The following is a 144179-nucleotide window of genomic DNA, read 5'->3' on the forward strand; positions in this document are numbered from 1 at the left end:
AGGGTCCAGAATGACAGGTAGGGTACAGAAGGAGAGGTAGGGTCCAGAATGACAGGTAGGGTCCAGAATGACAGGTGGAGTCCAGAATGAGAGGTAGGGTCCAGAATGACAGGTGGAGTCCAGAATGAGAGGTAGGGTCCAGAATGAGAGGTAGGGTCCAGAATGACAAGTAGGGTCCAGAATGACAGGTAGGGTCCAGAATGACAGGTAGGGTCCAGAATGACAGGTAGGGTCCAGAATGAGAGGTAGGGTCCAGAATGACTGGTAGGGTCCAGAATGAGAGGTAGGGTCCAGAATGAGAGGTAGGGTCCAGAATGACAGGTAGGATCCAGAATGACAGGTAGGGTCCAGAATGAGAGGTAGGGTCCAGAATGAGAGGTAGGGTCCAGAATGACAGGTGGGGTCCAGAATGACAGGTAGGGTCCAGAATGAGAGGTAGGGTCTAGAATGACTGGTAGGGTCCAGAATGACAGGTAGGGTCCAGAATGAGAGGTAGGGTCCAGAATGACAGGTAGGGTCCAGAATGACAGGTAGGGTCCAGAATGACAGGTAGGGTCCAGAATGACTGGTAGGGTCCAGAATGAGAGGTAGGGTCCAGAATGAGAGGTAGGGTCCAGAATGACAGGTAGGGTCCAGAATGACAGGTAGGGTCCAGAATGACTGGTAGGGTCCAGAATGAGAGGTAGGGTCCAGAAGGAGAGGTAGGGTCCAGAATGACAGGTAGGGTCCAGAATGACAGGGAGGGTCCAGAATGACTGGTAGGGTCTAGAATGAGAGGTAAGGTCCAGAATGAGAGGTAGGGTCCAGAATGACTGGTAGGGTCCAGAATGAGAGGTAGAGTCCAGAATGACAGGTAGGGTCCAGAATGACAGGTAGGGCCCAGAATGACAAGTAGGGTCCAGAATGAGAGGTAGGGTCCAGAATGACAGGTAGGGTCCAGAATGACAGGTAGGGTCTAGTACTGGCCTGCTGCAGGCTGGAGAAGAGGAAGCCAGGTTCTTTCTGGTCAATAAGGAGCAATTAGAATAAGCATCTCTCCTTGGATGTTTGCCAGGACTCTTGATATCTGCCGACTTACCTTTGAGGCAAAAAGATCTATTCTTGGGGTTCCCTATTTTCCAACTACCCTAGAAATGACCTCCGGATTCAACATCCGCTCTCTGTTCTTTACAACCTTCTCCTGTCAGGTGTATTGCTGATAAGTGACAAGGACAAGGCATTGTCTCCCGGACTGGTCACAGTCTGGATATTCTCCACAACTTTGTTGATTTTGTGCCACTCGGTTTGTTCAGGTCAGAGACCAAGGACACAATGTCTGATGGGATTTAGATGTTGTTTCCCTTCACCTGAGTCTCCAGGGTCAGAAGATCCTTCATCACCCCACTGACTCGCCTGTGAGGAGTCTCAGGTGCCCGGAACATAAGAAGAAATAGGTGGAAATAGTTGTAGAGCAGAACGTGAGGAGGAGAAGGTCTCCAAGACACCAACAAAGGGAATTTCTTATCTGGACCTTGTTGTCTATGGATGAGCGAGTCTTCTCCCAGACTGACAGAAGAAACAGCTGCAGAGGTCTTGGCTGGGCCGGAGTCCAAAGAACCTCTGGAATTGCAAATGTCAGTAGGCCTGGTACAGATGTGATGAATGGAAAGCAATCCTCCGGAAGGAAGATATTCTGGTCATCAGACTTGTTTTACGGGAGGCAGAGAGGAGGTTCGGTTTTTGGATTCTGGAAGGTCTCATAAAACTGTTTGACTCAGATGTGAGGTTTTCTTCGTTTTATAACCACCCGGGGGATGAGAATATTTGCAGAACCAAGCTCACGTTCTGAAGGAGAAGTTCTCAGGATGGAGCTGTCAGGAGGCAATCGTTCAGATAGCGGATAATTAGACCCCCATTGAGGTGCAGAAAGGCCGTAACGTCAGCCAGAACTTTAGCGAATATCCTGAGCGCTGCTCCGAGCTGAAGGCAAGACATGGAAATGCTGAATCTGTGAATGCAGCTGCACCGACACACTCAGGAAGTTTTGCAAGTCCAGGACATGGTATTATGTGTCTTGAAGATCCATTGTAATCATGTAGCAGATCCTCCGAAGTAGATTCACCGTAGACTCAGAGTTTCCATCTTGAACTTGTTCAACTTCTTGAGATTTAATATCTGGCAGAGCCATTCAGTGTCCAAACATGGGGAATAAACCCCAGGAACCCCTGGTCCTCTGGAACCTGAATAATCACTTCCTTCCTGAGGAGAAGAAGAAGTTTCCTGACTGATCCTGAGAAGAATAATTCCTTACTGACATATAGATTGTGGAGCGAAACTCTAAGCGATATCCATTCCTAATGACCTCTGCCTGGTGGAAAAACTTCAGTCTTCCTCGCGGTGAAGGATGGCGTCATTGGTAAAGATGAAGTTCCTTGATATTCCCTTAAAGGTTTGCTTCTTATTCTCTTCATAGTGTCCAAATGGGATTTCTTCTGCGCCCGTAAGGACTGTGTCTGATAATAGTATTTCGGCTCCGCAGGATACGTCGTCTCAGAAGCCTCCTCTAAGATGTCATCTAACCTGGAAACCAACAATCTGTCACCTTCACAAGACAAATCCACCAACGCTTGCACCCCGTGTCCCCAGACCAAGATCGACGTCAAGGAGCCCTTCTGATGACATTATTTAAGGCTGCAGAATTTGCAGATAATTTCTCTGTCTGCCGAGGCGTCCGCTAAATAGGAAGCAACGCAAGATTGTCTTGAAGTATCTGCGACTAAATGATTTTCCAGCTGATCAAGCCAAACCAACAGGGACCGAGCAGTGAAGGGGGCAACAGTGCTTGGACGGAAGATCGCTGCGGACGGAGGTTCCCTAAGATTCAAGGAAAGTTGAATAGTCTTAAGGAGGACTCTGTATCTTCTGTCTGACAGATAAGACGACCAGAAGATTCAGAAGATGAATCGGAATCGGAGGTGGATGGAATCTCCTTCATTAGAATCTGAAGATGTCGGGGCAGAAGTACCCCAAGTGGTTGGTTTAGGAGAGGAAGCTTCAAGGTGTTCATGAACAGCCCACTTGACTTCGTCTTTCACAACGTTCTTCAGACTATCCAGGAGAGAAGGTGTATTATCAGCCACAACCTTCTCAATACTTTCTTATATGAGCTGGCGAGAGATCTTTTACATCTTTTACACACGCCGCACGTTTTGGCAGGTTCAGGCTCCTTAAAGACACAAAATAAACAGGATTAATCCAGAGAGAACACCATAACATACAGCAAGAGCCAGACAGAGAGACCCTGGAGGAGGGACGTACTGGGCCGGGGGCTGCAGAGGGATCCACACACAAGTCAAGGGGAAGGGGGTTGACATTCTGGCCAGAATCTGGGCCGAAAGCAGCAGAACCAAAACAGAGGCCAAGCAGAGCGCAACAGCGGAGATGCACAGCGCACCAAACTGGCAGAGAAGCCATGCTGGAATCCAACATTTGCACCTTTAATGATGACTCTTTTCTCCATCTGGTGTCCAGCACGCTGACATCACTCCGGAACCGGAATAGGAAGGGAAACATGCCCCGGGCTTTACCTGTCTGCCCCCATGTCTGGCCGATCTTGCACCTGAAGCTCACAGTCTGAGGCTGCCCAGAGTTGGGGGGAAGAGACACCAACCCCCTGGGCCCCAAACTCTGCCACAGCCCTCCAAAACCCCCATCAGAGTATCAGGACCCAAGGTGACATTGGGCGACAAGAGTGAAGAGTCCTAGGATGAAGAACTGGTGCACAAATGGAGGAGCGTCTATATATGTTCACCAGATTCCATGCTGGCGACTCTTCCAGATACGTGACACATAAGACAAATCTGGTTGATGGATGAACCAAGTTTCCAGACCAGATTGCCCAATGTAAGACGTTACGTTCTGCAAACTACATAGACCTACAACACACAACTACAACGCCGAGAGCACGACATGTTAAATGAGACGTCTATCTGGGTATTCTCTGCAGGCTCTTGGCGGCTGCGCACATGGCCATACATGTCTGAATACACAAACACATGTATGTGTTCCATATCCGCAATGTGAACCGTTCCTGTGCTACCTAATGTTACAAGATTTCCATAGGGAAGAATTAGTTGCAGGGAAAGAAAGAGCCCCTTTCTCTTTGTGCCGTACAAGGCTCTGCTAATGGAGTGTGGCGGTCATTATTTATGGCAGCGACTATGGCATATGATGATTTGTGCAGGATGCGGAAGGGAAATATTAGGTTAGTGGTTTGCACATTCCTGCGCTATAGTTACCGATCGGCTTCTGTACAGAGTAAGAGCGACTCAAAGAGACCTGGAAGACGTAAGGTCATGTTAGGGGGAAACGGCGGCGAGAGAGCTCACTCCTGAGACCGCTTCAGGGGACATCACTCCTCTTACTATCCTATACATACAACGTTACTGGTCTTGGAAAGGGGGGTCCAAATTTGGTGGCCATGTTGGCTTGTGGCAGTGATGGTCGCATGAACGGCATCGCAAGTCATCGATGGAGATGGCCAAACCTAATGACATTCATTCTGCAAATATTTACAAGGTTTGCCCACCAGATTCTAGGTCCGAACCCGTGTGGGATCTTCAGACCCCAAAATGTAATATATGGAGGCCTAGAGGTGGTGCGGTAACATATTAAGCACTGGTACACACCTAAGCAGTGTCTGGTGCTCCATTGCATGTTTGGGTTGCCTAAGTGATGGCATGGCCCATGGGGATCAACTAATGTCCAATCACAGGCCTCAGCGGTCCCCCGAGATTCGTGACATCACCCAAGCAAATGGAAGAAGAACTCAATGGAGCATTGGATACTGCAAAGGAGCACTGGGGAGGTAAGGGATGGTAATATCATCAAGGCAGCCATGACAGCCACAGGGCTCCCATAACAACCCAAATACCTCTTATTCCAACTTCAATACATAGATGATCAAGCCACAATGCCCCCCAATCAGCCACAATGCCCCCAAATCAGCCCCTATCCCCCCATGACAGCCACAAGGTCATCAATGTGAACAGTCATCCTCAAAGATGGTACAACAACCACAATGTTGTCAGGTTGTCTATGTCCGTTACTCTAGACTCAAATTCACATGACCACAAGTCAACGTGACAGCCACATGTCCACTAGAAATGGGCGAACGTCTCAAGTTTTGTTGATTTCAGTTCAGGTCGCTCAGGCCCCAGTTTCAATTTGGGTCGAACAAGTTTGAAAGAACCAGAGGTGAAATTATTATTATACTCTGGTGGCTTTTCAGACCATGGAGTAAAATAGGTGAAGATCCAGCGCTCTCCAGCGCTCTCCTCCGTAATGTCATATGCCCGAGATTACCGGTGAGGTCTGTGGTGGTGCATCATGACATCATACACTTAGTATGCCCATGTGGCCACCGATGGCCCAATCACAAGCCTCAGTGGTGACTCTGGGGACATGATGGGACGCCATATCCATTAGACCATGGTGAAGGGAGAATGGGGTGCCGCCATCTTTAGAAGGGGCAGGTCCTCATGTGCATGTGTTGTTACTCTCCACTGAAATGACTGGTGGTTATGGAGGTTTCCCAGTGATGTTATTCAACACCACACGGGCCAATATCATTCTCCAGATCATGGGGGTCCCCACTGCCCATTGTGCCCTGACTATCTGACATGTTAATTATGGGACCCCACCAAAGCTGCTGAGATATGAGCCGCACATCCACCATACCGAAGCTCCCGACCGCTCACATCTTACATAAGTAGTCAGGGGTCCCGGGGTCCCGGCTGGTCTAAATAGCTGGGAATGCCAGAAAAAAGTGGGGATTATTCTGCATGAGCTGCCCATAAACAACGGCGTCTCCCTTAGATATGTCATTACTGCTCTCCATTCAGGCCCAAGGCTTTCAGCAAAACCCACTTTATTTCATCCCCCATTCACATAATGGAGACCCAGCCGTGCCGTACAAAAGACTTGTCATCCTGCTGCTCGGCAGTAAACCCAGCCAGCAGAACATCGGCCGTTTGGAGCTGTTGTCTTGTTTTACGGCCCTCACTTACTATGTAGACGTATCCATGTCCTGCAGGTTATAAAGAGTCCTACCAAATGTGAATAGGTCTAGATAGAGGAGGAGGGGAGCGAGGGAGGCCTACTGCGCGGGATGGACCTTGTGTGATGTGGCCTCCTGCAGATCTTCCTCTTTTTCACAGGACCTCCATTGTGTAGAGGCTGTCGGCAAAGAAAATAAAGCAACAAAAAGAGTAAGGTATCCCCCTCCGGAGGTCACTGGCGGAGCGCCCCTCCAAATACCTCAAAGGAGGAAGTCTACAGGCAGCAACAAGTTAATTGGCGTCAGGAGCCTTTTCTCATTGTGGTGAATGCCAACGAGATCCTGATGGAGACTTCACTATGTAAACATTATATACGTATAATCTTCTATTCACTGGTCTATCGTGCGGAGACTAGAAGAAGATGGCTCCTCCTCAGGCCCCGTACACACAGGGCAATGCAGACTGGTAGGACCTAGACAGGAGACTGGACCCACATGGAGGCCGGGACTACTATGTCTGCTGACCAGGTTTGGAGAGGTTGCGCCATGTACATGAGGCCATAGACTTAAGGTCTTATTAGACAGGGCAATTTTACAGGCAATTATTGGGAACAAATTATTATAGAAGCGTTCATACCCAACAATTGTCCTGTCCTACATGGCCGCCAATCACCTGATGAACCGGTACAATAATGGCTGAAATGGCGACAGGGCCGATGTTGTAGAGGTTACAATGGTAATAATGACTATCAGGCCCTGGATCCTCAAGGGGCCCTAAAGCCTCTCTACAAAGAAGAACACCAGGATTACAGATTGTATACAGTATATGTATATGGTAGGCGGAGGCCCCATTACAGATTTTGCATTGAGGTCTAGGAGTGTGACTTTACACCTCAGCCTACTGACAAACGATTAGGAATGAGAGAACCAATTCAGGAAGAACCAGATTCAACCCCAACGTTCCAAAAGCTTCAGGTTTGACCCAAGTGAAGGTCAACGATTAGACTGTGGAGTTTCCTCAGATCCTCCTTGGAAAAGCCACTCCAAGGAGGATTTCCTGAGGTACAAAGAAGCAGTTCTCTCATTTAAGAACGCACTTACCTCTGCAAAGCAGGTCTACTTCACCACACTCATATCTTCACTCTCTTGCAACCCCAAACAGCTCTTCTCCACCTTCAACTCCCTCCTCCGTCCTCCCGCCCCCCCTCCGACATCACTTATCTCAGCTGATGACTTTGCCGCTTACTTTAAAACTAAAATTGACACCATCAGAGACAGTCTCACCCTACTCCCCCGACAACCCCTCTACCCAACTACTTACTGTTCCTCATCCCTGACCTGTTTCTCCTCCATCACTGATGAAAAACTCTCCTCCCTAATCTACAAATCCCACCTCACCTCCTGCGTGCTCGACCCGATCCAGTCACATCTCACCCCCAAACTCGCTGAAGTCATTACTCCAGCCATAACCCATCTTTTCAATCTATCCCTAACCAATGGATCCTTCCCCTCAGCCTTCAAACACGCCACTATCACTCCTATACTTAAGAAACCGTCCCTAGACCCGTCCTCTCCTGCCAACTATCGTCCCATCTCTCTGCTCCCATACGCCTCAAAACTTCTTGAGCAGCATGTCCACTCCGAACTCTCCTTCTATCTCTCATCCAACCTGCTCTTTGACAGACTTCAGTCAGGCTTCAGACCCCGGCACTCCACTGACACTGCCATAACAAAAGTCACTAATGACCTGCTAACCGCCAAAGCCAAGCGCCATTATTCTGTCCTCCTCCTCCTCGACCTCTCCTCTGTTCTCCTCCTCCTTCTCCTCTCCTCTGTCCTCCTCCTCCTTCTCCTCTGTCCTCCTCCTCCTTGACCTCTCCTCTGTCCTCCTGCTCCTCGACCTCTCCTCTGCCTTTGACACAGTTGACCACTCCCTCCTGTTAGAAATTCTCTCATACCTTGGTATCTCAGACCTGGCCCATTCCTGGATCTCCTCATACCTCACCGACCGCACATTCAGCGTCTCCCACTCACACACCACCTCCTCACCTTGCCCTCTCTCTGTAGGTGTCCCCCAGGGCTCCGTCCTAGGACCCCTCCTGTTCTCCATCTACACCCTTGGCTTGGGCCAACTCATAGAATCTCATGGCTTTCAGTACCACGGCTATGTCGATGACACCCAAATCTACATCTCTGGACCAGACATTACCTCCCTGTTGGCCAGAGTTCCAGATTGTTTAGCGGCCGTAGCATCCTTCCTCTCCTCCCGCTTTCTCAAACTCAACATGGAGAAAACAGAGTTTATCATCTTCAGCCCATCCTGTATGGCCCCTCCACCTGACCCATCTATCAAAGTTAATGGAACCACAATTACCCCTGTCCCACAGGCCCGATGCCTTGGGGTGACCCTGGACTCTGAACTATCCTTCAAGCCAATTATTCAAGCCCTCAACACCTCCTGCCGCCTCCAACTCAAGAACATCCACCGAATTCGCCCCTTCCTCACCCCAGAAACTACCAAGATGCTCGTCCAGGCCCTCATAATCTCCCGCCTAGACTACTGCAACACCCTTCTCCATGGACTCCCAGCAAACACCCTCGCCCCCCTCCAGTCCACCCTAAACTGCGCTGCTCGCTTAATCCACCTCACCCCCCGATCTTCATCAGCTGCTCCCCTCTGCCAGTCCCTCCACTGGTTACCCATAGCCCAGCGAATTAAGTTCAAGCTACTAACGCTAACATACAAAGCCATCCACAACCTGTCCCCTCCATATATCTCTGACCTCACCTGTCCCCTCCATATATCTCTGACCTCATCCTCACCTGGCCCCTCCATACATCTCTGACCTCATCCTCACCTGTCCCCTCCATATATCTCTGACCTCATCCTCACCTGTCCCCTCCATATATCTCTGACCTCATCCTCACCTGTCCCCTCCATATATCTCTGACCTCATCCTCACCTGTCCCCTCCATATATCTCTGACCTCATCCTCACCTGTCCCCTCCATATATCTCTGACCTCATACACACCTGTCCCCTCCATATATCTCTGACCTCATCCTCACCTGTCCCCTCCATATATCTCTGACCTCATCCACAACCTGTCCCCTCCATATATCTCTGACCTCATCCTCACCTGTCCCTTCCATATATCTCTGACCTCATCCACAACCTGTCCCCTCCATATATCTCTGACCTCATCCTCACCTGTCCCCTCCATATATCTCTGACCTCATCCTCACCTGTCCCCTCCATATATCTCTGACCTCATACTCACCTGTCCCCTCCATATATCTCTGACCTCATCCTCACCTGTCCCCTCCATATATCTCTGACCTCATACTCACCTGTCCCCTCCATATATCTCTGATCTCACCTGTCCCCTCCATATATCTCTGACCTCATCCTCACCTCTCCCCTCCATATATCTCTGACCTCATCCTCACCTGTCCCCTCCATATATCTCTGACCTCACCTGTCCCCTCCATATATCTCTGACCTCATCCTCACCTGTCCTCTCCATATATCTCTAACCTCATCCTCACCTGTCCCCTCCATATATCTCTGACCTCATCCTCACCTGTCCCCTCCATATATCTCTGACCTCATCCACAACCTGTCCCCTCCATATATCTCTGACCTCATCCTCACCTGTTCCCTCCATATATCTCTGACCTCATCCTCACCTCTCCCCTCCATATATCTCTGACCTCATCCTCACCTGTCCCCTCCATATATCTCTGACCTCACCTGTCCCCTCCATATATCTCTAAGCTCATCCTCACCTGTCCCCTCCATATATCTCTGACCTCATCCTCACCTGTCCCCTCCATATATCTCTGACCTCATCCACAACCTGTCCCCTCCATATATCTCTGACCTCATCCTCACCTGTCCCCTCCATATATCTCTGACCTCATCCTCACCTGTCCCCTCCATATATCTCTGACCTCATCCACAACCTGTCCCCTCCATATATCTCTGACCTCATCCTCACCTGTCCCCTCCATATATCTCTGACCTCATCCAAACCTGTCCTCTCCATATATCTCTGACCTCACCTGTCCCTTCCATATATCTCTGACCTCATCCTCACCTGTCCTCTCCATATATCTCTGACCTCACCTGTCCCCTCCATATATCTCTGACCTCATCCTCACCTGTCCTCTCCATATATCTCTGACCTCACCTGTCCCTTCCATATATCTCTGACCTCATCCTCACCTGTCCCCTCCATATATCTCTGATCTCATCCTCACCTGTCCTCTCCATATATCTCTGACCTCACCTGTCCCCTCCATATATCTCTGACCTCATCCTCACCTGTCCTCTCCATATATCTCTGACCTCATCCTCACCTGTCCCCTCCATATATCTCTGACCTCATCCTCACCTGTCCCCTCCATATATCTCTGACCTCATCCACAACCTGTCCCCTCCATATATCTCTGACCTCATCCTCACCTGTTCCCTCCATATATCTCTGACCTCATCCTCACCTGTCCCCTCCATATATCTCTGACCTCATCCAAACCTGTCCCCTCCATATATCTCTGACCTCACCTGTCCCTTCCATATATCTCTGACCTCATCCTCACCTGTCCCCTCCATATATCTCTGATCTCATCCTCACCTGTCCCCTCCATATATCTCTGACCTCACCTGTCCCCTCCATATATCTCTGACCTCATCCACAACCTGTCCCCTCCATATATCTCTGACCTCATCCTCACCTGTCCTCTCCATATATCTCTGACCTCACCTGTCCCTTCCATATATCTCTGACCTCATCCTCACCTGTCCCCTCCATATATCTCTGATCTCATCCTCACCTGTCCTCTCCATATATCTCTGACCTCACCTGTCCTCTCCATATATCTCTGACCTTATCCTCATCTGTCCCCTCCATATATCTCTGACCTCATCCTCACCTGTCCCCTCCATATATCTCTGACCTCATCCTCACCTGTCCCCTCCATATATCTCTGACCTCATCCTCACCTGTCCCCTCCATATATCTCTGACCTCACCTGTCCCCTCCATATATCTCTGACCTCACCTGTCCCCTCCATATATCTCTGACCTCACCTGTCCCCTCCATATATCTCTGACCTCATCCTCACCTGTCCCCTCCATGAATCTCTGACCTCATCCACACCTGTCCTCTCCATATATCTCTGACCTCACCTGTCCCCTCCATATATCTCTGACATCATCCTCACCTGTCCCCTCCATATATCTCTGACCTCATCCTCACCTGTCCTCTCCATATATCTCTGACCTCACCTGTCCTCTCCATATATCTCTGACCTCACCTGTCCCCTCCATATATCTCTGACCTCACCTGTCCTCTCCATATATCTCTGACCTCATCCTCACCTGTCCCCTCCATATATCTCTGACCTCACCTGTCCCATCCATATATCTCTAACCTCATCCTCACCTGTCCCCTCCATATATCTCTGACCTCACCTGTCCTCTCCTTATATCTCTGACCTCAGCTGTCCCCTCCATATATCTCTGACCTCATCCTCACCTGTCCCCTCCATATATCTCTGACCTCATCCTCACTTGTCCCCTCCATATATCTCTGACCTCACCTGCCCCCTCCATATATCTCTGACCTCATCCTCACTTGTCCCCTCCATATATCTCTGACCTCATCCTCACCTGTCCCCTCCATATATCTCTGACCTCATCTCCCGCTACCTGCCCACACGTAACCTCAGATCCTCCAATGACCTCCTACTCCGCTCTGCTCTCATCCGCTCCTCACACAACGTCTCCAAGATTTCTCTCGTGCATCCCCCGTTCTCTGGAACTCCTTACCAAGAAACATAAGACTGATCCCCACAATCACAAGAAGGCTCTGAAGACTCCCCTATTCAGGAAGGCCTACACCCCCCAATAACACTATCACCGCACCCCCATCTGTACAGTCTCCCCCTCTCCTTCTGTCTCTACCCCCTTCCCCCATAGATTGTAAGCCCTCGCGGGCACGGCCCTCTACCCCACTGTGCCAGTCAGTCATTGTTAGTATCATATCTACCTGTATATTCTGTGTATTGTATGTAACCCCCAAATGTACAGCACCATGGGATTAATATAATAATGTACAGAGCACCATGGGATTAATATAATAATGTACAGAGCACCATGGGATTAATATAATAATGTACAGAGCACCATGGGATTAATATAATAATGTACAGAGCACCATGGGATTAATATAATAATGTACAGAGCACCATGGGATTAATATAATAATGTACAGAGCACCATGGGATTAATATAATAATGTATAGAGCACCATGGAATTAATATAATAATGTACAGAGCACCATGGGATTAATATAATAATGTACAGAGCACCATGGGATTAATATAATAATGTACAGATCGCCATGGGATTAATATAATAATGTACAGAGCACCATGGGATTAATATAATAATGTACAGAGCACCATGGGATTAATATAATAATGTACAGAGCACCATGGGATTAATATAATAATGTACAGAGCACCATGGGATTAATATAATAATGTACAGAGCACCATGGGATTAATATAATAATGTACAGAGCACGATGGGATTAATATAATAATGTACAGAGCACCATGGGAGTAATATAATAATGTACAGTGCACCATGGGATTAATATAATAATGTACAGAGCACCATGGGATTAATATAATAATGTACAGATCGCCATGGGATTAATATAATAATGTATAGAGCACCATGGGATTAATATAATAATGTACAGAGCACCATGGGATTAATATAATAATGTACAGAGCACCATGGGAGTAATATAATAATGTACAGAGCACCATGGGATTAATATAATAATGTACAGATCGCCATGGGATTAATATAATAATGTACAGAGCACCATGGGATTAATATAATAATGTACAGAGCACCATGGGATTAATATAATAATGTACAGATCGCCATGGGATTAATATAATAATGTATAGAGCACCATGGGATTAATATAATAATGTACAGCACCATGGGATTAATATAATAATGTACAGAGCACCATGGGAATAATATAATAATGTACAGCACCATGGGATTAATATAATAATGTACAGAGCACCATGGGAATAATATAATAATGTACAGAGCACCATGGGATTAATATAATAATGTACAGAGCACCATGGGATTAATATAATAATGTACAGAGCACCATGGGAATAATATAATAATGTACAGCACCATGGGATTAATATAATAATGTACAGAGCACCATGGGATTAATATAATAATGTACAGCACCATGGGATTAATATAATAATGTACAGAGCACCATGGGATTAATAGAATAATGTACAGAGCACCATGGGATTAATATAATAATGTACAGAACACCATGGGATTAATATAATAATGTACAGCACCATGGGATTAATATAATAATGTACAGAGCACCATGGGATTAATATAATAATGTACAGAGCACCATGGGATTAATATAATAATGTACAGAACACCATGGGATAAATATAATAATGTACAGAGCACCATGGGATTAATATAATAATGTACAGCATCATGGGATTAATATAATAATGTACAGCACCATGGGATTAATATAATAATGTACAGCACCATGGGATTAATATAATAATGTACAGCACCATGTAATTAATATAATAATGTACAGAGCACCATGGGATTAATATAATAATGTACAGAACACCATGGGACAAATACAATAATGTACAGAACACCATGGAATTAATATAATAATGTACAGAGCACCATGGGATTAATATAATAATGTACAGCACCATGGGATTAATATAATAATGTACAGCACCATGGGATTAATATAATAATGTACAGAGCACCATGGGATTAATATAATAATGTACAGAGCACCATGGGATTAATATAATAATGTACAGAACACCATGGGATTAATAGAATAATGTACAGAGCACCATGGGATTAATAGAATAATGTACAGCACCATGGGATTAATAGAATAATGTACAGAGCACCATGGGATTAATATAATAATGTACAGAACACCATGGGATAAATATAATAATGTACAGAGCACCATGGGATTAATATAATAATGTACAGAGCACCATGGGATTAATATAATAATGTACAGAACACCATGGGATTAATAGAATAATGTACAGAGCACCATGGGATTAATAGAATAATGTACAGCACCATGGGATTAATATAATAATGTACAGCACCATGGGATTAATATAATAATGTACAGCACCATGGGATTAATATAATAATGTACAGAGCACCATGGGATTAATATAATAATGTACAGAGCACCATGGGATTAATATAATAATGTACAGAACACCATGGGATTAATAGAATAATGTACAGAGCACCATGGGATTAATAGAATAATGTACAGCACCATGGGATTAATAGAATAATGTACAGGGCACCATGGGATTAATATAATAATGTACAGGGCACCATGGGATAAATATAATAATGTACAGAGCACCATGGGATTAATATAATAATGTACAGCATCATGGGATTAATATAATAATGTACAGCACCATGGGATTAATATAATAATGTACAGCACCATGGGATTAATATAATAATGTACAGCACCATGTAATTAATATAATAATGTACAGAGCACCATGGGATTAATATAATAATGTACAGAACACCATGGGATAAATATAATAATGTACAGAACACCATGGGATTAATATAATAATGTACAGAGCACCATGGGATTAATATAATAATGTACAGCACCATGTAATTAATATAATAATGTACAGAGCACCATGGGATTAATATAATAATGTACAGAGCACCATGGGATTAATATAATAATGTACAGAACACCATGGGATAAATATAATAATGTACAGAACACCATGGGATTAATATAATAATGTACAGCACCATGTAATTAATATAATAATGTACAGAGCACCATGGGATTAATATAATAATGTACAGCACCATGGGATTAATATAATAATGTACAGAGCACCATGGGATTAATATAATAATGTACAGAGCACCTTGGGATTAATGGTGCTATATAAATAATAATAATAATAATAATAATAATAATAATAATAATAATAATAATAATAATAATAATCCCTGAGTACAATACGTGGAGATCCAGGTGAGGTGAGTATACAGTTATATTTACCTTGAGTCCCCTCTCCTGGTCCGCTGGTCCCATGGCTTCCTCTACTGGTCTCTGGCTGATGTCACATGGCCTGGGGTCACCGCTGAGGCAAGTGTCATGTGATTAAGCCCAGCAGTGTGATGGCAGCAAGAGGCCAGAAGAGGCTGGAAGAGAGTGCTGGGGACCATGAGGAAGCTCAGGAGAGCTCAGCAAGACTGTGAGTTATTTTAACTAATCTCCTCTGGTCTCCAGCCTACTCCATATATATATATATATATATATCCATATATGCTGGGGGATAAATCACTCCTCCTGCACCTCTGTATGTACAATCAGGCTGGTGCCGAATGAGCGCACTCCTAGGACTACATATACAGTGTTGGCCAAAAGTATCGCCCCCCTGCAGTTCTGTCAGATAATCCTCGCTGTCCCCAGATAATGATTACACAGCACAGACTCTTATATAGTATATAAGTGACACAGGGTATATACAGTATAAGTATCGCCCCCTGCAGTCCTGTCAGATAATCCTCGCTGTCCCCCAGATAATGATTACACAGCACAGACTCTTATATAGTATATAAGTGACACAGGGTATATACAGTATAAGTATCGCCCCCTGCAGTCCTGTCAGATAATCCTCGCTGTCCCCAGATAATGATTACACAGCACAGACTCTTATATAGTATATAAGTGACACAGGGTATATACAGTATAAGTATCGCCCCCTGCAGTCCTGTCAGATAATCCTCGCTGTCCCCCAGATAATGATTACACAGCACAAACTCTAATATAGTATATAAGTGACACAGGATATATACAGTATAAGTATCGCCCCCTGCAGTCCTGTCAGATAATCCTCGCTGTCCCCCAGATAATGATTACACAGCACAAACTCTAATATAGTATATAAGTGACACAGGATATATACAGTATAAGTATCGCCCCCTGCAGTCCTGTCAGATAATCCTCGCTGTCCCCAGATAATGATTACACAGCACAGACTCTTATATAGTATATAAGTGACACAGGGTATATACAGTATAAGTATCGCCCCCTGCAGTCCTGTCAGATAATCCTCGCTGTCCCCAGATAATGATTACACAGCACAAACTCTAATATAGTATATAAGTGACACAGGGTATATACAGTATAAGTATCGCCCCCTGCAGTTCTGTCAGATAATCCTCGGTGTCCCCAGATAATGATTACACAGCACAAACTCTTATATAGTATATAAGTGACACAGGGTATATACAGTATAAGTATCGCCCCCTGCAGTCCTGTCAGATAATCCTCGCTGTCCCCAGATAATGATTACACAGCACAGACTCTTATATAGTATATAAGTGACACAGGGTATATACAGTATAAGTATCGCCCCCTGCAGTTCTGTCAGATAATCCTCGGTGTCCCCAGATAATGATTACACAGCACAAACTCTTATATAGTATATAAGTGACACAGGGTATATACAGTATAAGTATCGCCCCCTGCAGTCCTGTCAGATAATCCTCGCTGTCCCCCAGATAATGATTACACAGCACAGACTCTTATATAGTATATAAGTGACACAGGGTATATACAGTATAAGTATCGCCCCCTACAGTCCTGTCAGATAATCCTCGCTGTCCCCAGATAATGATTACACAGCACAGACTCTTATATAGTATATAAGTGACACAGGGTATATACAGTATAAGTATCGCCCCCTGCAGTCCTGTCAGATAATCCTCGCTGTCCCCAGATAATGATTACACAGCACAGACTCTTATATAGTATATAAGTGACACAGGGTATATACAGTATAAGTATCGCCCCCTGCAGTCCTGTCAGATAATCCTCGCTGTCCCCCAGATAATGATTACACAGCACAGACTCTTATATAGTATATAAGTGACACAGGGTATATACAGTATAAGTATCGCCCCCTGCAGTCCTGTCAGATAATCCTCGCTGTCCCCAGATAATGATTACACAGCACAGACTCTTATATAGTATATAAGTGACACAGGGTATATACAGTATAAGTATCGCCCCCTGCAGTCCTGTCAGATAATCCTCGCTGTCCCCCAGATAATGATTACACAGCACAAACTCTAATATAGTATATAAGTGACACAGGATATATACAGTATAAGTATCGCCCCCTGCAGTCCTGTCAGATAATCCTCGCTGTCCCCCAGATAATGATTACACAGCACAAACTCTAATATAGTATATAAGTGACACAGGATATATACAGTATAAGTATCGCCCCCTGCAGTCCTGTCAGATAATCCTCGCTGTCCCCAGATAATGATTACACAGCACAGACTCTTATATAGTATATAAGTGACACAGGGTATATACAGTATAAGTATCGCCCCCTGCAGTCCTGTCAGATAATCCTCGCTGTCCCCAGATAATGATTACACAGCACAGACTCTTATATAGTATATAAGTGACACAGGGTATATACAGTATAAGTATCGCCCCCTGCAGTCCTGTCAGATAATCCTCGCTGTCCCCCAGATAATGATTACACAGCACAGACTCTTATATAGTATATAAGTGACACAGGGTATATACAGTATAAGTATCGCCCCCTACAGTCCTGTCAGATAATCCTCGCTGTCCCCAGATAATGATTACACAGCACAGACTCTTATATAGTATATAAGTGACACAGGGTATATACAGTATAAGTATCGCCCCCTGCAGTCCTGTCAGATAATCCTCGCTGTCCCCAGATAATGATTACACAGCACAGACTCTTATATAGTATATAAGTGACACAGGGTATATACAGTATAAGTATCGCCCCCTGCAGTCCTGTCAGATAATCCTCAGTGTCCCCCAGATATTGATTACACAGCACAGACTCTTATATAGTATATAAGTGACACAGGGTATATACAGTATAAGTATCGCCCCCTGCAGTCCTGTCAGATAGTCCTCGCTGTCCCCAGATAATGGTTACACAGCACAGACTCTTATATAGTATAAAAGTGACACAGGGTATCTACAGTATAAGTATCGCCCCCTGCAGTCCTGTCAGATAATCCTCGCTGTCCCCAGATAATGATTACACAGCACAGACTCTTATATAGTATATAAGTGACACAGGGTATATACAGTATAAGTATCGCCCCCTGCAGTCCTGTCAGATAATCCTCGCTGTCCCCAGATAATGATTACAAAGCACAGACTCTTATATAGTATATAAGTGACACAGGGTATATACAGTATAAGTATCGCCCCCTGCAGTCCTGTCAGATAATCCTCGCTGTCCCCAGATAATGATTACAAAGCACAGACTCTTATATAGTATATAAGTGACACAGGGTATATACAGTATAAGTATCGCCCCCTGCAGTTCTGTCAGATAATCCTCGCTGTCTCCAGATAATGATTACACAGCACAGACTCTTATATAGTATATAAGTGACACAGGGTATATACAGTATAAGTATCGCCCCCTGCAGTCCTGTCAGATAATCCTCGCTGTCCCCCAGATAATGATTACACAGCACAGACTCTTATATAGTATATAAGTGACACAGGGTATATACAGTATAAGTATCGCCCCCTGTTGTCCTGTCAGATAATCCTCGGTGTCCCCCAGATAATGATTACACAGCACAGACTCTTATATAGTATATGAGTGACACAGGGTATATACAGTATAAGTATCGCCCCCTGCAGTCCTGTCAGATAATCCTCGCTGTCCCCCAGATAATGATTACACAGCACAGACTCTTATATAGTATATAAGTGACACAGGGTATATACAGTATAAGTATCGCCCCCTGCAGTCCTGTCAGATAATCCTCGCTGTCCCCCAGATAATGATTACACAGCACAGACTCTTATATAGTATATAAGTGACACAGGGTATATACAGTATAAGTATCGCCCCCTGCAGTCCTGTCAGATAATCCTCGCTGTCCCCCAGATAATGATTACACAGCACAGACTCTTATATAGTATATAAGTGACACAGGGTATATACAGTATAAGTATCGCCCCCTGCAGTCCTGTCAGATAATCCTCGCTGTCCCCCAGATAATGATTACACAGCACAAACTCTTATATAGTATATAAGTGACACAGGGTATATACAGTATAAGTATCGCCCCCTGCAGTCCTGTCAGATAATCCTCGCTGTCCCCAGATAATGATTACACAGCACAGACTCTTATATAGTATATAAGTGACACAGGGTATATACAGTATAAGTATCGCCCCTTGCAGCTTTCTCACACTGGGCCCTACATGATGCTGCACAATGTGTTGGTCGTCTTCAGACTTCATAATGCCATGCACACGGTCAAGCAGTCCAGTGCCAGAGGCAGCAAAGCAACCCCAAACCATCAGGGACCTCCGCCATGTCTGACTGTAGGGGGCGTCTTCTTCTCTTTGAAGGCCTCTTTTTCCCTGTAATCTCTATGTTGAGGCCTTTTCCTACTTTTGTCTCCTCTGACCAGAGAAAATTCTTCCAGAACGGTTTTTTGGTCTTTTGTGTCCACATCTCGGGAGGTTAGCCACAGGGCCATGGGCTTTACACTTCTTACTGACACTGCGCACGGTAGACACAGGAACATTCAGGTCTTTGGAGATGGACTTGTAGCCTTGAGATTGCTCAGGCTTCCTCACAATTTTGCTTCTCAAGTCCTCAGACAGTTCTTTGGTCTTCTTTCTTTTCTCCATGCTCAATGTGGTCACACAAGGACACAGGACACAGGTGGAGTCAACTTTAATCCATTTCAACTGGCTGCAAGTGTGATTTAGTTATTGCCACCACCTGTTAGGTGCCTCAGGTAAGTAACAGGTGCTGTTAATTACACAAATTACAGAAGCATCACATGATTTTTCATACAGTGCCAATACTTTTGTCCACCCCCTTTTTATGTTTGCTGTGGAATTATATCCAATTTGGCTTTTTGACAATTCTTTTTGTGGTTTTCCATTGAAGACAAATTAAATGAAGAAAGTACCAAAGAATTTGTGATTGCAATCATTATCTGGAGGAACATGAGGATTATCTGACAGAATTGCAGGGGGGCCAATACTTTTGGCCAACACTGTACCTATAATACATAGTGTATGACACTGTCAGGACTCCTAGGACTACATATATCTATAATACATAGTGTATGACACTGTCAGGGCTCCTAGGACTATATATATCTATAATACATAGTGTATGACACTGTCAGGGCCCCTAGGACTATATATATCTATAATACATAGTGTATGACACTGTCAGGGCTCCTAGGACTATATATATCTATAATACATAGTGTATGACACTGTCAGGACTCCTAGGACTATATATATCTATAATACATAGTGTATGACACTGTCAGGACTCCTAGGACTATATATATCTATAATACATAGTGTATGACACTGTCAGGACTCCTAGGACTATATATATCTATAATACATAGAGTATGACACTGTCAGGGCTCCTAGGACTATATATATATCTATAATACATAGTGTATGACACTGTCAGGACTCCTAGGACTATATATATCTATAATACATAGTGTATGACACTGTCAGGGCCCCTAGGACTATATATATCTATAATACATAGTGTATGACACTGTCAGGGCTCCTAGGACTATATATATCTATAATACATAGTGTATGACACTGTCAGGGCTCCTAGGACTATATATATCTATAATACATAGTGTATGACACTGTCAGGGCTCCTAGGACTATATATATATCTATAATACATAGTGTATGACACTGTCAGGGCTCCTAGGACTATATATATCTATAATACATAGTGTATGACACTGTCAGGGCTCCTAGGACTATATATATCTATAATACATAGTGTATGACACTGTCAGGGCTCCTAGGACTATATATATCTATAATACATAGTGTATGACACTGTCAGGGCTCCTAGGACTATATATATCTATAATACATAGTGCATGACACGGTAAGGGCTCCTAGGACTATATATATCTATTATACATAGTGTATGACACTGTCAGGGCTCCTAGGACTATATATATCTATAATACACAGTGTATGACACTGTCAGGGCTCCTAGGACTATATATATCTATAATACATAGTGTATGACACTGTCAGGACTCCTAGGACTATATATATCTATAATACATAGTGTATGACACTGTCAGGACTCCTAGGACTATATATATCTATAATACATAGTGTATGACACTGTCAGGACTCCTAGGACTATATATATCTATAATACATAGTGTATGACACTTTCAGGACTCCTAGGACTATATATATCTATAATACATAGTGTATGACACTGTCAGGACTCCTAGGACTATATATATCTATAATACATAGTGTATGACACTGTCAGGACTCCTAGGACTATATATATCTATAATACATAGTGTATGACACTGTCAGGGCTCCTAGGACTATATATATATATATATCTATAATACATAGTGTATGACACTGTCAGGACTCCTAGGACTATATATATATATATATATATATATATATATATATATATATATATATCTATAATACATAGTGTATGACACTGTCAGGGCTCCTAGGACTATATATATCTATAATACATAGTGTATGACACTGTCAGGACTCCTAGGACTATATATATATATCTATAATACATAGTGTATGACACTGTCAGGGCTCCTAGGACTATATATATCTATAATACATAGTGTATGACACGGTCAGGGCTCCTAGGACTATATATATATCTATAATACATAGTGTATGACACTGTCAGGACTCCTAGGACTATATATATCTATAATACATAGTGTATGACACTGTCAGGGCTCCTAGGACTATATATATCTATAATACATAGTGTATGACACTGTCAGGGCTCCTAGGACTATATATATATCTATAATACATAGTGTATGACACTGTCAGGGCTCCTAGGACTATATATATCTATAATACATAGTGTTTGACACTGTCAGGGCTCCTAGGACTATATATATCTATAATACATAGTGTATGACACTGTCAGGGCTCCTAGGACTATATATATCTATAATACATAGTGTATGACACTGTCAGGGCTCCTAGGACTATATATATCTATAATACATAGTGTATGACACTGTCAGGGCTTCTAGGACTATATATATCTATAATACATAGTGTATGACACTGTCAGGGCTCCTAGGACTATATATATCTATAATACATAGTGTATGACACTGTCAGGGCTCCTAGGACTATATATATCTATAATACATAGTGTATGACACTGTCAGAGCTCCTAGGACTATATATATCTATAATACATAGTGTATGACACTGTCAGGGCTTCTAGGACTATATATATCTATAATACATAGTGTATGACACTGTCAGGACTCCTAGGACTATATATATCTATAATACATAGTGTATGACACTGTCAGGGCTCCTAGGACTATATATATCTATAATACATAGTGTATCACACTGTCAGGGCTCCTAGGACTATATATATCTATAATACATAGTGTATGACACGGTAAGGGCTCCTAGGACTATATATATCTATTATACATAGTGTATGACACTGTCAGGACTCCTAGGACTATATATATCTATAATACATAGTGTATGACACTGTCAGGGCTCCTAGGACTATATATATCTATAATACATAGTGTATGACACGGTAAGGGCTCCTAGGACTATATATATCTATTATACATAGTGTATGACACTGTCAGGACTCCTAGGACTATATATATCTATAATACATAGTGTATGACACTGTCAGGACTCCTAGGACTATATATATCTATAATACATAGTGTATGACACTGTCAGGACTCTTAGGACTAGATATATCTATAATACATAGTGTATGACACTGTCAGGGCTCCTAGGACTATATATATATCTATAATACATAGTGTATGACACTGTCAGGGCTCCTAGGACTATATATATCTATAATACATAGTGTATGACACTGTCAGGACTCCTAGGACTATATATATATCTATAATACATAGTGTATGACACTGTCAGGGCTCCTAGGACTATATATATCTATAATACATAGTGTATGACACTGTCAGGGCTCCTAGGACTATATATATCTATAATACATAGTGTATGACACTGTCAGGACTCCTAGGACTATATATATCTATAATACATAGTGTATGACACGGTCAGGACTCCTAGGACTATATATATCTATAATACATAGTGTATGACACGGTCAGGGCTCCTAGGACTATATATATCTATAATACATAGTGTATGACACTGTCAGGGCTCCTAGGACTATATATATATATATATATATATATCTATAATACATAGTGTATGACACTGTCAGGACTCCTAGGACTATATATCTATAATACATAGTATATGACACTGTCAGGACTCCTAGGACTATATATATCTATAATACATAGTGTATGACACTGTCAGGGCTCCTAGGACTATATTTATCTATAATACATAGTGTATGACACTGTCAGGGCTCCTAGGACTATATATATATCTATAATACATAGTGTATGACACTGTCAGGGCTCCTAGGACTATATATATCTATAATACATAGTGTATGACACTGTCAGGACTCCTAGGACTATATATCTATAATACATAGTGTATGACACTGTCAGGACTCCTAGGACTATATATATCTATAATACATAGTGTATGACACTGTCAGGGCTCCTCGGACTATATATATCTATAATACATAGTGTATGACACTGTCAGGGCTCCTAGGACTATATATATCTATAATACATAGTGTATGACACGGTCAGGGCTCCTAGGACTATATATGTATCTATAATACATAGTGTATGACACTGTCAGGGCCCCTAGGACTATATATATCTATAATACATAGTGTATGACACTGTCAGGGCTCCTAGGACTATATATATCTATAATACATAGTGTATGACACTGTCAGGACTCCTAGGACTATATATCTATAATACATAGTGTATGACACTGTCAGGGCTCCTAGGACTATATATCTATAATACATAGTGTATGACACTGTCAGGGCTCCTAGGACTATATATATCTATAATACATAGTGTATGACACTGTCAGGACTCCTAGGACTATATATATCTATAATACATAGTGTATGACACTGTCAGGGCTCCTAGGACTATATATATCTATAATACATAGTGTATGACACTGTCAGGGCTCCTAGGACTATATATATCTATAATACATAGTGTATGACACGGTCAGGGCTCCTAGGACTATATATATATCTATAATACATAGTGTATGACACTGTCAGGGCCCCTAGGACTATATATATCTATAATACATAGTGTATGACACTGTCAGGGCTCCTAGGACTATATATATCTATAATACATAGTGTATGACACTGTCAGGACTCCTAGGACTATATATATCTATAATACATAGTGTATGACACTGTCAGGGCTCCTAGGACTATATATCTATAATACATAGTGTATGACACTGTCAGGGCTCCTAGGACTATATATATCTATAATACATAGTGTATGACACTGTCAGGGCTCCTAGGACTATATATCTATAATACATAGTGTATGACACTGTCAGGGCTCCTAGGACTATATATATCTATAATACATAGTGTATGACACTGTCAGGGCTCCTAGGACTATATATATCTATAATACATAGTGTATGACACTGTCAGGGCTCCTAGGACTATATATATCTATGATACATAGTGTATGACACTGTCAGGGCTCCTAGGACTATATATATCTATAATACATAGTGTATGACACGGTCAGGGCTCCTAGGACTATATATATATCTATAATACATAGTGTATGACACTGTCAGGGCCCCTAGGACTATATATATCTATAATACATAGTGTATGACACTGTCAGGACTCCTAGGACTATATATATCTATAATACATAGTGTATGACACTGTCAGGGCTCCTAGGACTATATATCTATAATACATAGTGTATGACACTGTCAGGGCTCCTAGGACTATAATATCCAATTTCTTAGATAGACACAGCCGAAGTTTTTGCAAAGTGACATTATTGTAGTATATAGTATTTGTATATAGTATGTGTATAGATAATAATGAGGAGGTATATATATATATATATATATATATATATATATATATATAATACACTGTGTATATGATGAGATATATGTGTAACATACAGTAATACGGATGAGATACATGAGCTATATTTGCGCCGTTCTCTTGGGGTCTTATACTTGTGTATTATTCGGGATCAGGGTCACCGTACAATGTGATGATATATGATGTCGTGCAGGGTCACACAGTATGGACGCTCTTGTCATATATATTGGACTATTCTGGGATATGTTTGCGGTTTCGGATGTTTGGTGCACTGTATATATATAATGGAGGAGACATGTGCAGGGCGCGGGGCGCAGTTAATACCTCTTGGGTGATGGGATGGGATTAGATGGATGTGTAAGTGAAGCCCCCGGCTGTAATAATAGTGTGATGGTGAGCGGCCACAACTAGCATGAGGTGAGTGGTGATTGGGCGGGAAGGGCGAGCCGCACTCCTCCCAGCCCCCGTGTAGGAGCTGTAAGCTGAGCTTTGAATGTGACACCCGGGAGAAAGCGAGAGCTCGACAGGCATCATCTAGTGACAGCCAGCAGAGGAGACGCCAGACACGACTGCTCACAAGTACATCGCGGACCCATCACTGGACCAACAATCATGTCTCACTATTGGATGCTATTACTGTTCCTGACCATGGGCAGAGGCAAGACACCCCCGGGCGCTGACCCAAACCTTAAAGAGAGCCCTGCTCCGGGGATGCTGAGCCCCGCCACCGACCCCCTGTCATCACACATGATGAAGCTCTATGAGAAGTACAGCCGGGAGGGAAGTCGTCCCCAGGATGGGAACACCGTGCGGAGCTTCCGGGCACAGCCAGGTAAGACTGGACCCCTAGGGGGTGGGAGAAACATCTGTCATGTAAGGCAATGCCACAGGTCGGCCATGTCTGAGGAAAGTCCTCATAGAGTGGCATCATGGTATATGATAGTGGCCGCCAGGTTACAGTCATCAGATCAGACGTAACCCCCGGGCACATGGACAGGTCACGGCTGTGTCTGAGGAAGGTCCTCATAGAGTGGCATCATGGTGTATGATAGTGGCCACCTGGTGACAGTCATCAGATCAGATGTAACCCCAGGGCACATGGACAGGTCACTGCTGTGTCTGAGGAAGGTCCTCATAGAGTGGCATTATGATGTATGATAGTGGCCGCCAGGTGACAGTCATCAGATCAGACGTAACCCCCGGGGCACATGGACAGGTCACGGCTGTGTCTGAGGAAGGTCCTCATAGAGTGGCATCATGGTGTATGATAGTGGCCGCCAGGTGACAGTCATCAGATCAGACGTAACCCCCGAGCACATGGACAGGGCACGGCCGTGTCTGAGAGAGGTCCTCAGAGAGTGGCATCATGGTGTATGATAGTGGTCACCTGGTGACAGTCATCAGATCAGACGTAACCCCAGGCACATGGACAGGTCACGGCCGTGTCTGAGAGAGGTCCTCAGAGAGTGGCATCATGGTGTATGATAGTGGCCGCCAGGTGACAGTCATCAGATCAGACGTAACCCCCGGGCACATGGACAGGTCACTGCTGTGTCTGAGGATGGTCCTCATAGAGTGGCATTATGATGTATGATAGTGGCCGCCAGGTGACAGTCATCAGATCAGACGTAACCCCCGAGCACATGGACAGGGCACGGCCGTGTCTGAGAGAGGTCCTCAGAGAGTGGCATCATGGTGTATGATAGTGGTCACCTGGTGACAGTCATCAGATCAGACGTAACCCCAGGCACATGGACAGGTCACTGCTGTGTCTGAGAGAGGTCCTCAGAGAGTGGCATCATGGTGTATGATAGTGGTCACCTGGTGACAGTCATCAGATCAGATGTAACCCCAGGGCACATGGACAGGTCACGGCTGTGTCTGAGGATGGTCCTCATAGAGTGGCATCATGGTGTATGATAGTGGCCACCAGGTGACAGTCATCAGATCAGACGTAACCCCAGGCACATGGACAGGTCACGGCTGTGTCTGAGGAAGGTCCTCATAGAGTGGCATCATGGTGTATGATAGTGGCCGCCAGGTGACAGTCATCAGATCAGACGTAACCCCGGGGCACATGGAAAGGTCACGGCTGTGTCTGAGGAGGGTCCTCATAGAGTGGCATCATGGTGTATGATAGTGGCCACCAGGTGACAGTCATCAGATCAGACGTAACCCCTGGGCACATGGACAGGTCACGGCTGTGTCTGAGGAAGGTCCTCATAGAGTAGCATCATGGTGTATGATAGTGGCTGCCAGGTGACAGTCATCAGATCAGACGTAACCCCGGGGCACATGGACAGGTCACTGCTGTGTCTGAGGAAGTCCTCATAGAGTGGCATCATGGTGTATGATAGTGGCCACCAGGTGACAGTCATCAGATCAGACGTAACCCCAGGCACATGTACAGGTCACGGCTGTGTCTGAGGAGGGTCCTCATAGAGTGGCATCATGGTGTATGATAGTGGCCACCAGGTGACAGTCATCAGATCAGACGTAACCCCAGGCACATGTACAGGTCACGGCTGTGTCTGAGGAAGGTCCTCATAGAGTGGCATCATGGTGTATGATAGTGGCCACCAGGTGACAGTCATCAGATCAGACGTAACCCCTGGGCACATGGACAGGTCACGGCTGTGTCTGAGGAAGGTCCTCATAGAGTAGCATCATGGTGTATGATAGTGGCTGCCAGGTGACAGTCATCAGATCAGACGTAACCCCGGGGCACATGGACAGGTCACTGCTGTGTCTGAGGAAGTCCTCATAGAGTGGCATCATGGTGTATGATAGTGGCCACCAGGTGACAGTCATCAGATCAGACGTAACCCCTGGGCACATGGACAGGTCACGGCTGTGTCTGAGGAAGGTCCTCATAGAGTAGCATCATGGTGTATGATAGTGGCCGCCAGGTGACAGTCATCAGATCAGACGTAACCCCGGGGCACATGGACAGGTCACTGCTGTGTCTGAGGAAGTCCTCATAGAGTGGCATCATGGTGTATGATAGTGGCCACCTGGTGACAGTCATCAGATCAGACATAACCCCAGGGCACATGGACAGGTCACCCCTTATTTATAGCCACACACCTGTACAGTAGCTGATGGCTTGTTAGACTTAGTTCACACTGTCATCAGAGACCTTGTCAGCAGAAAGATGGAAACCATGATAGAACCCAATTTAAAGGGACTTTCAGGTCTCCGATGGGTCCTTCGCATGGTGACCTGTCCTCAGAATAGCTCCAACACCCCCATGATCAGCTCATCCCAGCCGACTCCGGTGCTGCAAATACACAAGGAAGCAGAATGTTCTGTACACTGGTAGTGGCCGTGCCGGAGTGTCGCCGCGCTCTCATAATGGCAGGTCATCGATAACAACGACTTACCTGGAAGTACAAGGAGGGAGTTTGGGATTCAGTGATGTCCGTCATGAGACAGATCTGACAGCACAAGGTAATCTCTAATATGTGCAGCATCTGCATCAGGGCTACAAGGACCTGCCCCTGCCCATAGCACACTGCAATGTATCACTGACAAGGGGGCTCCCGAAATACAAGCAGTGGTAGAAACAATCCAATGTTACTATAGACGGGAGGATCATAGATTGGAGTTCACACTGTGCAGATTCCCCGTCCTCTATTACAGGACATTTGTGATGTAGAACAAGGATAGAAATAGTAGAGTCAGTGAAGTACCCCAAATACCCCCCTCACTATCCCCGGAGAGCAAAGCTCAGGTCCAGGGTACAAAGTTCAGCCCTGCAGATAGATAGGTTACTGTCACCAGACCCAGCATATCACCCCAGCCCTGCAGATAGATAGGTTACTGTCACCAGACCCAGCATATCACCCCAGCCCTGCAGATAGATAGGTTACTGTCATCAGAACCAGCATATCACCCCAGCCCTGCAGATAGATAGGTTACTGTCACCAGACCCAGCATATCACCCCAGTCCTGCAGATAGATAGGTTACTGTCACCAGAACCAGCATATCACCCCAGCCCTGCAGATAGATAGGTTACTGTCACCAGACCCAGCATATCACCCCAGCCCTGCAGATAGATAGGTTACTGTCACCAGACCCAGCATATCACCCCAGCCCTGCAGATAGATAGGTTACTGTCACCAGAACCAGCATATCACCCCAGCCCTGCAGATAGATAGGTTACTGTCACCAGACCCAGCATATCACCCCAGCCCTGCAGATAGATAGGTTACTGTCACCAGAACCAGCATATCACCCCAGCCCTGCAGATAGATAGGTTACTGTCACCAGACCCAGCATATCACCCCAGCCCTGCAGATAGATAGGTTACTGTCACCAGAACCAGCATATCACCCCAGCCCTGCAGATAGATAGGTTACTGTCACCAGAACCAGTATATCACCCCAGCCCTGCAGATAGATAGGTTACTGTCACCAGACCCAGCATATCACCCCATCCCTGCAGATAGATAGGTTACTGTCACCAGACCCAGCATATCACCCCAGCCCTGCAGATAGATAGGTTACTGTCACTAGACCCAGCATATCACCCCATCCCTGCAGATAGATAGGTTACTGTCACCAGACCCAGCATATCACCCCAGTCCTGCAGATAGATAGGTTACTGTCACCAGAGCCAGCATATCACCCCAGCCCTGCAGATAGATAGGTTACTGTCACCAGAACCAGCATATCACCCCAGCCCTGCAGATAGATAGGTTACTGTCACCAGTACCAGTATATCACCCCAGCCCTGCAGATAGATAGGTTACTGTCACCAGACCCAGCATATCACCCCAGCCCTGCAGATAGATAGGTTACTGTCATCAGAACCAGCATATCACCCCAGCCCTGCAGATAGATAGGTTACTGTCATCAGAACCAGCATATCACCCCAGCCCTGCAGATAGATAGGTTACTGTCACCAGAACCAGCATATCACCCCAGCCCTGCAGATAGATAGGTTACTGTCACCAGACCCAGCATATCACCCCAGCCCTGCAGATAGATAGGTTACTGTCATCAGAACCAGCATATCACCCCAGCCCTGCAGATAGATAGGTTACTGTCACCAGAACCAGCATATCACCCCAGCCCTGCAGATAGATAGGTTACTGTCACCAGACCCAGCATATCACCCCAGTCCTGCAGATAGATAGGTTACTGTCACCAGACCCAGCATATCACCCCAGCCCTGCAGATAGATAGGTTACTGTCACCAGACCCAGCATATCACCCCAGCCCTGCAGATAGATAGGTTACTGTCACCAGAACCAGCATATCACCCCAGCCCTGCAGATAGATAGGTTACTGTCACCAGTACCAGTATATCACCCCAGCCCTGCAGATAGATAGGTTACTGTCACCAGACCCAGCATATCACCCCAGCCCTGCAGATAGATAGGTTACTGTCATCAGAACCAGCATATCACCCCAGCCCTGCAGATAGATAGGTTACTGTCATCAGAACCAGCATATCACCCCAGCCCTGCAGATAGATAGGTTACTGTCACCAGAACCAGCATATCACCCCAGCCCTGCAGATAGATAGGTTACTGTCACCAGACCCAGCATATCACCCCAGCCCTGCAGATAGATAGGTTACTGTCATCAGAACCAGCATATCACCCCAGCCCTGCAGATAGATAGGTTACTGTCACCAGAACCAGCATATCACCCCAGCCCTGCAGATAGATAGGTTACTGTCACCAGACCCAGCATATCACCCCAGTCCTGCAGATAGATAGGTTACTGTCACCAGACCCAGCATATCACCCCAGCCCTGCAGATAGATAGGTTACTGTCACCAGACCCAGCATATCACCCCAGCCCTGCAGATAGATAGGTTACTGTCACCAGAACCAGCATATCACCCCAGCCCTGCAGATAGATAGGTTACTGTCACCAGACCCAGCATATCACCCCAGCCCTGCAGATAGATAGGTTAGTGTTACCTGAATCAAACAGAGTTTTCCCCTTGGGAATTGCTGCCTCTGTTGCTGAGATATCACTGTTTTTGGCAATATGCAAATGAGCTCAATAGAAGGGGGGGGGGGGGGGGTAGTACCCTAGTCTGATTAGAGGTGGTTGTCAGAAATACTCCATTCACTTCAGTGATACTTGACTATTTCCAGCCTCTTTGAGTGAACTGAATGGAGCGGTGGTGCCTTTACGAGTACCATTTTTATTCCAACTGGGCTACAAGATTGGACAGTGGTCAGCAATTTACAAGACAAGATTAAGGATCCCCTGACTAAAATGGCTTAGTTAATGTGCAAGTTGACTTAGTTGATTATGGTAGATATTGGGGGGGTGATCAGTGAGGCGCTCAGTTGTCAGAGACCACCATTGAGCTGTGTGTGTATAATAGTCGCATCTTCATGGCCATTGTCTCCAATGTTTCAGGGACTATTCATATGATCTTGTAGATTGCTGTACTGGGAACAAGGCTAATTCTGTATGAAATCACACATTGACCCCGTCATCTTCTGGAGGATAGCCTATGTATAATATTGAGTCCCTCCATTCTTATTACTCTTGTGTTGGGCAGAGTTTGGCGACCATTTGTATAATATTCTTCATTAGCCAATGTCACTCCCTTTCAGTAATAGTTCAATAAGTTTCTAAAAATCTCCCACAGAAATCCATAGAGTGAAAATGGCTGAAGGGTTAAATGGTCCCGGAGCTGAGCTGGTCCTGAAGGGTTAAATGGTCCCGGAGCTGAGCTGGTCCTGAAGGGTTAAATGGTCCCGGAGCTGAGCTGGTCCTGAAGGGTTAAATGGTCCCGGAGCTGAGCTGGTCCTGAAGGGTTAAATGGTCCCGGAGTTGAGTTGGTCCTGAAGGGTTAAACGGTCCCAGAGCTGAGCTGGTTAACCGAAGGTGTCTTAGGTTTCCGGTGAGGGCGAGCAGTACAGTATAGCCGAGGTCTGACAAATGCATCTATGGATAAGTTAATCATGCAGACACATCGAGGGGCCTGACCCCATACATCCATGTGCTTAATCCGTCCATGCAAAATAACGTGTTGGCAGACATTGTCCCTCTAATACAATAAAGCTTCTTTATCTGACAGATTTCCTGGCTTCCCGTCCTACATATCGCTTCAACTTAACATCTCTACAGCAGTCTGAAGTTGTCTTGGCTGCCACTCTCCATTTTGGACCTGACAAAGGCCCCAGGCCTCCCAGGGATTCCTTCTGCAAACGTTCCAAGAATGCTTCCTGTCGTCTTCTGCTCCCACCGCCATCTCAGAGGGTCAGCGTCATCTTCAAGAGTATTCTCCATAAAACAGACTTAGGCCTAGTAAAGTGGAATATTAGCAGCGCCATGGCCAATAAAAAAGGCGCCTGGCATGTGAAGGACATCACCGGCATCATAAAGGAGGCCCAACGTCAACAAGACTTCTTCATTTCCATTGAAATTGACTTTGGCCATAAATTTGCTCCAATCCATGAAAGTAATCCGAGCGAGGTCCCGTACATCTTAGTGTTTGCCAACGACAGAGCAATTTCAGAGCCCAACAGCGTGGCGGTCACTTTACAAAGGTACGACCCGTTCCAGCCAAGTCTTGCCGAGGCCAAGCAGCAGCCCAACGCGTCTTCAGAGAGCAGAGTGAGGAGGGACGCCACGTTTCTGGCTTCTACCCATAATAATGAACTCCCCGATGTGAAGTACGTTCCTTATAGCAAACAGGACCTGTGGGACAGCACGTACAAGTCACTGAAACAAAAGCCCCAAAAGAAGGAGCGCAAGAAGAAGGGGCACGACAATGCCGACACCTTGCCCAAATCTACCGTCCTCCACTTTGATGAGAGGACAATGAAGAAAGCTCGGAGACGTCAATGGGATGAGCCGAGGGTCTGCTCCCGGAGATACCTCAAGGTGGACTTTGCTGACATTGGCTGGAGTGAATGGATTATATCGCCCAAGTCCTTCGATGCATATTACTGCGCCGGGGTCTGCGAGTTCCCGATGCCGAAGGTAAGACTTTAACATTTTACCAAACAAAGCGACTGATGGTTCCCAGATCTCAAAGAGGTTTCCAAACCATTGATGGTCCACATGGGAACCGCTGCCCGACTTATACTTAGGGATCATTCCCACGGAGTAACGCGCCACTAATTTAGACACGTAAACAAGTGTCAGAGCGCGGCGCTTCAAAACAGATCCCATTGACTTCAGTGGGTGCCGGCTGACGCGTGCTACACATTGAAATCATTGGGTTATAAAGCCTCCCGCCGATTTCAATGTGTAGCGCGCGTATGCCGGCACCCATTGAAGTCAAAGGGATCTGTTTTGAAGCGCCGCGCTCTGACACGTGTTTACGTGTCCAAATGAGCGGCGCGTTACTCCGTGGGAACGGAGCCGTATAGTGTTTTTATTGTGGCTTTTCAAGAACCTTCTTCCGATGTGTCACCTTCTTAAAGCAAAGATTCAGAAGAAGATTTCGGCACTGATGGTAGACGAATAAAGTCCATTTAACTGTTTAAATGCTGTAGAAAGAAGAGACCAAGGCATGCAAGGTGGGGGAGGGATTCCTTGGTCAGGCCATTGGATTATTAGGGTGGACTATATCTGGTGCCTAATCAGTAACCTCCAGCGTATTATTACTACTGCACAGGAATCTCCCCCCTAATAAAACTACATCAATGGCAGAATTACTGGGTTTTGTCCTTCCCAAAAATCATAAAAATGGACCAATAAATTCCATATCCCTACAATAGTGCAGGTTACTATACGGCCCCCCGAGGACGGGATTACACCATAATATATGTTACCATTCTGCAGTAAGTAGTAATACTTATATACCGTATCACACTGACACACAGAGTCTTTATATCATCTTTATATTAAAGGGGTATTTGGGAACTATAACACTAATGACTACCCTTAAAGGGAGTGTGTCACCAGAGCCCACCATACATAGAAGACCTGCAGATAGATAGGTTAGGGTCACCTGAACCCAATGATGACAGTAACCTATCTATCTGCAGGGCTGGGGTGATATGCTGGTTCTGGTGACAGTAACCTATCTATCTGCAGGGCTGGGGTGATATGCTGGTTCTGGTGACAGTAACCTATCTATCTGCAGGATTGGGGTGATATGCTGGTACTGGTGACAGTAACCTATCTATCTGCAGAACTGGGGTGATATACTCGGTCTGGCGACAGTAACCTATCTATCTGCAGGGCTGGGGTGATATGCTGGTTCTGGTGACAGTAACCTATCTATCTGCAGGGCTGGGGTGATATGCTGGGTCTGGTGACAGTAACCTATCTATCTGCAGGGCTGGGGTGATATGCTGGGTCTGGTGACAGTAACCTATCTATCTGCATGGCTGGGGTGATATGCTGGTTCTGGTGACAGTAACCTATCTATCTGCAGGGCTGGGGTGATATGCTGGGTCTGGTGACAGTAACCTATCTATCTGCAGGACTGGGGTGATATGCTGGGTCTGGTGACAGTAACCTATCTATCTGCAGGGCTGGGGTGATATGCTGGGTCTGGTGACAGTAACCTATCTATCTGCAGGGCTGGAGTGATATGCTGGAGTCTGGTGACAGTAACCTATCTATCTGCAGGGCTGGGGTGATATGCTGGTTCTAGTGACAGTAACCTATCTATCTGCAGGGCTGGGGTGGTATGCTGGTTCTGGTGACAGTAACCTATCTATCTGCAGGGCTGGGGTGATATGCTGGTTCTGGTGACAGTAACCTATCTATCTGCAGGGCTGGGGTGATATGCTGGTTCTGGTGACAGTAACCTATCTATCTGCAGGGCTGGGGTGATATGCTGGTTCTAGTGACAGTAACCTATCTATCTGCAGGGCTGGGGTGGTATGCTGGTTCTGGTGACAGTAACCTATCTATCTGCAGGGCTGGGGTGATATGCTGGTTCTAGTGACAGTAACCTATCTATCTGCAGGGCTGGGGTGATATGCTGGGTCTGGTGACAGTAACCTATCTATCTGCAGGGCTGGGGTGATTTGCTGGTTCTGGTGACAGTAACCTATCTATCTGCAGGGCTGGGGTGATATGCTGGTTCTGGTGACAGTAACCTATCTATCTGCAGGACTGGGGTGATATGCTGGTTCTGGTGACAGTAACCTATCTATCTGCAGGGCTGGGGTGATATGCTGGTTCTGGTGACAGTAACCTATCTATCTGCAGGGCTGGGGTGATATGCTGGTTCTGGTGACAGTAACCTATCTATCTGCAGGGCTGGGGTGATATGCTGGGTCTGATGACAGTAACCTATCTATCTGCAGGGCTGGGGTGATATGCTGGGTCTGGTGACAGTAACCTATCTATCTGCAGGGCTGGGGTGATATGCTGGGTCTGGTGACAGTAACCTATCTATCTGCAGGGCTGGGGTGATATGCTGGGTCTGGTGACAGTAACCTATCTATCTGCAGGGCTGGGGTGATATGCTGGGTCTGGTGACAGTAACCTATCTATCTGCAGGGCTGGGGTGATATGCTGGTTCTGGTGACAGTAACCTATCTATCTGCAGGGCTGGGGTGATATGCTGGGTCTGGTGACAGTAACCTATCTATCTGCTGGGCTGGGGTGATATGCTGGTTCTGGTGACAGTAACCTATCTATCTGCAGGACTGGGGTGATATGCTGGTTCTGGTGACAGTAACCTATCTATCTGCAGGGCTGGGGTGATATGCTGGTTCTGCTGACAGTAACCTATCTATCTGCAGGGCTGGGGTGATATGCTGGTTCTGCTGACAGTAACCTATCTATCTGCAGGGCTGGGGTGATATGCTGGGTCTGGTGACAGTAACCTATCTATCTGCAGGGCTGGGGTGATATGCTGGTTCTGGTGACAGTAACCTATCTATCTGCAGGGCTGGGGTGATATACTGGTTCTGGTGACAGTAACCTATCTATCTGCAGGGCTGGGGTGATATGCTGGTTCTGGTGACAGTAACCTATCTATCTGCAGGGCTGGGGTGATATGCTGGGTCTGGTGACAGTAACCTATGTATCTGCAGGACTGGGGTGATATGCTGGTTCTGGTGACAGTAACCTATCTATCTGCAGGGCTGGGGTGATATGCTGGTTCTGGTGACAGTAACCTATCTATCTGCAGGGCTGGGGTGATATGCTGGTTCTGGTGACTGTAACCTATCTATCTGCAGGGCTGGGGTGATATGCTGGTTCTGGTGACAGTAACCTATCTATCTTCAGGGCTGGGGTGATATGCTGGTTCTGGTGACAGTAACCTATCTATCTGCAGGACTGGGGTGATATGCTGGGTCTGGTGACAGTAACCTATCTATCTTCAGGGCTGGGGTGATATGCTGGTTCTGGTGACAGTAACCTATCTATCTGCTGGGCTGGGGTGATATGCTGGTTCTGGTGACAGTAACCTATCGATCTGCAGGGCTGGGGTGATATTCTAGTTCTGGTGACAGTAACCTATCTATCTGCAGGGCTGGGGTGATATGCTGGTTCTGGTGACAGTAACCTATCTATCTGCAGGGCTGGGGTGATATGCTGGGTCTGGTGACAGTAACCTATCTATCTGCAGGGCTGGGGTGATATGCTGATTCTGGTGACAGTAACCTATCTATCTGCAGGGCTGGGGTGATATGCTGGGTCTGGTGACAGTAACCTGTCTATCTGCAGGGCTGGGGTGATATGCTGGTTCTGGTGACAGTAACCTATCTATCTGCAGGGCTGGGGTGATATGCTGGTTCTGGTGACAGTAACCTATCTATCTGCAGGGCTGGGGTGATATGCTGGGTCTGGTGACAGTAACCTGTCTATCTGCAGGGCTGGGGTGATATACTGGTTCTGGTGACAGTAACCTATCTATCTGCAGGGCTGGGGTGATATGCTGGGTCTGGTGACAGTAACCTATCTATCTGCAGGGCTGTGGTGATATGCTGGTTCTGGTGACAGTAACCTATGTATCTGCAGGGCTGGGGTGATATGCTGGTTCTGGTGACAGTAACCTATCTATCTGCAGGGCTGGGGTGATATGCTGGTTCTGGTGACAGTAACCTATGTATCTGCAGGGCTGGGGTGATATGCTGGTTCTGGTGACAGTAACCTATCTATCTGCAGGGCTGGGGTGATATGCTGGGTCTGGTGACAGTAACTTATCTATCTGCAGGGCTGGGGTGATATGCTGGGTCTGGTGACAGTAACCTATCTATCTGCAGGGATGGGGTGATATGTTGGGTCTGGTGACAGTAACCTATCTATCTGCAGGGCTGGGGTGATATGCTGGAGTCTGGTGACAGTAACCTATCTATCTGCAGGGCTGGGGTGATATGCTGGTTCTGGTGACAGTAACCTATCTATCTGCAGGGCTGGGGTGATATGCTGGGTCTGATGACAGTAACCTATCTATCTGCAGGGCTGGGGTGATATGCTGGTTCTGGTGACAGTAACCTATCTATCTGCAGGGCTGGGGTGGTATACTGGTTCTGGTGACAGTAACCTATCTATCTGCAGGGCTGGGGTGATATGCTGGTTCTAGTGACAGTAACCTATCTATCTGCAGGGCTGGGGTGGTATACTGGTTCTGGTGACAGTAACCTATCTATCTGCAGGGCTGGGGTGATATGCTGGTTCTGGTGACAGTAACCTATCTATCTGCAGGGCTGGGGTGATATGCTGGTTCTGGTGACAGTAACCTATCTATCTGCAGGGCTGGGGTGATATGCTGGTTCTGGTGACAGTAACCTATCTATCTGCAGGGCTGGGGTGATATGCTGGGTCTGGTGACAGTAACCTATCTATCTGCAGGGATGGGGTGATATGTTGGGTCTGGTGACAGTAACCTATCTATCTGCAGGGCTGGGGTGATATGCTGGAGTCTGGTGACAGTAACCTATCTATCTGCAGGGCTGGGGTGATATGCTGGTTCTAGTGACAGTAACCTATCTATCTGCAGGGCTGGGGTGGTATACTGGTTCTGGTGACAGTAACCTATCTATCTGCAGGGCTGGGGTGATATGCTGGTTCTGGTGACAGTAACCTATCTATCTGCAGGGCTGGGGTGATATGCTGGGTCTGATGACAGTAACCTATCTATCTGCAGGGCTGGGGTGATATGCTGGTTCTGGTGACAGTAACCTATCTATCTGCAGGGCTGGGGTGATATGCTGGGTCTGGTGACAGTAACCTATCTATCTGCAGGGCTGGGGTGATATGCTGGTTCTGGTGACAGTAACCTATCTATCTGCAGGGCTGGGGTGATATGCTGGGTCTGGTGACAGTAACCTATCTATCTGCTGGGCTGGGGTGATATGCTGGTTCTGGTGACAGTAACCTATCTATCTGCAGGACTGGGGTGATATGCTGGTTCTGGTGACAGTAACCTATCTATCTGCAGGGCTGGGGTGATATGCTGGTTCTGCTGACAGTAACCTATCTATCTGCAGGGCTGGGGTGATATGCTGGTTCTGCTGACAGTAACCTATCTATCTGCAGGGCTGGGGTGATATGCTGGGTCTGGTGACAGTAACCTATCTATCTGCAGGGCTGGGGTGATATGCTGGTTCTGGTGACAGTAACCTATCTATCTGCAGGGCTGGGGTGATATACTGGTTCTGGTGACAGTAACCTATCTATCTGCAGGGCTGGGGTGATATGCTGGTTCTGGTGACAGTAACCTATCTATCTGCAGGGCTGGGGTGATATGCTGGGTCTGGTGACAGTAACCTATGTATCTGCAGGACTGGGGTGATATGCTGGTTCTGGTGACAGTAACCTATCTATCTGCAGGGCTGGGGTGATATGCTGGTTCTGGTGACAGTAACCTATCTATCTGCAGGGCTGGGGTGATATGCTGGTTCTGGTGACTGTAACCTATCTATCTGCAGGGCTGGGGTGATATGCTGGGTCTGGTGACAGTAACCTATCTATCTTCAGGGCTGGGGTGATATGCTGGTTCTGGTGACAGTAACCTATCTATCTGCAGGACTGGGGTGATATGCTGGTTCTGGTGACAGTAACCTATCTATCTTCAGGGCTGGGGTGATATGCTGGTTCTGGTGACAGTAACCTATCTATCTGCTGGGCTGGGGTGATATGCTGGTTCTGGTGACAGTAACCTATCTATCTGCAGGGCTGGGGTGATATGCTGGTTCTGGTGACAGTAACCTATCTATCTGCAGGGCTGGGGTGATATGCTGGTTCTGGTGACAGTAACCTATCTATCTGCAGGGCTGGGGTGATATTCTAGTTCTGGTGACAGTAACCTATCTATCTGCAGGGCTGGGGTGATATGCTGGTTCTGGTGACAGTAACCTATCTATCTGCAGGGCTGGGGTGATATGCTGGGTCTGGTGACAGTAACCTATCTATCTGCAGGGCTGGGGTGATATGCTGATTCTGGTGACAGTAACCTATCTATCTGCAGGGCTGGGGTGATATGCTGGGTCTGGTGACAGTAACCTGTCTATCTGCAGGGCTGGGGTGATATGCTGGTTCTGGTGACAGTAACCTATCTATCTGCAGGGCTGGGGTGATATGCTGGTTCTGGTGACAGTAACCTATCTATCTGCAGGGCTGGGGTGATATGCTGGGTCTGGTGACAGTAACCTGTCTATCTGCAGGGCTGGGGTGATATACTGGTTCTGGTGACAGTAACCTATCTATCTGCAGGGCTGGGGTGATATGCTGGGTCTGGTGACAGTAACCTATCTATCTGCAGGGCTGTGGTGATATGCTGGTTCTGGTGACAGTAACCTATGTATCTGCAGGGCTGGGGTGATATGCTGGTTCTGGTGACAGTAACCTATCTATCTGCAGGGCTGGGGTGATATGCTGGTTCTGGTGACAGTAACCTATCTATCTGTAGGGCTGGGGTGATATGCTGGTTCTGGTGACAGTAACCTATCTATCTGCAGGGCTGGGGTGATATGCTGGTTCTGGTGACAGTAACCTATCTATCTGCTGGGCTGGGGTGATATGCTGGTTCTGGTGACAGTAACCTATCTATCTGCAGGACTGGGGTGATATGCTGGTTCTGGTGACAGTAACCTATCTATCTGCAGGGCTGGGGTGATATGCTGGTTCTGCTGACAGTAACCTATCTATCTGCAGGGCTGGGGTGATATGCTGGTTCTGCTGACAGTAACCTATCTATCTGCAGGGCTGGGGTGATATGCTGGGTCTGGTGACAGTAACCTATCTATCTGCAGGGCTGGGGTGATATGCTGGTTCTGGTGACAGTAACCTATCTATCTGCAGGGCTGGGGTGATATACTGGTTCTGGTGACAGTAACCTATCTATCTGCAGGGCTGGGGTGATATGCTGGTTCTGGTGACAGTAACCTATCTATCTGCAGGGCTGGGGTGATATGCTGGGTCTGGTGACAGTAACCTATGTATCTGCAGGACTGGGGTGATATGCTGGTTCTGGTGACAGTAACCTATCTATCTGCAGGGCTGGGGTGATATGCTGGTTCTGGTGACAGTAACCTATCTATCTTCAGGGCTGGGGTGATATGCTGGTTCTGGTGACAGTAACCTATCTATCTGCAGGACTGGGGTGATATGCTGGGTCTGGTGACAGTAACCTATCTATCTTCAGGGCTGGGGTGATATGCTGGTTCTGGTGACAGTAACCTATCTATCTGCTGGGCTGGGGTGATATGCTGGTTCTGGTGACAGTAACCTATCGATCTGCAGGGCTGGGGTGATATTCTAGTTCTGGTGACAGTAACCTATCTATCTGCAGGGCTGGGGTGATATGCTGATTCTGGTGACAGTAACCTATCTATCTGCAGGGCTGGGGTGATATGCTGGTTCTGGTGACAGTAACCTATCTATCTGCAGGGCTGGGGTGATATGCTGGTTCTGGTGACAGTAACCTATCTATCTGCAGGGCTGGGGTGATATTCTAGTTCTGGTGACAGTAACCTATCTATCTGCAGGGCTGGGGTGATATGCTGGTTCTGGTGACAGTAACCTATCTATCTGCTGGGCTGGGGTGATATGCTGGTTCTGGTGACAGTAACCTATCGATCTGCAGGGCTGGGGTGATATTCTAGTTCTGGTGACAGTAACCTATCTATCTGCAGGGCTGGGGTGATATGCTGATTCTGGTGACAGTAACCTATCTATCTGCAGGGCTGGGGTGATATGCTGGTTCTGGTGACAGTAACCTATCTATCTGCAGGGCTGGGGTGATATTCTAGTTCTGGTGACAGTAACCTATCTATCTGCAGGGCTGGGGTGATATGCTGGTTCTGGTGACAGTAACCTATCTATCTGCAGGGCTGGGGTGATATGCTGGGGTCTGGTGACAGTAACCTGTCTATCTGCAGGGCTGGGGTGATATGCTGGTTCTGGTGACAGTAACCTATCTATCTGCAGGGCTGGGGTGATATGCTGGTTCTGGTGACAGTAACCTATCTATCTGCAGGGCTGGGGTGATATGCTGGGTCTGGTGACAGTAACCTGTCTATCTGCAGGGCTGGGGTGATATACTGGTTCTGGTGACAGTAACCTATCTATCTGCAGGGCTGGGGTGATATGCTGGGTCTGGTGACAGTAACCTATCTATCTGCAGGGCTGTGGTGATATGCTGGTTCTGGTGACAGTAACCTATGTATCTGCAGGGCTGGGGTGATATGCTGGTTCTGGTGACAGTAACCTATCTATCTGCAGGGCTGGGGTGATATGCTGGGTCTGGTGACAGTAACCTATCTATCTGCAGGGCTGGGGTGATATGCTGGTTCTGGTGACAGTAACCTATCTATCTGCAGGACTGGGGTGATATGCTGGGTCTGGTACAGTAACCTAGCTATCTGCAGGACTGAGGTGATATGCTGGTTCTGGTGACAGTAACCTATCTATCTGCAGGGCTGGGGTGATATGCTGGTTCTGGTGACAGTAACCTATCGATCTGCAGGGCTGGGGTGATATTCTAGTTCTGGTGACAGTAACCTATCTATCTGCAGGGCTGGGGTGATATGCTGATTCTGGTGACAGTAACCTATCTATCTGCAGGGCTGGGGTGATATGCTGGTTCTGGTGACAGTAACCTATCTATCTGCAGGGCTGGGGTGATATGCTGGTTCTGGTGACAGTAACCTATCTATCTGCAGGGCTGGGGTGATATTCTAGTTCTGGTGACAGTAACCTATCTATCTGCAGGGCTGGGGTGATATGCTGGTTCTGGTGACAGTAACCTATCTATCTGCTGGGCTGGGGTGATATGCTGGTTCTGGTGACAGTAACCTATCGATCTGCAGGGCTGGGGTGATATTCTAGTTCTGGTGACAGTAACCTATCTATCTGCAGGGCTGGGGTGATATGCTGATTCTGGTGACAGTAACCTATCTATCTGCAGGGCTGGGGTGATATGCTGGTTCTGGTGACAGTAACCTATCTATCTGCAGGGCTGGGGTGATATTCTAGTTCTGGTGACAGTAACCTATCTATCTGCAGGGCTGGGGTGATATGCTGGTTCTGGTGACAGTAACCTATCTATCTGCAGGGCTGGGGTGATATGCTGGGGTCTGGTGACAGTAACCTGTCTATCTGCAGGGCTGGGGTGATATGCTGGTTCTGGTGACAGTAACCTATCTATCTGCAGGGCTGGGGTGATATGCTGGTTCTGGTGACAGTAACCTATCTATCTGCAGGGCTGGGGTGATATGCTGGGTCTGGTGACAGTAACCTGTCTATCTGCAGGGCTGGGGTGATATACTGGTTCTGGTGACAGTAACCTATCTATCTGCAGGGCTGGGGTGATATACTGGTTCTGGTGACAGTAACCTATCTATCTGCAGGGCTGGGGTGATATGCTGGGTCTGGTGACAGTAACCTATCTATCTGCAGGGCTGTGGTGATATGCTGGTTCTGGTGACAGTAACCTATGTATCTGCAGGGCTGGGGTGATATGCTGGTTCTGGTGACAGTAACCTATCTATCTGCAGGGCTGGGGTGATATGCTGGGTCTGGTGACAGTAACCTATCTATCTGCAGGGCTGGGGTGATATGCTGGGTCTGGTGACAGTAACCTGTCTATCTGCAGGGCTGGGGTGATATACTGGTTCTGGTGACAGTAACCTATCTATCTGCAGGGCTGGGGTGATATGCTGGGTCTGGTGACAGTAACCTATCTATCTGCAGGGCTGTGGTGATATGCTGGTTCTGGTGACAGTAACCTATGTATCTGCAGGGCTGGGGTGATATGCTGGTTCTGGTGACAGTAACCTATCTATCTGCAGGGCTGGGGTGATATGCTGGGTCTGGTGACAGTAACCTATCTATCTGCAGGGCTGGGGTGATATGCTGGTTCTGGTGACAGTAACCTATCTATCTGCAGGACTGGGGTGATATGCTGGGTCTGGTACAGTAACCTAGCTATCTGCAGGACTGAGGTGATATGCTGGTTCTGGTGACAGTAACCTATCTATCTGCAGGGCTGGGGTGATATGCTGGTTCTGGTGACAGTAACCTATCGATCTGCAGGGCTGGGGTGATATTCTAGTTCTGGTGACAGTAACCTATCTATCTGCAGGGCTGGGGTGATATGCTGATTCTGGTGACAGTAACCTATCTATCTGCAGGGCTGGGGTGATATGCTGGTTCTGGTGACAGTAACCTATCTATCTGCAGGGCTGGGGTGATATGCTGGTTCTGGTGACAGTAACCTATCTATCTGCAGGGCTGGGGTGATATTCTAGTTCTGGTGACAGTAACCTATCTATCTGCAGGGCTGGGGTGATATGCTGGTTCTGGTGACAGTAACCTATCTATCTGCTGGGCTGGGGTGATATGCTGGTTCTGGTGACAGTAACCTATCGATCTGCAGGGCTGGGGTGATATTCTAGTTCTGGTGACAGTAACCTATCTATCTGCAGGGCTGGGGTGATATGCTGATTCTGGTGACAGTAACCTATCTATCTGCAGGGCTGGGGTGATATGCTGGTTCTGGTGACAGTAACCTATCTATCTGCAGGGCTGGGGTGATATTCTAGTTCTGGTGACAGTAACCTATCTATCTGCAGGGCTGGGGTGATATGCTGGTTCTGGTGACAGTAACCTATCTATCTGCAGGGCTGGGGTGATATGCTGGGGTCTGGTGACAGTAACCTGTCTATCTGCAGGGCTGGGGTGATATGCTGGTTCTGGTGACAGTAACCTATCTATCTGCAGGGCTGGGGTGATATGCTGGTTCTGGTGACAGTAACCTATCTATCTGCAGGGCTGGGGTGATATGCTGGGTCTGGTGACAGTAACCTGTCTATCTGCAGGGCTGGGGTGATATACTGGTTCTGGTGACAGTAACCTATCTATCTGCAGGGCTGGGGTGATATACTGGTTCTGGTGACAGTAACCTATCTATCTGCAGGGCTGGGGTGATATGCTGGGTCTGGTGACAGTAACCTATCTATCTGCAGGGCTGTGGTGATATGCTGGTTCTGGTGACAGTAACCTATGTATCTGCAGGGCTGGGGTGATATGCTGGTTCTGGTGACAGTAACCTATCTATCTGCAGGGCTGGGGTGATATGCTGGGTCTGGTGACAGTAACCTATCTATCTGCAGGGCTGGGGTGATATGCTGGGTCTGGTGACAGTAACCTGTCTATCTGCAGGGCTGGGGTGATATACTGGTTCTGGTGACAGTAACCTATCTATCTGCAGGGCTGGGGTGATATGCTGGGTCTGGTGACAGTAACCTATCTATCTGCAGGGCTGTGGTGATATGCTGGTTCTGGTGACAGTAACCTATGTATCTGCAGGGCTGGGGTGATATGCTGGTTCTGGTGACAGTAACCTATCTATCTGCAGGGCTGGGGTGATATGCTGGGTCTGGTGACAGTAACCTATCTATCTGCAGGGCTGGGGTGATATGCTGGTTCTGGTGACAGTAACCTATCTATCTGCAGGACTGGGGTGATATGCTGGGTCTGGTACAGTAACCTAGCTATCTGCAGGACTGAGGTGATATGCTGGTTCTGGTGACAGTAACCTATCTATCTGCAGGGCTGGGGTGATATGCTGGTTCTGGTGACAGTAACCTATCTATCTGTAGGGCTGGGGTGATATGCTGGTTCTGGTGACAGTAACCTATCTATCTGCAGGGCTGGGGTGATATGCTGGTTCTGGTGACAGTAACCTATCTATCTGCAGGGCTGGGGTGATATGCTGGTTCTGGTGACAGTAACCTATCTATCTGCAGGGCTGGGGTGATATGCTGGTTCTGGTGACAGTAACCTATCTATCTGCAGGACTGGGGTGATATGCTGGTTCTGGTGACAGTAACCTATCTATCTGCAGGGCTGGGGTGATATACTGGTTCTGGTGACAGTAACCTATCTATCTGCAGGGCTGGGGTGATATACTGGTTCTGGTGACAGTAACCTATCTATCTGCAGGGCTGGGGTGATATACTGGTCCTGGTGACAGTAACCTATCTATCTGCAGACTTGGGTGATATGCTGGTTCTGGTGACAGTAACCTATCTACCTGCAGGACTGGGCTGACACTCCTGAGCTGCGCTCACTATTCTGCAGGTTACTGAAATCCCTATCAGATTAAGTCCATGTTGTGGAGTGAAGGGGTTAATGTATACCTCAGTATATATCGCTGTATACCATCGCTCTGTAGCTTAGTAGACACTTGACTCTCTATAGACGTCTTTGCACTTACAATACATTACAGCACCACCTGGTGGATTAATGAGCACATGACAGCTATGGTATATAATGTTTGGCCCTATGCCCTGAGAACACAAGTTTTGAGCGAGCGGGTTCTTAGACGTTATGAGCAAGCGGCGTGCCTACAGTATTTTACAGATCTGAGGTGAAGCCGTCATCGTTGCGTTACACCAGATGGGTTTTCTTCTTGTTTGTAGATTCATCGTCCCCCACGGGGCTCCTTAGGTTTATAAGCCCGGCCTGTGCCTTGGGGGCTCGTAGCCATTCTGGAATTTAAGGGGGCAGTATATTAAGGGCGCGCTAATTACTCCCCTTTTCTGGGCCATAAACTTTGTGCTTTATAGGTTGTCATTGTGATGGGAATTCCTCCAGTGTGGAGGATGGGCCGCTGGTCCCGGAGATCGGCCATGTGCCCAGTGGGCAGTGACCCCCAGACCCCTAGTATTGATTGCCATCCCCTGGCCAGTGTAGTCACCATCAGCCCCTCTGAATACCCCACACCCTTGTCTGCAGGATTCTGTGGCTAACAACCCGATCCTGACTCCAGAACCGTCACCACTGTATCTTCTATTGCAACTCATCTCTACTGACTTCTGCAATACCAGACACAACCCTCTGATGACGGGGGCGCTGTATCTGATAAGAAGGGTTTGGGCAATGACGTATCTGTATGTTTTTCATGACTTTCCCTTTCTGTTGCAGGTGGTGCGCCCATCCAACCACGCCACCATACAGAGCATAGTCAAGGCCGTCGGTATCATCCCCGGTGTCCCCGAGCCTTGCTGTACGCCGGAACGGATGAGCGCCCTCAGCGTCCTTTTCCTGGATGAGAGTCGTAACGTGGTGCTGAAGGTGTACCCCAATATGTCAGTGGAGAGCTGCTCCTGCAGATAACGCCCTGCCCAGGCCCCCGGCAGTTTTCAGCCCCGGCGCGTTACGACGCGGCACCTTCACATCCTCTTTTCTCTATTTGTGACAGTGGACAGGACAGAAGTGTAATGTAAGGGGCCACGAGGGGCGGAGGCCGATCTATTCGGAGAGGTGCACTTGGCGCCCAGGTTCTCTCTTTCATCGACTTTGTGGGGTGAAAGGAACGCGTGCACCTTGAGGAGTAGATGGACCTGATCTGGAGACGTCTTATCTCTCTCTGTACTGGAGTGGATCGCTACGTTCTGTCAATAGATGTTCCAATGTGTATAGTAAATATATATATATGTGTTGTACAGCCGTATACGTCTAGTGTTATATAGGGGCAGGTCCAATAGCTCCACATCCACTGCAAAAAGTTACAGGAGAAAATTCTGGGTCCAAACCAGCACAGGCCCGAGGCCCGGGGTATAATAAGGGGAGGCCCAGGGTATAATAAGCGGAGGCCCAAGGCCCAGGGTATAATAGGCGGAGGCCCAGGGTATAATAAGCGGAGGCCCAGGGTATAATAAGCAGAGGCCCAGGGTATAATAAGCGGAGGCCCAAGGTCCAGGGTATAATAAGCGGAGGCCCAGGGTATAATAAGCAGAGGCCCAATGCCCGGCGTATAATAAGCAGAAGCCCAAGGCCCAGGGTATAATAAGCAGAGGCCCAGGGTATAATAAGCGAAGGTCCATGGCCCAGGGTATAATAAGCGGAGGCTCAGGGTATAATAAGGGGAGGCCCAGGGTATAATAAGCGGAGGCCCAGAGAAGACAACAATAATAAAGATGGCTACTCGCCCTTTCTCTACTGGGCTCCTGATTTTCTTTCCCCCCTGTAACCTCTTCAGCATCTTCTCCACCATCCTGTGCCCAGGGGTCACCACTGAGGCCTGAGATTGGTCACGTTGGGTGCGCCATTGTTGTGATACTTTGACCCAAGCGTCATGAAGTCGGCATGCCCCCCATGACCACTGTGGCCTGCGCCATTCTGCTGAACCCCTTCAAGCCCAGCTAATTTTGGACCCTGAATTGAAAGTTTTTTTTATTTTGCATCATCACGTTCCATACGACATAACCTGTTTGACTTTCCATGTATATGAGGGCTCGTTTTTTGCAGGACGAGTTGTATTTTTCAATGGTACCATTTTAGGGTACATAGGGTGACAGATTTTATTAACTTTTCTTACATTTTTCGTCTACATGGTTCCCTGCGGGGCGTTACCTGTCATCTATTGTTGGTCAGTATCATTTTCGTGTACGTTTTTTTGTTTTTTTTTCTGATCGCACTTTTCATGGATGAAGATTCTATATTCTGTATTTCTTAAGATTTTTTGCAAAGTAAGACCACTTTTACATTGCGTATATATTTTTTGCAGTCACTCCCAGGCCCAGGAGCCTTATGTGGCCCCCAAAGTGTATATAAGAGCGGAGGATTCCCGTGTCCTGGTGGTTTGCTCCTGGACTAGGTCATATGGTATGTTACATGGGCATGACTCTCTCATTGGGCGTCCTCATCACAACAAGGGGTGTAACATTCAACCGACAGAGGGCAGAACTTTGATGAAGGGGACGCGGTCTTCCGAAAATTTTTGCTTCCTGGATTCCAATTGCCAACAGTTGTGAAGTATATGTAAATAAGACACTGATACTCTACCGGACGTCTCCATTGGGTGGACGCCCATAAGGTCATGAACATGAGTTGAAGGACTGAGAGTACACGGGCCTACGTCACGCGTCCAGTCCTGGTGTAAAGTTGATGGAGCGAGGACGGTGAAGGACTGAGAGTACACGGGCCTACGTCACGCGTCCAGTCCTGGTGTAAAGTTGATGGAGCGAGGACGGTGAAGGACTGAGAGTACACGGGCCTACGTCACGCGTCCAGTCCTGGTGTAAAGTTGATGGAGCGTTAAAGGACTGAGAGTACACGGGCCTACGTCACGCGTCCAGTCCTGGTGTAAAGTTGATGGAGCGTTGAAGGACTGAGAGTACACGGGCCTACGTCACGCGTCCAGTCCTGGTGTAAAGTTGATGGAGCGTTAAAGGACTGAGAGTACACGGGCCTACGTCACGCGTCCAGTCCTGGTGTAAAGTTGATGGAGCGTTAAAGGACTGAGAGTACACGGGCCTACGTCACGCGTCCAGTCCTGGTGTAAAGTTGATGGAGCGAGGACGGTGAAGGACTGAGAGTACACGGGCCTACGTCACGCGTCCAGTCCTGGTGTAAAGTTGATGGAGCGAGGACGGTGAAGGACTGAGAGTACACGGGCCTACGTCACGCGTCCAGTCCTGGTGTAAAGTTGATGGAGCGTTGAAGGACTTCTCTATTATTACCTGTAGACCTGTAGGTTGTCTTGTCTTGTGTCCTGAAGATGTAATTTATGTTCGGAATGATTATATGTATGGGATATCTATTAGATGACTATATCAGATGTCTCGGCCGTGTCCTCCATCATAGTGCTCAAGTATTTGTGGCCTAATAAAACCTCCTCTAATTTACTGTCCATGTTCTATGTGTGCGGCAGATCCTCTCGGCCCCTACATGGATCGGCAGGGTCAGGGGTCACGATATGGGGTGCAGTCCATGAAGAGCGTCTGGTGTGAGGACATTTATAAGGAATATGTCTGAGTTTATGGGGAATTATTTCACTTTCGCTGTTTACATACTCATGTTCTTCTGACATTCCTTTCCTTCCTTCTGTCTCCTCCTTCTAGAAGGATCTCACTATGTATGACCAGGCCTGGCCATAGGGTGAACACATAAAGGTGCCCTGGGCCCTGATACCGCACGTGCTGCCCAGTTCACAAGGACGGGACATTGGTAGTGTTAGGACTAGTTCACACAACAGAGTTTGGGTCGGGAACTCGGTCTACATATCGGCCCATGTCGGTTTTCACACCAAAGCTGCTAATCCCTATCCACAGGCTAGGGGACACATTGCAGATCAGTGGTGGTCCAACTGTTGGGACCAAGTGGGAGTCTTTGTCGGAAAGGTTTGACCCCATATCCATTAATTTCAATAGGACCTCCGGAGATGGCTGCAGTCCAGTGCTCGTCTCTCTCTGGAGGTCCCACTAAAATGAATGGATCCCGTTTCTGACAGCCGGGGAGCAGAACACCCCAATCGTTGTGATCAGTGGGGGTCTCAGGAGTGGGGTCACCAAAATTGGGCCTATATGTCTCATTTTGGCCAGGTTATGGCCCAGTGATATCTGCTTAAAGGGGTTCACCCTCCAAATCAGCTCATCTTCTACCCTGGACCACGAATGCGTTGCAGTCCTGGTCCAGGGTAGGAGATGAGCTGCTTTGACTGTCTAATATCCATATAATAAACTGGGTAGGATATTACCAAAAACCACATCTAGGTGCCAAGTGAGGTTGTCCAGTATCTCTTTTCTCCAGGCCCGACCTTCTCGATGTTGTGTTGGGGTCCGATCGTCAATCATTTAGCTGCCTTCTGAGGCCTACTCCTTAGTGGACAGGTATCCCCAAATCCCAGAGCTAAGAGGAGCCTAGTGCAAGGTATAGACAGTGTCCCCAGTCCAAGAGATAGCTGTAGGCCCATCATGAAGGCCATGATACTCTGAACCCCCTCCCTAAAAACCCACAAAAAGTTGAGGAAGATGTGTGACACAGAACCTTCTTCCATCAGTTGGCTTTATAAGATGGATGGTTGTAGAATGTAAGACGCCCAATAAAACCTTGAGGAGATGTTGTGTTCAGATTTCTGAAACCTGAAGCTCAAAGAGAAGTTGGTTGATGGTCGAACGATCACTGAACGACTAAGCTATCCATACATACTCAATGACACCAGATGAAGGATGTTGTTCTACAGAAAGATCATTCATGGACCAGACGACGACAACATTCAAGGTCAGCTAAAAACATGTTGTGAAGTTTGACCCAGCCAACGTTTCAGTTGACATCATCCATTTTGGTCAACTTCAGCCAAAGAGCCAAAGGTAAAACATAAAAAGGTCCCGCTGTCCCATGGATCGGCCTGAACAGTGTTAAGCCTTCTTACATCTATTTCTGGAGACAAACCTTTCTAGAAGAAGAAATGATGGATCGCGCCATGCCTACTTAAGTAAACAAAGTTTCAGGAAATTTCACAAATCAAGAATGCGGATATTTGGTCAAGAGCGGTTAATTAGGCAGAAGCCCCTTCCATACAAAATCTATGAGCAGCCTCCCTTCGAGCGCCACACAAGCTCAACATGTTTATAGAATCTTCATTAAGGAAGGACTTCCATGTGATAAGGTCCGTGGATACATTGCAATCCAGATAAGAGACACTGAACGCTTTGGTCCGCCTCATATCTGCCATGATAGAAGCCTCAAAAAATATCTCAAAGAAGAGCCCTGGCTGGCTTGTTCCTGCCAAGTCCATCTACTGCAAGTGAAGGAACCTTCAGATCCTAACGTTGTCCTCCTAACGTAGCTCCTCAAATTTAGAAAAATCCCACCATAAGCACGATGTGGCACACCAGGTTACCAATACTGTGCTCTCTAGTCATACTCGTAGCAAGGTTTACGCTCAACAAACCATTGCCAGAGTGGAAAGAAGACCTTCTGATGGATCCTGAAGAAGAGGCACAAGAGCTTCTGAGCTCCTTGACTGGAATAATGAAGGAGCACTTGAAAGAGAATCTGAACCTAACAGGAGACTTGTTACAAGACAAGACCACAGCGAAGCTTCCTCAGTACATGATTGATCTCTATAACCGGTATGCGGATGATAGGACGTCTATGCCGGTGTCCAACATAATCCGAAGTTTTAATGTTGAAGGTAGGACAACCTGTGGCCTTCTATATGGCTGGTGTGATGATATCTCCTAACCCTTTATGCTTGCAGTGTCTGTTCCATGTTAGAGATCGTGGATGTTTTGGTCACAGTCTAATTATGTTCCCATCTACGAGATTGTCTTCTGGTAGTTTCAGATATTATTGTGGTCCTTGAGAACATTGAGGCTTCTACTGAGACATTGATTGTTTAATGGGTCACATCAATGTTCCTATATACACATCATATACATAGTCATACATCTATCCAATGTCCATCAAAGGCAGAGTGAGGGAGAGGACCTCCGGTCAATGGCCAGGTCAAGAGCTTCAGCCCACAAACTGTAACTTCTAAATCCATAGACGTAGGCGAAGGTAAGAGTCAAAGTCCAAGAAAACCATCCATGTCCAAGCCTGATGTATTAGATGTCTTCTATTTGGTTTACCTATAACCATACAATTGCTCATATTTACTCCTGTAGATAGCCCCATTGGAGACCCACCACTGGTTCCCCAAAAATCATAAGGACTTGAGCCACCATGTTGAGGTGTTACTCCATACGATGTCTGGGGGTCTGATGGAAATACTGTAGTTCAGCTATATCCCCCTAACCATGGTCGTACAGGGTCTTGGGCGCCTCTTCGAGTGATCCCATCAGTAGGACAATCAGCATGTTTATATGCTATCCCGTAATATTACTTGTGGGACAACCCCCATATCAGATTAGTCTGAGGTGTAAACTGAAGCTTCTGGTCCCAGGTCCAATATTAAGGTCCCCGAGCTATCACATAATACTTGTGTTCTCCTACGCAGCGGCGAGACCTTTGGCGCCAGAAGCTCCAGTAGGGTCACCACAGCCCCTATAGTTACACTCGTGAGCTTAGTGACCATTACTATGTGTGTGTGTTACGACATCACCTCTGGTGACCAGGGCTGCCACGTCTGTCCATAGTGACGTCATTGCTGAGGTTGGTGGCTGGACGCTGTGGTCGGTGAGGGCTCAGTATGGTTAGAGTTAGATGGTTGGATCTTGGTTGCTTGAAGGGCGTAGTAATACATATCCCATTAATCTCCAATATCTGATCGGTGGGGGGGAAGACAGGTGGCCCCAAGACGAATCAGCTGTTCATTGCTACTGCCGATACTATTCATGGCACAGATCCAGAAATGGAGACAGATAGCTCCGGCCATGATGCGGCTCAGGTTCCATTGGTCGCAGTTGGCTTGGAGCCATTTGCCTCCCTACAGTGCACAGTCCTGGCATCAGACGTGGCCCTGCATAGCTGATCTGTGCGGGGGCTGCCTATCAGGTCAGATATACATGGCCTGTCTTGTGGTCAGTGTAGTCTCTGGTAGCAGGACCACATGCTGATTCCTTAGAGGTGAACCCAAGTTGCGCTTATGTCTTGTAGTTTGTTGCTCCCATATTGTGAGACCTGTCGGTGTCAGACATTGCCCAAGTTACCCAAGATGGAGATGGTTTCCTATATAAGTGCCCCGGTGCGTTAGTTTGTAGATCAGCGTGTAGGAGCCGGGGCACCTTGGAGAGTGACCTATTCGGAAGCTTGTTGGACATCTTAAGAAGAGAAGTCTCCAGGTATTTTAACACCTATGGACACCGGTAAGAGGTCACCAGTTATGGGCAGTACATAGGAATCTCTCTTAAAGGGGTTGGCCAGGAAATAAAGTTCTGCAAGGAGGATGAAGAAGATGAAAGAACCCTGAAAAGCATACTCACCTGTCCCGGCACTCTGGTGTCCCCTGCAGCTGTTTGGCCTATGGTGTCCTGTGGCTTCTTCTGGCGGACATCCTCTCCTCACATGTCTTCTGAGGCCCAAGAGCAGCCTAAATGGTCAAAGGAAAGGAACACACACGTGTCACCTCTGACATCCCATCTACTTTCCTTTGGCCGCTGATTTTTTTATTTATTTTTGACCTTCCCTGGTCTCCTTATGGGAAACTGTATTTCCTGGACAACCCCTATAAGGTTACAGTGACAACATATGAAGCTTCTGCGGTTTCCTATGCTGGTCCAATCAGCAGCAGAGGAGGAGGGGGGATATGTAAACTCTGCTCCTGCCACCCCAGGTGCCTGCTATTAGTTTGTACTTTAGTGATGCTCCTGGACTTAGCTCCTCTGTGCTGGATTACTGGATTGAACTTTTGGCTTGGACATGTCCACGTGACCTCCTGTGACTGTTAGTATTAGACACACCCCCTGTGTCCACGTGACCTCCTGTGACTGTTAGTATTAGACACACCCTCTGTGTCCACGTGACCTCCTGTGACTGTTAGTATTAGACACACCCCCTGTGTCCACGTGACCTCCTGTGACTGTTAGTATTAGACACACCCCCTGTGTCCACGTGACCTCCTGTGACTGTTAGTATTAGATACACCCCCTGTGTCCACGTGACCTCCTGTGACTGTTAGTATTAGACACCCCCTGTGTCCACGTAACCTCCTGTGACTGTTAGTATTAGATACACCCCCTGTGTCCACATGACCTCCTGTGACTGTTAGTATTAGACACACCCCCTGTGTCCACGTGACCTCCTGTGACTGTTAGTGTTAGGCACACCCCCTGTGTCCACGTAACCTCCTGTGACTGTTAGTATTAGATACACCCCCTGTGTCCACGTGACCTCCTGTGACTGTTAGTATTAGAAACACCCCCTGTGTCCACGTAACCTCCTGTGACTGTAAGTATTAGACACCCCCTGTGTCCACGTGACCTCCTGTGGCTGTTAGTGTTAGGCACACCCCCTGTATGCACGTGACCTCCTGTGGCTGTTAGTATTAGATACACCCCCTGTGTCCACGTGACCTCCTGTGACTGTTAGTATTAGGCACACCCTCTGTGTCCACGTGACGTCCTGTGACTGTTAGTATTAGGCACACACCCTGTGTCCACGTGACCTTCAGTGAATGTTAGTATTAGACACACCCTGTGTCCACGTGACCTCCTGTGACTGTTAGTGTTAGGCACACCCCCTGTGTCCACGTAACCTCCTGTGACTGTTAGTATTAGATACACCCCCTGTGTCCACGTGACCTCCTGTGACTGTTAGTATTAGAAACACCCCCTGTGTCCACGTAACCTCCTGTGACTGTAAGTATTAGACACCCCCTGTGTCCACGTGACCTCCTGTGGCTGTTAGTGTTAGGCACACCCCCTGTATGCACGTGACCTCCTGTGGCTGTTAGTATTAGATACACCCCCTGTGTCCACGTGACCTCCTGTGACTGTTAGTATTAGGCACACCCTCTGTGTCCACGTGACGTCCTGTGACTGTTAGTATTAGGCACACACCCTGTGTCCACGTGACCTTCAGTGAATGTTAGTATTAGACACACCCTGTGTCCACGTGACCTCCTGTGACTGTTAGTGTTAGGCACACCCCCTGTGTCCACGTAACCTCCTGTGACTGTTAGTATTAGATACACCCCCTGTGTCCACGTGACCTCCTGTGACTGTTAGTATTAGACACACCCCCTGTGTCCACGTAACCTCCTGTGACTGTAAGTATTAGACACCCCCCTGTGTCCACGTGACCTCCTGTGGCTGTTAGTGTTAGGCACACCCCCTGTATGCACGTGACCTCCTGTGGCTGTTAGTATTAGATACACCCCCTGTGTCCACGTGACCTCCTGTGACTGTTAGTATTAGGCACACACCCTGTGTCCACGTGACCTTCAGTGAATGTTAGTATTAGACACCCCCTGTGTCCACGTGACCTCCTGTGACTGTTAGTATTAGAGACACCCCTGTGTCCACGTGACCTCCTGTGACTGTTAGTATTAGACACACACCCTGTATCCACGTGACGTCCTTTGAATATTAGTATTAGACACACCCCCTGTGTCCACGTGACCTCCTGTGACTGTTAGTATTAGGCACACCCCCTGTGTCCACGTGACCTCCTGTGACTGTAAGTATTAGACACCCCCCCTGTGTCCACGTGACCTCCTGTGACTGTTAGTATTAGGCACACCCCCTGTATCCACGTGACCTCCTGTGGCTGTTAGTATTAGGCACACCCCCTGTGTCCACGTGACCTCCTGTGACTGTTAGTATTAGACACACCCCCTGTATCCACGTGACCTCCTGTGACTGTTAGTATTAGACACACCCCCTGTGTTTACATGACCTCCTATGACTGTTAGTATTAGACACCCCCCTGTGTCCACGTTACCTCCTATGAATATTAGTATTAGACACGCCCCCTGTGTCCACGTGACCTCCTGTGACGGTTAGTATTAGAGACACCCCCTGTGTCCACGTGACCTCCTGTGACTGTTAGTATTAGACACACCCCCTGTGTCCATGTGACCTCCTGTGACTGTAAGTATTAGACACCCCCCTGTGTCCACGTGACCTCCAGTGTATGTTAATATTAGACACACCCCCTGTGCCCACATGACCTCCTGTGAATGTTAGTATTAGACACACCCCCTGTGTCCACGTGACCTCCTGTGACTGTTAGTATTAGACACACCCCCTGTGTCCACGTGACCTCCTGTGACTGTTAGTATTAGACACACCCCCTGTGTCCACGTGACCTCCTTTGACTGTTAGTATTAGGCAAACCCCCTGTGTCCACGTGACCTCCTGTGACTGTTAGTATTAGACACCCCCTGTGCCCACGTGACCTCCTGTGACTGTTAGTATTAGACACACCCCCTGTGTTCACGTGACCTCCTGTGAATATTAGTATTAGACACCCCCTGTGCCCATGTGACCTCCTGTGACTGTTAGTATTAGACACACCCCCTGTGTCCACGTGACCTCCTGTGAATATTAGTATTAGACACCCCCTGTGCCCACGTGACCTCCTGTGACTGTTAGTGTTAGACACACCCCCTGTGTCCACGTGACCTCCTGTGAATATTAGTATTAGACACCCCCTGTGCCCACGTGACCTCCTGTGGCTGTTAGTATTAGACACACCCCCTGTGTCCATGTGACCTCCTTTGAATATTAGTATTAGACACCCCCTGTGCCCACGTGACCTCCTGTGACTGTTAGTATTAGACACACCCCCTGTGTCCACGTAACCAACTTTGAATATTAGTATTAGACACACACCCTGTGTCCACGTGACCTCCTGTGACTGTTAGTATTAGACACACACCCTGTGTCCACGTGACCTCCTGTGACTGTTAGTGTTAGACACACCCCCTGTGTCCACGTGATCTCCTGTGACTGTTAATATTAGACACACCCCCTGTGTCCATGTGACCTCCTGTGACTGTAAGTATTAGACACACCCCCTGTGTCCACGTGACCTCCAGTGTATGTTAATATTAGACACACCCCCTGTGCCCACATGACCTCCTGTGAATGTTAGTATTAGACACACACCCTGTGCTCATGTGACCTCCTATGACTGTTAGTATTAGACACACCCCCTGTGTCCACTTGACCTCCTGTGACTGTTAGTGTTAGACACACCCCCTGTGTCCACGTGACCTCCTTTGAATATTAGTATTAGACACACCCCCTGTGTCCACGTGACCTCCTGTGACTGTTAGTATTAGGCACACCCTCTGTGTCCACGTGACGTCCTGTGACTGTTAGTATTAGGCACACACCCTGTGTCCACGTGACCTTCAGTGAATGTTAGTATTAGACACACCCTGTGTCCATGTGACCTCCTGTGACTTTTAGTATTAGAGACACCCCTGTGTCCACGTGACCTCCTGTGACTGTTAGTATTAGACACACACCCTGTATCCACGTGACGTCCTTTGAATATTAGTATTAGACACACCCCCTGTGTCCACGTGACCTCCTGTGACTGTTAGTATTAGGCACACCCCCTGTGTCCACGTAACCTCCTGCGACTGTAAGTATTAGACACCCCCCTGTGTCCACGTGACCTCCTGTGGCTGTTAGTATTAGGCACACCCCCTGTATCCACGTGACCTCCTGTGGCTGTTAGTATTAGGCACACCCCCTGTGTCCACGTGACCTCCTGTGACTGTTAGTATTAGACACAACCCCTGTCCACGTGACCTCCTATGACTGTTAGTATTAGACACACCCCCTGTGTCCATGTGACCTCCTGTGACTGTTAGTATTAGACACCCCCCTGTGTCCACGTTACCTCCTATGAATATTAGTATTAGACATGCCCCCTGTGTCCACGTGACGTCCTGTGACTGTTAGTATTAGGCACACACCCTGTGTCCACGTGACCTTCAGTGAATGTTAGTATTAGACACACCCTGTGTCCACGTGACCTCCTGTGACTGTTAGTATTAGAGACACCCCTGTGTCCACGTGACCTCCTGTGACTGTTATTATTAGACACACCCCCTGTGTCCACGTTACCTCCTATGAATATTAGTATTAGACACGCCCTCTGTGTCCACGTGACGTCCTGTGACTGTTAGTATTAGACACACACCCTGTGTCCACGTGACCTCCTGTGACTGTTAGTATTAGACACACCCCCTGTGTCCACGTTACCTCCTATGAATATTAGTATTAGACACACCCCCTGTGTCCACGTGATGTCCTGTGACTGTTAGTATTAGACACACCCCCTGTGTCCACGTTACCTCCTATGAATATTAGTATTAGACACGCCCCCTGTGTCCACGTGATGTCCTGTGACTGTTAGTATTAGACACACCCCCTGTGTCCACGTTACCTCCTATGAATATTAGTATTAGACACGCCCCCTGTGTCCACGTGATCTCCTGTGACTGTTAGTATTAGACACACACCCTGTGTCCACGTGACCTCCTGTGACTGTTAGTATTAGACACACCCCCTGTGTCCACGTTACCTCCTATGAATATTAGAATTAGACACACCCCCTGTGTCCATGTGACCTCCTGTGACTGTTAGTATTAGACACACCCCCTGTGTCCACGTTACCTCCTATGAATATTAGTATTAGACACGCCCCCTGTGTCCACGTGATGTCCTGTGACTGTTAGTATTAGACACACCCCCTGTGTCCACGTTACCTCCTATGAATATTAGTATTAGACACGCCCCCTGTGTCCACGTGATCTCCTGTGACTGTTAGTATTAGACACACACCCTGTGTCCACGTGACCTCCTGTGACTGTTAGTATTAGACACACCCCCTGTGTCCACGTTACCTCCTATGAATATTAGTATTAGACACACCCCCTGTGTCCATGTGACCTCCTGTGACTGTTAGTATTAGACACACCCCCTGTGTCCACGTTACCTCCTATGAATATTAGTATTAGACACGCCCCCTGTGTCCACGTGATGTCCTGTGACTGTTAGTATTAGACACCCCCCTGTGTCCACGTGACCTCCTGTGACTGTTAGTATTAGACACACCCCCTGTGTCCACGTGACCTCCTGTGACTGTTAGTATTAGACACACCCCCTGTGTCCACGTGACCTCCTGTGACTGTTAGTATTAGACACACCCTCTGTGTCCACGTGACCTCCTGTGACTGTTAGTATTAGACACACCCCCTGTGTCCACGTGACCTCCTGTGACTGTTAGTATTAGATACACCCCCTGTGTCCACATGACCTCCTGTGACTGTTAGTATTAGACACACCCCCTGTGTCCACGTGACCTCCTGTGACTGTTAGTGTTAGGCACACCCCCTGTGTCCACGTAACCTCCTGTGACTGTTAGTATTAGATACACCCCCTGTGTCCACGTGACCTCCAGTGACTGTTAGTATTAGACACACCCCCTGTGTCCACGTAACCTCCTGTGACTGTAAGTATTAGACACCCCCTGTGTCCACGTGACCTCCTGTGGCTGTTAGTGTTAGGCACACCCCCTGTATGCACGTGACCTCCTGTGGCTGTTAGTATTAGATACACCCCCTGTGTCCACGTGACCTCCTGTGACTGTTAGTATTAGGCACACCCTCTGTGTCCACGTGACGTCCTGTGACTGTTAGTATTAGGCACACACCCTGTGTCCACGTGACCTTCAGTGAATGTTAGTATTAGACACACCCTGTGTCCACGTGACCTCCTGTGACTGTTAGTGTTAGGCACACCCCCTGTGTCCACGTAACCTCCTGTGACTGTTAGTATTAGATACACCCCCTGTGTCCACGTGACCTCCTGTGACTGTTAGTATTAGACACACCCCCTGTGTCCACGTAACCTCCTGTGACTGTAAGTATTAGACACCCCCCTGTGTCCACGTGACCTCCTGTGGCTGTTAGTATTAGACACACCCCCTGTGTCCACGTGACCTCCTGTGACTGTTAGTGTTAGGCACACCCCCTGTGTCCACGTAACCTCCTGTGACTGTTAGTATTAGATACACCCCCTGTGTCCACGTGACCTCCTGTGACTGTTAGTATTAGACACACCCCCTGTGTCCACGTAACCTCCTGTGACTGTAAGTATTAGACACCCCTGTGTCCACGTGACCTCCTGTGGCTGTTAGTGTTAGGCACACCCCCTGTATGCACGTGACCTCCTGTGGCTGTTAGTATTAGATACACCCCCTGTGTCCACGTGACCTCCTGTGACTGTTAGTATTAGGCACACCCTCTGTGTCCACGTGACGTCCTGTGACTGTTAGTATTAGGCACACACCCTGTGTCCACGTGACCTTCAGTGAATGTTAGTATTAGACACACCCTGTGTCCACGTGACCTCCTGTGACTGTTAGTGTTAGGCACACCCCCTGTGTCCACGTAACCTCCTGTGACTGTTAGTATTAGATACACCCCCTGTGTCCACGTGACCTCCTGTGACTGTTAGTATTAGACACACCCCCTGTGTCCACGTAACCTCCTGTGACTGTAAGTATTAGACACCCCCCTGTGTCCACGTGACCTCCTGTGGCTGTTAGTGTTAGGCACACCCCCTGTATGCACGTGACCTCCTGTGGATGTTAGTATTAGATACACCCCCTGTGTCCACGTGACCTCCTGTGACTGTTAGTATTAGGCACACCCTCTGTGTCCACGTGACGTCCTGTGACTGTTAGTATTAGGCACACACCCTGTGTCCACGTGACCTTCAGTGAATGTTAGTATTAGACACACCCTGTGTCCACGTGACCTCCTGTGACTGTTAGTATTAGAGACACCCCTGTGTCCACGTGACCTCCTGTGACTGTTAGTATTAGACACACACCCTGTATCCACGTGACGTCCTTTGAATATTAGTATTAGACACACCCCCTGTGTCCACGTGACCTCCTGTGACTGTTAGTATTAGACACACCCCCTGTGTCCACGTGACCTCCTGTGACTGTTAGTATTAGACACACCCTCTGTGTCCACGTGACCTCCTGTGACTGTTAGTATTAGACACACCCCCTGTGTCCACGTGACCTCCTGTGACTGTTAGTATTAGACACACCCCCTGTGTCCACGTGACCTCCTGTGACTGTTAGTATTAGATACACCCCCTGTGTCCACGTGACCTCCTGTGACTGTTAGTATTAGATACACCCCCTGTGTCCACATGACCTCCTGTGACTGTTAGTATTAGACACACCCCCTGTGTCCACGTGACCTCCTGTGACTGTTAGTGTTAGGCACACCCCCTGTGTCCACGTAACCTCCTGTGACTGTTAGTATTAGATACACCCCCTGTGTCCACGTGACCTCCTGTGACTGTTAGTATTAGACACACCCCCTGTGTCCACGTAACCTCCTGTGACTGTAAGTATTAGACACCCCCTGTGTCCACGTGACCTCCTGTGGCTGTTAGTGTTAGGCACACCCCCTGTATGCACGTGACCTCCTGTGGCTGTTAGTATTAGATACACCCCCTGTGTCCACGTGACCTCCTGTGACTGTTAGTATTAGGCACACCCTCTGTGTCCACGTGACGTCCTGTGACTGTTAGTATTAGGCACACACCCTGTGTCCACGTGACCTTCAGTGAATGTTAGTATTAGACACCCCCTGTGTCCACGTGACCTCCTGTGGCTGTTAGTGTTAGGCACACCCCCTGTATGCACGTGACCTCCTGTGGCTGTTAGTATTAGATACACCCCCTGTGTCTACGTGACCTCCTGTGACTGTTAGTATTAGGCACACCCTCTGTGTCCACGTGACGTCCTGTGACTGTTAGTATTAGGCACACACCCTGTGTCCACGTGACCTTCAGTGAATGTTAGTATTAGACACACCCTGTGTCCACGTGACCTCCTGTGACTGTTAGTGTTAGGCACACCCCCTGTGTCCACGTAACCTCCTGTGACTGTTAGTATTAGATACACCCCCTGTGTCCACGTGACCTCCTGTGACTGTTAGTATTAGACACACCCCCTGTGTCCACGTAACCTCCTGTGACTGTACGTATTAGACACCCCCCTGTGTCCACGTGACCTCCTGTGGCTGTTAGTATTAGACACACCCCCTGTGTCCACGTGACCTCCTGTGACTGTTAGTGTTAGGCACACCCCCTGTGTCCACGTAACCTCCTGTGACTGTTAGTATTAGATACACCCCCTGTGTCCACGTGACCTCCTGTGACTGTTAGTATTAGACACACCCCCTGTGTCCACGTAACCTCCTGTGACTGTAAGTATTAGACACCCCCTGTGTCCACGTGACCTCCTGTGGCTGTTAGTGTTAGGCACACCCCCTGTATGCACGTGACCTCCTGTGGCTGTTAGTATTAGATACACCCCCTGTGTCCACGTGACCTCCTGTGACTGTTAGTATTAGGCACACCCTCTGTGTCCACGTGACGTCCTGTGACTGTTAGTATTGGGCACACACCCTGTGTCCACGTGACCTTCAGTGAATGTTAGTATTAGACACACCCTGTGTCCACGTGACCTCCTGTGACTGTTAGTGTTAGGCACACCCCCTGTGTCCACGTAACCTCCTGTGACTGTTAGTATTAGATACACCCCCTGTGTCCACGTGACCTCCTGTGACTGTTAGTATTAGACACACCCCCTGTGTCCACGTAACCTCCTGTGACTGTAAGTATTAGACACCCCCCTGTGTCCACGTGACCTCCTGTGGCTGTTAGTGTTAGGCACACCCCCTGTATGCACGTGACCTCCTGTGGATGTTAGTATTAGATACACCCCCTGTGTCCACGTGACCTCCTGTGACTGTTAGTATTAGGCACACCCTCTGTGTCCACGTGACGTCCTGTGACTGTTAGTATTAGGCACACACCCTGTGTCCACGTGACCTTCAGTGAATGTTAGTATTAGACACACCCTGTGTCCACGTGACCTCCTGTGACTGTTAGTATTAGAGACACCCCTGTGTCCACGTGACCTCCTGTGACTGTTAGTATTAGACACACACCCTGTATCCACGTGACGTCCTTTGAATATTAGTATTAGACACACCCCCTGTGTCCACGTGACCTCCTGTGACTGTTAGTATTAGGCACACCCCCTGTGTCCACGTGACCTCCTGTGACTGTAAGTATTAGACACCCCCCTGTGTCCACGTGACCTCCTGTGACTGTTAGTATTAGGCACACCCCCTGTATCCACGTGACCTCCTGTGGCTGTTAGTATTAGGCACACCCCCTGTGTCCACGTGACCTCCTGTGACTGTTAGTATTAGACACACCCCCTGTATCCACGTGACCTCCTGTGACTGTTAGTATTAGACACACCCCCTGTGTTTACATGACCTCCTATGACTGTTAGTATTAGACACCCCCCTGTGTCCACGTTACCTCCTATGAATATTAGTATTAGACACGCCCCCTGTGTCCACGTGACCTCCTGTGACGGTTAGTATTAGAGACACCCCCTGTGTCCACGTGACCTCCTGTGACTGTTAGTATTAGACACACCCCCTGTGTCCATGTGACCTCCTGTGACTGTAAGTATTAGACACACCCCCTGTGTCCACGTGACCTCCAGTGTATGTTAATATTAGACACACCCCCTGTGCCCACATGACCTCCTGTGACTGTTAGTATTAGGCACACCCCCTGTGTCCACGTGACCTCCTGTGACTGTAAGTATTAGACACCCCCCCTGTGTCCACGTGACCTCCTGTGTTAGTATTAGACACACCCCCTGTATCCACGTGACCTCCTGTGACTGTTAGTATTAGACACACCCCCTGTGTTTACATGACCTCCTATGACTGTTAGTGTTAGACACACCCCCTGTGTCCACGTGACCTCCTGTGAATATTAGTATTAGACACCCCCTGTGCCCACGTGACCTCCTGTGGCTGTTAGTATTAGACACACCCCCTGTGTCCATGTGACCTCCTTTGAATATTAGTATTAGACACACACCCTGTGTCCACATGACCTCCTGTGAATATTAGTATTAGACACCCCCTGTGCCCACGTGACCTCCTGTGACTGTTAGTATTAGACACACCCCCTGTGTCCACATAACCAACTTTGAATATTAGTATTAGACACACACCCTGTGTCCACGTGACCTCCTGTGACTGTTAGTGTTAGACACACCCCCTGTGTCCACGTGATCTCCTGTGACTGTTAATATTAGACACACCCCCTGTGTCCATGTGACCTCCTGTGACTGTAAGTATTAGACACACCCCCTGTGTCCACGTGACCTCCAGTGTATGTTAATATTAGACACACCCCCTGTGCCCACATGACCTCCTGTGAATGTTAGTATTAGACACACACCCTGTGCTCATGTGACCTCCTATGACTGTTAGTATTAGACACACCCCCTGTGTCCACTTGACCTCCTGTGACTGTTAGTATTAGACACACACCCTGTATCCACGTGACGTCCTTTGAATATTAGTATTAGACACACCCCCTGTGTCCACGTGACCTCCTGTGACTGTTAGTATTAGGCACACCCCCTGTGTCCACGTGACCTCCTGTGACTGTAAGTATTAGACACCCCCCCTGTGTCCACGTGACCTCCTGTGACTGGTAGTATTAGGCACACTCCCTGTATCCACGTGACCTCCTGTGGCTGTTAGTATTAGGCACACCCCCTGTGTCCACGTGACCTCCTGTGACTGTTAGTATTAGACACACCCCCTGTATCCACGTGACCTCCTGTGACTGTTAGTATTAGACACACCCCCTGTGTTTACATGACCTCCTATGACTGTTAGTATTAGACACCCCCCTGTGTCCACGTTACCTCCTATGAATATTAGTATTAGACACGCCCCCTGTGTCCACGTGACCTCCTGTGACGGTTAGTATTAGAGACACCCCCTGTGTCCACGTGACCTCCTGTGACTGTTAGTATTAGACACACCCCCTGTGTCCATGTGACCTCCTGTGACTGTAAGTATTAGACACCCCCCTGTGTCCACGTGACCTCCAGTGTATGTTAATATTAGACACACCCCCTGTGCCCACATGACCTCCTGTGAATGTTAGTATTAGACACACCCCCTGTGTCCACGTGACCTCCTGTGACTGTTAGTATTAGACACACCCCCTGTGTCCACGTGACCTCCTGTGACTGTTAGTATTAGACACACCCCCTGTGTGACCTCCTGTGACTGTTAGTATTAGGCACACCCCCTGTGTCCACGTGACCTCCTGTGACTGTAAGTATTAGACACCCCCCCTGTGTCCACGTGACCTCCTGTGTTAGTATTAGACACACCCCCTGTATCCACGTGACCTCCTGTGACTGTTAGTATTAGACACACCCCCTGTGTTTACATGACCTCCTATGACTGTTATTGTTAGACACACCCCCTGTGTCCACGTGACCTCCTGTGAATATTAGTATTAGACACCCCCTGTGCCCACGTGACCTCCTGTGGCTGTTAGTATTAGACACACCCCCTGTGTCCATGTGACCTCCTTTGAATATTAGTATTAGACACACACCCTGTGTCCACATGACCTCCTGTGAATATTAGTATTAGACACCCCCTGTGCCCACGTGACCTCCTGTGACTGTTAGTATTAGACACACCCCCTGTGTCCACGTAACCAACTTTGAATATTAGTATTAGACACACACCCTGTGTCCACGTGACCTCCTGTGACTGTTAGTGTTAGACACACCCCCTGTGTCCACGTGATCTCCTGTGACTGTTAATATTAGACACACCCCCTGTGTCCATGTGACCTCCTGTGACTGTAAGTATTAGACACACCCCCTGTGTCCACGTGACCTCCAGTGTATGTTAATATTAGACACACCCCCTGTGCCCACATGACCTCCTGTGAATGTTAGTATTAGACACACACCCTGTGCTCATGTGACCTCCTATGACTGTTAGTATTAGACACACCCCCTGTGTCCACTTGACCTCCTGTGACTGTTAGTGTTAGACACACCCCCTGTGTCCACGTGACCTCCTTTGAATATTAGTATTAGACACACCCCCTGTGTCCACGTGACCTCCTGTGACTGTTAGTATTAGGCACACCCTCTGTGTCCACGTGACGTCCTGTGACTGTTAGTATTAGGCACACACCCTGTGTCCACGTGACCTTCAGTGAATGTTAGTATTAGACACACCCTGTGTCCATGTGACCTCCTGTGACTTTTAGTATTAGAGACACCCCTGTGTCCACGTGACCTCCTGTGACTGTTAGTATTAGACACACACCCTGTATCCACGTGACGTCCTTTGAATATTAGTATTAGACACACCCCCTGTGTCCACGTGACCTCCTGTGACTGTTAGTATTAGGCACACCCCCTGTGTCCACGTAACCTCCTGCGACTGTAAGTATTAGACACCCCCCTGTGTCCACGTGACCTCCTGTGGCTGTTAGTATTAGGCACACCCCCTGTATCCACGTGACCTCCTGTGGCTGTTAGTATTAGGCACACCCCCTGTGTCCACGTGACCTCCTGTGACTGTTAGTATTAGACACAACCCCTGTCCACGTGACCTCCTATGACTGTTAGTATTAGACACACCCCCTGTGTCCATGTGACCTCCTGTGACTGTTAGTATTAGACACCCCCCTGTGTCCACGTTACCTCATATGAATATTAGTATTAGACATGCCCCCTGTGTCCACGTGACGTCCTGTGACTGTTAGTATTAGGCACACACCCTGTGTCCACGTGACCTTCAGTGAATGTTAGTATTAGACACACCCTGTGTCCACGTGACCTCCTGTGACTGTTAGTATTAGAGACACCCCTGTGTCCACGTGACCTCCTGTGACTGTTATTATTAGACACACCCCCTGTGTCCACGTTACCTCTTATGAATATTAGTATTAGACACGCCCTCTATGTCCACGTGACGTCCTGTGACTGTTAGTATTAGGCACACACCCTGTGTCCACGTGACCTCCTGTGACTGTTAGTATTAGACACACCCCCTGTATCCACGTGACCTCCTGTGACTGTTAGTATTAGACACACCCCCTGTGTTTACATGACCTCCTATGACTGTTAGTATTAGACACCCCCCTGTGTCCACGTTACCTCCTATGAATATTAGTATTAGACACGCCCCCTGTGTCCACGTGACCTCCTGTGACGGTTAGTATTAAAGACACCCCCTGTGTCCACGTGACCTCCTGTGACTGTTAGTATTAGACACACCCCCTGTGTCCATGTGACCTCCTGTGACTGTAAGTATTAGACACCCCCCTGTGTCCACGTGACCTCCAGTGTATGTTAATATGAGACACACCCCCTGTGCCCACATGACCTCCTGTGAATGTTAGTATTAGACACACCCCCTGTGTCCACGTGACCTCCTGTGACTGTTAGTATTAGACACACCCCCTGTGTCCACGTGACCTCCTGTGACTGTTAGTATTAGACACACCCCCTGTGTCCACGTGACCTCCTTTGACTGTTAGTATTAGGCAAACCCCCTGTGTCCACGTGACCTCCTGTGACTGTTAGTATTAGACACCCCCTGTGCCCACGTGACCTCCTGTGACTGTTAGTATTAGACACACCCCCTGTGTTCACGTGACCTCCTGTGAATATTAGTATTAGACACCCCCTGTGCCCATGTGACCTCCTGTGACTGTTAGTATTAGACACACCCCCTGTGTCCACGTGACCTCCTGTGAATATTAGTATTAGACACCCCCTGTGCCCACGTGACCTCCTGTGACTGTTAGTGTTAGACACACCCCCTGTGTCCACGTGACCTCCTGTGAATATTAGTATTAGACACCCCCTGTGCCCACGTGACCTCCTGTGGCTGTTAGTATTAGACACACCCCCTGTGTCCATGTGACCTCCTTTGAATATTAGTGTTAGACACACACCCTGTGTCCACATGACCTCCTGTGAATATTAGTATTAGACACCCCCTGTGCCCACGTGACCTCCTGTGACTGTTAGTATTAGACACACCCCCTGTGTCCACGTAACCAACTTTGAATATTAGTATTAGACACACACCCTGTGTCCACGTGACCTCCTGTGACTGTTAGTATTAGACACACACCCTGTGTCCACGTGACCTCCTGTGACTGTTAGTGTTAGACACACCCCCTGTGTCCACGTGATCTCCTGTGACTGTTAATATTAGACACACCCCCTGTGTCCATGTGACCTCCTGTGACTGTAAGTATTAGACACACCCCCTGTGTCCACGTGACCTCCAGTGTATGTTAATATTAGACACACCCCCTGTGCCCACATGACCTTCTGTGAATGTTAGTATTAGACACACACCCTGTGCTCATGTGACCTCCTATGACTGTTAGTATTAGACACACCCCCTGTGTCCACTTGACCTCCTGTGACTGTTAGTGTTAGACACACCCCCTGTGTCCACGTGACCTCCTTTGAATATTAGTATTAGACACACCCCCTGTGTCCACGTGACCTCCTGTGACTGTTAGTATTAGGCACACCCTCTGTGTCCACGTGACGTCCTGTGACTGTTAGTATTAGGCACACACCCTGTGTCCACGTGACCTTCAGTGAATGTTAGTATTAGACACACCCTGTGTCCATGTGACCTCCTGTGACTTTTAGTATTAGAGACACCCCTGTGTCCACGTGACCTCCTGTGACTGTTAGTATTAGACACACACCCTGTATCCACGTGACGTCCTTTGAATATTAGTATTAGACACACCCCCTGTGTCCACGTGACCTCCTGTGACTGTTAGTATTAGGCACACCCCCTGTGTCCACGTAACCTCCTGCGACTGTAAGTATTAGACACCCCCCTGTGTCCACGTGACCTCCTGTGGCTGTTAGTATTAGGCACACCCCCTGTATCCACGTGACCTCCTGTGGCTGTTAGTATTAGGCACACCCCCTGTGTCCACGTGACCTCCTGTGACTGTTAGTATTAGACACAACCCCTGTCCACGTGACCTCCTATGACTGTTAGTATTAGACACACCCCCTGTGTCCATGTGACCTCCTGTGACTGTTAGTATTAGACACCCCCCTGTGTCCACGTTACCTCCTATGAATATTAGTATTAGACATGCCCCCTGTGTCCACGTGACGTCCTGTGACTGTTAGTATTAGGCACACACCCTGTGTCCACGTGACCTTCAGTGAATGTTAGTATTAGACACACCCTGTGTCCACGTGACCTCCTGTGACTGTTAGTATTAGAGACACCCCTGTGTCCACGTGACCTCCTGTGACTGTTATTATTAGACACACCCCCTGTGTCCACGTTACCTCCTATGAATATTAGTATTAGACACGCCCTCTGTGTCCACGTGACGTCCTGTGACTGTTAGTATTAGGCACACACCCTGTGTCCACGTGACCTCCTGTGACTGTTAGTATTAGACACACCCCCTGTGTCCACGTTACCTCCTATGAATATTAGTATTAGACACACCCCCTGTGTCCATGTGACCTCCTGTGACTGTTAGTATTAGACACACCCCCTGTGTCCACGTTACCTCCTATGAATATTAGTATTAGACACGCCCCCTGTGTCCACGTGATGTCCTGTGACTGTTAGTATTAGACACACCCCCTGTGTCCACGTTACCTCCTATGAATATTAGTATTAGACACGCCCCCTGTGTCCACGTGATCTCCTGTGACTGTTAGTATTAGACACACACCCTGTGTCCACGTGACCTCCTGTGACTGTTAGTATTAGACACACCCCCTGTGTCCACGTTACCTCCTATGAATATTAGTATTAGACACACCCCCTGTGTCCATGTGACCTCCTGTGACTGTTAGTATTAGACACACCCCCTGTGTCCACGTTACCTCCTATGAATATTAGTATTAGACACGCCCCCTGTGTCCACGTGATGTCCTGTGACTGTTAGTATTAGACACCCCCCTGTGTCCACGTGACCTCCTGTGACTGTTAGTATTAGACACGCCCCCTGTGTCCACGTGACCTCCTGTGACTGTTAGTATTAGACACACCTCCTGTGTCCACGTGACCTCCTGTGACTGTTAGTATTAGACACCCCCCTGTGTCCACGTGACCTCCTGTGACTGTTAGTATTAGACACACCCCCTGTGTCCACGTGACCTCCTGTGACTGTTAGTATTAGACACCCCCCTGTGTCCACGTGACCTCCTGTGACTGTTAGTATTAGACACACCCCCTGTGTCCACGTGACCTTCAGTGAATGTTAGTATTAGACACACCCCCTGTGTCCACGTGACCTTCAGTGAATGTTAGTATTAGACACACCCACTGTGTCCACGTGACCTCCAGTGAATATTAGTATTAGGATGACTTTATTTATGGAGCCGCCATTATTACCTGCTTTACTACTTACTAGATCGGTGTCTGCAGACACATCCTACAAATGTCTTGTAAACCGTGAGCTAATACAGGCCTGCATTTTACAAGGCGCCGATGTCTGAGCCCAGGTGGGTGCGATGACATCATAGCATCGCCCCCCGGCACCAACACACAGGACGTCTTATTCGTGGACAGGGAGGAGGGCGATTCTGTCCATCAAGAGACCGCAGGTAGGGGAGGGGTCTATAATCGGTCCACAGCAGTTTCCATTCTGGTCCAATTTTAGACTCCGCCTCCTCCGGCAGAACCAGCGTTGATTGGCAGAATGCTGTACATTGGTCAATCAACGCTGGCCAATGCATTCCTATGGCGAGATGAAGCAGAGCTAGCCGTGCGGTTAGCTCAGCTACTCCGGACACCGGAGATGAAGCAGTGCTCAGCTCTGCTACACCCAACCATCCCTCCAACTACTCCTCCTGTCACACACACAGCTCTGCTACACCCAACCGTCCCTCCATCTACTCCTCCTGTCACACACACAGCTCTGCTACACCCAACCATCCCTCCAACTACTCCTCCTGTCACACACACAGCTCTGCTACACCCAACCATCCCTCCAACTACTCCTCCTGTCACACACACAGCTCTGCTACACCCAACCGTCCCTCCATCTACTCCTCCTGTCACACACACAGCTCTGCTACACCCAACCATCCCTCCAACTACTCCTCCTGTCACACACACAGCTCTGCTACACCCAACCATCCCTCCAACTACTCCTCCTGTCACACACACAGCTCTGCTACACCCAACCATCCCTCCAACTACTCCTCCTGTCACACACAGCTCTGCTACACCCAACCATCCCTCCAACTACTCCTCCTGTCACACACACAGCTCTGCTACACCCAACCATCCCTCCAACTACTCCTCCTGTCACACACACAGCTCTGCTACACCCAACCATCCCTCCAACTACTCCTCCTGTCACACACACAGCTCTGCTACACCCAACCATCCCTCCAGCTACTCCTCCTGTCACACACAGCTCTGCATTACTGCCATCCATCCCTCCAGCTACTCCTCCTGTCACACACACACAGCTCTGCACTACACCCAACCATCCCTCCAGCTACTCCTCCTGTCATACACACAGCTCTGCACTACTGCCAACCATCCCTCCAACTACTCCTCCTGTCACACACACAGATCTGCATTACTGCCATCCATCCCTCCAGCTACTCCTCCTGTCACACACACAGCTCTGCACTACTCCCAACCATCCCTCCAGCTACTCCTCCTGTCACACACACAGCTCTGCACTACTGCCAACCATCCCTCCAGCTACTCCTCCTGTCACACACAGCTCTGCACTACTGCCAGCCATCCCTCCAGCTACTCCTCCTGTCACACACACAGCTCTGCACTACTGCCAACCATCCCTCCAGCTACTCCTCCTGTCACACACACAGCTCTGCACTACTGCCAACCATCCCTCCAACTACTCCTCCTGTCACACACAGCTCTGCACTACTGCCAACCATCCCTCCAGCTACTCCTCCTGTCACACACACAGCTCTGCACTACTGCCAACCATCCCTCCAACTACTCCTCCTGTCACACACAGCTCTGCATTACTGCCAACCATCCCTCCAACTACTCCTCCTGTCACACACACAGATCTGCACTACACCCAACCATCCCTCCAGCTACTCCTCCTGTCACACACACAGCTCTGCACTACTGCCAACCATCCCTACAGCTACTCCTCCTGTCACACACACAGCTCTGCACTACTCCCAACCATCCCTCCAGCTACTCCTCCTGTCACACACAGCTCTGCTACACCCAACCATCCCTCCAGCTACTCCTCCTGTCACACACACAGCTCTGCACTACTGCCAACCATCCCTCCAGCTACTCCTCCTGTCACACACAGCTCTGAATTACTCCCAACCATCCCTCCATCTACTCCTCCTGTCACACACACACAGCTCTGCACTACTGCCAACCATCCCTCCAGCTACTCCTCCTGTCACACACACAGCTCTGCATTACTGCCAACCATCCCTCCAGCTACTCCTCCTGTCACACACAGCTCTGCACTACTGCCAACCATCTCTCCAGCTACTCCTCCTGTCACACACACAGCTCTGCTACACCCAACTATCCCTCCAGCTACTCCTCCTGTCACACACACAGCTCTGCACTACTGCCAACCATCCCTCCAGCTACTCCTCCTGTCACACACACAGCTCTGCACTACTGCCAACCATCTCTCCAGCTACTCCTCCTGTCACACACACAGCTCTGCTACACCCAACCATCCCTCCAGCTACTCCTCCTGTCACACACACAGCTCTGCATTACTGCCAACCATCCCTCCAGCTACTCCTCCTGTCACACACACAGCTCTGCACTACTGCCAACCATCTCTCCAGCTACTCCTCCTGTCACACACAGCTCTGCACTACTGCCAACCATCCCTCCAGCTACTCCTCCTGTCACACACACACAGTTCTGCACTACTGCCAACCATCCCTCCAGCTACTCCTCCTGTCACACACAGCTCTGCACTACTGCCAACCATCCCTCCAGCTACTCCTCCTGTCACACACACAGCTATGCGCTACTGCCAACCATCCCTCCAGCTACTCCTCCTGTCACACACACAGCTCTGCGCTACTGCCAACCATCCCTCCAGCTACTCCTCCTGTCACACACACAGCTCTGCGCTACTGCCAACCATCCCTCCAGCTACTCCTCCTGTCACACACACAGCTCTGCACTACTGCCAACCATCCCTCCAGCTACTCCTCCTGTCACACACACAGCTCTGCACTACTGCCAACCATCCCTCCAGCTACTCCTCCTGTCACACACAGCTCTGCACTACTCCCAACCATCCCTCCAGCTACTCCTCCTGTCACACACAGCTCTGCACTACTGCCAACCATCCCTCCATCTACTCCTCCTGTCACACACACAGCTCTGCACTACTGCCAACCATCCCTCCAACTACTCCTCCTGTCACACACACAGCTCTGCACTACTGCCAACCATCCCTCCAGCTACTCCTCCTGTCACACACACAGCTCTGCACTACTGCCAACCATCCCTCCAGCTACTCCTCCTGTCACACACACAGCTCTGCACTACTGCCAACCATCCCTCCAGCTACTCCTCCTGTCACACACACAGCTCTGCTACACCCAACTATCCCTCCAGCTACTCCCCCTATCACACACACAGCTCTGCACTACTCCCAACCATCCCTCCAGCTACTCCTCCTGTCACACAAACAGCTCTGCTACACCCAACCATCCCTCCAACTACTCCTCCTGTCACACACACAGCTCTGCACTACTGCCAACCATCCCTCCAGCTACTCCTCCTGTCACACACAGCTCTGCACTACTCCCAACCATCCCTCCAGCTACTCCTCCTGTCACACACACAGCTCTGCTACACCCAACCATCCCTCCATCTACTCCTCCTGTCACACACACAGCTCTGCACTACTGCCATCCATCCCTCCAGCTACTCCTCCTGTCACACACACAGCTCTGCTACACCCAACTATCCCTCCAGCTACTCCCCCTATCACACACACAGCTCTGCACTACTCCCAACCATCCCTCCAGCTACTCCTCCTGTCACACACACAGCTCTGCTACACCCAACCATCCCTCCAGCTACTCCTCCTGTCACACACACAGCTCTGCACTACTGCCAACCATCCCTCCAGCTACTCCTCCTGTCACACACACAGCTCTGCACTACTGCCAACTATCCCTCCAACTACTCCTCCTGTCACACACACAGCTCTGCACTACTCCCAACCATCCCTCCAGCTACTCCTCCTGTCACACACACAGCTCTGCACTACTGCCAACCATCCCTCCAGCTACTCCTCCTGTCACACACACAGCTCTGCACTACTGCCAACCATCCCTCCAGCTACTCCTCCTGTCACACACACAGCTCTGCACTACTGCCAACCATCCCTCCAGCTACTCCTCCTGTCACACACACAGCTCTGCACTACTGCCAACCATCCCTCCAGCTACTCCTCCTGTCACACACATAGCTCTGCACTACACCCAACCATCCCTCCAGCTACTCCTCCTGTCACACACACAGCTCTGCACTACTGCCAACCATCCCTCCAGCTACTCCTCCTGTCACACACACAGCTCTGCACTACTGCCAACCATCCCTCCAGCTACTCCTCCTGTCACACACAGCTCTGCACTACTGCCAACCATCCCTCCAGCTACTCCTCCTGTCACACACACAGCTCTGCACTACACCCAACCATCCCTCCAGCTACTCCTCCTGTCACACACACAGCTCTGCTACACCCAACCATCCCTCCAGCTACTCCTCCTGTCACACACACAGCTCTGCACTACTGCCAACCATCCCTCCAGCTACTCCTCCTGTCACACACACACAGCTCTGCTACACCCAACCATCCCTCCATCTACTCCTCCTGTCACACACACAGCTCTGCACTACTGCCAACCATCCCTCCAGCTACTCCTCCTGTCACACACACAGCTCTGAATTACTCCCAACCATCTCTCCAGCTACTCCTCCTGTCACACACACAGCTCTGCTACACCCAACCATCCCTCCAGCTACTCCTCCTGTCACACACACACAGCTCTGCACTACTGCCAACCATCCCTCCAGCTACTCCTCCTGTCACACACACAGCTCTGCACTACTCCCAACCATCCCTCCAGCTACTCCTCCTGTCACACACACAGCTCTGCTACACCCAACCATCCCTCCAGCTACTCCTCCTGTCACACACACAGCTCTGCACTACACCCAACCATCTCTCCAGCTACTCCTCCTGTCACACACACAGCTCTGCACTACTGCCAACCATCCCTCCAGCTACTCCTCCTGTCACACACACACAGCTCTGCTACACCCAACCATCCCTCCATCTACTCCTCCTGTCACACACACAGCTCTGCACTACTGCCAACCATCCCTCCAGCTACTCCTCCTGTCACACACACAGCTCTGAATTACTCCCAACCATCTCTCCAGCTACTCCTCCTGTCACACACACAGCTCTGCTACACCCAACCATCCCTCCAGCTACTCCTCCTGTCACACACACACAGCTCTGCACTACTGCCAACCATCCCTCCAGCTACTCCTCCTGTCACACACACAGCTCTGCACTACTCCCAACCATCCCTCCAGCTACTCCTCCTGTCACACACACAGCTCTGCTACACCCAACCATCCCTCCAGCTACTCTTCCTGTCACACACAGCTCTGCACTACTGCCAACCATCCCTCCAGCTACTCCTCCTGTCACACACACAGCTCTGCACTACTGCCAACCATCCCTCCAGCTACTCCTCCGGTCACACACACAGCTCTGCTACACCCAACCATCCCTCCAGCTACTCCTCCTGTCACACACACAGCTCTGCACTACACCCAACCATCCCTCCAGCTACTCTTCCTGTCACACACAGCTCTGCACTACTGCCAACCATCCCTCCAGCTACTCCTCCTGTCACACACACAGCTCTGCACTACTGCCAACCATCCCTCCAGCTACTCCTCCTGTCACACACAGCTCTGCACTACTGCCAACCATCTCTCCAGCTACTCCTCCTGTCACACACACAGCTCTGCACTACTGCCAACCATCCCTCCAGCTACTCCTCCTGTCACACACACAGCTCTGCACTACTGCCAACCATCCCTACAGCTACTCCTCCTGTCACACACACAGCTCTGCACTACTCCCAACCATCCCTACAGCTACTCCTCCTGTCACACACACAGCTCTGCACTACACCCAACCATCCCTCCAGCTACTCCTCCTGTCACACACACAGCTCTGCACTACTGCCAACCATCCCTCCAGCTACTCCTCCTGTCACACACACAGCTCTGCACTACTGCCAACCATCCCTCCAGCTACTCCTCCTGTCACACACACAGCTCTGCACTACACCCAACCATCCCTCCAGCTACTCCTCCTGTCACACACACAGCTCTGCACTACTGCCAACCATCCCTCCAGCTACTCCTCCTGTCACACACACAGCTCTGCACTACTCCCAACCATCCCTCCAGCTACTTCTCCTGTCACACACAGCTCTGCACTACTGCCAACCATCCCTCCAGCTACTCCTCCTGTCACACACACAGCTCTGCTACACCCAACCATCCCTCCAGCTACTCCTCCTGTCACACACACAGCTCTGCACTACTCCCAACCATCCCTACAGCTACTCCTCCTGTCACACACACAGCTCTGCACTACACCCAACCATCCCTCCAGCTACTCCTCCTGTCACACACACAGCTCTGCACTACTGCCAACCATCCCTCCAGCTACTCCTCCTGTCACACACACAGCTCTGCACTACTGCCAACCATCCCTCCAGCTACTCCTCCTGTCACACACACAGCTCTGCACTACACCCAACCATCCCTCCAGCTACTCCTCCTGTCACACACACAGCTCTGCACTACTGCCAACCATCCCTCCAGCTACTCCTCCTGTCACACACACAGCTCTGCACTACTCCCAACCATCCCTCCAGCTACTTCTCCTGTCACACACAGCTCTGCTACACCCAACCATCCCTCCAGCTACTCCTCCTGTCACACACACAGCTCTGCACTACTCCCAACCATCCCTCCAGCTACTCCTCCTGTCACACACACAGCTCTGCACTACTGCCAACCATCCCTCCATCTACTCCTCCTGTCACACACACAGCACTGCACTACTGCCAACCATCCCTCCAACTACTCCTCCTGTCACACACACAGCTCTGCACTACTGCCAACCATCCCTCCATCTACTCCTCCTGTCACACACACAGCTCTGCACTACTCCCAACCATCCCTCCAGCTACTCCTCCTGTCACACACACAGCTCTGCACTACACCCAACCATCCCTACAGCTACTCCTCCTGTCACACACACAGCTCTGCTACACCCAACCATCCCTCCAACTACTCCTCCTGTCACACACACAGCTCTGCACTACTCCCAACCATCCCTCCAGCTACTCCTCCTGTCACACACACAGCTCTGCACTACTGCCAACCATCCCTCCAGCTACTCCTCCTGTCACACACACAGCTCTGCTACACCCAACCATCCCTCCAACTACTCCTCCTGTCACACACACAGCTCTGCACTACTGCCAACCATCCCTCCAGCTACTCCTCCTGTCACACACACAGCTCTGCACTACACCCAACCATCCCTCCAGCTACTCCTCCTGTCACACACACAGCTCTGCACTACTGCCAACCATCCCTCCAGCTACTCCTCCTGTCACACACACAGCTCTGCACTACTCCCAACCATCCCTCCAGCTACTCCTCCTGTCACACACACAGCTCTGCTACACCCAACCATCCCTCCAGCTACTCCTCCTGTCACACACACAGCTCTGCTACACCCAACTATCCCTCCAACTACTCCTCCTGTCACACACACAGCTCTGCACTACTCCCAACCATCCCTCCAGCTACTCCTCCTGTCACACACACAGCTCTGCACTACACCCAACCATCCCTCCAGCTACTCCTCCTGTCACACACACAGCTCTGCTACACCCAACCATCCCTCCAGCTACTCTTCCTGTCACACACACAGCTCTGCACTACTGCCAACCATCCCTCCAGCTACTCCTCCGGTCACACACACAGCTCTGCTACACCCAACCATCCCTCCAGCTACTCCTCCTGTCACACACACAGCTCTGCACTACACCCAACCATCCCTCCAGCTACTCCTCCTGTCACACACACAGCTCTGCACTACTGCCAACCATCCCTCCAGCTACTCCTCCTGTCACACACACAGCTCTGCACTACTGCCAACCATCCCTCCAGCTACTCCTCCTGTCACACACAGCTCTGAATTACTCCCAACCATCCCTCCATCTACTCCTCCTGTCACACACACAGCTCTGCACTACTGCCAACCATCCCTCCATCTACTCCTCCTGTCACACACACAGCACTGCACTACTGCCAACCATCCCTCCAACTACTCCTCCTGTCACACACACAGCTCTGCACTACTGCCAACCATCCCTCCAGCTACTCCTCCTGTCACACACACACAGCTCTGCACTACTGCCAACCATCCCTCCATCTACTCCTCCTGTCACACACACACAGCTCTGCACTACTGCCAACCATCCCTCCAGCTACTCCTCCTGTCACACACACAGCTCTGCATTACTGCCAACCATCCCTCCAGCTACTCCTCCTGTCACACACACAGCTCTGCACTACTGCCAACCATCCCTCCAGCTACTCCTCCTGTCACACACACAGCTCTGCACTACTGCCAACCATCTCTCCAGCTACTCCTCCTGTCACACACACAGCTCTGCACTACTGCCAACCATCCCTCCAGCTACTCCTCCTGTCACACACACAGCTCTGCACTACTGCCAACCATCCCTCCAGCTACTCCTCCTGTCACACACAGCTCTGCACTACTGCCAACCATCCCTCCAGCTACTCCTCCTGTCACACACACAGCTCTGCTACACCCAACCATCCCTCCAACTACTCCTCCTGTCACACACACAGCTCTGCTACACCCAACCATCCCTCCAGCTACTCCTCCTGTCACACACACAGCTCTGCACTACTCCCAACCATCCCTCCAACTACTCCTCCTGTCACACACACAGCTCTGCTACACCCAACCATCCCTCCAGCTACTCCTCCTGTCACACACACAGCTCTGCTACACCCAACCATCCCTCCAACTACTCCTCCTGTCACACACACAGCTCTGCTACACCCAACTATCCCTCCAGCTACTCCTCCTGTCACACACACAGCTCTGCACTACTCCCAACCATCCCTCCAGCTACTCCTCCTGTCACACACACAGCTCTGCTACACCCAACCATCCCTCCAGCTACTCCTCCTGTCACACACACAGCTCTGCTACACCCAACTATCCCTCCAACTACTCCTCCTGTCACACACACAGCTCTGCACTACTCCCAACCATCCCTCCAGCTACTCCTCCTGTCACACACACAGCTCTGCACTACTGCCATCCATCCCTCCAGCTACTCCTCCTGTCACACACACAGCTCTGCACTACTGCCAACCATCCCTCCAGCTACTCCTCCTGTCACACACACAGCTCTGCACTACTGCCAACCATCCCTCCAGCTACTCCTCCTGTCACACACACAGCTCTGCACTACTGCCATCCATCCCTCCAGCTACTCCTCCTGTCACACACACAGCTCTGCACTACTGCCAACCATCCCTCCAGCTACTCCTCCTGTCACACACACAGCTCTGCACTACTGCCAACCATCCCTCCAGCTACTCCTCCTGTCACACACACAGCTCTGCACTACTGCCATCCATCCCTCCAGCTACTCCTCCTGTCACACACACAGCTCTGCACTACTGCCAACCATCCCTCCAGCTACTCCTCCTGTCACACACACAGCTCTGCACTACTGCCAACCATCCCTCCATCTACTCCTCCTGTCACACACACACAGCTCTGCATTACTGCCATCCATCCCTCCAGCTACTCCTCCTGTCACACACACAGCTCTGCTACACCCAACCATCCCTCCAGCTACTCCTCCTGTCACACACACAGCTCTGCTACACCCAACTATCCCTCCAGCTACTCCTCCTGTCACACACACACAGCTCTGCACTACTCCCAACCATCCCTCCAGCTACTCCTCCTGTCACACACACAGCTCTGCTACACACAACCATCCCTCCAGCTACTCCTCCTGTCACACACAGCTCTGCACTACTGCCAACCATCCCTCCAGCTACTCCTCCTGTCACACACACAGCTCTGCACTACTGCCAACCATCCCTCCAGCTACTCCTCCTGTCACACACACAGCTCTGCACTACTGCCAACCATCCCTCCAGCTACTCCTCCGGTCACACACACAGCTCTGCTACACCCAACCATCCCTCCAGCTACTCCTCCTGTCACACACAGCTCTGCACTACTGCCAACCATCCCTCCAGCTACTCCTCCTGTCACACACAGCTCTGCACTACTCCCAACCATCCCTCCAGCTACTCCTCCTGTCACACACAGCTCTGCACTACTGCCAACCATCCCTCCAGCTACTCCTCCTGTCACACACACAGCTCTGCACTACTGCCAACCATCCCTCCAGCTACTCCTCCTGTCACACACACAGCTCTGCTACACCCAACCATCCCTCCAGCTACTCCTCTTGTCACACACACAGCTCTGCACTACTGCCAACCATCCCTCCAGCTACTCCTCCTGTCACACACACAGCTCTGCACTACACCCAACCATCCCTCCAGCTACTCCTCCTGTCACACACAGCTCTGCATTACTGCCAACCATCCCTCCATCTACTCCTCCTGTCACACACACAGCTCTGCACTACTGCCAACCATCCCTCCAGCTACTCCTCCTGTCACACACACAGCTCTGCACTACTGCCAACCATCCCTCCAGCTACTCCTCCTGTCACACACACAGCTCTGCTACACCCAACCATCCCTCCAGCTACTCCTCCTGTCACACACACAGCTCTGCACTACTCTCAACCATCCCTCCAGCTACTCCTCCTGTCACACACACAGCTCTGCACTACTCCCAACCATCCCTCCAGCTACTCCTCCGGTCACACACACAGCTCTGCACTACTGCCAACCATCTCTCCAGCTACTCCTCCTGTCACACACAGCTCTGCACTACTGCCAACCATCCCTCCAGCTACTCCTCCTGTCACACACACAGCTCTGCACTACTGCCAACCATCTCTCCAGCTACTCCTCCTGTCACACACAGCTCTGCACTACTGCCAACCATCCCTCCAGCTACTCCTCCTGTCACACACACAGCTCTGCACTACTGCCAACCATCCCTACAGCTACTCCTCCTGTCACACACACAGCTCTGCACTACTGCCAACCATCCCTCCAGCTACTCCTCCTGTCACACACACAGCTCTGCACTACTCCCAACCATCCCTCCAGCTACTCCTCCTGTCACACACTCAGCTCTGCACTACTGCCAACCATCCCTCCAGCTACTCCTCCTGTCACACACTCAGCTCTGCACTACTGCCAACCATCCCTACAGCTACTCCTCCTGTCACACACACAGCTCTGCACTACTCCCAACCATCCCTCCAGCTACTCCTCCGGTCACACACACAGCTCTGCACTACTGCCAACCATCCCTCCAGCTACTCCTCCTGTCACACACACAGCTCTGCACTACACCCAACCATCCCTCCAGCTACTCCTCCTGTCACACACACAGCTCTGCACTACTGCCAACCATCCCTCCAGCTACTCCTCCTGTCACACACTCAGCTCTGCACTACTGCCAACCATCCCTACAGCTACTCCTCCTGTCACACACACAGCTCTGCACTACTGCCAACCATCCCTCCAGCTACTCCTCCTGTCACACACACAGCTCTGCACTACTGCCAACCATCCCTCCAGCTACTCCTCCTGTCACACACACAGCTCTGCACTACTCCCAACCATCCCTCCAGCTACTCCTCCTGTCACACACACAGCTCTGCACTACTCCCAACCATCCCTCCAGCTACTCCTCCTGTCACACACTCAGCTCTGCACTACTGCCAACCATCCCTACAGCTACTCCTCCTGTCACACACACAGCTCTGCACTACTGCCAACCATCCCTCCAGCTACTCCTCCTGTCACACACACAGCTCTGCACTACTGCCAACCATCCCTCCAGCTACTCCTCCTGTCACACACACAGCTCTGCACTACTCCCAACCATCCCTCCAACTACTCCTCCTGTCACACACACAGCTCTGCACTACTGCCAACCATCCCTCCAGCTACTCCTCCTGTCACACACACAGCTCTGCACTACTGCCAACCATCCCTCCAGCTACTCCTCCTGTCACACACACAGCTCTGCACTACTGCCAACCATCCCTCCAGCTACTCCTCCTGTCACACACAGCTCTGCACTACTGCCAACCATCCCTCCAGCTACTCCTCCTGTCACACACACAGCTCTGCACTACTCCCAACCATCCCTCCAGCTACTCCTCCTGTCACACACACAGCTCTGCACTACTGCCAACCATCCCTCCAGCTACTCCTCCTGTCACACACACAGCTCTGCACTACTGCCAACCATCCCTCCAGCTACTCCTCCGGTCACACACACAGCTCTGCACTACTGCCAACCATCCCTCCAGCTACTCCTCCTGTCACACACACAGCTCTGCTACACCCAACCATCCCTCCAGCTACTCCTCCTGTCACACACAGATCTGCACTACTCCCAACCATCCCTCCAGCTACTCCTCCTGTCACACACACAGCTCTGCACTACTGCCAACCATCCCTCCAGCTACTCCTCCTGTCACACACACACAGCTCTGCACTACTCCCAACCATCCCTCCAGCTACTCCTCCTGTCACACACACAGCTCTGCACTACTGCCAACCATCCCTCCAGCTACTCCTCCTGTCACACACACACAGCTCTGCACTACTGCCAACCATCCCTCCAGCTACTCCTCCTGTCACACACACACAGCTCTGCACTACTCCCAACCATCCCTCCAGCTACTCCTCCTGTCACACACACACAGCTCTGCACTACTCCCAACCATCCCTCCAGCTACTCCTCCTGTCACACACACAGCTCTGCACTACTCCCAACCATCCCTCCATCTACTCCTCCTGTCACACACACAGCTCTGCTACACCCAACCATCCCTCCAGCTACTCCTCCTGTCACACACACAGCTCTGCACTACTGCCAACCATCCCTCCAGCTACTCCTCCTGTCACACACACACAGCTCTGCACTACTCCCAACCATCCCTCCAGCTACTCCTCCTGTCACACACACAGCTCTGCACTACTGCCAACCATCCCTCCAGCTACTCCTCCTGTCACACACACAGCTCTGCACTACTGCCAACCATCCCTCCAGCTACTCCTCCTGTCACACACACAGCTCTGCACTACTGCCAACCATCCCTCCAGCTACTCCTCCTGTCACACACACAGTCTGCACTACTGCCAACCATCCCTCCAGCTACTCCTCCTGTCACACACACAGCTCTGCACTACTGCCAACCATCCCTCCAGCTACTCCTCCTGTCACACACACAGCTCTGCACTACTGCCAACCATCCCTCCAGCTACTCCTCCTGTCACACACAGCTCTGCACTACTGCCAACCGTCCCTCCAGCTACTCCTCCTGTCACACACACAGCTCTGCACTACTCCCAACCATCCCTCCAGCTACTCCTCCTGTCACACACACAGCTCTGCACTACTGCCAACCATCCCTCCAGCTACTCCTCCTGTCACACACACAGCTCTGCACTACTGCCAACCATCCCTCCAGCTACTCCTCCTGTCACACACAGCTCTGCACTACTGCCAACCATCCCTCCAACTACTCCTCCTGTCACACACACAGCTCTGCACTACTGCCAACCATCCCTCCAGCTACTCCTCCTGTCACACACACAGTCTGCACTACTGCCAACCATCCCTCCAGCTACTCCTCCTGTCACACACACAGCTCTGCACTACTGCCAACCATCCCTCCAGCTACTCCTCCTGTCACACACACAGCTCTGCACTACTCCCAACCATCCCTCCAGCTACTCCTCCTGTCACACACAGCTCTGCACTACTGCCAACCATCCCTCCAGCTACTCCTCCTGTCACACACACAGCTCTGCACTACTGCCAACCATCCCTCCAGCTACTCCTCCTGTCACACACAGCTCTGCACTACTGCCAACCATCCCTCCAGCTACTCCTCCTGTCACACACAGCTCTGCACTACTGCCAACCATCCCTCCAGCTACTCCTCCTGTCACACACACAGCTCTGCACTACACCCAACCATCCCTCCAGCTACTCCTCCTGTCACACACACAGCTCTGCACTACTGCCAACCATCCCTCCAGCTACTCCTCCTGTCACACACACAGCTCTGCACTACTCCCAACCATCCCTCCAGCTACTCCTCCTGTCACACACAGCTCTGCACTACTGCCAACCATCCCTCCAGCTACTCCTCCGGTCACACACACAGCTCTGCACTACACCCAACCATCTCTCCAGCTACTCCTCCTGTCACACACACAGCTCTGCACTACTGCCAACCATCCCTCCAGCTACTCCTCCTGTCACACACAGCTCTGCACTACTGCCAACCATCCCTCCAGCTACTCCTCCTGTCACACACACACAGCTCTGCACTACACCCAACCATCCCTCCAGCTACTCCTCCTGTCACACACACAGCTCTGCACTACTGCCAACCATCCCTCCAGCTACTCCTCCTGTCACACACACAGCTCTGCACTACTCCCAACCATCCCTCCAGCTACTCCTCCTGTCACACACAGCTCTGCACTACTGCCAACCATCCCTCCAGCTACTCCTCCTGTCACACACACAGCTCTGCACTACTGCCAACCATCCCTCCAGCTACTCCTCCTGTCACACACACAGCTCTGCACTACTCCCAACCATCCCTCCAACTACTCATCCTGTCACACACACAGCTCTGCACTACTGCCAACCATCCCTCCAGCTACTCCTCCTGTCACACACAGCTCTGCACTACTGCCAACCATCCCTCCAGCTACTCCTCCTGTCACACACACAGCTCTGCACTACTGCCAACCATCCCTCCAGCTACTCCTCCTGTCACACACAGCTCTGCACTACTGCCAACCATCCCTCCAGCTACTCCTCCTGTCACACACACAGCTCTGCACTACACCCAACCATCTCTCCAGCTACTCCTCCTGTCACACACACAGCTCTGCACTACTGCCAACCATCCCTCCAGCTACTCCTCCTGTCACACACACACAGCTCTGCACTACTCCCAACCATCCCTCCAGCTACTCCTCCTGTCACACACACAGCTCTGCACTACTGCCAACCATCCCTCCAGCTACTCCTCCTGTCACACACACAGCTCTGCACTACTGCCAACCATCCCTACAGCTACTCCTCCTGTCACACACACAGCTCTGCACTACTGCCAACCATCCCTCCAGCTACTCCTCCTGTCACACACAGCTCTGCACTACTGCCAACCATCCCTCCAGCTACTCCTCCTGTCACACACAGCTCTGCACTACTGCCAACCATCCCTCCAGCTACTCCTCCTGTCACACACACAGCTCTGCTACACCCAACCATCCCTCCAACTACTCCTCCTGTCACACACAGAGCTCTGCACTACTGCCAACCATCCCTCCAGCTACTCCTCCTGTCACACACACAGCTCTGCTACACCCAACCATCCCTCCAGCTACTCCTCCTGTCACACACACAGTCTGCACTACTGCCAACCATCCCTCCAGCTACTCCTCCTGTCACACACACACAGCTCTGCACTACTGCCAACCATCCCTCCAGCTACTCCTCCTGTCACACACACAGCTCTGCACTACTGCCAACCATCTCTCCAGCTACTCCTCCTGTCACACACAGCTCTGCACTACTGCCAACCATCCCTCCAGCTACTCCTCCTGTCACACACACAGCTCTGCACTACTGCCAACCGTCCCTCCAGCTACTCCTCCTGTCACACACACAGCTCTGCACTACTGCCAACCATCCCTACAGCTACTCCTCCTGTCACACACACAGCTCTGCACTACTGCCAACCATCCCTCCAGCTACTCCTCCTGTCACACACACAGCTCTGCACTACTGCCAACCATCCCTCCAGCTACTCCTCCTGTCACACACACAGCTCTGCACTACTCCCAACCATCCCTCCAGCTACTCCTCCTGTCACACACACAGCTCTGCACTACACCCAACCATCCCTCCAGCTACTCCTCCTGTCACACACACAGCTCTGCACTACTCCCAACCATCCCTCCAGCTACTCCTCCTGTCACACACTCAGCTCTGCACTACTGCCAACCATCCCTCCAGCTACTCCTCCTGTCACACACAGCTCTGCACTACTGCCAACCATCCCTCCAGCTACTCCTCCTGTCACACACACAGCTCTGCACTACTGCCAACCATCCCTCCAGCTACTCCTCCTGTCACACACACAGCTCTGCACTACTCCCAACCATCCCTCCAGCTACTCCTCCGGTCACACACACAGCTCTGCACTACTGCCAACCATCCCTCCAGCTACTCCTCCTGTCACACACACAGCTCTGCACTACACCCAACCATCCCTCCAGCTACTCCTCCTGTCACACACACAGCTCTGCACTACTGCCAACCATCCCTCCAGCTACTCCTCCTGTCACACACACAGCTCTGCACTACTCCCAACCATCCCTCCAGCTACTCCTCCTGTCACACACACAGCTCTGCACTACTGCCAACCATCCCTCCAGCTACTCCTCCTGTCACACACTCAGCTCTGCACTACTGCCAACCATCCCTACAGCTACTCCTCCTGTCACACACACAGCTCTGCTACACCCAACTATCCCTCCAGCTACTCCCCCTATCACACACACAGCTCTGCACTACTCCCAACCATCCCTCCAGCTACTCCTCCTGTCACACACAGCTCTGCTACACCCAACCATCCCTCCAGCTACTCCTCCTGTCACACACACAGCTCTGCACTACTGCCAACCATCCCTCCAGCTACTCCTCCTGTCACACACACAGCTCTGCACTACTGCCAACCATCCCTCCAGCTACTCCTCCTGTCACACACACAGCTCTGCACTACTGCCAACCATCCCTCCAGCTACTCCTCCTGTCACACACACAGCTCTGCACTACTCCCAACCATCCCTCCAGCTACTCCTCCTGTCACACACTCAGCTCTGCACTACACCCAACCATCTCTCCAGCTACTCCTCCTGTCACACACACAGCTCTGCACTACTGCCAACCATCCCTCCAGCTACTCCTCCTGTCACACACACAGCTCTGCACTACTGCCAACCATCCCTCCAGCTACTCCTCCTGTCACACACACAGCTCTGCACTACTCCCAACCATCCCTCCAACTACTCCTCCTGTCACACACACAGCTCTGCACTACTGCCAACCATCCCTCCAGCTACTCCTCCTGTCACACACACAGCTCTGCACTACTGCCAACCATCCCTCCAGCTACTCCTCCTGTCACACACACAGCTCTGCACTACTCCCAACCATCCCTCCAACTACTCCTCCTGTCACACACACAGCTCTGCACTACTGCCAACCATCCCTCCAGCTACTCCTCCTGTCACACACAGCTCTGCACTACTGCCAACCATCCCTCCAGCTACTCCTCCTGTCACACACACAGCTCTGCACTACTCCCAACCATCCCTCCAGCTACTCCTCCTGTCACACACACAGCTCTGCACTACTGCCAACCATCCCTCCAGCTACTCCTCCTGTCACACACACAGCTCTGCACTACTGCCAACCATCCCTCCAGCTACTCCTCCTGTCACACACACAGCTCTGCTACACCCAACCATCCCTCTAGCTACTCCTCCTGTCACACACAGATCTGCACTACTCCCAACCATCCCTCCAGCTACTCCTCCTGTCACACACACAGCTCTGCACTACTGCCAACCATCCCTCCAGCTACTCCTCCTGTCACACACACACAGCTCTGCACTACTCCCAACCATCCCTCCAGCTACTCCTCCTGTCACACACACAGCTCTGCACTACTGCCAACCATCCCTCCAGCTACTCCTCCTGTCACACACACACAGCTCTGCACTACTGCCAACCATCCCTCCAGCTACTCCTCCTGTCACACACACACAGCTCTGCACTACTCCCAACCATCCCTCCAGCTACTCCTCCTGTCACACACACACAGCTCTGCACTACTCCCAACCATCCCTCCAGCTACTCCTCCTGTCACACACACAGCTCTGCACTACTCCCAACCATCCCTCCATCTACTCCTCCTGTCACACACACAGCTCTGCACTACTGCCAACCATCCCTCCAGCTACTCCTCCTGTCACACACACAGCTCTGCTACACCCAACCATCCCTCCAGCTACTCCTCCTGTCACACACACAGCTCTGCACTACTGCCAACCATCCCTCCAGCTACTCCTCCTGTCACACACACACAGCTCTGCACTACTCCCAACCATCCCTCCAGCTACTCCTCCTGTCACACACACAGCTCTGCACTACTGCCAACCATCCCTCCATCTACTCCTCCTGTCACACACACAGCTCTGCACTACTGCCAACCATCCCTCCATCTACTCCTCCTGTCACACACACAGCTCTGCACTACTGCCAACCATCCCTCCAGCTACTCCTCCTGTCACACACACAGCTCTGCACTACTGCCAACCATCCCTCCAGCTACTCCTCCTGTCACACACACAGCTCTGCACTACTGCCAACCATCCCTCCAGCTACTCCTCCTGTCACACACACAGCTCTGCACTACTCCCAACCATCCCTCCAGCTACTCCTCCTGTCACACACAGCTCTGCACTACTGCCAACCATCCCTCCAGCTACTCCTCCTGTCACACACACAGCTCTGCACTACTGCCAACCATCCCTCCAGCTACTCCTCCTGTCACACACACAGTCTGCACTACTGCCAACCATCCCTCCAGCTACTCCTCCTGTCACACACACAGCTCTGCACTACTGCCAACCATCCCTCCAGCTACTCCTCCTGTCACACACAGCTCTGCACTACTGCCAACCGTCCCTCCAGCTACTCCTCCTGTCACACACAGCTCTGCACTACTGCCAACCATCCCTCCAGCTACTCCTCCTGTCACACACACAGCTCTGCACTACACCCAACCGTCCCTCCAGCTACTCCTCCTGTCACACACACAGCTCTGCACTACACCCAACCATCCCTCCAGCTACTCCTCCTGTCACACACACAGCTCTGCACTACTGCCAACCATCCCTCCAGCTACTCCTCCTGTCACACACACAGCTCTGCACTACTGCCAACCATCCCTCCAGCTACTCCTCCTGTCACACACACAGTCTGCACTACTGCCAACCATCCCTCCAGCTACTCATCCTGTCACACACACAGCTCTGCACTACTGCCAACCATCCCTCCAGCTACTCCTCCTGTCACACACAGCTCTGCACTACTGCCAACCATCCCTCCAGCTACTCCTCCTGTCACACACAGCTCTGCACTACTCCCAACCATCCCTCCAGCTACTCCTCCTGTCACACACACAGCTCTGCACTACTGCCAACCATCCCTCCAGCTACTCCTCCTGTCACACACACAGCTCTGCACTACTGCCAACCATCCCTCCAGCTACTCCTCCTGTCACACACACAGCTCTGCACTACTGCCAACCATCCCTCCAGCTACTCCTCCTGTCACACACAGCTCTGCACTACTGCCAACCATCCCTCCAGCTACTCCTCCTGTCACACACACACAGCTCTGCACTACACCCAACCATCCCTCCAGCTACTCCTCCTGTCACACACACAGCTCTGCACTACTGCCAACCATCCCTCCAGCTACTCCTCCTGTCACACACACAGCTCTGCACTACTGCCAACCATCCCTCCAGCTACTCCTCCTGTCACACACACAGCTCTGCACTACTCCCAACCATCCCTCCAACTACTCCTCCTGTCACACACACAGCTCTGCACTACTGCCAACCATCCCTCCAGCTACTCCTCCTGTCACACACACAGCTCTGCACTACTCCCAACCATCCCTCCAACTACTCCTCCTGTCACACACACAGCTCTGCACTACTGCCAACCATCCCTCCAGCTACTCCTCCTGTCACACACACAGCTCTGCACTACTGCCAACCATCCCTCCAGCTACTCCTCCTGTCACACACACAGCTCTGCACTACTCCCAACCATCCCTCCAACTACTCCTCCTGTCACACACACAGCTCTGCACTACTGCCAACCATCCCTCCAGCTACTCCTCCTGTCACACACACAGCTCTGCACTACTCCCAACCATCCCTCCAACTACTCCTCCTGTCACACACACAGCTCTGCACTACTGCCAACCATCCCTCCAGCTACTCCTCCTGTCACACACACAGCTCTGCACTACTGCCAACCATCCCTCCAGCTACTCCTCCTGTCACACACAGCTCTGCACTACTGCCAACCATCCCTCCAGCTACTCCTCCTGTCACACACACAGCTCTGCACTACACCCAACCATCTCTCCAGCTACTCCTCCTGTCACACACACAGCTCTGCACTACTGCCAACCATCCCTCCAGCTACTCCTCCTGTCACACACAGCTCTGCACTACTGCCAACCATCCCTCCAGCTACTCCTCCTGTCACACACACAGCTCTGCACTACTGCCAACCATCCCTCCAGCTACTCCTCCTGTCACACACAGCTCTGCACTACTGCCAACCATCCCTCCAGCTACTCCTCCTGTCACACACACAGCTCTGCACTACTGCCAACCATCCCTCCAGCTACTAGTCTTGTCACACACACAGCTCTGCACTACTGCCAACCATCCCTCCAGCTACTCCTCCTGTCACACACACAGCTCTGCACTACTCCCAACCATCCCTCCAGCTACTCCTCCTGTCACACACAGCTCTGCACTACTGCCAACCATCCCTCCAGCTACTCCTCCTGTCACACACACAGCTCTGCACTACTGCCAACCATCCCTCCAGCTACTCCTCCTGTCACACACAGCTCTGCACTACTGCCAACCATCCCTCCAGCTACTCCTCCTGTCACACACACAGCTCTGCACTACTGCCAACCATCCCTCCAGCTACTCCTCCTGTCACACACACAGCTCTGCACTACACCCAACCATCTCTCCAGCTACTCCTCCTGTCACACACACAGCTCTGCACTACTCCCAACCATCCCTCCAGCTACTCCTCCTGTCACACACACACAGCTCTGCACTACTGCCAACCATCCCTCCAGCTACTCCTCCTGTCACACACAGCTCTGCACTACTCCCAACCATCCCTCCAGCTACTCCTCCTGTCACACACATCTCTGGTGTAGAGATGTAGTAAAGCTGAGTGTGCGCTGAGCTCTGCTACACACGAGATGCGTGTGACAGGAGGAGTAGATGGAGGGATGGTTGGCAGTAGTGCAAATACACTAGAGATGTAGCAGAGCTAGCCGATGTTAGCAGAGCTGAGTGTGTTAGTCTGCTGCATCAGACTGCTACATCTGCCAGCTCTGCTACATCGGGCCGTGCGCTCAGATCAACTCTGGAGTAGTTGAGCTGAGCGCACGGCCCGATGTAGGAGAGCTGGCAGATGTAGCCAAGCAGAGTGCGCGCCCAGCTCTGCTTCATCTCTGATGTAGAGTAATGTGTCAGCACTGCTACATCTGAGATCGGACCACAATGGAAACTGCTGTGGACCGATCTTAGACTCCGCCTTCTCTGGCAGAACCAGCGTTGATTGGCCAAATGCTGTACACTGGCCAATCAACGCTGGCCAATGCATTCCTATGGGAAAAAGTCATCTCCGGCATATCACAGGCTGCCAGGGATCCCGAGCAGATAGACCCCAAAGAGCTGGTGAGTGACATCCCCCCTAAATAAAGGTAACCCCTAGCTAACCCCCCTGTACATCTGTCCCTGTCTCACAGTCACATAGTCACAGCCCCAAATTAGTCGAATGTTAAATCCACCATTCGTATAAAGTGGAGGTCACCTGATTTCAGCAGCCAATGGGTTTTTTAATTTTTTTGATGCCTCCATTGTCGTAGTTCCTGTCCCACCTCCCCTGCACAGTTATTGGTGCAAAAAAAAAAAACGCGCCAGGGAAGGTGGGAGGGGACACAAATTTTTACTGCGTTTGCCTCGTGGTGTTCGATTGGAATTGAATACCTGGAACGGCCTGATATTCCATCTACTCTACTGGATGGAACGGCGTTCGCTCATCTCTAATTCTGATTCTTGATCTATTGCAGCAGGTAAATCTTTTTTTTTTTTTTTTTAAATGTAGATTGTGAGCCCCACATAGAGCTCACAATGTACATTTTCCCTATCAGTATGTCTTTTTTGGAATATGGGATGGAAATCCATGCAAACACGGGGAGAACATACAAACTCCTTGCAGATGGTTTTCTGCCCTTGGCGGGATTTGAACACAAGGACTCCAGCGCTGCAAGGCTACAGTGCTAACCACTGAGCCACCGTGTGGCCCCATTGCAGCAGGTAAATCTTATACAGGAGGGAGATCGTCTATAAGAACGTGGCTCAGTAACAGGAGGGTATAGCGACAGCTTTAGTGGCACTTGTTACAGTCTCTCAATGGGCTTTGCTTACTGATCCTGCTGGAGAAGCTGTGATATATACAGTCCATGGTCATGTGATATATACAGTCCATGGTCATGTGATATATACAGTCCATGGTCATGTGATATATACGGTCTGTGGTCATGTGATATACGGTCCATGCTCATGTGATATGCAGAACATTGTCATGTGATATATAGTCCATGGTCATGTGATATATACGGTCTGTGGTCATGTGATATACGGTCCATGGTCATGTGATATATGGTCCATGCTCATGTGATATACGGTCCATGCTCATGTGATATATGGTCCATGCTCATGTGATATGCAGAACATTGTCATGTGATATATAGTCCATGGGCATGTGATATATACGGTCCTTGGTCATGTGATATATAGTCCATGGTCATGGGATATACAGTCCATGGTCATGTGATATAAGGTCTATTTCCATGTGATATACGGTCCATGGTCATGTGATATGTAGTCCATGGTCATGTGATATGTAGTCCATGGACTTGTGATATATATGGTCTATGCTCATGTGATATATACAGTCCATACTCATGTGATATATACAGTCCATACTCATGTGATATATACAGTCCATGCTCATGTGATATATACAGTCCATGCTCATGTGATATATACAGTCCATACTCATGTGATATATACAGTCCATACTCATGTGATATATACAGTCCATGCTCATGTGATATATACAGTCCATGGTCATGTGATATATACAGTCCATGCTCATGTGATATATACAGTCCATACTCATGTGATATATACAGTCCATGCTCATGTGATATATACAGTCCATACTCATGTGATATATACAGTCCATACTCATGTGATATATACAGTCCATGCTCATGTGATATATACAGTCCATGCTCATGTGATATATACAGTCCATACTCATGTGATATATACAGTCCATACTCATGTGATATATACAGTCCATGCTCATGTGATATATACAGTCCATGGTCATGTGATATATACAGTCCATGCTCATGTGATATATACAGTCCATACTCATGTGATATATACAGTCCATGCTCATGTGATATATACAGTCCATACTCATGTGATATATACAGTCCATACTCATGTGATATATACAGTCCATGCTCATGGCTTCCATTGATGGAGCTGTATGAGGACTTTCTTTTTATGGAATGAGGCCGATGAATTTCTTGGGCCACCATTTCACTCCTTGGGGCCGCAATCACTAATGTAATTTACACGGCATCCAATCTTCTCTCCTGGCGTCTCCTGCCTCCTTTCTGGACTGTTGAAGGCCTGTGATTTGGGGATGTTGATGTCACGGTTATCACCGATCATGGCTGTGAGACTGACGCACACGTATGATGTTTTCTATTGTCTAGCCCTTGCAGACGATGGAGACCATATATATCACATGTCCATGGACTGTATATATCACATGAGCATGGACCGTATATATCACATATATCACATGAGCATGGACCTTATATCACATGACCATGGACCATATATATCACATGAGCATGGACCGTATATATCACATATATCACATGAGCATGGACCTTATATCACATGACCATGGACCATATATATCACATGAGCATGGACCGTATATATCACATATATCACATGACCATGGACCTTATATCACATGAGCATGGACCGTATATATCACATATATCACATGAGCATGGACCGTATATATCACATATATCACATGAGCATGGACCTTATATCACATGACCATGGACCATATATATCACATGAGCATGGACCGTATATATCACATGACCATGGACCATATATATCACATGAGCATGGACCGTATATATCACATATATCACATGACCATGGACCATATATATCACATGAGCATGGACTGTATACATGGCTGTGAGACTGATGCACACGTATGATGTTTTCTATTGTCCAGCCCTTGCAGACGATGCAGATTCAACAGCCACTGAGAGCTAATGACATTGATTCTCCACCTCAAGGTGTCTGAGCGTTGCGAGAGTCTTCTGGGCCTTGTGGTGTCATGGTGGCGGTCATGGCGGTTCTGGTGTTTTTGTTAAATTTGATAGAAAACCTCTATGAGAGGAGTGTATTCTATTCCATAAAACTGTATACAACCGGCCAAAATCTTGGTAAAATGTGGGTAATAATTCTGGGGCCACGAATTAGTAGTTCTGACAACCAGGATGGCGCCGCCATAACCAGAGAAGAGGGTGTCGTATCTAAATCACTCAGAGTTGTCCCATATAACACGACCAATAATAAACCAGGAGAGGGAGCGATGATGTAGGGTATAGCGGTCCAGGCAGAGGACCTCTCATGTCCTGACTACTACTGCCATCTACCGCTCAAGTGCTGAACTATCTGCAGCCACAGATACACAATGCACCAAGTGCAGGATAAGACTCTGCTTACATTGGTCATTGGAGGTCATGGTGGACCCAACAGCGCCCAATGACTTACATTGAGGCCAGTCAGGTTCTACTGAGGAGCAGATGTGACCAGAACCTGAGAATCCATTACGTAAACGTTCTGCTATACTTTATCCTGGAAGTAACTGGATCTATATTATTTTGCAGATATTTTGTCCTCGTCTTCTCAAGAAAATCTTCTACAGAGTCACGTCTTGCTGTTTAACGTGACCGTCCCGCCACATGAGAAGGTCACCAAGGCTGAGCTGAACCTGAAGCTTTCCTCAGGAGACTCCAGCTTGGGCCACCTTAGTCTGTTTGATGTCCTCCATATCGACCCATCTGAGAACCTAAAGGAACCCAACGCCTTTTTAGCTTCTAAAGATGTTGAAGGAGATGAATCCGTGACCATTGATGTCACCAAGGCCGTGCAACGATGGATAAAGTCCAAGGTGCAACTCAGTAAGCTAGAAGTTTTCCTGAGGATGAAGACTCCATTGGACACGTGTTTCAAAACCGAAAAGTTCTCCCTGGACTCCGATGGCAGTCACTCTCCCATTCTCATCATATTTTCAGACGACCAAAGCGACCACAGTCTGAAGGACAATCCCATGGATCTAGGCCAAACGATGTTCTACGAGCAGAGGAACGGGCTGGGAAAATTTTCCAAAAATGCCTCTGTTGGTCACGGTGAAAAAGTGAAGACAAGGTCAAAGCGCAGTGCGGACAGGAACCACTGCAGAAAGACCTCACTGACGGTCAACTTCAAAGACATTGGATGGGACTCCTTCATCATCTTCCCCGCCAGCTATGACGCCGGCCAGTGTGTCGGCGTCTGCCACTACCCCTTGACGGACAATCTGACGCCTACAAAACATGCGCTCGTGCAATCGCTGGTGTATAACAATAAACAGAAAGGCGTGGGCAACGTCTGCTGCGTGCCGACCAAGCTGGAAGGAATCCATGTTCTATACCGCGAAAATAAAAACGTGCACATGAGGAAGAACTACGAAGACATGAAAGTGGTGGAGTGCGGCTGTAGGTAGTCTCCCCCTACAAAGACAGGGACAATATTCAGGGTTGGACACGTAGACGACATGTTAGACCAAAAATTTGGGTAACTTATTTATGTTCTCAGTATTGGGTTCGGACATGGCAGGTGACCAAACACGGGACCGTCACAGACAGATGGGGCCGTGGTGCTTGGTGTGGCACCCAAGGTCTTCCTAAATTTTTCACTGTGTAGTTCCACGACCTTCTAAGTAAACTTGTGAAACGCAGCGGTCTACTTAGTGGTCGTCCAGAGAAGAATCCTTTAATTCTCATGACCGGGGTGGGTCCTCGTGGTCGGCGCCCACTGATGTCACAAGATGGATCCCTTTAAATAACCAAGCCATACGAGGAGATGATATATTGTACCGCATTATACCGTATGAGTATCACAGATCCCCAAACATTGCAAATACAATATTGTCACCTGGACAGAAGACGACCTGCAGCAGAATGGTGCCTACAATGGGTGAGGACCATGACGATAACGTGGCCAATGTGTCCTTTAGGCAATGCCGTGCTGAAGACATTGACAAACAGTATCTGCTTCCCATCTTCTAGAAACAGCGCCACTGCTGTCCGCAGGCTTTGCCTAGTATTGCAGCTACCGGCTCACGGACAAGGCCTGTTTCTGGGAATGGGAAGCAGACCCGGCTCTACTGGTGGACGACGCTTTGAGGAGACGTGACTATTGCCCTTTATTTTAATGGGACACTTGTTCGCGGGTGTATACAGGAGTCTCTGCTCTATTTTGGTCTATGGGTCGGTGAAAATCGTGGCCAGCACGTGGATGCCAGCTGAAGGCTGTGACATTGTCCTGGACCCACAATTTCCATGACTTACGGCGCTATTGCACCTTTTTAGCCGCAGAACGACGAGGCGTATAATAGGCACAAGCCAAAAAAGGCCCAAAAATTGTACAAATAATAAGTGACCCCCCGGGGAGAGGAAATCTGTATATTTATGTTCTGATATTATTTGCTTGCGGTTTTTATGACTCATAGGTTGTTATCGCAGCACAAAGGTCTTGCTTTACTGCAAGTGCGACAATAGATAGTGCCATGCTTAAAGGGGTATCCTGGTATCCGTACAAAACACATCCTTATATATATCATGTTTAAATTTGTCTGATTTATTTTCAGGTCATTGACACTGCTGTGATGTTTAGTTTGCAAGCTCACTACCCCTCCCCGTGAGCAGTTCAGCCAGCAAACTGACCGTCACAGCAGTACGTGATCTCCTTGTGCCTTGCACCATAACCAGGATGGGTTGTAGAGGGTGATATCCTTGGCAATGGTCTATTGGCCACAATGTACAACCCCCGCCCCCTCCTTTATGGGCTTGAATGTGCAGAATTTGAGGCAATTGCTGCTGAAAATTCAGGGAAATCCCAGCAAATTTAGGACCTCCTACCACTATAGAGTTAGCAATCGTTACTGGTGTATATACAGATATAAGGGAGTCCCCGGGGGGTTATTGTAGAGTGAAGAGACGAGGCTACGCAGCCGTCAGTAACATGGCCGACCTGTCTATAATGATTTCACTGGAGGTGAATATGGAGGGATCCTCTATACCTTACCTTTCTATACATTGTAATATATTATTTATATACTGTACATTATATATATATATATACTTATCAGGCGAGAGGAGCCTTGTGTGACCCTCCAAAGTGGAATTATCTTCACCCCGCCCGCCTCGGGCCCAGGATCAACGTTTGCTTATTGACTACGACCTGTCCCATTGGGATTCATGATGTGACCCAAGAACAAACCTCAGAAGAACATTCATCGCTAAGGTTGTGTCTGCAGAAGTTTGATGGTTCATCGTAGACCACGTTGTTGTACATTGTCCTCCTTGCAGCCTTTGTGCCCCTATATACTGTCAGTAATGTCACACGGTATATAGTCCCCACTAATATGCAGCTTAGACCAAGTCCTCCAATCCATCTGCCTGGTGGTCCAATCCATCTGCCTGGTGGTCCACTCCATCTGCCTGGTGGTCCAATCCATCTGCCTGGTGGTCCAATCCATCTGCCTGGTGGTCCAATCCATCTGCCTGGTGGTCCACTCCATCTGCCTGGTGGTCCAATCCATCTGCCTGGTGGTCCAATCCATCTGCCTGGTGGTCCACTCCATCTGCCTGGTGGTCCACTCCATCTGCCTGGTGGTCCACTCCATCTGCCTGGTGGTCGGGTTTGGTCCATGTCGTCTCCCGGTAAATCTTGTGTCACACATTGGTGAAGTTCTGTAAGATGTACAATCTGCCCGGTAAATAAAGATGATATTTTTACGAGCCGTGCGCCATTTCTTGTTCCTGTCTCCTCCCTGTAACTCACCAATGAATGGAGTCTTCGTGGCATTGGATTCAGGGGATATTGGGCTCAGGTACGGTGCCGCCATGTTACCATGTTATGGAGATAGTCTTCAATAACAACTCCTCTATAGAAGAACAACTGAGCAAAACAAGAGCCAACAGAGAAGCCACCACATGATATCAGAGGTGTATGGACGTGGCGCGGACCTCTAAGGCGGCCATGGCTTACCGCTTATGTCTAACATGACTTGGTTGGTCGAGCTGTTGAAGGAATCCTCTGAGGTCAGAATATGCAGAATGGCATGGCGAGGGGAAACAATCATGTCTGGTGCTATAACGTACCTCATGTCCTAGTCAATGGTGATGATGGCATACTTCAATGTTAAGACACCTGGTGGTCTAAGGTAGTATGAGGGTTATCTGTACAGTCACTGGTGGTCTAGGGCAGTACAAGGGTTATATGTACAGTCACTGGTGGTCTAAGGTAATAGAAGGGCTATTTGTACAATCATTGGTGGTCTAGGGCAGTATGAGGGTTATCTGTAATGTCACTAGTGGTCTAGAGCAGTACGAGGGTTATCTGTAATGTCACTAGTGGTCTAGAGCAGTACGAGGGTTATCTGTACAGTCACTGGTGGTCTAGGGCAGTACGAGGGTTATCTGTAATGTCACTAGTGGTCTAGAGCAGTACGAGGGTTATCTGTAATGTCACTAGTGGTCTAGAGCAGTACGAGGGTTATCTGTACAGTCACTGGTGGTCTAGGGCAGTACGAGGGTTATCTGTACAGTCACTGGTGGTCTAAGGCAGTACGAGGGTTATCTGTACAGTCACTGGTGGTCTAGGGTAGTAGAAGGACTATTTGTACAGTCATTGGTGGTCTAGGGCAGTATGAGAGTTATCTGTACAGTCACTGGTGGTCTAGGGTAGTAGAAGGGCTATTTGTACAGTCATTGGTGGTCTAGGGCAGTATGAGAATTATCTGTACAGTCACTGGTGGTCTAGGATAGTGGAAGGACTATTTGTACAGTCATTGGTGGTCTAGGGCAGTATGAGAGTTATCTGTACAGTCACGGGTGGTCTAGGGTAGTAGAAGGGCTATTTGTACAGTCATTGGAGGTCTAGAGCAGTACGAGAGTTATCTGTACAGTCACGGGTGGTTTAGGGTAGTAGAAGGGCTATTTGTACAGTCATTGGTGGTCTAGGGCAGTATGAGGGTTATCTGTACAGTCACTGGTGGTCTAGGGTAGTAGAAGGGCTATTTGTACAGTCATTGGAGGTCTAGAGCAGTACGAGAGTTATCTGTAATGTCACTGGTGGTCTAGGACAGCACAAGGGTTATCTGTAACGTCACTGGTGGTCTAGGGTAGTAGAAGGGCTATTTGTACTATCATTGGTGCTCTAGGACAGCACAAAGGTTATCTCTACAGTCACTGGTGGTCTAAGGCAGTACGAGGGTTATCTGTACAGTCACTGGTGGTCTAGGATAGTGGAAGGACTATTTGTACAGTCATTGGTGGTCTAGGGCAGTATGAGAGTTATCTGTACAGTCACGGGTGGTCTAGGGTAGTAGAAGGGCTATTTGTACAGTCATTGGAGGTCTAGAGCAGTACGAGAGTTATCTGTACAGTCACGGGTGGTTTAGGGTAGTAGAAGGGCTATTTGTACAGTCATTGGTGGTCTAGGGCAGTATGAGGGTTATCTGTACAGTCACTGGTGGTCTAGGGTAGTAGAAGGGCTATTTGTACAGTCATTGGAGGTCTAGAGCAGTACGAGAGTTATCTGTAATGTCACTGATGGTCTAGGACAGCACAAGGGTTATCTGTAACGTCACTGGTGGTCTAGGGTAGTAGAAGGGCTATTTGTACTATCATTGGTGCTCTAGGACAGCACAAAGGTTATCTCTACAGTCACTGGTGGTCTAGAGCAGTACAAGGGTTGTCTGCACAGTCACTGGTGGTCTAGGGCAGTACGAGGGTTATCTGTACAGTCACTGGTGGTCTAGGGTAGTAGAAGGACTATTTGTACAGTCATTGGTGGTCTAGGGCAGTATGAGAGTTATCTGTACAGTCACTGGTGGTCTAGGGTAGTAGAAGGGCTATTTGTACAGTCATTGGTGGTCTAGGGCAGTATGAGAATTATCTGTACAGTCACTGGTGGTCTAGGATAGTGGAAGGACTATTTGTACAGTCATTGGTGGTCTAGGGCAGTATGAGAGTTATCTGTACAGTCACGGGTGGTCTAGGGTAGTAGAAGGGCTATTTGTACAGTCATTGGAGGTCTAGAGCAGTACGAGAGTTATCTGTACAGTCACGGGTGGTTTAGGGTAGTAGAAGGGCTATTTGTACAGTCATTGGTGGTCTAGGGCAGTATGAGGGTTATCTGTACAGTCACTGGTGGTCTAGGGTAGTAGAAGGGCTATTTGTACAGTCATTGGAGGTCTAGAGCAGTACGAGAGTTATCTGTAATGTCACTGGTGGTCTAGGACAGCACAAGGGTTATCTGTAACGTCACTGGTGGTCTAGGGTAGTAGAAGGGCTATTTGTACTATCATTGGTGCTCTAGGACAGCACAAAGGTTATCTCTACAGTCACTGGTGGTCTAGAGCAGTACAAGGGTTGTCTGCACAGTCACTGGTGGTCTAGGGCAGTACGAGGGTTATCTGTACAGTCACTGGTGGTCTAGGGCAGTACGAGGGTTATCTGTACAGTCACTGGTGGTCTAAGGCAGTACGAGGGTTATCTGTACAGTCACTGGTGGTCTAGGGTAGTAGAAGGACTATTTGTACAGTCATTGGTGGTCTAGGGCAGTATGAGAGTTATCTGTACAGTCACTGGTGGTCTAGGGTAGTAGAAGGGCTATTTGTACAGTCATTGGTGGTCTAGGGCAGTATGAGAATTATCTGTACAGTCACTGGTGGTCTAGGATAGTGGAAGGACTATTTGTACAGTCATTGGTGGTCTAGGGCAGTATGAGAGTTATCTGTACAGTCACGGGTGGTCTAGGGTAGTAGAAGGGCTATTTGTACAGTCATTGGAGGTCTAGAGCAGTACGAGAGTTATCTGTACAGTCACGGGTGGTTTAGGGTAGTAGAAGGGCTATTTGTACAGTCATTGGTGGTCTAGGGCAGTATGAGGGTTATCTGTACAGTCACTGGTGGTCTAGGGTAGTAGAAGGGCTATTTGTACAGTCATTGGAGGTCTAGAGCAGTACGAGAGTTATCTGTAATGTCACTGGTGGTCTAGGACAGCACAAGGGTTATCTGTAACGTCACTGGTGGTCTAGGGTAGTAGAAGGGCTATTTGTACTATCATTGGTGCTCTAGGACAGCACAAAGGTTATCTCTACAGTCACTGGTGGTCTAGAGCAGTACAAGGGTTGTCTGCACAGTCACTGGTGGTCTAGGGCAGTACGAGGGTTATCTGTACAGTCACTGGTGGTCTAGGGCAGTATGAGGGTTATCTGTGCAGTCACTGGTGGTCTAGGGCAGTACGAGGATTATCTGTACTGTCACTGGTGGTCTAGGGCAGTACCAGGGTTATCTGTACTGTCACTGGTGGTCTAGGGCAGTACCAGGGTTATCTGTGCAGTCACTGGTGGTCTAGGGCAGTACGAGGGTTATCTGTACAGTCACTGGTGGTCTAGAGCAGTACGAGAGTTATCTGTAACGTCACTGGTGGTCTAGGGCAGTACGAGGGTTATCTGTAACATCACTAGTGGTCTAAGGTAGTAGAAGGGCTATTTGTACTATCATTGGTGCTCTAGGACAGCACAAAGGTTATCTCTACAGTCACTGGTGGTCTAGAGCAGTACAAGGGTTGTCTGTACAGTCACTGGTGGTCTAGGGCAGTATGAGGGTTCTCTGTGCAGTCACTGGTGGTCTAGGGCAGTACAAGGGCTATTTGTATAGTTACTGGTGGTCTAGGGCAGTACGAGGGTTATCTGTACAGTCACTGGTGGCCTAGGGCAGTACGAGGGTTATCTGTACAGTCACTGGCGGTCTAGGGCAGTACGAGGGTTATCTGTACAGTCACTGGTGGTCTAGGGTAGTAGAAGGGCTATTTGTACAGTCATTGGTGGTCTAGAGCAGTACGAGAGTTATCTGTAATGTCACTGGTAGTCTAGGACAGCACAAGGGTTATCTGTAACGTCACTGGTGGTCTAGGGCAGTACGAGGGTTATCTGTAACATCACTAGTGGTCTAGGGTAGTAGAAGGGTTATCTGTACAGTCACTGGTGGTCTAGGGCAGTATGAGGGTTATCTGTACAGTCACTGGTGGTCTAAGGCAGTACTAGGGTTATCTGTACAGTCACTGGTGGTCTAGGGCAGTACGAGGGTCATCTGTATAGTCACTGGTGGTCTAGGGTAGTAGAAGGGCAATTTGTACAGTTACTGGTGGCCTAGGGCAGTACAAGGGCTGTTTGTATAGTTACTGGTGGCCTAGGGCAGTACGAGGGTTATCTGTACAGTTACTGGTGGTCTAAGGCAGTATGAGGGTTCTCTGTGCAGTCACTGGTGGTCTAGGGCAGTACAAGGGCTATTTGTATAGTCACTGGTGGTCTATGGCAGTACGAGGATTATCTGTACAGTCACTGGTGGTCTAGGGCAGTGCAAGCGCTATTTGTATAGTCAGTGGTGGTCTAGGGCAGTACGAGGATTATCTGTACAGTCACTGGTGGTCTAGGGCAGTACAAGGGCTATTTGTATAGTCACTGGTGGTCTAGGGCAGTACGAGGATTATCTGTACAGTCACTGGTGGTATAAGGCAGTATGAGGGTTGTCTGTACAGTCACTGGTGGTCTAGGGCAGTACAAGGGCTATTTGTATAGTTACTGGTGGTCTAGGGCAGTACGAGGATTATCTGTACAGTCACTGGTGGTCTAGGGCAGTACGAGGGTTATCTGTGCAGTCACTGGTAATCTAGGGCAGTACGAGGATTATCTGTACAGTCACTGGTGGTATAAGGCAGTATGAGGGTTGTCTGTACAGTCACTGGTGGTCTAGGGCAGTACAAGGGCTATTTGTATAGTCACTGGTGGTCTAGGGCAGTACGAGGGTTATCCCTACAGTCACTGGTGGTCTAGGGCAGTACGAGGGTTATCTGTACAGTCACTGGTGGTCTAGGGCAGTATGAGGGTTATCTGTACAGTCACTGGTGGTCTAGGGCAGTACGAGGGTTATCTGTACAGTCACTGGTGGTCTAGGGCAGTACGAGGGTTATCCCTACAGTCACTGGTGGTCTAGGGCAGTATGAGGGTTATCTGTACAGTCACTGGTGGTCTAGGGCAGTACAAGGGCTATTTGTATAGTCACTGGTGGTCTAGGGCAGTACGAGGGTTATCCCTACAGTCACTGGTGGTCTAGGGCAGTATGAGGGTTATCTGTACAGTCACTGGTGGTCTAGGGCAGTACAGGGGCTATTTGTATAGTCACTGGTGGTCTAGGGCAGTACGAGGATTATCTGTACAGTCACTGGTGGTCTAGGGCAGTACAAGGGCTATTTGTATAGTCACTGGTGGTCTAGGGCAGTACGAGGGTTATCCCTACAGTCACTGGTGGTCTAGGGCAGTATGAGGGTTATCTGTACAGTCACTGGTGGTCTAGGGCAGTACAGGGGCTATTTGTATAGTCACTGGTGGTTTAGGGCAGTACGAGGATTATCTGTACAGTCACTGGTGGTCTAGGGCAGTACAAGGGCTAGTTGTATAGTCACTAGTGGTCTAGGGCAGTATGAGGGTTATCTGTACAGTCACTGGTGGTCTAGGGCAGTACAGGGGCTATTTGTATAGTCACTGGTGGTCTAGGGCAGTACGAGAATTATCTGTACAGTCACTGGTGGTATAAGGCAGTACGAGGGTTATCTGTACAGTCACTGGTGGTCTAGGGCAGTACAAGGGCTATTTGTATAGTCACTGGTGGTCTAGGGCAGTATGAAGATTATCTGTACAGTCACTGGTGGTCTAGGGCAGTACGAGGGTTATCTGCACAGTCACTGGTGGTCTAGGGCAGTACATGGGCTATTTGTACAGTCACTGGTGGTCTAGGGCAGTACATGGGCTATTTGTACAGTCACTGGTGGTCTAGGGCAGTACAAGGGCTATTTGTACAGTTACTGGTGGTCTAGGGCAGTACGAGGATTATCTGTACAGTCACTGGTGGTCTAGGGCAGTACAAGGATTATCTGTACAGTCACTGGTGATCTAGGGCAGTACGAGGGCTATCTGTACAGTCACTGGTGGTCTAGGGCAGTACGAGGGTTATCCCTACAGTCACTGGTGATCTAGGGCAGTACGAGGGCTATCTGTACAGTCACTGGTGGTCTAGGGCAGTACATGGGCTATCTGTACAGTCACTGGTGGTCTAGGGCAGTACGAGGGTTATCCCTACAGTCACTGGTGGTCTAGGGCAGTACATGGGCTTTTTGTACAGTCACTGGTGGTCTAGGGCAGTACGAGGGCTATCTGTACAGTCACTGGTGGTCTAGGGCAGTACGAGGGTTATCTGTAACATCACTGGTGGTCTAGGGTACTACGAGGGTTATCTGTACAGTCATTGGTGGTCTAGGGCAGTACATGGGCTATTTGTACAGTCACTGGTGGTCTAGGGCAGTACATGGGCTATCTGTACAGTCACTGGTGGTCTAGGGCAGTACGAGGGTTATCCCTACAGTCACTGGTGGTCTAGGGCAGTACATGGGCTTTTTGTACAGTCACTGGTGGTCTAGGGCAGTACGAGGGCTATCTGTACAGTCACTGGTGGTCTAGGGCAGTACGAGGGTTATCTGTAACATCACTGGTGGTCTAGGGTACTACGAGGGTTATCTGTACAGTCATTGGTGGTCTAGGGCAGTACATGGGCTATTTGTACAGTCACTGGTGGTCTAGGGCAGTACATGGGCTATCTGTACAGTCACTGGTGGTCTAGGGCAGTACAAGGGCTATTTGTACAGTCACTGATGTCTCTTATTTGAGTAATACTGTTATGTTTATTCCTTCCCATTGGCCTCTGTAGTTTGTGTCAAATCCATGAACTACCATTATGGGGGGAGGCTTCACCTGCGGCCTGGGACAGTGAGGTTACTGCAGGGTGAGAACCTCTGCCTAGACCACCATTAGCCCTTTCATTGACTTGGATCCTCAGGGATTTAGCCACTAACCTCTTTGCTAGCCTAGATCGAAATCAATGGATTCATTTAGAACTATTCAGTATTAATATGTGGCGGTATTATGTGCACTATGTGGAAGTATTATTTATAACTGTATGGTGGTATTATTGAGTGATGGTTATTAGTTCTATGTAGGTATATTTATAGAAGTATTTAGAACTATATGGCGGTATTATTGGGTGATGGTTAGCAGTATTATATAGTAGTATTATAGAGAGTTGTATGGCGGTATTATTGGGTGATGGTTATCAGTATTATATAGTAGTATTATAGAGAGTAGTATGGCGGTATTATTGGGTGATGGTTAGCAGTATTGTATAGTAGTATTATAGAGAGTTGTATAGCGGTATTATTGGGTGATGGTTAGCTGTATTATATAGTAGCTATATAGAGAGTTGTATGGTGGTATTATTGGGTGATGGTTAGCAGTATTATATAGTAGTATTATAGAGAGTTGTATGGCGGTATTATTGGGTGATGGTTAGCAGTATTATATAGTAGTATTATAGAGAGTTGTATGGCGGTATTATTGGGTGATGGTTAGCAGTATTGTATAGTAGTATTATAGAGAGTTGTATGGCGGTATTATTGGGTGATGGTTAGCAGTATTGTATAGTAGTATTATAGAGAGTTGTATAGCGGTATTATTGGGTGATGGTTAGCTGTATTATATAGTAGTATTATAGAGAGTTGTATAGCGGTATTATTGGGTGATGGTTAGCAGTATTGTATAGTAGTATTATAGAGAGTTGTATGGCGGTATTATTGGGTGATGGTTAGCAGTATTGTATAGTAGTATTATAGAGAGTTGTATGGCGGTATTATTGGGTGATGGTTAGCAGTATTATATAGTAGTATTATAGAGAGTTGTATGGTGGTATTATTGGTTGATGGTTAGCAGTATTATATAGTAGTATTATAGAGAGTTGTATGGTGGTATTATTGGTTGATGGTTAGCAGTATTATATAGTAGTATTATAGAGAGTTGTATGGCGGTATTATTGTGTGATGGTTAGCAGTATTGTATAGTAGTATTATAGAGAGTTGTATAGCGGTATTATTGGGTGATGGTTAGCAGTATTATATAGTAGTATTATAGAGAGTTGTATGGCGGTATTATTGGGTGATGGTTATCAGTATTATATAGTAGTATTATAGAGAGTTGTATGGCGGTATTATTGGGTGATGGTTAGCAGTATTGTATAGTAGTATTATAGAGAGTTGTATGGCGGTATTATTGGGTGATGGTTATCAGTATTATATAGTAGTATTATAGAGAGTTGTATGGGGGTATTATTGGGTGATGGTTAGCAGTATTATATAGTAGTATTATAGAGAGTTGTATGGCGGTATTATTGGGTGATGGTTAGCAGTATTATATAGTAGTATTATAGAGAGTTGTATGGGGGTATTATTGGGTGATGGTTAGCAGTATTGTATAGTAGTATTATAGAGAGTTGTATGGCGGTATTATTGGGTGATGGTTAGCAGTGTTATATAGTAGTATTATAGAGGGTTGTATGGCGGTATTATTGTGTGATGGTTAGCAGTATTATATAGTAGTATTATAGAGAGTTGTATGGCGGTATTATTGTGTGATGGTTAGCAGTATTATATAGTAGTATTATAGAGAGTTGTATGGCGGTATTATTGGGTGATGGTTAGCAGTATTATATAGTAGTATTATAGAGAGTTGTATGGCGGTATTATTGGGTGATGGTTAGCAGTATTGTACAGTAGTATTATAGAGAGTTGTATGGCGGTATTATTGTGTGATGGTTAGCAGTATTATATAGTAGTATTATAGAGAGTTGTATGGCGGTATTATTGTGTGATGGTTAGCAGTATTATATAGTAGTATTATAGAGAGTTGTATGGCGGTATTATTGGGTGATGGTTAGCAGTATTGTATAGTAGTATTATAGAGAGTTGTATGGCGGTATTATTGGGTGATGGTTAGCAGTATTATATAGTAGTATTATAGAGAGTTGTATGGCAGTATTATTGTGTGATGGTTAGCAGTATTATATAGTAGTATTATAGAGAGTTGTATGGCGGTATTATTGTGTGATGGTTAGCAGTATTATATAGTAGTATTATAGAGAGTTGTATGGCGGTATTATTGGGTGATGGTTAGCAGTATTGTATAGTAGTATTATAGAGAGTTGTATGGCGGTATTATTGGGTGATGGTTATCAGTATTATATAGTAGTATTATAGAGAGTTGTATGGGGGTATTATTGGGTGATGGTTAGCAGTATCGTATAGTAGTATTATAGAGAGTTGTATGGCGGTATTATTGGGTTATGGTTAGCAGTATTGAATAGTAGTATTATAGAGAGTTGTATGGCGGTATTATTGGGTGATGGTTATCAGTATTATATAGTAGTATTATAGAGAGTTGTATGGCGGTATTATTGTGTGATGGTTAGCAGTATTATATAGTAGTATTATAGAGAGTTGTATAGCGGTATTATTGGGTGATGGTTAGCAGTATTATATAGTAGTATTATAGAGAGTTGTATGGCGGTATTATTGGGTGATGGTTAGCAGTATTATATAGTAGTATTATAGAGAGTTGTATGGCGGTATTATTGTGTGATGGTTAGCAGTATTATATAGTAGTATTATAGAGCGTTGTATGGGGGTATTATTGGGTGATGGTTAGCAGTATTGTATAGTAGTATTATAGAGAGTTGTATGGCGGTATTATTGGTTGATGGTTATCAGTATTATATAGTAGTATTATAGAGAGTTGTATGGCGGTATTATTGTGTGATGGTTAGCAGTATTGTATAGTAGTATTATAGAGAGTTGTATGGGGGTATTATTGGGTGATGGTTAGCAGTATTGTATAGTAGTATTATAGAGAGTTGTATGGCGGTATTATTGGGTGATGGTTAGCAGTATTATATAGTAGTATTATAGAGAGTTGTATGGGGGTATTATTGGGTGATGGTTAGCAGTATTGTATAGTAGTATTATAGAGAGTTGTATGGCGGTATTATTGGGTGATGGTTAGCAGTATTGTATAGTAGTATTATAGAGAGTTGTATGGCGGTATTATTGGGTGATGGTTAGCAGTATTATATAGTAGTATTATAGAGAGTTGTATGGCGGTATTATTGGGTGATGGTTATCAGTATTATATAGTAGTATTATAGAGAGTTGTATGGCGGTATTATTGTGTGATGGTTAGCAGTATTATATAGTAGTATTATAGAGAGTTGTATGGCGGTATTATTGGGTGATGGTTATCAGTATTATATAGTAGTATTATAGAGAGTTGTATGGCGGTATTATTGGGTGATGGTTAGCAGTATTGTATAGTAGTATTATAGAGAGTTGTATGGCGGTATTATTGGGTGATGGTTAGCAGTATTATATAGTAGTATTATAGAGAGTTGTATGGCGGTATTATTGGGTGATGGTTATCAGTATTATATAGTAGTATTATAGAGATTTGTATGGCGGTATTATTGGGTGATGGTTAGCAGTATTGTATAGTAGTATTATAGAGAGTTGTATGGCGGTATTATTGGGTGATGGTTAGCAGTATTATATAGTAGTATTATAGAGAGTTGTATGGGGGTATTATTGGGTGATGGTTAGCAGTATTGTATAGTAGTATTATAGAGAGTTGTATGGCGGTATTATTGGGTGATGGTTATCAGTATTATATAGTAGTATTATAGAGAGTTGTATGGCGGTATTATTGGGTGATGGTTAGCAGTATTGTATAGTAGTATTATAGAGAGTTGTATGGCGGTATTATTGGGTGATGGTTAGCAGTATTATATAGTAGTATTATAGAGAGTTGTATGGCGGTATTATTGGGTGATGGTTAGCAGTATTATATAGTAGTATTATAGAGAGTTGTATGGCGGTATTATTGGGTGATGGTTAGCAGTATTATATAGTAGTATTATAGAGAGTTGTATGGCGGTATTATTGGGTGATGGTTATCAGTATTATATAGTAGTATTATAGAGAGTTGTATGGGGGAATTATTGGGTGATGGTTAGCAGTATTATATAGTAGTATTATAGAGAGTTGTATAGCGGTATTATTGGGTGATTGTTAGCAGTATTGTATAGTAGTATTATAGAGAGTTGTATGGCGGTATTATTGGGTGATGGTTATCAGTATTATATAGTAGTATTATAGAGAGTTGTATGGCGGTATTATTGGGTGATGGTTAGCAGTATTGTATAGTAGTATTATAGAGAGTTGTATGGGGGTATTATTGGGTGATGGTTAGCAGTGTTATATAGTAGTATTATAGAGAGTTGTATGGCGGTATTATTGGGTGATGGTTAGCAGTATTATATAGTAGTATTATAGAGAGTTGTATGGCGGTATTATTGGGTGATGGTTAGCAGTATTATATAGTAGTATTATAGAGAGTTGTATGGCGGTATTATTGGGTGATGGTTAGCAGTATTGTATAGTAGTATTATAGAGAGTTGTATGGCGGTATTATTGGGTGATGGTTATCAGTATTATATAGTAGTATTATAGAGAGTTGTATGGCGGTATTATTGGGTGATGGTTAGCAGTATTATATAGTAGTATTATAGAGAGTTGTATGGGGGTATTATTGGGTGATGGTTAGCAGTATTGTATAGTAGTATTATAGAGAGTTGTATGGCGGTATTATTGGGTGATGGTTAGCAGTATTGTATAGTAGTATTATAGAGAGTTGTATGGCGGTATTATTGGGTGATGGTTAGCAGTATTGTATAGTAGTATTATAGAGAGTTGTATGGCGGTATTATTGTGTGATGGTTAGCAGTATTATATAGTAGTATTATAGAGAGTTGTATGGCGGTATTATTGTGTGATGGTTAGCAGTATTGTATAGTAGTATTATAGAGAGTTGTATGGCGGTATTATTGGGTAATGGTTAGCAGTATTATATAGTAGTATTATAGAGAGTTGTATGGCGGTATTATTGGGTGATGGTTAGCAGTATTAAATAGTAGTATTATAGAGAGTTGTATGGCGGTATTATTGGGTGATGGTTATCAGTATTATATAGTAGTATTATAGAGATTTGTATGGCGGTATTATTGGGTGATGGTTAGCAGTATTGTATAGTAGTATTATAGAGAGTTGTATGGCGGTATTATTGGGTGATGGTTAGCAGTATTATATAGTAGTATTATAGAGAGTTGTATGGGGGTATTATTGGGTGATGGTTAGCAGTATTGTATAGTAGTATTATAGAGAGTTGTATGGCGGTATTATTGGGTGATGGTTATCAGTATTATATAGTAGTATTATAGAGAGTTGTATGGCGGTATTATTGGGTGATGGTTAGCAGTATTGTATAGTAGTATTATAGAGAGTTGTATGGCGGTATTATTGGGTGATGGTTAGCAGTATTATATAGTAGTATTATAGAGAGTTGTATGGCGGTATTATTGGGTGATGGTTAGCAGTATTATATAGTAGTATTATAGAGAGTTGTATGGCGGTATTATTGGGTGATGGTTAGCAGTATTATATAGTAGTATTATAGAGAGTTGTATGGCGGTATTATTGGGTGATGGTTAGCAGTATTATATAGTAGTATTATAGAGAGTTGTATGGGGGTATTATTGGGTGATGGTTAGCAGTATTATATAGTAGTATTATAGAGAGTTGTATGGCGGTATTATTGGGTGATGGTTAGCAGTATTATATAGTAGTATTATAGAGAGTTGTATAGCGGTATTATTGGGTGATTGTTAGCAGTATTGTATAGTAGTATTATAGAGAGTTGTATGGCGGTATTATTGGGTGATGGTTATCAGTATTATATAGTAGTATTATAGAGAGTTGTATGGCGGTATTATTGGGTGATGGTTAGCAGTATTATTTAGTAGTATTATAGAGAGTTGTATGGCGGTATTATTGGGTGATGGTTAGCAGTATTATAGTAGTATTATAGAGAGTTGTATGGCGGTATTATTGGGTGATGGTTAGCAGTATTATATAGTAGTATTATAGAGAGTTGTATGGCAGTATTATTGGGTGATGGTTAGCAGTATTGTACAGTAGTATTATAGAGAGTTGTATGGCGGTATTATTGTGTGATGGTTAGCAGTATTATATAGTAGTATTATAGAGAGTTGTATGGCGGTATTATTGGGTGATGGTTATCAGTATTATATAGTAGTATTATAGAGAGTTGTATGGCGGTATTATTGGGTGATGGTTAGCAGTATTATATAGTAGTATTATAGAGAGTTGTATGGCGGTATTATTGGGTGATGGTTATCAGTATTATATAGTAGTATTATAGAGAGTTGTATAGCGGTATTATTGGGTGATGGTTAGCAGTATTATATAGTAGTATTATAGAGAGTTGTATGGCGGTATTATTGTGTGATGGTTAGCAGTATTATATAGTAGTATTATAGAGAGTTGTATGGCGGTATTATTGGGTGATGGTTAGCAGTATTGTACAGTAGTATTATAGAGAGTTGTATGGCGGTATTATTGGGTGATGGTTAGCAGTATTGTATAGTAGTATTATAGAGAGTTGTATGGCGGTATTATTGGGTGATGGTTAGCAGTATTATATAGTAGTATTATAGAGAGTTGTATGGCGGTATTATTGGGTGATGGTTATCAGTATTATATAGTAGTATTATAGAGAGTTGTATGGCGGTATTATTGGGTGATGGTTAGCAGTATTGTATAGTAGTATTATAGAGAGTTGTATGGCGGTATTATTGGGTGATGGTTAGCAGTATTATATAGTAGTATTATAGAGAGTTGTATGGTGGTATTATTGGGTAATGGTTAGCAGTATTATATAGTAGTATTATAGAGAGTTGTATGGCGGTATTATTGGGTGATGGTTAGCAGTGTTATATAGTAGTATTATAGATAGTTGTATGGCGGTATTATTGTGTGATGGTTAGCAGTATTATATAGTAGTATTATAGAGAGTTGTATGGCGGTATTATTGTGTGATGGTTAGCAGTATTATATAGTAGTATTATAGAGAGTTGTATGGCGGTATTATTGTGTGATGGTTAGCAGTATTATATAGTAGTATTATAGAGAGTTGTATGGCGGTATTATTGTGTGATGGTTAGCAGTATTATATAGTAGTATTATAGAGAGTTGTATGGCGGTATTATTGTGTGATGGTTAGCAGTATTATATAGTAGTATTATAGAGAGTTTTATGGGGGTATTATTGGGTGATGGTTAGCAGTATTATATAGTAGTATTATAGAGAGTTGTATGGCGGTATTATTGTGTGATGGTTAGCAGTATTGTATAGTAGTATTATAGAGAGTTGTATGGGGGTATTATTGGGTGATGGTTAGCAGTATTATATAGTAGTATTATAGAGAGTTGTATGGCGGTATTATTGTGTGATGGTTAGCAGTATTGTATAGTAGTATTATAGAGAGTTGTATGGGGGTATTATTGGGTGATGTTTAGCAGTATTGTATAGTAGTATTATAGAGAGTTGTATGGCGGTATTATTGGGTGATGGTTATCAGTATTATATAGTAGTATTATAGAGAGTTGTATAGCCGTATTATTGGGTGATGGTTAGCAGTATTATTTAGTAGTATTATAGAGAGTTGTATGGCGGTATTATTGGGTGATGGTTAGCAGTATTATATAGTAGTATTATAGAGAGTTGTATGGCGGTATTATTGGGTGATGGTTATCAGTATTATATAGTAGTATTATAGAGAGTTGTATGGGGGTATTATTGGGTGATGGTTAGCAGTATTGTATAGTAGTATTATAGAGAGTTGTATGGCGGTATTATTGGGTTATGGTTAGCAGTATTGAATAGTAGTATTATAGAGAGTTGTATGGCGGTATTATTGGGTGATGGTTATCAGTATTATATAGTAGTATTATAGAGAGTTGTATAGCGGTATTATTGGGTGATGGTTATCAGTATTATATAGTAGTATTATAGAGAGTTGTATGGCGGTATTATTGTGTGATGGTTAGCAGTATTATATAGTAGTATTATAGAGAGTTGTATGGCGGTATTATTGGGTGATGGTTAGCAGTATTATATAGTAGTATTATAGAGAGTTGTATGGCGGTATTATTGGGTGATGGTTATCAGTATTATATAGTAGTATTATAGAGAGTTGTATAGCGGTATTATTGGGTGATGGTTAGCAGTATTATATAGTAGTATTATAGAGAGTTGTATGGCGGTATTATTGGGTGATGGTTATCAGTATTATATAGTAGTATTATAGAGAGTTGTATAGCGGTATTATTGGGTGATGGTTAGCAGTATTATATAGTAGTATTATAGAGAGTTGTATAGCGGTATTATTGGGTGATGGTTAGCAGTATTATATAGTAGTATTATAGAGAGTTGTATGGCGGTATTATTGGGTGATGGTTAGCAGTATTATAGTAGTATTATAGAGAGTTGTATAGCGGTATTATTGGGTGATGGTTAGCAGTATTATATAGTAGTATTATAGAGAGTTGTATGGCGGTATTATTGTGTGATGGTTAGCAGTATTGTATAGTAGTATTATAGAGAGTTGTATGGCGGTATTATTGGGTGATGGTTAGCAGTATTATATAGTAGTATTATAGAGAGTTGTATGGGGGTATTATTGGGTGATGGTTAGCAGTATTGTATAGTAGTATTATAGAGAGTTGTATGGCGGTATTATTGGGTGATGGTTAGCAGTATTATATAGTAGTATTATAGAGAGTTGTATTATTATTGTGTGATGGTTAGCAGTATTATATAGTAGTATTATAGAGAGTTGTATGGCGGTATTATTGTGTGATGGTTAGCAGTATTGTATAGTAGTATTATAGAGAGTTGTATGGGGGTATTATTTGGTGATGGTTAGCAGTATTATATAGTAGTATTATAGAGAGTTGTATGGCGGTATTATTGTGTGATGGTTAGCAGTATTGTATAGTAGTATTATAGAGAGTTGTATGGGGGTATTATTGGGTGATGTTTAGCAGTATTGTATAGTAGTATTATAGAGAGTTGTATGGCGGTATTATTGGGTGATGGTTATCAGTATTATATAGTAGTATTATAGAGAGTTGTATAGCCGTATTATTGGGTGATGGTTAGCAGTATTATTTAGTAGTATTATAGAGAGTTGTATGGCGGTATTATTGGGTGATGGTTAGCAGTATTATATAGTAGTATTATAGAGAGTTGTATGGCGGTATTATTGGGTGATGGTTATCAGTATTATATAGTAGTATTATAGAGAGTTGTATGGGGGTATTATTGGGTGATGGTTAGCAGTATTGTATAGTAGTATTATAGAGAGTTGTATGGCGGTATTATTGGGTTATGGTTAGCAGTATTGAATAGTAGTATTATAGAGAGTTGTATGGCGGTATTATTGGGTGATGGTTATCAGTATTATATAGTAGTATTATAGAGAGTTGTATAGCGGTATTATTGGGTGATGGTTATCAGTATTATATAGTAGTATTATAGAGAGTTGTATGGCGGTATTATTGTGTGATGGTTAGCAGTATTATATAGTAGTATTATAGAGAGTTGTATGGCGGTATTATTGGGTGATGGTTAGCAGTATTATATAGTAGTATTATAGAGAGTTGTATGGCGGTATTATTGGGTGATGGTTATCAGTATTATATAGTAGTATTATAGAGAGTTGTATAGCGGTATTATTGGGTGATGGTTAGCAGTATTATATAGTAGTATTATAGAGAGTTGTATGGCGGTATTATTGGGTGATGGTTAGCAGTATTATATAGTAGTATTATAGAGAGTTGTATGGCGGTATTATTGGGTGATGGTTAGCAGTATTATATAGTAGTATTATAGAGAGTTGTATGGCGGTATTATTGTGTGATGGTTAGCAGTATTGTATAGTAGTATTATAGAGAGTTGTATGGGGGTATTATTGGGTGATGTTTAGCAGTATTGTATAGTAGTATTATAGAGAGTTGTATGGCGGTATTATTGGGTGATGGTTATCAGTATTATATAGTAGTATTATAGAGAGTTGTATAGCCGTATTATTGGGTGATGGTTAGCAGTATTATTTAGTAGTATTATAGAGAGTTGTATGGCGGTATTATTGGGTGATGGTTAGCAGTATTATATAGTAGTATTATAGAGAGTTGTATGGCGGTATTTTTGGGTGATGGTTATCAGTATTATATAGTAGTATTATAGAGAGTTGTATGGGGGTATTATTGGGTGATGGTTAGCAGTATTGTATAGTAGTATTATAGAGAGTTGTATGGCGGTATTATTGGGTTATGGTTAGCAGTATTGAATAGTAGTATTATAGAGAGTTGTATGGCGGTATTATTGGGTGATGGTTATCAGTATTATATAGTAGTATTATAGAGAGTTGTATAGCGGTATTATTGGGTGATGGTTATCAGTATTATATAGTAGTATTATAGAGAGTTGTATGGCGGTATTATTGTGTGATGGTTAGCAGTATTATATAGTAGTATTATAGAGAGTTGTATGGCGGTATTATTGGGTGATGGTTAGCAGTATTATATAGTAGTATTATAGAGAGTTGTATGGCGGTATTATTGGGTGATGGTTATCAGTATTATATAGTAGTATTATAGAGAGTTGTATAGCGGTATTATTGGGTGATGGTTAGCAGTATTATATAGTAGTATTATAGAGAGTTGTATGGCGGTATTATTGGGTGATGGTTATCAGTATTATATAGTAGTATTATAGAGAGTTGTATAGCGGTATTATTGGGTGATGGTTAGCAGTATTATATAGTAGTATTATAGAGAGTTGTATAGCGGTATTATTGGGTGATGGTTAGCAGTATTATATAGTAGTATTATAGAGAGTTGTATGGCGGTATTATTGGGTGATGGTTAGCAGTATTATAGTAGTATTATAGAGAGTTGTATAGCGGTATTATTGGGTGATGGTTAGCAGTATTATATAGTAGTATTATAGAGAGTTGTATGGCGGTATTATTGTGTGATGGTTAGCAGTATTGTATAGTAGTATTATAGAGAGTTGTATGGCGGTATTATTGGGTGATGGTTAGCAGTATTATATAGTAGTATTATAGAGAGTTGTATGGGGGTATTATTGGGTGATGGTTAGCAGTATTGTATAGTAGTATTATAGAGAGTTGTATGGCGGTATTATTGGGTGATGGTTAGCAGTATTATATAGTAGTATTATAGAGAGTTGTATTATTATTGTGTGATGGTTAGCAGTATTATATAGTAGTATTATAGAGAGTTGTATGGCGGTATTATTGTGTGATGGTTAGCAGTATTGTATAGTAGTATTATAGAGAGTTGTATGGGGGTATTATTTGGTGATGGTTAGCAGTATTATATAGTAGTATTATAGAGAGTTGTATGGCGGTATTATTGTGTGATGGTTAGCAGTATTGTATAGTAGTATTATAGAGAGTTGTATGGGGGTATTATTGGGTGATGTTTAGCAGTATTGTATAGTAGTATTATAGAGAGTTGTATGGCGGTATTATTGGGTGATGGTTATCAGTATTATATAGTAGTATTATAGAGAGTTGTATAGCCGTATTATTGGGTGATGGTTAGCAGTATTATTTAGTAGTATTATAGAGAGTTGTATGGCGGTATTATTGGGTGATGGTTAGCAGTATTATATAGTAGTATTATAGAGAGTTGTATGGCGGTATTATTGGGTGATGGTTATCAGTATTATATAGTAGTATTATAGAGAGTTGTATGGGGGTATTATTGGGTGATGGTTAGCAGTATTGTATAGTAGTATTATAGAGAGTTGTATGGCGGTATTATTGGGTTATGGTTAGCAGTATTGAATAGTAGTATTATAGAGAGTTGTATGGCGGTATTATTGGGTGATGGTTATCAGTATTATATAGTAGTATTATAGAGAGTTGTATAGCGGTATTATTGGGTGATGGTTATCAGTATTATATAGTAGTATTATAGAGAGTTGTATGGCGGTATTATTGTGTGATGGTTAGCAGTATTATATAGTAGTATTATAGAGAGTTGTATGGCGGTATTATTGGGTGATGGTTAGCAGTATTATATAGTAGTATTATAGAGAGTTGTATGGCGGTATTATTGGGTGATGGTTAGCAGTATTATATAGTAGTATTATAGAGAGTTGTATGGCGGTATTATTGGGTGATGGTTAGCAGTATTATATAGTAGTATTATAGAGAGTTGTATGGCGGTATTATTGGGTGATGGTTAGCAGTATTATATAGTAGTATTATAGAGAGTTGTATGGCGGTATTATTGGGTGATGGTTAGCAGTATTATATAGTAGTATTATAGAGAGTTGTATGGCGGTATTATTGGGTGATGGTTAGCAGTATTATATAGTAGTATTATAAAGAGTTGTATGGCGGTATTATTGTGTGATGGTTAGCAGTATTATATAGTAGTATTATAGAGAGTTGTATGGGGGTATTATTGGGTGATGGTTAGCAGTATTGTATAGTAGTATTATAGAGAGTTGTATGGCGGTATTATTGGGTGATGGTTATCAGTATTATATAGTAGTATTATAGAGAGTTGTATGGCGGTATTATTGTGTGATGGTTAGCAGTATTATATAGTAGTATTATAGAGAGTTGTATGGGGGTATTATTGGGTGATGGTTAGCAGTATTGTATAGTAGTATTATAGAGAGTTGTATGGCGGTATTATTGGGTGATGGTTATCAGTATTATATAGTAGTATTATAGAGAGTTGTATGGCAGTATTATTGGGTGATGGTTAGCAGTATTGTATAGTAGTATTATAGAGAGTTGTATGGCGGTATTATTGGGTGATGGTTAGCAGTATTATATAGTAGTATTATAGAGAGTTGTATGGCGGTATTATTGTGTGATGGTTAGCAGTGTTATATAGTAGTATTATAGAGAGTTGTATGGGGGTATTATTGGGTGATGGTTAGCAGTATTGTATAGTAGTATTATAGAGAGTTGTATGGCGGTATTATTGGGTGATGGTTAGCAGTATTATATAGTAGTATTATAGAGAGTTGTATGGCGGTATTATTGGGTGATGGTTAGCAGTATTATATAGTAGTATTATAGAGAGTTGTATGGGGGTATTATTGGGTGATGGTTAGCAGTATTGTATAGTAGTATTATAGAGAGTTGTATGGCGGTATTATTGGGTGATGGTTAGCAGTATTATATAGTAGTATTATAGAGAGTTGTATGGCGGTATTATTGGGTGATGGTTAGCAGTATTGTATAGTAGTATTATAGAGAGTTGTATGGCGGTATTATTGGGTAATGGTTAGCAGTATTATATAGTAGTATTATAGAGAGTTGTATGGCGGTATTATTGGGTGATGGTTAGCAGTATTATATAGTAGTATTATAGAGAGTTGTATGGGGGTATTATTGGGTGATGGTTATCAGTATTATATAGTAGTATTATAGAGATTTGTATGGCGGTATTATTGGGTGATGGTTAGCAGTATTGTATAGTAGTATTATAGAGAGTTGTATGGCGGTATTATTGGGTGATGGTTAGCAGTATTATATAGTAGTATTATAGAGAGATGTATGGGGGTATTATTGGGTGATGGTTAGCAGTATTGTATAGTAGTATTATAGAGAGTTGTATGGCGGTATTATTGGGTGATGGTTATCAGTATTATATAGTAGTATTATAGAGAGTTGTATGGCGGTATTATTGGGTGATGGTTAGCAGTATTGTATAGTAGTATTATAGAGAGTTGTATGGCGGTATTATTGGGTGATGGTTAGCAGTATTATATAGTAGTATTATAGAGAGTTGTATGGCGGTATTATTGGGTGATGGTTAGCAGTATTATATAGTAGTATTATAGAGAGTTGTATGGCGGTATTATTGGGTGATGGTTAGCAGTATTGTATAGTAGTATTATAGAGAGTTGTATGGCGGTATTATTGGGTGATGGTTAGCAGTATTATATAGTAGTATTATAGAGAGTTGTATGGGGGTATTATTGGGTGATGGATAGCAGTATTATATAGTAGTATTATAGAGAGTTGTATAGCGGTATTATTGGGTGATTGTTAGCAGTATTGTATAGTAGTATTATAGAGAGTTGTATGGCGGTATTATTGGGTGATGGTTATCAGTATTATATAGTAGTATTATAGAGAGTTGTATGGCGGCATTATTGGGTGATGGTTAGCAGTATTGTATAGTAGTATTATAGAGAGTTGTATGGCGGTATTATTGGGTGATGGTTAGCAGTATTATATAGTAGTATTATAGAGAGTTGTATGGCGGTATTATTGGGTGATGGTTAGCAGTATTATATAGTAGTATTATAGAGAGTTGTATGGCGGTATTATTGGGTGATGGTTAGCAGTATTGTACAGTAGTATTATAGAGAGTTGTATGGCGGTATTATTGGGTGATGGTTAGCAGTATTGTACAGTAGTATTATAGAGAGTTGTATGGCGGTATTATTGGGTGATGGTTAGCAGTATTATATAGTAGTATTATAGAGAGTTGTATGGCGGTATTATTGGGTGATGGTTAGCAGTATTATATAGTAGTATTATAGAGAGTTGTATGGCGGTATTATTGGGTGATGGTTAGCAGTATTATATAGTAGTATTATAGAGAGTTGTATGGCGGTATTATTGTGTGATGGTTGCAGTATTGTATAGTAGTATTATAGAGAGTTTTATGGGGGTATTATTGGGTGATGGTTAGCAGTATTGTATAGTAGTATTATAGAGAGTTGTATGGCGGTATTATTGGGTGATGGTTAGCAGTATTATATAGTAGTATTATAGAGAGTTGTATGGGGGTATTATTGGGTGATGGTTAGCAGTATTGTATAGTAGTATTATAGAGAGTTGTATGGCGGTATTATTGGGTGATGGTTAGCAGTATTATATAGTAGTATATTAGAGAGTTGTATGGCGGTATTATTGGGTGATGGTTAGCAGTATTGTATAGTAGTATTATAGAGAGTTGTATGGCGGTATTATTGGGTAATGGTTAGCAGTATTATATAGTAGTATTATAGAGAGTTGTATGGCGGTATTATTGGGTGATGGTTAGCAGTATTATATAGTAGTATTATAGAGAGTTGTATGGGGGTATTATTGGGTGATGGTTATCAGTATTATATAGTAGTATTATAGAGATTTGTATGGCGGTATTATTGGGTGATGGTTAGCAGTATTGTATAGTAGTATTATAGAGAGTTGTATGGCGGTATTATTGGGTGATGGTTATCAGTATTATATAGTAGTATTATAGAGAGTTGTATGGCGGTATTATTGGGTGATGGTTAGCAGTATTGTATAGTAGTATTATAGAGAGTTGTATGGCGGTATTATTGGGTGATGGTTAGCAGTATTGTATAGTAGTATTATAGAGAGTTGTATGGCGGTATTATTGGGTGATGGTTAGCAGTATTATATAGTAGTATTATAGAGAGATGTATGGGGGTATTATTGGGTGATGGTTAGCAGTATTGTATAGTAGTATTATAGAGAGTTGTATGGCGGTATTATTGGGTGATGGTTATCAGTATTATATAGTAGTATTATAGAGAGTTGTATGGCGGTATTATTGGGTGATGGTTAGCAGTATTGTATGGTAGTATTATAGAGAGTTGTATGGCGGTATTATTGGGTGATGGTTATCAGTATTATATAGTAGTATTATAGAGAGTTGTATGGCGGTATTATTGGGTGATGGTTAGCAGTATTATATAGTAGTATTATAGAGAGTTGTATGGCGGTATTATTGGGTGATGGTTAGCAGTATTATATAGTAGTATTATAGAGAGTTGTATGGGGGTATTATTGGGTGATGGATAGCAGTATTATATAGTAGTATTATAGAGAGTTGTATAGCGGTATTATTGGGTGATTGTTAGCAGTATTGTATAGTAGTATTATAGAGAGTTGTATGGCGGTATTATTGGGTGATGGTTAGCAGTATTATATAGTAGTATTATAGAGAGTTGTATGGCGGTATTATTGGGTGATGGTTAGCAGTATTATATAGTAGTATTATAGAGAGTTGTATGGGGGTATTATTGGGTGATGGATAGCAGTATTATATAGTAGTATTATAGAGAGTTGTATAGCGGTATTATTGGGTGATTGTTAGCAGTATTGTATAGTAGTATTATAGAGAGTTGTATGGCGGTATTATTGGGTGATGGTTATCAGTATTATATAGTAGTATTATAGAGAGTTGTATGGCGGCATTATTGGGTGATGGTTAGCAGTATTGTATAGTAGTATTATAGAGAGTTGTATGGCGGTATTATTGGGTGATGGTTAGCAGTATTGTACAGTAGTATTATAGAGAGTTGTATGGCGGTATTATTGGGTGATGGTTAGCAGTATTGTACAGTAGTATTATAGAGAGTTGTATGGCGGTATTATTGGGTGATGGTTAGCAGTATTATATAGTAGTATTATAGAGAGTTGTATGGCGGTATTATTGGGTGATGGTTAGCAGTATTATATAGTAGTATTATAGAGAGTTGTATGGCGGTATTATTGGGTGATGGTTAGCAGTATTATATAGTAGTATTATAGAGAGTTGTATGGCGGTATTATTGGGTGATGGTTAGCAGTATTGTACAGTAGTATTATAGAGAGTTGTATGGCGGTATTATTGTGTGATGGTTAGCAGTATTATATAGTAGTATTATAGAGAGTTGTATGGCGGTATTATTGGGTGATGGTTAGCAGTATTATATAGTAGTATTATAGAGAGTTGTATGGCGGTATTATTGTGTGATGGTTAGCAGTATTGTATAGTAGTATTATAGAGATTTGTATGGCGGTATTATTGGGTGATGGTTAGCAGTATTATATAGTAGTATTATAGAGAGTTGTATAGCGGTATTATTGGGTGATGGTTAGCAGTATTGTATAGTAGTATTATAGAGAGTTGTATGGCGGTATTATTGGGTGATGGTTATCAGTATTATATAGTAGTATTATAGAGAGTTGTATGGCGGTATTATTGGGTGATGGTTAGCAGTATTATATAGTAGTATTATAGAGAGTTGTATGGCGGTATTATTGGGTGATGGTTATCAGTATTATATAGTAGTATTATAGAGAGTTGTATAGCGGTATTATTGGGTGATGGTTAGCAGTATTATATAGTAGTATTATAGAGAGTTGTATGGCGGTATTATTGTGTGATGGTTAGCAGTATTATATAGTAGTATTATAGAGAGTTGTATGGCGGTATTATTGGGTGATGGTTAGCAGTATTGTACAGTAGTATTATAGAGAGTTGTATGGCGGTATTATTGGGTGATGGTTAGCAGTATTGTATAGTAGTATTATAGAGAGTTGTATGGCGGTATTATTGGGTGATGGTTAGCAGTATTATATAGTAGTATTATAGAGAGTTGTATGGCGGTATTATTGTGTGATGGTTAGCAGTATTATATAGTAGTATTATAGAGAGTTGTATGGCGGTATTATTGGGTGATGGTTAGCAGTATTATATAGTAGTATTATAGAGAGTTGTATGGCGGTATTATTGTGTGATGGTTAGCAGTATTATATAGTAGTATTATAGAGAGTTGTATGGCGGTATTATTGTGTGATGGTTAGCAGTATTATATAGTAGTATTATAGAGAGTTTTATGGGGGTATTATTGGGTGATGGTTAGCAGTATTGTATAGTAGTATTATAGAGAGTTGTATGGCGGTATTTTTGGGTGATGGTTATCAGTATTATATAGTAGTATTATAGAGAGTTGTATGGCGGTATTATTGTGTGATGGTTAGCAGTATTGTATAGTAGTATTATAGAGAGTTGTATGGGGGTATTATTGGGTGATGGTTAGCAGTATTGTATAGTAGTATTATAGAGAGTTGTATGGCGGTATTATTGGGTGATGGTTAGCAGTATTGTATAGTAGTATTATAGAGAGTTGTATGGCGGTATTATTGGGTGATGGTTATCAGTATTATATAGTAGTATTATAGAGAGTTGTATAGCGGTATTATTGGGTGATGGTTAGCAGTATTATTTAGTAGTATTATAGAGAGTTGTATGGCGGTATTATTGGGTGATGGTTAGCAGTATTATATAGTAGTATTATAGAGAGTTGTATGGCGGTATTATTGGGTGATGGTTAGCAGTATTATATAGTAGTATTATAGAGAGTTGTATTATTATTGGGTGATGGTTAGCAGTATTGTATAGTAGTATTATAGAGAGTTGTATGGCGGTATTATTGGGTGATGGTTATCAGTATTATATAGTAGTATTATAGAGAGTTGTATGGCGGTATTATTGGGTGATGGTTAGCAGTATTGTATAGTAGTATTATAGAGAGTTGTATAGCGGTATTATTGGGTGATGGTTAGCAGTATTGTATAGTAGTATTATAGAGAGTTGTATGGCGGTATTATTGGGTGATGGTTAGCAGTATTATATAGTAGTATTATAGAGAGTTGTATGGCGGTATTATTGGGTGATGGTTAGCAGTATTGTATAGTAGTATTATAGAGAGTTGTATGGCGGTATTATTGGGTGATGGTTAGCAGTATTATATAGTAGTATTATAGAGAGTTGTATGGCGGTATTATTGGGTGATGGTTAGCAATATTATATAGTAGTATTATAGAGAGTTGTATGGCGGTATTATTGTGTGATGGTTAGCAGTATTATATAGTAGTATTATAGAGAGTTGTATGGCGGTATTATTGGGTGATGGTTAGCAGTATTGTACAGTAGTATTATAGAGAGTTGTATGGCGGTATTATTGTGTGATGGTTAGCAGTATTATATAGTAGTATTATAGAGAGTTGTATGGCGGTATTATTGGGTGATGGTTATCAGTATTATATAGTAGTATTATAGAGAGTTGTATGGCGGTATTATTGGGTGATGGTTAGCAGTATTATATAGTAGTATTATAGAGAGTTGTATGGCGGTATTATTGGGTGATGGTTATCAGTATTATATAGTAGTATTATAGAGAGTTGTATAGCGGTATTATTGGGTGATGGTTAGCAGTATTATATAGTAGTATTATAGAGAGTTGTATGGCGGTATTATTGTGTGATGGTTAGCAGTATTATATAGTAGTATTATAGAGAGTTGTATGGCGGTATTATTGGGTGATGGTTAGCAGTATTGTACAGTAGTATTATAGAGAGTTGTATGGCGGTATTATTGGGTGATGGTTAGCAGTATTGTATAGTAGTATTATAGAGAGTTGTATGGCGGTATTATTGGGTGATGGTTAGCAGTATTATATAGTAGTATTATAGAGAGTTGTATGGCGGTATTATTGGGTGATGGTTATCAGTATTATATAGTAGTATTATAGAGAGTTGTATGGCGGTATTATTGGGTGATGGTTATCAGTATTGTATAGTAGTATTATAGAGAGTTGTATGGCGGTATTATTGGGTGATGGTTATCAGTATTATATAGTAGTATTATAGAGAGTTGTATGGCGGTATTATTGGGTGATGGTTAGCAGTATTGTATAGTAGTATTATAGAGAGTTGTATGGCGGTATTATTGGGTGATGGTTAGCAGTGTTATATAGTAGTATTATAGATAGTTGTATGGCGGTATTATTGTGTGATGGTTAGCAGTATTATATAGTAGTATTATAGAGAGTTGTATGGCGGTATTATTGTGTGATGGTTAGCAGTATTATATAGTAGTATTATAGAGAGTTGTATGGCGGTATTATTGTGTGATGGTTAGCAGTATTATATAGTAGTATTATAGAGAGTTGTATGGCGGTATTATTGTGTGATGGTTAGCAGTATTATATAGTAGTATTATAGAGAGTTGTATGGCGGTATTATTGTGTGATGGTTAGCAGTATTATATAGTAGTATTATAGAGAGTTTTATGGGGGTATTATTGGGTGATGGTTAGCAGTATTGTATAGTAGTATTTTAGAGAGTTGTATGGCGGTATTATTGGGTGATGGTTATCAGTATTATATAGTAGTATTATAGAGAGTTGTATGGCGGTATTATTGTGTGATGGTTAGCAGTATTGTATAGTAGTATTATAGAGAGTTGTATGGGGGTATTATTGGGTGATGGTTAGCAGTATTATATAGTAGTATTATAGAGAGTTGTATGGCGGTATTATTGTGTGATGGTTAGCAGTATTGTATAGTAGTATTATAGAGAGTTGTATGGGGGTATTATTGGGTGATGTTTAGCAGTATTGTATAGTAGTATTATAGAGAGTTGTATGGCGGTATTATTGGGTGATGGTTATCAGTATTATATAGTAGTATTATAGAGAGTTGTATAGCCGTATTATTGGGTGATGGTTAGCAGTATTATTTAGTAGTATTATAGAGAGTTGTATGGCGGTATTATTGGGTGATGGTTAGCAGTATTATATAGTAGTATTATAGAGAGTTGTATGGCGGTATTATTGGGTGATGGTTATCAGTATTATATAGTAGTATTATAGAGAGTTGTATGGGGGTATTATTGGGTGATGGTTAGCAGTATTGTATAGTAGTATTATAGAGAGTTGTATGGCGGTATTATTGGGTTATGGTTAGCAGTATTGAATAGTAGTATTATAGAGAGTTGTATGGCGGTATTATTGGGTGATGGTTATCAGTATTATATAGTAGTATTATAGAGAGTTGTATAGCGGTATTATTGGGTGATGGTTATCAGTATTATATAGTAGTATTATAGAGAGTTGTATGGCGGTATTATTGTGTGATGGTTAGCAGTATTATATAGTAGTATTATAGAGAGTTGTATGGCGGTATTATTGGGTGATGGTTAGCAGTATTATATAGTAGTATTATAGAGAGTTGTATGGCGGTATTATTGGGTGATGGTTATCAGTATTATATAGTAGTATTATAGAGAGTTGTATAGCGGTATTATTGGGTGATGGTTAGCAGTATTATATAGTAGTATTATAGAGAGTTGTATGGCGGTATTATTGGGTGATGGTTATCAGTATTATATAGTAGTATTATAGAGAGTTGTATAGCGGTATTATTGGGTGATGGTTATCAGTATTATATAGTAGTATTATAGAGAGTTGTATGGCGGTATTATTGTGTGATGGTTAGCAGTATTGTATAGTAGTATTATAGAGAGTTGTATGGCGGTATTATTGGGTGATGGTTAGCAGTATTATATAGTAGTATTATAGAGAGTTGTATGGGGGTATTATTGGGTGATGGTTAGCAGTATTGTATAGTAGTATTATAGAGAGTTGTATGGCGGTATTATTGGGTGATGGTTAGCAGTATTATATAGTAGTATTATAGAGAGTTGTATTATTATTGTGTGATGGTTAGCAGTATTATATAGTAGTATTATAGAGAGTTGTATGGCGGTATTATTGTGTGATGGTTAGCAGTATTGTATAGCAGTATTATAGAGAGTTGTATGGGGGTATTATTGGGTGATGGTTAGCAGTATTATATAGTAGTATTATAGAGAGTTGTATGGCGGTATTATTGTGTGATGGTTAGCAGTATTGTATAGTAGTATTATAGAGAGTTGTATGGGGGTATTATTGGGTGATGTTTAGCAGTATTGTATAGTAGTATTATAGAGAGTTGTATGGCGGTATTATTGGGTGATGGTTATCAGTATTATATAGTAGTATTATAGAGAGTTGTATAGCCGTATTATTGGGTGATGGTTAGCAGTATTATTTAGTAGTATTATAGAGAGTTGTATGGCGGTATTATTGGGTGATGGTTAGCAGTATTATATAGTAGTATTATAGAGAGTTGTATGGCGGTATTATTGGGTGATGGTTATCAGTATTATATAGTAGTATTATAGAGAGTTGTATGGGGGTATTATTGGGTGATGGTTAGCAGTATTGTATAGTAGTATTATAGAGAGTTGTATGGCGGTATTATTGGGTTATGGTTAGCAGTATTGAATAGTAGTATTATAGAGAGTTGTATGGCGGTATTATTGGGTGATGGTTATCAGTATTATATAGTAGTATTATAGAGAGTTGTATAGCGGTATTATTGGGTGATGGTTATCAGTATTATATAGTAGTATTATAGAGAGTTGTATGGCGGTATTATTGTGTGATGGTTAGCAGTATTATATAGTAGTATTATAGAGAGTTGTATGGCGGTATTATTGGGTGATGGTTAGCAGTATTATATAGTAGTATTATAGAGAGTTGTATGGCGGTATTATTGGGTGATGGTTATCAGTATTATATAGTAGTATTATAGAGAGTTGTATAGCGGTATTATTGGGTGATGGTTATCAGTATTATATAGTAGTATTATAGAGAGTTGTATGGCGGTATTATTGTGTGATGGTTAGCAGTATTATATAGTAGTATTATAGAGAGTTGTATGGCGGTATTATTGGGTGATGGTTAGCAGTATTATATAGTAGTATTATAGAGAGTTGTATGGCGGTATTATTGGGTGATGGTTAGCAGTATTATATAGTAGTATTATAGAGAGTTGTATGGCGGTATTATTGGGTGATGGTTAGCAGTATTATATAGTAGTATTATAGAGAGTTGTATAGCGGTATTATTGGGTGATGGTTAGCAGTATTGTATAGTAGTATTATAAAGAGTTGTATGGCGGTATTATTGTGTGATGGTTAGCAGTATTATATAGTAGTATTATAGAGAGTTGTATGGGGGTATTATTGGGTGATGGTTAGCAGTATTGTATAGTAGTATTATAGAGAGTTGTATGGCGGTATTATTGGGTGATGGTTATCAGTATTATATAGTAGTATTATAGAGAGTTGTATGGCGGTATTATTGTGTGATGGTTAGCAGTATTATATAGTAGTATTATAGAGAGTTGTATGGGGGTATTATTGGGTGATGGTTAGCAGTATTGTATAGTAGTATTATAGAGAGTTGTATGGCGGTATTATTGGGTGATGGTTATCAGTATTATATAGTAGTATTATAGAGAGTTGTATGGCAGTATTATTGGGTGATGGTTAGCAGTATTGTATAGTAGTATTATAGAGAGTTTTATGGGGGTATTATTGGGTTATGGTTAGCAGTATTGAATAGTAGTATTATAGAGAGTTGTATGGCGGTATTATTGGGTGATGGTTAGCAGTATTGTATAGTAGTATTATAGAGAGTTGTATGGCGGTATTATTGGGTGATGGTTATCAGTATTATATAGTAGTATTATAGAGAGTTGTATGGCGGTATTATTGTGTGATGGTTAGCAGTATTATATAGTAGTATTATAGAGAGTTGTATGGGGGTATTATTGGGTGATGGTTAGCAGTATTGTATAGTAGTATTATAGAGAGTTGTATGGCGGTATTATTGGGTGATGGTTATCAGTATTATATAGTAGTATTATAGAGAGTTGTATGGCAGTATTATTGGGTGATGGTTAGCAGTATTGTATAGTAGTATTATAGAGAGTTTTATGGGGGTATTATTGGGTGATGGTTAGCAGTATTGTATAGTAGTATTATAGAGAGTTGTATGGCGGTATTATTGGGTGATGGTTAGCAGTATTATATAGTAGTATTATAGAGAGTTGTATGGGGGTATTATTGGGTGATGGTTAGCAGTATTGTATAGTAGTATTATAGAGAGTTGTATGGCGGTATTATTGGGTGATGGTTAGCAGTATTATATAGTAGTATTATAGAGAGTTGTATGGCGGTATTATTGGGTGATGGTTAGCAGTATTGTATAGTAGTATTATAGAGAGTTGTATGGCGGTATTATTGGGTAATGGTTAGCAGTATTATATAGTAGTATTATAGAGAGTTGTATGGCGGTATTATTGGGTGATGGTTAGCAGTATTATATAGTAGTATTATAGAGAGTTGTATGGGGGTATTATTGGGTGATGGTTATCAGTATTATATAGTAGTATTATAGAGATTTGTATGGCGGTATTATTGGGTGATGGTTAGCAGTATTGTATAGTAGTATTATAGAGAGTTGTATGGCGGTATTATTGGGTGATGGTTAGCAGTATTATATAGTAGTATTATAGAGAGATGTATGGGGGTATTATTGGGTGATGGTTAGCAGTATTGTATAGTAGTATTATAGAGAGTTGTATGGCGGTATTATTGGGTGATGGTTAGCAGTATTATATAGTAGTATTATAGAGAGATGTATGGGGGTATTATTGGGTGATGGTTAGCAGTATTGTATAGTAGTATTATAGAGAGTTGTATGGCGGTATTATTGGGTGATGGTTATCAGTATTATATAGTAGTATTATAGAGAGTTGTATGGCGGTATTATTGGGTGATGGTTATCAGTATTATATAGTAGTATTATAGAGAGTTGTATGGCAGTATTATTGGGTGATGGTTAGCAGTATTGTATAGTAGTATTATAGAGAGTTGTATGGCGGTATTATTGGGTGATGGTTAGCAGTATTATATAGTAGTATATTAGAGAGTTGTATGGCGGTATTATTGGGTGATGGTTAGCAGTATTATATAGTAGTATATTAGAGAGTTGTATGGCGGTATTATTGTGTGATGGTTAGCAGTATTATATAGTAGTATTATAGAGAGATGTATGGGGGTATTATTGGGTGATGGTTAGCAGTATTGTATAGTAGTATTATAGAGAGTTGTATGGCGGTATTATTGGGTGATGGTTATCAGTATTATATAGTAGTATTATAGAGAGTTGTATGGCGGTATTATTGGGTGATGGTTAGCAGTATTGTATAGTAGTATTATAGAGAGTTGTATGGCGGTATTATTGGGTGATGGTTAGCAGTATTATATAGTAGTATTATAGAGAGTTGTATGGCGGTATTATTGGGTGATGGTTAGCAGTATTATATAGTAGTATTATAGAGAGTTGTATGGCGGTATTATTGGGTGATGGTTAGCAGTATTGTATAGTAGTATTATAGAGAGTTGTATGGCGGTATTATTGGGTGATGGTTAGCAGTATTATATAGTAGTATTATAGAGAGATGTATGGGGGTATTATTGGGTGATGGTTAGCAGTATTATATAGTAGTATTATAGAGAGATGTATGGGGGTATTATTGGGTGATGGTTAGCAGTATTATATAGTAGTATTATAGAGAGATGTATGGCGGTATTATTGGGTGATGGTTAGCAGTATTATATAGTAGTATTATAGAGAGTTGTATGGTGGTATTATTGGGTGATGGTTAGCAGTATTGTATAGTAGTATTATAGAGAGTTGTATGGCGGTATTATTGGGTGATGGTTATCAGTATTATATAGTAGTATTATAGAGAGTTGTATGGCGGTATTATTGGGTGATGGTTATCAGTATTATATAGTAGTATTATAGAGAGTTGTATGGCAGTATTATTGGGTGATGGTTAGCAGTATTGTATAGTAGTATTATAGAGAGTTGTATGGCGGTATTATTGGGTGATGGTTAGCAGTATTATATAGTAGTATTATAGAGAGATGTATGGGGGTATTATTGGGTGATGGTTAGCAGTATTGTATAGTAGTATTATAGAGAGTTGTATGGCGGTATTATTGGGTGATGGTTATCAGTATTATATAGTAGTATTATAGAGAGTTGTATGGCGGTATTATTGGGTGATGGTTAGCAGTATTGTATAGTAGTATTATAGAGAGTTGTATGGCGGTATTATTGGGTGATGGTTAGCAGTATTATATAGTAGTATTATAGAGAGTTGTATGGCGGTATTATTGGGTGATGGTTAGCAGTATTATATAGTAGTATTATAGAGAGTTGTATGGCGGTATTATTGGGTGATGGTTAGCAGTATTGTATAGTAGTATTATAGAGAGTTGTATGGCGGTATTATTGGGTGATGGTTAGCAGTATTATATAGTAGTTAGAGATGAGCGAACACTAAAATGTTCGAGGTTCGAAATTCGATTCGAACAGCCGCTCAATGTTCGTGTGTTCGAACGGGTTTCGAACCCCATTATAGTCTATGGGGAACAGATACTCGTTAAGGGGGAAACCCAAATCCGTGTCTGGAGGGTCACCAAGTCCACTATGACACCCCAGGAAATGATGCCAACACCTCTGGAATGACACTGGGACAGCAGGGGAAGCATGTCTGGGGGCATCTAACACACCAAAGACCCTCTATTACCCCAACATCACTGCCTAACAACTACACACTTTCCACATTCAAAAAAACCTCTATCAAAGTGGGAAAATACCTGGAAACCTTCTTTACTCCCCAAATGGATGGACACAAACCCCAATTTAAGCTCAACAAACAGTAACAACCACCCCTTTAAATCACGTTCCCCATGACAACCACAAATGGAATAGGCAATGGGAATTCCAAAAGCCCTCACCCTTAACTGTCATTTTGAGTGTGTGTGTGTGTGTGTGTGTGTGTGTGTGTGATGTGGTAAGACCTTCCAAAATTCACTTTTCTAGCCCTTAACATGAGCCCTTCCAAACAAAGTTACATGACCTTAAGCTGAGCTACCAGCAGAGATTGAGGCCCTTGGCATGAGTAGAGCCTTGCACCAGCAGTGTTTTTGGCACTTAGGGTGAGTTGAGCCTTGTACCAGCGTGTGTCCCTTAACATCAGGCGGGCCCTAAGTTCTGCGCTTTGCACAAAAGTTCCACATTAACTAGGCTGAATGGTACAAAGATTAGTAGGCCCGAGAACCAGGAACAGGTCTTGCAATGGCTGTCGGATAACGCTTAAAGCACATTGTCCACCAGCCAGTCAGCCTCTACCTCCTCTTACCCAACAGTCTTGTCCTCCTTCCACCCAAAATTCCCAATCTTCTCAGAACAATAACCCCAACTGTCCCTGCTCCCCAGAGCTGTTCTCCCTTCCTTTGACTGTACCGCAACCTGCCCCTCCATTTCGCGATTCCACGGACCTAACAGACGAGTATCTGTGTCCAGATGCTCAAACACTAGAGTCTCCTCCATTCCATCTCCGGTCGATTTGGTGGCGGATGACCAGCAACCCACCCTCATCGACGACGATGAGACGCAGTTGCTGTCAGGGCAGCCAGTTGACATGCGCATTGTGCAGGAGGAGGAGGCGAGACAGGAGTTGGAAGAGGAGGTGGTGGACGACGAGGACACCGACCCCACCTGGACAAGGCAGATGTCAAGCTGGGAAAGTAGTGTGGATGTTGAGGCAGGTGCAGCACCAAAAAGGGTAGCTAGAGGCAGAGACATGTCCAGAGGCAGAGGTCAGCTGCTTTGCCGAAGCCAGGCCAGACCCGGAATGTCCGAAGATGTTCCCTTTTGTACCCAGCCCAGAAAAACTCCCCCATCGAGGGCACGTTTCTTGAAGGTGTAGAGTTTTTTCAAGGAATGCGCCGAGGACAGATATAGTGTCGTCTACACAATTTGCCTCTCGAAATCGAGTAGGGGCCCTGAGAAGAGCAACCTGTCCACCACTTCAATGCACCGTCATTTGGAGTCCAAGCACTGCAATCAGTGGCAGGCAGCAACGGCAGGACAAACGTCGCCCACCGTTCATGCCACTGCCTCTGCTCACAGTGCTGGCGATGCACTCCAGAGGACGAGCCAGGACATCACTTCATCTGCCTCCGCCACTTTGTTGACTTCTCCCTCATCCTCCCCTGTTTCTGTCTTATCTCCTTCTCCTGCACCATCAAAGGCACCATCAGGCGCTTCTTTACAACAACCCACCATCTCTCATACATTGGAGCGCCGGCAGAAATACACCGCTAACCACCCACCCACGCAAGCCTAGAACGCCAACATCGCTAAACTGCTGGCCCAGGAGAGGTTGGCGTTCCGGCTTGTTGAAACTCCCGCCTTCCCGGACCTGATGGCAACTGTGGCACCTCACTATGCCGTCCCTAGCCGTCTCAACTTCTCCCGGTGTGGCGTCCCCGCCTTGCACCAGCACGTGTCACTCAACATCAGGTGGGCCCTTAGTTCCGCGCTTTGCTGCAAGGTCCACTTGACCACCGACACATGGACAAGCGCCTGTGGTCAGGGATGCTGCAGTGCTTATCTTTAATGACAGGCAGGGTGAATGTGGTGGAGTCTGTTCCCCGGGTGCAAACTGGGGTGGCCTATCTCCTCTCCCAGGCCAAAATTCATGGCAGGAGTAGACTGAAACCCTACGACGCTGCAACCTCCACCACAGCTACTAGCGGCAAACGCTAAAACACTGGTGTGGGGAGACGTCAGCAGGCGGTGCTGAAGCTCATCAGCTTGGGGGACAGACAGCACAGTGCCTCCGAGGTCAGGGATGCCATCCTGGCTGAGATGGCATTTTTTTTTCCCTGCTACACCTGGGGCCTGGCATTTTTACGCCTGTGATAATGGCTGGAACCTGGTAGCGGCTCTGGAGCTTGCCAGCCTCCAACACGTTCCATGTTTGGCCCACGTCTAACCTAGTGGTGCAAAGTTTTTTAAAAACATACCCAAATGTACCGAAGCTACTGTTGAAAATGCGGCGCTTGTGCGCCCACTTTTGCAAGTGCACAGGAGTCGCTGCTAGCCTAAAAACACTCTAGCAAGGCCTACATCTGTCCAAACACAGGCTGTTGTCCGTCATTCACACACGCTGAAACCCTACAATACCATATCTTGAGCAGGGTGTGTGAGCTGCACAGACCTTTGATGGAGTTCCATCTACAAAACCCAAGGGTTCCTCAAAGTCAGCAACCAAAGTTTCTGCACCATGAGTTTCCAGGGGTGGCAGAGTTATGGCTAGGGGAAGAGGCATGGATAGGGATGATGTCTAGGGGCAAAAGCAGTGTGGATGTGGAGGCAAGCTAAGCAGGAAAAACTGGGGATACAAGCTAAGGCATGGACTGGGGTGATGTCTAGGGGCAAAAGCAGTGTGGATGTGGAGGCAAGCTAAGCAGGAAAAACTGGGGGTACAAGCTAAGGCATGGACTGGGGTGATGTCTAGGGGCAAAAGCAGTGTGGATTTGGAGGCAAGCAAAGCAGGGAAAATGGTGGCTAGAGGCAAAGGGATGTCCATAGGCAGCAAGGGCAAAGATGCAAAACTCTCCCGTTTCAAGAATTTTCCTGACTTGTTTCCCCACAAAACATTCCTGGGAGGAGGGCTGAAACACCACCCTCCTCCTCCTCCGCTGTTAGATTTACCCCAGCTACGAGCTGAAAACGCTGCAACACTGGTGTGGGGAGACGTCAGCAGGCTGGGCTGAAGCTCATCAGCTTGGGAGACGGACAGCACACTGCCTCTGAGGTCAGGGATGCCATCCTGGATGAGATGGCAATTTGTTTATCCCCGCTGCCCCTGGGGCCAGGTTTTTTAGCTTGTTGGAGGGCTCTGGAGCTTGCCAGCCTCCAACACGTTCCATGCCTGGCCCACATGTTCAATGTAGTGGTGCAATGATCTTTAAAAACATACCCCAAATTAGCTGAGCTAAGGGTGAAAGTGCGGCACTTGGACACCCACTTTCCCAAGTCTACAGTACCTGGAGCTAGCCGCAATACACTCCAGCAAGGCCTACATCTGCCTGAAGCACCTACTGTTGTGCGAGGTCACCACACGCTCTAACCCTAGATACCGTATGTTCAGCAGGGTGTGTGAGCAGCAGAGACCTTTGATGGAGTACCAGCTACAAAACCCAAGGGTTCCTCAGAGTCAGCTCCCTCACTTTCTGCACCATGAGTTTCCATGGGTGGCAGACTTATGGCTAGAGGCACAGGCATGGATAGGGGTGATGTGTAGGGGCAAAAGCAGTGTGGATGTGGAGGCAAGCTAAGCAGCAAAAACTGGGGGTACAAGCAGCCGGTGGCATCATCATTGACAAGCACAGCTGTCTGTCAGCTGACAGGCTGACTTTCACCAAAATGAACAGACAATGGATAGACTCATCATATACATGTCAGTTACATGACAAATTTAGTGCAATTTGCAAGTCCAAGATGGTTTGGAGATCTGCGGAGAGGAATCTCACCACCTCTTGCGGGTGCCATCATTTGGAAGGCAAGCCCTGGGCTCAGTGGGTGAGAGCAAGCGCAGGATAATCGTCGTTTGGCCTGGCGGCCACTGCCTCTTCCACTGTTGACAGGGCTGGCGCTGCAGTCCAGACCAGGAGCCAGGACACCTCCACATCTGCCTCTGACACTTTGGGGAGTTCACCCTTATCCTCACCTTTTCCTGCCATTTCTCCTTTTGCCCGCGCCATCATGCGCCTCTTCCCAGCAACTCCCCATCTCCCAAGCCTTTCATTTCATGCTAAAGTACAGCGCAACCCACCCACATGCCCAAGGCTTCAACGGCCTCATCTCAAGAAATCTGGCCCAGGAGATGTTGGAATCCCGGCTGGGGGACACTCTGCCCTTTTTGGGCAGAGTGTCTACTGCGCCACCGCACTGTGCCGTCCACACCAGCACTTTCCCCCAAACATGAGGCGGTCCCTAAATTCAGCGCTTAGCCCTAAAGTTCCATGTGACCAGTTACGAATGGACAAGTGCATGCGGACAGGGACGCTACCTTTCAATTTGGGCACAGTGGTTGAATGTAGTTGAGGCGTGGACCGGGTCGCAAAATGTGGTGGCCTGACTTGTCTCCCCACACAACATTCCTGGGAGGAGGGCTGAAACACCACCCTCCTCCGCCGTTAAGTGGACCCCAGCTACGAGCTGGAAACGCTGCAACACTGGTGTGGGGAGACGTCAGCGGGCCGTGCTGAAGCTCATCAGCTTGGGGGCCAGACAGCACACTGCCTACAAAGTGAGTCATGCCATCCTCGATGAGACGGCAATGTGGTTTTTGCCACTGCACCTGGGCCCAGGCATGTTGTCATGTGTGATAATGGCCGTAACCTGGGATTGGCTCTGTAGCTTGGCAGCCTGCAACATATTCCATGCCTGGGCCACGTTTTTAACTCATTGCTGCTAATCTTTTGAAAAAGGTACCCCAATGTTCCTGAGCTACTGGTGAAAGTGTGGCGCTTGTGCGGATAGTTTTTAAAGTGTATAGTTGCCGCTGCTAGCCTCTATGCACTCCTACAACGCCTGTACCTGCTGGAACAACGGCTGTTGTGCGACGTCTCCACACTGCTGGCACTAAGCATATCATGTGTTGAGCAGAGTGTGTGAGCAGCACAGACCTTTGATGTAGTTCCAACTCCAAAACCCTCGGGTTCGTCAAAGTCAACTCCCTCAGTTGCTCAACCATGAGTGGCCATGGGTGGCAGACTTATGTGAAATCCCATCCCATCCATTGCACTGGACACGAAACATTAGCATGCGCTCAGCACAACTTCGGATATGGCAGATGCGTTAAGCAGGGTGCAGGGTACAACACAGACCAGGCCCGAGCACCAGGAACAGGTGTTAGAAATACTGCAGCATCTGCCATTTCCTTCCAATTTTGGGGTTTTGGACCCGCCACCGACTTGTCTGGACCTAAGTGGGGATCATGAGACACAGTTGCCATCAAGGCAAGCTGTGGTCATGTGCGGTTTGCAGTAAGGGGGCAGTGCGCAATTGGAAGAGGAGTTGGTGGATGACGAGGCCACCGACCCCACATGGACAGGGGTGATGTCTAGGGGCTAAAGCAGTGTAGATGTAGAGGGAAGCTAAATCAACAAAAAACCTGGGTAGAAGCAAAGGCATAAACTGGGGTGATGTTTAGGAGTGAAAGCAGAGTAGATGTGGAGGGAAGCTAAGCAGCAAAAACAGTGGGTAGAAGCAAAGGCATGCAAAACTCTACCCTGTTGGAAGACTTATTCCTAGGTCTGGAACACGTTAATGGCCCCCCTGGACAAATTACTGCCACTCAGGGGCCTAGTGTCACCAGGAGGGACAAGTATAGGCGCATGTTGTGGGAATACCTGGCCGACACCAGCTCTGTCCTCTCCGATCCCTCTGTGCTCTACAGCCTAAACTTATTTTCTCATCTTTTTTTCTGAACTGCACATCTCTTGCCTGCTTCCTTTGGGATCTTAGAAATGATGGTCCACTTCCACAGATGGTAACTTCAATAGACAGTGTAACGGGAGTAGCTGAGGGATCGCTGTCTTAACCACTTTTTGGCACAAAATTAACTTCCAAAGCCAAATATGGTGCAAGTATATGATGCAAGGACACCTACACACCTATCTCTGACACATTGGGGAGTTCACCCTCATGCGCCCTTTTGGCCTGCACCATCATGCGCCTCTTCCCAGCCACTCCACATTTCCCAAGCTTTTCATTGCAGGCAGAAGTACAATACAACCCACCCCCATGCCCAAGCCTGTAACAGCCTCATCGATAAACTGCTGGCCCTGGAGATGTTGGTGCTTGTTTATGCTTCTGGATACCCAGGCCTTCCGTCAGCAGATGGCAGCTGGGGCACCTCCCTATGCTGGGCCTAGCCGTTACTACTTCTCTTGGTGTGCTGTCCCTGCCTTGCGCCTGCATGTGTCCCATAACATCAGTCGGGCCCAGAGCTCTGCGCTTTGCTGCAAGGTCCACTTGACCACCGACACATGGACAAGCGCCTGTGGTCAGGGATGCTGCAGTGCTTATCTTTAATGACAGGCAGGGTGAATGTGGTGGAGTCTGTTCCCCGGGTGCAAACTGGGGTGGCCTATCTCCTCTCCCAGGCCAAAATTCATGGCAGGAGTAGACTGAAACCCTACGAAGCTGCAACCTCCACCCCAGCTACTAGCGGAAAACACTGTAACACTGGCATGGGGAGATGTCAGCAGGCCGTGCTGAAACTGATCAGCTTGGGGGACAGACAGCACAGTGCCTCCGAGGTCAGGGATGCCATCCTGGCTGAGATGGCATTTTTTTTTCCCTGCTACACCTGGGGCCTGGCATTTTTGCGCCTGTGATAATGGCTGGAACCTGGTAGCAGATCTGGAGCTTGCCAGACTCAAACACGGTCCACGCATGGCCCACGTTTTCCAACTTGTTGGTGCCATGTTTCTTTGAAACCTACACCATTGTGCCTGATATACAGGTCAAAGTGGGGCCATTTTCGTAAGTGAGAACTAGCCTCTGCTAGGCAGAAAACATTCAGAGCACACTCCTCTCATCTTCGCACCGTTGGCTGGCGGAGGAAGACGAGGGGGTTGGAGTGGCATCTGATGTCCCTATCCCACACGAGGCTAGAGGGTGCACTTCAGTGCATCCCATTGCTTCACCACAAATGGTGTGAAGGGGAGTGGAAAATGGAGGAAATGGAGAGTGACCCTTACAGTTGGGGCCAGCAAAGGCATGCCAAGTAACACACTGGCACACATGGCTGACTTCATCTTGGGTTGCTTTTCAACACATATTTCACATCATGAAGAACAAATAATACTGGATTTTTTCAAGCCTCGAACCCCGGTCTAGGTCTAATGTCTGTTCCTTTCTTATATTAGGGGAGAGGGAAAAAAAATTACTTCAGTGATACGTTTAGCGTACATAGACTGACTATTAATGTGTATCCCACTTAGTGTTGTTAGGGTTACACACCGTCACAACCTGGCTAAAGCTTCTATAGCTGTTAATAAAGTCAACATAACTTTACGGTATCCAAAAAGACAGCTGGTACCGAAAGAGAGCAAGACAAATGTCACCCAAAGCTGTGAGCTCTGAACACCCACAGTGACTTTGGCGTCATCATCATTATAAGGGAGTGGGTGGTAATAAATAACTTGGCAGTGCCTAAAACCCAAAAAGCTTATACAACTATATTTACATTAAGATACACAAATGAAACTTTTCAGTAGCATGTCATGAGACAAGCTGATAAGCTCTTCCTTTGTGCAGTGCTATTTGAAAGTTAAACGCTGCCTTTATTTTAATTCTGGAGAAGGTGCAGACATTAGATTTAGAACATGTTGTCTTCATTGTCCAAATCCTCTATATAGGTAACGCGTTTTTCGGGCCGAGCTGTCTGGGAACGAGCTGGTGCAGCACTGACAACCTGGGTGAATATGGCAAGAGCCTGAGATGTAGGGTGAATGAATCCCCAAATTATTTGTGGAATTCCCAGTGAGACAATGGCACTGTATACCAGTATTAAAAATTGTGGGTGCACATAACCCCCATATATTCTTTGAATTCCCAGTCAGACAATGGCACTGTATACCAGTAGTAAAAATTGTGGGTGCACATAACCCCCATATATTCTTTGAATTCCCAGTCAGACAATGGAACTGTATAGCAGTAGCAAAAATTGTGGGTGCACGTCACCCCAATATATTCTTTGAATTCCCAGTTAGACAATGGCACTGTATACCAGTATTAAAAATTGTGGGTGCACGTAACCCCCATATATTCTTTGAATTCCCAGTCAGACAATGGCACTGTATAGCAGTATTAAAAATTGTGGGTGCACGTAACCCCCATATATTCTTTGAATTCCCAGTCAGACAATGGCACTGTATACCAGTATTAAAAATTGTGGGTGCACATAACCCCCATATATTCTTTGAATTCCCAGTCAGACAATGGCACTGTATACCAGTAGTAAAAATTGTGGGTGCACATAACCCCCATATATTCTTTGAATTCCCAGTCAGACAATGGAACTGTATAGCAGTAGCAAAAATTGTGGGTGCACGTCACCCCAATATATTCTTTGAATTCCCAGTTAGACAATGGCACTGTATACCAGTATTAAAAATTGTGGGTGCACGTAACCCCCATATATTCTTTGAATTCCCAGTCAGACAATGGCACTGTATACCAGTATTAAAAATTGTGGGTGCACGTAACCCCCATATATTCTTTGAATTCCCAGTCAGACAATGGCACTGTATAGCAGTATTAAAAATTGTGGGTGCACGTAACCCCCATATATTCTTTGAATTCCCAGTCAGACAATGGCACTGTATACCAGTATTAAAAATTGTGGGTGCACGTAACCCCCATATATTCTTTGAATTCCCAGTCAGACAATGGCACTGTATACCAGTATTAAAAATTGTGGGTGCACATAACCCCCATATATTCTTTGAATTCCCAGTCAGACAATGGCACTGTATACCAGTATTAAAAATTGTGGGTGCACATAACCCCCATATATTCTTTGAATTCCCAGTGAGACAATGGAACTGTATACCAGTAGTAAAAATTGTGGGTGCACGTCACCCCAATATATTCTTTGAATTCCCAGTCAGACAATGGCACTGTATACCAGTATTAAAAATTGTGGGTGCACATAACCCCCATATATTCTTTGAATTCCCAGTCAGACAATGGCACTGTATAGCAGTAGCAAAAATTGTGGGTGCACGTCACCCCAATATATTCTTTGAATTCCCAGTTAGACAATGGCACTGTATACCAGTAGTAAAAATTGTGGGTGCACATAACCCCCATATATTCTTTGAATTCCCAGTCAGACAATGGCACTGTATACCAGTATTAAAAATTGTGGGTGCACATAACCCCCATATATTCTTTGAATTCCCAGTCAGACAATGGCACTGTATACCAGTATTAAAAATTGTGGGTGCACGTAACCCCCATATATTCTTTGAATTCCCAGTCAGACAATGGCACTGTATAGCAGTATTAAAAATTGTGGGTGCACGTAACCCCCATATATTCTTTGAATTCCCAGTCAGACAATGGCACTGTATAGCAGTATTAAAAATTGTGGGTGCACATAACCCCCATATATTCTTTGAATTCCCAGTCAGACAATGGCACTGTATACCAGTATTAAAAATTGTGGGTGCACATAACCCCCATATATTCTTTGAATTCCCAGTCAGACAATGGAACTGTATAGCAGTAGCAAAAATTGTGGGTGCACGTAACCCCCATATATTCTTTGAATTCCCAGTCAGACAATGGCACTGTATAGCAGTATTAAAAATTGTGGGTGCACATAACCCCCATATATTCTTTGAATTCCCAGTCAGACAATGGCACTGTATACCAGTATTAAAAATTGTGGGTGCACATAACCCCCATATATTCTTTGAATTCCCAGTCAGACAATGGAACTGTATAGCAGTAGCAAAAATTGTGGGTGCACATAACCCCCATATATTCTTTGAATTCCCAGTTAGACAATGGCACTGTATACCAGTATTAAAAATTGTGGGTGCACATAACCCCCATATATTCTTTGAATTCCCAGTCAGACAATGGCACTGTATACCAGTATTAAAAATTGTGGGTGCACATAACCCCCATATATTCTTTGAATTCCCAGTCAGACAATGGAACTGTATAGCAGTAGCAAAAATTGTGGGTGCACATAACCCCCATATATTCTTTGAATTCCCAGTTAGACAATGGCACTGTATACCAGTATTAAAAATTGTGGGTGCACATAACCCCCATATATTCTTTGAATTCCCAGTTAGACAATGGCACTATATACCAGTAGTAAAAATTGTGGGTGCACATAACCCCCATATATTCTTTGAATTCCCAGTCAGACAATGGCACTGTATACCAGTATTAAAAATTGTGGGTGCACATAACCCCCATATATTCTTTGAATTCCCAGTCAGACAATGGCACTGTATAGCAGTATTAAAAATTGTGGGTGCACATAACCCCCATATATTCTTTGAATTCCCAGTCAGACAATGGCACTGTATACCAGTATTAAAAATTGTGGGTGCACATAACCCCCATATATTCTTTGAATTCCCAGTCAGACAATGGCACTGTATACCAGTATTAAAAATTGTGGGTGCACGTAACCCCCATATATTCTTTGAATTCCCAGTCAGACAATGGCACTGTATAGCAGTATTAAAAATTGTGGGTGCACATAACCCCCATATATTCTTTGAATTCCCAGTCAGACAATGGCACTGTATACCAGTAGCAAAAATTGTGGGTGTATATAGCCCCAATTCTATTGCTAGGGGACTTGCAGGGTATTTCTGAGGTGAAGGTGGGGGGGCACACCGTTGGAACGGGGATTTGGGGTGTATATATGGGGTATACGGGAATACACTGTCAGTGTGTTCCATTCAGGATCCTGGGAAAGCTGGGTTGCGGCGATTGAGCCCGTCAGTGCCACGTTACACTGACAAGCTTCTCCCTGGAATTGAAGTTATATGTAAGCCCAATATATTCTTTGAATTCCCAGTGAGACAATGGCACTATATGGCAGTAGCAAAAATAGTGGGTGTATATAGCCCCAATTCTATTGCTAGGGGACTTGCAGGGTATTTCTGGGGTGAAGGTGGGGGGGCACACCGTTGGAACGGGTATCGGGGGTATATATCGGGTATACGGGAATACACTGACAGTGTATTCCATTCAGGATCCTGGGAAAGCTGGGTTGCGGCGATTGAGCCCGTCAGTGCCACGTTACACTGACAAGCTTCTCCCTGGAATTTAGCTCTTATAAGAGCTGTTGGTTGTCTTCTCCTTCCTATCCTAGCCTGTCCCTGCCTACCCAGAATCTAACCCCTAGCTAGCTGGACGGAAACCTCTGTCCTCGGTGAATTGCAAGCTCAGAATGACGCGAAGCTGGGCGGCGCTGTTCTTTTAAATTAGAGGTCACATGTTTTCGGCAGCCAATGGGTTTTGCCTACTTTTTTCAACGTCACCGGTGTCGTAGTTCCTGTCCCACCTACCCTGCGCTGTTATTGGAGCAAAAAAGGCGCCAGGGAAGGTGGGAGGGGAATCGAGTAATGGCGCACTTTACCACGCGGTGTTCGATTCGATTCGAACATGCCGAACAGCCTAATATCCGATCGAACATGAGTTCGATAGAACACTGTTCGCTCATCTCTAATAGTAGTATTATAGAGAGTTGTATGGCGGCATTATTGGGTGATGGTTAGCAGTATTGTATAGTAGTATTATAGAGAGTTGTATGGCGGTATTATTGGGTGATGGTTAGCAGTATTGTACAGTAGTATTATAGAGAGTTGTATGGCGGTATTATTGGGTGATGGTTAGCAGTATTGTATAGTAGTATTATAGAGAGTTGTATGGCGGCATTATTGGGTGATGGTTAGCAGTATTGTATAGTAGTATTATAGAGAGTTGTATGGCGGTATTATTGGGTGATGGTTAGCAGTATTGTACAGTAGTATTATAGAGAGTTGTATGGCGGTATTATTGGGTGATGGTTAGCAGTATTATATAGTAGTATTATAGAGAGTTGTATGGCGGTATTATTGGGTGATGGTTAGCAGTATTATATAGTAGTATTATAGAGAGTTGTATGGCGGTATTATTGGGTGATGGTTAGCAGTATTATATAGTAGTATTATAGAGAGTTGTATGGCGGTATTATTGTGTGATGGTTAGCAGTATTGTATAGTAGTATTATAGAGAGTTTTATGGGGGTATTATTGGGTGATGGTTAGCAGTATTGTATAGTAGTATTATAGAGAGTTGTATGGCGGTATTATTGGGTGATGGTTAGCAGTATTATATAGTAGTATTATAGAGAGTTGTATGGGGGTATTATTGGGTGATGGTTAGCAGTATTGTATAGTAGTATTATAGAGAGTTGTATGGCGGTATTATTGGGTGATGGTTAGCAGTATTATATAGTAGTATATTAGAGAGTTGTATGGCGGTATTATTGGGTGATGGTTAGCAGTATTGTATAGTAGTATTATAGAGAGTTGTATGGCGGTATTATTGGGTAATGGTTAGCAGTATTATATAGTAGTATTATAGAGAGTTGTATGGCGGTATTATTGGGTGATGGTTAGCAGTATTATATAGTAGTATTATAGAGAGTTGTATGGGGGTATTATTGGGTGATGGTTATCAGTATTATATAGTAGTATTATAGAGATTTGTATGGCGGTATTATTGGGTGATGGTTAGCAGTATTGTATAGTAGTATTATAGAGAGTTGTATGGCGGTATTATTGGGTGATGGTTAGCAGTATTATATAGTAGTAT

General features: G+C 46.2%; 2 protein-coding genes across 2 annotated transcripts; both read left to right on the plus strand.

The window, feature by feature from the left end:
* Nucleotides 1–25915: 25915 nt before the first annotated feature.
* GDF10 (growth differentiation factor 10) lies at nucleotides 25916–46866 on the plus strand. Its single transcript, XM_075288051.1, has 3 exons — nucleotides 25916–26135; nucleotides 32358–33265; nucleotides 46634–46866. Exons 1-3 carry the CDS (start codon nucleotides 25916–25918, stop codon nucleotides 46823–46825), a joined length of 1320 nt encoding a protein of 439 aa, XP_075144152.1. The 3' UTR covers nucleotides 46826–46866.
* Nucleotides 46867–51316: 4450 nt separating this feature from the next.
* On the plus strand, nucleotides 51317–95966 carry GDF2 (growth differentiation factor 2). Its single transcript, XM_075288198.1, has 2 exons — nucleotides 51317–51629; nucleotides 95089–95966. Exons 1-2 carry the CDS (start codon nucleotides 51317–51319, stop codon nucleotides 95964–95966), a joined length of 1191 nt encoding a protein of 396 aa, XP_075144299.1.
* Nucleotides 95967–144179: the final 48213 nt, after the last annotated feature.

The sequence above is a fragment of the Leptodactylus fuscus genome, chromosome 10, assembly GCF_031893055.1.
Source record: "Leptodactylus fuscus isolate aLepFus1 chromosome 10, aLepFus1.hap2, whole genome shotgun sequence".
In the NCBI taxonomy this organism is placed as follows: Eukaryota; Metazoa; Chordata; class Amphibia; order Anura; family Leptodactylidae; genus Leptodactylus; species Leptodactylus fuscus.

What these genes read in the sequence shown, in the direction of transcription:
- GDF2 (XM_075288198.1), top strand. Translation starts at nt 51,317, where the DNA reads ATGTGGCACACCAGGTTACCAATACTGTGCTCTCTAGTCATACTCGTA. An exon ending in CCGAAGTTTTAATGTTGAAG is followed by an intron (nt 51,630 to 95,088) that starts GTAGGACAACCT and finishes ATTATTTTGCAG; the next exon opens with ATATTTTGTCCTCGTCTTCT.
- GDF10 (XM_075288051.1), top strand. Translation starts at nt 25,916, where the DNA reads ATGTCTCACTATTGGATGCTATTACTGTTCCTGACCATGGGCAGAGGC. An exon ending in GAGCTTCCGGGCACAGCCAG is followed by an intron (nt 26,136 to 32,357) that starts GTAAGACTGGAC and finishes TTTATCTGACAG; the next exon opens with ATTTCCTGGCTTCCCGTCCT. An exon ending in GCGAGTTCCCGATGCCGAAG is followed by an intron (nt 33,266 to 46,633) that starts GTAAGACTTTAA and finishes TTTCTGTTGCAG; the next exon opens with GTGGTGCGCCCATCCAACCA.